Source organism: Ranitomeya variabilis, chromosome 5 (assembly GCF_051348905.1).
Source record: "Ranitomeya variabilis isolate aRanVar5 chromosome 5, aRanVar5.hap1, whole genome shotgun sequence".
In the NCBI taxonomy this organism is placed as follows: domain Eukaryota; kingdom Metazoa; phylum Chordata; class Amphibia; order Anura; family Dendrobatidae; genus Ranitomeya; species Ranitomeya variabilis.
Genome location: NC_135236.1, coordinates 648368798 through 648512976, shown reverse-complemented (window position 1 = coordinate 648512976; position 144179 = coordinate 648368798). Strand labels below are relative to the sequence as shown.

General features: G+C 44.5%; 2 protein-coding genes and 1 long non-coding RNA gene across 4 annotated transcripts; 1 reads left to right on the top strand and 2 right to left on the bottom strand.

Annotated features, from left to right (window-relative positions):
• Positions 1 to 29261: 29261 nt before the first annotated feature.
• On the bottom strand, positions 29262 to 43796 carry LOC143776691 (uncharacterized). The gene is made up of 3 exons (XR_013215893.1): positions 43716 to 43796; positions 40369 to 40483; positions 29262 to 29393 (listed from the first exon to the last, which is right to left on the bottom strand). It is a non-coding gene; the product is annotated as an uncharacterized LOC143776691 (long non-coding RNA).
• A 103-nt stretch (positions 43797 to 43899) lies between these two features.
• Positions 43900 to 94176, top strand: TNIP1 (TNFAIP3 interacting protein 1). Its single transcript, XM_077266350.1, has 18 exons — positions 43900 to 44054; positions 64122 to 64260; positions 65640 to 65777; positions 65956 to 66056; positions 67135 to 67203; positions 77344 to 77538; positions 79053 to 79147; positions 79950 to 80070; positions 80815 to 80904; positions 83149 to 83214; positions 83456 to 83587; positions 84665 to 84793; positions 84936 to 85064; positions 89029 to 89154; positions 89417 to 89485; positions 92750 to 92932; positions 93008 to 93083; positions 93745 to 94176. Exons 2-18 carry the CDS (start codon positions 64161 to 64163, stop codon positions 93786 to 93788), a joined length of 1863 nt encoding a protein of 620 aa, XP_077122465.1. The 5' UTR covers positions 43900 to 44054; positions 64122 to 64160; the 3' UTR covers positions 93789 to 94176.
• Positions 94177 to 99772: 5596 nt separating this feature from the next.
• GPX3 (glutathione peroxidase 3) lies at positions 99773 to 143625 on the bottom strand. 2 transcript variants are annotated; one of them, XM_077266352.1, is made up of 6 exons: positions 143527 to 143625; positions 143160 to 143195; positions 112498 to 112651; positions 102726 to 102843; positions 102318 to 102417; positions 99773 to 100334 (listed from the first exon to the last, which is right to left on the bottom strand). In XM_077266352.1, the coding sequence occupies exons 1-6, from the start codon at positions 143542 to 143544 to the stop codon at positions 100092 to 100094; spliced, it is 669 nt and encodes a 222-aa protein (XP_077122467.1). In that variant the 5' UTR covers positions 143545 to 143625; the 3' UTR covers positions 99773 to 100091. The 2 variants fall into 2 exon arrangements, with proteins under 2 accessions (XP_077122467.1, XP_077122466.1); XM_077266351.1 differs by lacking the exons at positions 143160 to 143195; positions 143527 to 143625 and adding an exon at positions 119855 to 120018.
• Positions 143626 to 144179: the final 554 nt, after the last annotated feature.

Genomic DNA, 144179 nt, shown 5'->3' with positions numbered 1-144179 from the left:
GCTAAATGCAGTTCAAAATTGGTAACAGGACTAAACAGGCGGCATTGCTTTGTTCAGTGGAGTAGCAAACCCAAGAGCAGCAGACACTGTTTCAAGGGCCTAACCACACTAGTAGGCCAAATGCAGTTTAATATCTGATAGTATAGGGCGAAAGCCAGAATGTGGAAGCTCAGCTTTGTTCAGTTGAGGACAACACCAGGCAGGGACAGACCCCTTTAGTAGGCCGGAACAGCCAATTGCATTTTTAAAAATGGTAATTTGGAACAGAAGGTTGAAGCTCAGCTTTATTCAGTTGAGGACAACACCAGGCAGGGGCAGACAGACACCTTTAGTAGGCCGGAACAGCCAATTGCATTTTTAAAAATGGTAATTTGGAACAGAAGGTTGAAGCTCAGCTTTATTCAGTTGTGGACAACACCAGGCAGGGGCAGACAGACACCTTTAGTAGGCCGGAACAGCCAATTGCATTTTTAAAAATGGTAATTTGGAACAGAAGGTAGAATCTCAGCTTTATTCAGTTGAGGACAACACCAGGCAGGGGCAGACAGACCCCTTTAGTAGGCCGGAACAGCCAATTGCATTTTTAAAAATGGTAATTTGGAACAGAAGGTTGAAGCTCAGCTTTATTCAGTTGAGGACAACACCAGGCAGGGGCAGACAGACACCTTTAGTAGGCCGGAACAGCCAATTGCATTTTTAAAAATGGTAATTTGGAACAGAAGGTTGAAGCTCAGCTTTATTCAGTTGAGGACAACACCAGGCAGGGGCAGACAGACACCTTTAGTAGGCCGGAACAGCCAATTGCATTTTTAAAAATGGTAATTTGGAACAGAAGGTAGAAACTCAGCTTTATTCAGTTGAGGACAACTTGAATTAGGGACTGCAGACAGACTTTGCAGGCTGTCCCCTGTGTGGACCATGCATCCAATACATTAACCCATTGAGCCACAAAGGACACGTAACCTTCCGTGGCCAGGCCTACAGGTCCATGTGTCTGTTGTCAGGTATACCTTTGGACTGACAAATTGACAGAATGCAAGGACAATGCGGTCTTTAACATGCAGGTGGAGGGGTGGGATGGCTTTTCTCGCAAAAGAATTGTCAACTGGGTAGCTCATAGCGTGGTATATCGTAGTTCACCCTGGCTTTATTAATATTAAATTAAATAAAAAAATAGGCTCTAGGCACTTTATAATTGGTTCCAGGGGAACACGGGCAGCAGTGGTCTGGTCAGTGGAGGCCTAGTGGAAGGAGGGACCGCAGACAGGCCTTAAAGGCCTAACATAATAAAATGGGCTGGCTGTAGGCACTTTATTATTGGTTCCAGGGGTACACGGGCAGCAGTGGTCTGGTCAGTGGAGGCCTAGTGGAAGGAGGGACCGCAGACAGGCTTCGAAGGCCTAACATAATAAAATGGGCTGGCTGTAGGCACTTTATAATTGGTTCCAGGGGTACACGGGCAGCAGTGGTCTGGTCAGTGGAGGCCTAGTGGAAGGAGGGACCGCAGACAGGCTTCAAAGGCCTAACATAATAAAATGGGCTGGCTGTAGGCACTTTATTATTGGTTCCAGGGGTACACGGGCAGCAGTGGTCTGGTCAGTGGAGGCCTAGTGGAAGGAGGGACCGCAGACAGGCTTCGAAGGCCTAACATAATAAAATGGGCTGGCTGTAGGCACTTTATTATTGGTTCCAGGGGTACACGGGCAGCAGTGGTCTGGTCAGTGGAGGCCTAGTGGAAGGAGGGACCGCAGACAGGCTTCAAAGGCCTAACATAATAAAATGGGCTGGCTGTAGGCACTTTATTATTGGTTCCAGGGGTACACGGGCAGCAGTGGTCTGGTCAGTGGAGGCCTAGTGGAAGGAGGGACCGCAGACAGGCTTCAAAGGCCTAACATAATAAAATGGGCTGGCTGTAGGCACTTTATTATTGGTTCCAGGGGTACACGGGCAACAGTGGTCTGGTCAGTGGAGGCCTAGTGGAAGGAGGGACCGCAGACAGGCTTCAAAGGCCTAACATAATAAAATGGGCTGGCTGTAGGCACTTTATAATTGGTTCCAGGGGTACACGGGCAGCAGTGGTCTGGTCAACGGAGGCCGATTGTAATGAGTGTCTGCCAGTTAGTAGTCCAAAACAACAACTAAATGTGAATGTCTCGCATTAAAACAAAACAAAAACACTAAAGGGTGCAATCATTAGGTTCAGGGGTGGGATCCTCTGCGTTGTTTCAGACCTACTAATTTTGCGCAAAGTATTTACTGTGGTAAATAGAGGACACTGCCCCTGACTATGTTAAGTACCATCATACATGTCAACACAATGGTATTGTCAGTGGCAGGTATGGAAGGATGTCAGCGCATAGACTTAACATTGGTGGAAGTGTGAGAGATAACTGTGGAAGTGGTAGAGCAATGTTTGACCTGGGGGTGGGTGAACTCTCTTGTGGCCGGCGTTACAGGCCCAAGGCCCCTCATGTTACAACAGTGTGTCTGACGTTGGGTGGCCACCACCACCGCCAGAGACACTTTATTGTACTATGAGGAACCCAGTAGCAATGCCGTCGACCAAAAGCGAGTACACCCACCTCTTCAGACAAACAGCAGTCTCACGGGTGCTTGCGCCAAGTCGCGATACCACGGCCCCGTGTGGGGAGTTTGGCCATTTAGGGAGGTGTAAACATGTCGTATGCTGGACAATCAGCTGCAGTAAATTAGACATTAGAAAAGTAATTCACAGTAGTCCACAGGCAAGAGCTTTTCATTGGAAAGCTAGGTGTCGGCCGGGCAAGGTGGGGCAAAAGATTTCGAAATCCAGTTGTGGTTCATTTTAATGAATGTTAGATCGTCAACATTTTGGGTAGCCAGACGAGTCCTTTTTTCGGTTAATATTGAACCTGCAGCACTGAATACTCTTTCTGATAGGACACTTGCTGCCGGGCAAGCAAGCTCCTGCAATGCATATTCTGCCAATTCTGGCCAGGTGTCTAATTTTGATGCCCAGTAATCAAATGGGAATGACGGTTGAGGGAGAACATCGATAAGGGATGAAAAATAGTTAGTAACCATACTGGACAAATGTTGTCTCCTGTCACTTTCAATTGATGCAGCAGTACCTGTCCTGTCTGCGGTCATAGCAAAATCACTCCACAACCTGGTCAGAAAACCCCTCTGTCCAACGCCACTTCTGATGTGTGCACCCCTAACACTCCTAGTCTGCTGCCCCCTTGAGCTCGTGTGAGAACGATCACGTGCGCTGTGTGCTGGGAATGCCTGAAGCAAACGGTCAACAAGAATTGATTGTTTGGTTGCTAATATTAGTTCCAAGTTCTCATGTGGCATAATATTTTGCAATTTGCCTTTATAGCGTGGATCAAGGAGGCAGGCCAACCAGTAATCGTCATCGTTCATCATTTTTGTAATGCATGTGTCCCTTTTTAGGATACGTAAGGCATAATCCGCCATGTGGGCCAAAGTTCCAGTTGTCAAATCTCCGGTTGTGATTGGGTGAGGGGCAGTTGCAGGCAAATCTACGTCACTTGTGTCCCTCAAAAAACCAGAACCCGGCCTTGACACGCAACCAATTTCCAGTGCCCCCGGGAAAGGTTCCGCATTAAAAATATACTCATCCCCATCATCCTCCTCGTCCTCCACCTCCTCTTCGCCCGCTACCTCGTCCTGTACACTGCCCTGACCAGACAATGGCTGACTGTCATCAAGGCTTTCCTCTTCCTCGGCTGCAGACGCCTGCTCCTTTATGTGCGTCAAACTTTGCATCAGCAGACGCATTAGGGGGATGCTCATGCTTATTACGGCGTTGTCTGCACTAACCAGCCGTGTGCATTCCTCAAAACACTGAAGGACTTGACACATGTCTTGTATCTTCGACCACTGCACACCTGACAACTCCATGTCTGCCATCCTACTGCCTGCCAGTGTATGTGTATCCTCCCACAAAAACATAACAGCCCGCCTCTGTTGGCACAGTCTCTGAAGCATGTGCAGTGTTGAGTTCCACCTTGTTGCAACGTCTATGATTAGGCGATGCTGGGGAAGGTTCAAAGACCGCTGATAGTTCTGCATACGGCTGGCGTGTACAGGCGAACGTCGGATATGTGAACAAAGTCCACGCACTTTGAGGAGCAGGTCGGAGAACCCAGGATAAGTTTTCAATAAGCACTGCACCACCAGGTTTAAGGTGTGAGCCAGGCAAGGAATGTGTTTCAGTTGGGAAAGGGAGATGGCAGCCATGAAATTCCTTCCGTTATCACTAACTACCTTGCCTGCCTCAAGATCTACTGTGCCCAGCCACGACTGCGTTTCTTGTTGCAAGAACTCGGACAGAACTTCCGCGGTGTGTCTGTTGTCGCCCAAACACTTCATAGCCAATACAGCCTGCTGACGCTTGCCAGTAGCTGGCCCATAATGGGACAACTGGTGTGCAACAGTGTCATCTGCCGATGGAGTGGTTGGCCGACTGCGGTCTGTGGAAGAGCTGTAGCTTCTGCAGGAGGAGGAGGAGGAGGAGGGGGTGCGAACGCCTACAGTCAACTGTTTCCTAGACCGTGGGCTAGGCACAACTGTCCCTAAATTGATGTCCCCTGTGGACCCTGCATCCACCACATTCACCCAGTGTGCCGTGATGGACACATAACGTCCCTGGCCATGCCTACTGGTCCATGCATCTGTAGTCAGGTGCACCTTTGTACTCACAGATTGCCTGAGTGCATGGACGATGCGCTGTTTAACATGCTGGTGCAGGGCTGGGATGGCATTTCTGGAAAAAAAGTGTCGACTGGGTAGCTCGTATCGTGGTTCAGCGTACTCCATTAGGGCTTTGAAAGCTTCGCTTTCAACTAACCGGTAGGGCATCATCTCTAACGAGATTAGTCTAGCTATGTGGGCGTTAAAAGCCTGTGTACGCGGATGCGAGGATAAGTACTTCCTTTTTCTAACCAGAGTCTCATGTAGTGTGAGCTGAACTGGAGAGATGGAGATCGTGGAACTTGCGGGTGTGCCGGTGGACATGGCAGACTGAGAGACGGTTGGAGACGGTATTGTTTCCGCCGGTGCCCTAGATGCAATATTTCCTCCTACAAAACTGGTGATTCCCTGACCCTGACTGCTTTTGGCTGTCAAAGAAACCTGCACAGATACTGCCGGTGGTGCGGAAAATGGTGGCCTTACAGTGACGGAAGGGATGTTGCGTTGATGACTAGCTTCATTGGCCGAGGGTGCTACAACCTTAAGGGACGTTTGGTAGTTAGTCCAGGCTTGAAAATGCATGGTGGTTAAGTGTCTATGCATGCAACTAGTATTGAGACTTTTCAGATTCTGACCTCTGCTTAAGCTAGTTGAACATTTTTGACAGATGACTTTGCGCTGATCAATTGGATGTTGTTTAAAAAAATGCCACACTGCACTCTTCCTAGCATCGGATCCCTTTTCAGGGATTGCAGACTGAGCTTTAACCGGATGGCAACGCTGTGCTCCAACAGGTTTTGGCTTTGACACGCGTTTTGGGCCAGATAGGGGCCCGGCAGATGGAACCTGTTGCGATGTTGATGCCTGCTGCGGCCCCTCCTCCACCTCCGCTTCTGAACTACTGCTGCCTGCACCCTGTTCCCCCAATGGCTGCCAATCGGGGTCAACAACCGGGTCATCTATTACCTCCTCTTCGAGCTCGTGTGCAACTTCGTCTGTGTCACTGTGTCGGTCTGTGGTATAGCGTTCGTGGCGGGGCAACATAGTCTCATCAGGGTCTGATTGTGGATCTGTACCCTGAGAGGGCAATGTGGTGGTCTGAGTCAAAGGAGCAGCATAGTACTCTGGCTGTGGCTGTGCATCAGTGCACTCCATGTCAGATTCTACTTGTAATGGGCATGGCCTGTTAAGTGTTTCACTTTCTAAGCCAGGGACGGTATGTGTAAAGAGCTCCATGGAGTGACCCGTTGTGTCGCCTGCTGCATCCTTCTCTCTTGTTGTAGTTTTTGCTGAGGAGGACAAGGAAGCGACTTGTCCCTGACCGTGAACATCCACAAGCGACGCGCTGCTTTTACATTTACCAGTTTCAGAAGAGGAGGCAAAAGAGCTAGAGGCTGAGTCTGCAATGTAAGCCAAAACTTGCTGTTGCTGCTCCGGCTTTAAAAGCGTTTTTCCTACTCCCAGAAAAGAGAGCGTTCGAGGCCTTGTGTAGCCAGACGACGAAACTGGCTCCACAGCTCCAGACTTAGGTGGAATATTTTTATCCCCACGACCACCTGATGCTCCACTACCACTACCATCATTACCAGCTGACAATGAACGCCCACGGCCACGACCTCTTGCACCAGACTTCCTCATTGTTTTAAAAAATTAACCAAAGTAACTTTATTTGTTGCTGTCAAACAACTTAACTTACACGGTGAGCTATAACTTCAGTATGATTTCTATATCCCTTAACAGGTTGGTGAGACCACAAGGAAAATCAGGCACAATGTTACACACTCTGTTTTCTGTGGCACAAAATCACAGAGATGACACACACGCAGGACTGTCACTCAAGCACTAATGTCAATATTATTCTCCCACCTAATTTTTTTTTTTTTTTTCTCAGGGAGACTTTAGAAACCAAATAAGATAAAATGTTTTTTTCAGGGACAATTTAGAAACCAAATACTAATAAAAAAAAAAATAAAATAAAAAAATAAACAGGCTTTCTATGGCCCACTGAATGAGAGAGAGAGAGGTGGCACACCCAGGAGTCAAGACTGGCACACAAGCTGAAAGGGCAATATTACTCTCCCACTGTTTTTTTATGTATTTTTTTTTTTTCAGGGAGACTTTAGAAACCCAATAATATTAAAAAAAAACAAAAAAATAAATAGGCTTTTTATGGCCCACTGAATGAGAGATGCCACACACGCAGGACTGTCACTCAAGCACAAATGTCAATATTAATCTCACACGTTTTTTTTTTTTTTTTTCTCAGGGAGACTTTAGAAACCAAATAAGATCAAATGATTTCTTTCAGGGACAATTTAGAAACCAAATACTAAAAAAATAAAAAGACTTTCTAGGGCCCACTGAGTGAGAGATAGCACACACAGGAGTCAGGAGTGGCACACAAGCCCTGAGGCCAATATTAATCTCCCACTGATTGATGTTTTATTTTTTTTTCTGGTAGATTTTAGTACCCAAATCAAGCAAAAAAATAAATAGGCTTTCTATGGCCCACTGAGTGAGAGATGGCACACACAGGAGTCAGGAGTCAGGAGTCAGGAGTGGCACACAAGCCCTGAGGGCCAATATTAATCTCCCACTGATTGATGTTTTATTTTTTTTTCTGGTAGATTTTAGAACCCAAATCAAGCAAAAAAATAAATAGGCTTTCTATGGCCCACTGAGTGAGAGATGGCACACACAGGAGTCAGGAGTCAGGAGTGGCACACAAGCCCTGAGGCCAATATTAATCTCCCACTGATTGATGTTTTATTTTTTTTTCTGGTAGATTTTAGAACCCAAATCAAGCAAAAAAATAAATAGGCTTTCTATGGCCCACTGAGTGAGAGATGGCACACACAGGAGTCAGGAGTGGCACACAAGCCCTGAGGCCAATATTTTTCTCCCACTGATTGATGTAGTGATTTTTTTAAAGGTAGATTTTAGAACCCAAATCAAGCAAAAAAATAAATAGGCTTTCTATGGCCCACAATTTGAGAGAGAGAGGTGGCACACCCAGGAGTCAAGACTGGCAAACAAGCTGAAAGGGCAATATTAATCTCCCACTGTTTTTTTAATTTTTTTTTTTTTGTTTCAGGGAGACTTTACAAACCAAATAATAAAAAAACAAAAAATAATAAGCTTTCTATGGCCCACTGAGTGAGAGATGGCACACACAGGAGTCAGGAGTGGCACACAAGCACTGACTGAGGCCAATATTTTTCTCCCACTGATTGATGTAGTGATTTTTTTAAACGTAGATTTTAGAACCCAAATCAAGCAAAAAAATAAATAGGCTTTCTATGGCCCACAATTTGAGAGAGAGAGGTGGCACACCCAGGAGTCAAGACTGGCACACAAGCTGAAAGGGCAATATTACTCTCCCACTGTTTTTTTATGTTTTTTTTTTTTTTTTTCAGGGAGACTTTAGAAACCCAATAATATTAAAAAAAATAAATAAATAAATAGGCTTTCTATGGCCCACTGAATGAGAGAGAGAGAGAGAGAGAGGTGGCACACCCAGGAGTCAAGACTGGCACACAAGCTGAAAGGGCAATATTACTCTCCCACTGTTTTTTTATGTATTTTTTTTTTTTTCAGGGAGACTTTAGAAACCCAATAATATTAAAAAAAACAAAAAAATAAATAGGCTTTCTATGGCCCACTGAATGAGAGATGGCACACACAGGGATGGCACTGTAGCAGAAATGCCAATCTTAATCTCCCACAAAAAAAAAAAAAAAAAAAAAGAAAAAAAATTGCCTACAATTACTATCTCCCCTGCAGTAATCTCAGCCAGGTATGGCAGGCAGCAATAGGAGTGGACTGATGCACAAATTAAATAAAAAGTGTGGACAAACAAAAAAGGTAGCTGTGCAGAAAGGAAGGAACAAGAGGATATGTGCTTTGAAAAAAGCAGTTGGTTTGCACAGTGGCGTACACACAGCAATACAGCTATCACGGAGCCTTCTAGGGCAGCCCAATGAGCTACAGCGCTGAGATTAAAAAAAAAAAAAATATAGCTTCCACTGTCCCTGCACACCGAAGGTGGTGTTGGACAGTGGAAATCGCTACAGCACAAGCGGTTTGGTGGTTAGTGGACCCTGCCTAACGCTCTCCCTGCTTCTGACGAAGCGGCAGCAACCTCTCCCTAAGCTCAGATCAGCAGCAGTAAGATGGCGGTCGGCGGGAACGCCCCTTTATAGCCCCTGTGACGCCGCAGACAGCAAGCCAATCACTGCAATGCCCTTCTCTAAGATGGTGGGGACCAGGACCTATGTCATCACGCTGCCCACACTCTGCGTTCACCTTCATTGGCTGAGAAATGGCGCTTTTTGCGTCATTGAAACGCGACTTTGGCGCGAAAGTCGCGTACCGCATGGCCGACAAGCACAGGGGTCGGATCGGGCTTCATGAGACGCCGACTTAGCCAAAAGTCGGCGACTTTTGAAAATGAACGACCCGTTTCGCTCAACCCTAGTGTCTGGGATTGCAAGTCAACCGCAACAAAGTACATGGAGCTGAGCTGCAATACCACGCGGAACCCAGGGTAAGCAGTGGCACTGTTCAGCCATGTTTTTCTAATCCACAACTTTAACTACGGCACCGGCAAGTTAACATGTATATTAGATATTACATGTGGGGTCACTTGTCAACACAGATGTATTTTGAGACATGAACGCACTAAGCCAATTTTTATTGTTAGATGAGCCCCCTGAAGTCCTGCTTCCAGGAAATTCAGTGATCAGCTATGATTTAGGTGCAATCTGGCAGCAAGTTATCAATTTTCCTACAGCGCCTCTGCAGGTGAAATGAAGCATTACATTTTTTTTTTAATGTCCATGTGATGTATGGGGTCTTTTGCCAACACGGATGCAGTTTATGACTTCTCTCTTCTCTCTGATCAAATGACGCTCTGGTATTTTTGCAGCATTATTAACCCCTTCAAACTTTACTTTGACATAAGTGTGAACATAGTCATCCTTCTAGAGATATGTCCACGATTTATAAATGATCTTTGAGCTGCAGTAAGAGATGCAGCTGCAAATATACCTGTTTTTATTTGTTTCTTATTGCAGTTTATAATCCTTAGTCTGTATAAATAAGACTTTAAGCTCAAGATACACTGAACCTGGGAATTTCCTTAGAGTCACAGTTTTTGGTGTAATCCGCAGCTTCTGTTGAGATTTCCAAAACCCTTTTAATGAACAAAGTGAGGTTTATTCTCGCTGCTCACTTGAGTATTCTAGTTTTTTTTTTTTTAAAAGGGCCTTTTTATTTACTGTTAAGTTTTCTGGTCTTTAAAAGGGGGCGTGGCTCGCAGGATCCTCTGGGGCGTGTTTTTGCTGCTTTGCATTATTACTCTGTCAGCCACACCCCTCAGTAAAGACACTTGCTGGGAGTATGTATAACTTATACATATCCTCCGGTCCCGGGTTAAAAAAATGGCAAATCCTCGCAGTGCACACTGCACAGAGTGACTGCACACATACTGTATATTTTGACCGGATAACCCCCTTAAATTAGCATGCAAATAATCATATCATACAGTGCCCCAAAAAACATAATTTAAAGTGTACCTAGTTTTACATTTAATATCATGTTCCTTTTTAAGGTACAGCTGATTGATGGGGACCTGGATCCTGAAATCCCCACTGATTTCTCAAAAAAATACTCAACAGGCAGAAGGACTAAGTGCACACTGTAATTATACGGAACTGTGCACATGTCCTAGGACCGAGTCTGTCCTAGGAAATGACAAGGTACACAATTTGCATCTGTAAATGGGACTGCACTCGAATGGCATCTGAGTAGAGTCCGATTTTTATGGACTGACAGAATGGAGAAGGAGAAATTATTTTTTTTCCATCTTCTCCACATCTAAGAAAATCGGATTACACTCTGATCCCACTCTGATCATACTCTACTCCCACTCTGATCCCTCTCTGATCATACTCTACTCCCACTCTGATCCCACCCTGATCATACTCTGATCCCTCTCTGATCATTCTCTAATCCCACTCTGATCCCACCCTGATCATACTCTGATCACATGCTGATCCTACTCTGATCCCTCTCTGATCACACTGTGATCCCACTCTGATCCCACCCTGATCATACTCTACTCTAACTCTGAGCTCACTCTGATCACACTCTGATCCCTCTCTGATCACTCTGATTGCACTCTGATCCTACTCTGATCCCACCCTGATCATACTCTGATCCTACTCTGATCCCACTCTGATCATACTCTACTCCCACTCTGATCCCACCCTGATCATACTCTGATCCCTCTCTGATCATACTCTACTCCCACTCTGATCCCTCTCTGATCATACTCTACTCCCACTCTGATCCCACCCTGATCATACTCTGATCCCTCTCTGATCATACTCTAATCCCACTCTGATCCCACCCTGATCATACTCTGATCACATGCTGATCCTACTCTGATCCCTCTCTGATCACACTGTGATCCCACTCTGATCCCACCCTGATCATACTCTACTCTAACTCTGAGCTCACTCTGATCACACTCTGATCTCACTCTGATCCCTCTCTGATCACTCTGATTGCACTCTGATCCTACTCTGATCCCACCCTGATCATACTCTGATCCTACTTTGATCCCACTCTGATCATACTCTACTCCCACTCTGATCACATGCTGATCCTACTCTGACCCTACTCTGATCCCACTGATTCTACTATGATCCCACCCTGATCATACTCTACTCCCACTCTGATCCCACTCTGATCACATGCTGATCCTACTCTGATCCCACTCTGATCATACTCTTCTCCCACTCTCATCCCACTTTGATCAGACTGGCATCAGAGTGTGATTAGCATAATTGGCCCGATTTTCTCAGATCTCACATATTTTTGGAGTCCTTCATGAGTGCAGACAATAGGGTTGCGGGCTCCCCTTGTGTAACACTGCTTTCGCTGGTCTAGTTATTTGTCTATATGTGACAGCGTGAAGTGGAAATCCCCTCACTCGCTTCCTCTTTAACCCTAAACTTCCTGAGGATGATTATAGACGCGATAAGCATTACTAAGATAATCTAGCGAAAGCTTTGCAAGGTGTAATAAATGTTGATATTCTCATATGTTACCAAAGCAAAAACACAATAAAAACACTGCCTGGTGCCATAAAACATGCAGTGCCGCTGTGGACTGCAGCCAGCGGCACAATGCATAGCAGAAGGTGGATGGGAGCTTAGCGGCAGTGCCGAGAGCAGTGCAAGGAGCCGTAACGTCCCGTCTCCACATGCTGTTTATTTCCAGCAGGAACTGCAAACAGCTGATCATGAGGGTGTTAGGTGTCGGACCCCCAAGAATCTGATATTGATGACCTATCCATATCTACATTCTGGGAAGGGTTGGACTGGCCCACCAGAGAACCGGAGAATCCTCCGGTGGACCCTGGCTTCTCCTTCAGGAGAGTTCATAGTGCAAACCTTGTAGTCGCTATGGGGCTCTTTAGTGGGGGAGAAAGGTGGGCCCCCAGAATCAAATCCTCGGGTGGGCTCAATGTTCTTCAGTCTGACACTGATTCTGGACAACGCCTTGAAAGGGTTATCCCATTAATGTCGCTCCGAATCCTGGATTGGTCATTAGATGCCAGGAGCATCCGGCGCATGTGCAGCGCATAGACGAAGCTGAGACTGGTGCAGTTCCTTTTACTGCGCATGCACCAGACGCCACAAGAGCTGTGTTATGATGGCCTATCGTGGCCAGAGGGACATCAGCCAACCTATGGACCATTTCTGAGGTTCTTCATGGGTCATGCGAATGTGGCGTATTTACAGATAAAGAGTTTATATGGGCATTCGGCTTTGATCAATAACTAATGGGAATGAGTCCGATACCCAATGCCCCCACCGATCAGTTGGTTTTTGCCTTGGCAAAAGAAGATCTGTACTGCTGCACTCAGCAGCAGCCGCTACACTTAGAATAGAGCTCCTGAGTGCAGCCCCATTCAATATCTGAACACCAAGGTAAAAAAAAACAGCAGATCATAGGGGGCACCGCGAGTTAACCCCCTACTGATCCGCTATTGACGACCTATCCTGAGAGTATGTCATCGATAACATATGCTCAAAACTATCCCTTTAAATTGTTAATATTTTAATACAGGAAAGATATATATTTTGGTACCGTGTTAGCCAGTAGATAGAAAAATATTTAGAATTGAGAGTCCTCAGTGGTTGATACCTTTTAATGTCTAACTGATTTATTATATTTAATAATTTTTAAAGATTTTTATAGTGCCAAGCAGCAGCGATTGTTGAGTGGGGCAAAATAATTCTAATAATAATTTGAAGGTCCTCTAACATTTTCAATCAAGAGAAAGCATCATTATGACGTAGGATTTCGATATTTGACAATAGCATATAATAGTCGCACTCCTTCATGCAAAGTCTCCATAGTAAAACATTTTTCACGTGTTAGAAATAATGTTGCATCAGCAATTTAAGCAAGTGTGACAACATGGAAAAAAATTAAAAAAAAAAAATCCCAACGATGGAAAATTGCAAAAATTCAGCCACTCACACTCATATCAGAATTACTCATGATAGATGTCACTGTAAATAAAACATATCCTATAAGGAAGTAAGAAACTGGTTCTACAATACTGGAAGGAAACATGGCTGCATTCTTCAGAATATAGTAACTACTGGTAGCCCTTACTGGCCAGTGATGGTTTATGCAAGATCGGGATGGTCGGGGTATTAATCAGTTCCAGGCAATCGGTGCATCATGAGGAACAGAGGTTCCCGTGTACTCAGGGTGATGACACCACCAACAGACATATTACAAGGTGTGTCATTACTGTAATGGTTTTGGTTTTTCCTTAGTAAGTTTATAATTTTGTCCAGTATGGAAAGTTAGGAAACTTTGCAAATCACTTTATTAGGAGCTTTATCTTCATTCATGTGGAGTACAGCTGATGGCAGTGATGGGTTAGCTCAGCACCTGTGGCTCACTAATAGTGATGAGTGAACGTGTCATATAAGGTGTTATCTGAGCATGCTCGGGTGCCAACTGAGTGTCTTCGGCATGCTCAAAAAATACTCTTGAGTCCCCGCGGCTGCATGTTTCTCAGCTGTTCGACAGCCAAAAAAACAGACAATTCCTGCATGTATTGTGACTGTCGAACACCCGCGAGACATGCAGCTGCGGGGACTCGAACATATTTTTCCGGACACGAGCATGCTGAGATAACACTTTATCCGAACATGTTCGCTCATCACTACTCACTACCTCTGGGGATTTGATAAGCAGAACACTCAGAGTAGGAGATACGGGTGCTGATCTGACCCATCACTGCCATCATCTGTACTCCATATGAGAACATTCTGATATCAATGCAGCTGAAGGCTTGTAAATAGTCTACGCAAAATCAGGAATTGGAAGATGGGTACATGCAATTCCTTTTTTTTTTTTCTTTTAAAGGAATGAAGACAAATCCCCCAATAAAGTGATTTGCAAAGTTTCATAACTTTCCATATTGGAAAAAATTATATAGAAAACTAAAGTTTACTTATTCTTGAAGCTTCAACTAAGCCTACTTAAACTCACTAATGACCCCCGTTTGATGCCACTTATTACAGTTTCGATCTTGGGAACTCTAATTGCAGCAACCAGAAAAGCAAAATACAAGTAAAAGTCACAGAACATCCCATGTGGACAAAACTTTGAACCATTTTTAATGCCTTCAACCACAGCTAATTTTCCAGGAGCCATAACTTTTTTTTGTTTTGTCAACATAGAAGTATGAAGGCTTGTTTTTTTTGGCAAAACGATTTGCAGTTTATATCGTTCTTTAGCATATAACGTACTGGGAAAAGGGAAAAAATCCAAGTGTGGTGAAATGGTTAAAAAACCCTCAATTCCTACATTTTTTTTAATGTTTTCACAACACATTGTGCAGTAAAAATGACTTTCTCTCTGGTCAACCTCAAACAGAATTTGACAAGTTTCATAAAAAAAGTAATTACAGATGGACGTCCCGGTCCAACCACCCGGACCGTCAGCTTTATATGATGCTGTCAGGACTGGTGTTTTGACCAACAATCAGACGGGAACTTGCATCTGTAATACGGGCGGCCATAATACAATCGTCTGACACTGGTCTTTCGCTCTGTACTGTCTGTAGGTAAATTGGCCGGTGTGGTGGCCACTTATCACACGACCTCGCCAGCTATTAAATTAGTCACTTATGATCGTTGCTTTGTGTTGGAAATCATAAAGTGTTGCTATGCAGTCTGCTCCACCACTAGCCAAGATCTAGTGAAATATTTCATGATAAAGAAATAAAATGTAATTGTCAATATTTTCCATATATTTCTCAAAAAAAAAAACAACAACCCAATTCTTACAGAGAAAATTATAAGATTTTTTTTTAGGATTTTCTGTACTAATAAAGGGATGTTTAAACTACTCAAAATGCGTTGATCCACCATAAAGGAGCCAAAAGAGTGTCCTTATGTTATCTGTTGGAATGGCGCATGTTGGTATCCATTTTTTTTTCTTCTTTACAGTCCATTACTCTTGACCACTTGGCGTGTGGCCTGAGTGATGGATCCTGAGGGTGGCGAAGGGGTGCCAACAAGGGTATCCAAATATAGGATCAGGGCAGCAATCTGAATCTTTGCCGTAAATCAGGGAAAGCCAAACTCCCCTCTTAAATATAGACGGAAATAATCTGCTCTCGATCCCCCTCTATTAGCCGGAATGTTGAAACTCTACATCAGATCCTGTCGACGGCCATTTATTTCAATGGCTACCAAGTAATGTGTTACACAGGAAATGTATAGCAAGGTACAACTTCCTCAGTATTCGCAAAGGACTAGAGAATTTGGACCCACCTTTTATTAAGGAGATGTGTATAAACCCTTTTATCCCATATCCCATGCATAAATATAGCAGCAAAACGCTTCCTGGAACCGCCAAGGAAAAAGCAGAATGCAAAATGCGCGTCGGGGATCTGTACTGCACGACCAGGTTATTTGTATAAACCCTTTTATCCCATATGCCATACATAAATATAGCAGCAAAATGCTTCCTGGAACCCCCCAGGAAGAAGCAGCACACGAAATGCGCGTCGGGGATCTGTACTGCACTACCAAGTTATGGAACCCTTTCTTTCAACCTATGCACTTTTTTTTTTACTTCTGCTGCTATTCTGATGCTTTAGCGTTTTGCTGCTATATTTATGTATGGGATATTTGTCCTTGGAACTATATGTACATTAGCACTTTATGAATGCTTTTGCTGTAGTCCGATTAGACACATTTATTTAGACGCAGTATGCTCTTTATGCAGCACATGCACTGACATATATAACCATGTGTGTATGTCTAGCAGCTTCCATATATAGCACTACTAGGATCAGCCCTGATTAGACTGTTGGCTAACTTACCTTTAGGCTATGTGCACGCGCAGGGAGGGTCCTCTGTGGGTTCTCCCGAAGCGGATTTGATAAATCTGCAGGGCAAAACCGCTGCGGTTATCCCTGCAGATTTATCGCGGTTTGTTTTGCGGTTTCCACTGCGGGTTTACTCCTACTATTGATGCTGCATATGCAGCAATATGCAGCATCTAGCATCTATAGTAATGTTAAAAATAATTAAAAAAATGGTTATATACTCACCCTCTGACGTCCCGATCTCCTCGGCGCTGCACGCAGCGGTCCGGTTCCCAAGATGCTGTGCGAGAAGGACCTTCGTGACGTCACGGTCATGTGACCGCGACGTAATCGCAGGCCCTACTCGCACAGCAACCCTGCCACCGGACGGCCGCGTGCAGCGCTGAGAGGTGAGTATATCATTATTTTTTCTTTTAATTCTTTTTTTTTTACACAAATATGGTTCCCAGGGCCTGGAGGAGAGTCTCCTCTCCTCCACCCCGGGTACAATCTGCACATGATCCGCTTACTTCCCGCATCGTGGGCACAGCCCCATGCGGGAAGTAAGCGGATCAATGCATTCCTCTGTGTGTAGAATCGCCACGATTCTGCACAAAAGAAGTGACATGCTGCGGAATGTAAACCGCTGCGTTTCTGCGCGTTTTTTCCCGCAGCATGTGCACAGCGGATTGCGGTTTCCATAGGTTTACATGTAACTGTAAACGCAATGGAAACTGCTGCGGACCCGCAGCTGCAGAAACGCTGCGGATCCGCGGTAAAAACCGCTACGTGTGCACATAGCCTCAATATACTGAACATCAGGCTCACAGAAAGCCCCTCAGTCTCACTCCTTACTAACTGTACTTGACTATACATTCTGGATGCAGTGTGCACCTAGAATATTTAATTCTTTTTTCCATACTGCTTCAAGGCATCCTATTTTGGATTAGGCTTTTGAATGTTCCTTTATGATAATTGTGGAATACTAGGATCTGATATATTTATCTGGTAGGCAGCCTCATTGTATTTATGTCTCCATTTTTTATTTTATCTATTTTTAGAACTATTTGTGAATAGAGATTCATGTATTGTACTTTGGCTTATGCTTCCTTGTTTTTGGATGTGTATATATTTGGGAAGTGCCACAAACTAAGCCATCTTTTTGTAGGTGTGTCCCTCAAAAGTAGTTTTTGACCACATATGAGGTATTAGAGTACTGAGAATAAATTGCGTATCATATTTTGTTTTCTATATTCTTCTATTATCCCTATTGAAAATTGACAGTAAAGTCAAGTTAGTGACAAAGTTGTTGAGAAGTCAGGGTTGGGTTATAAAAAAAAAATGTGGCAGACTTCCCAAATGTATGGTGGAAACTGCTGTGGTCAAATGAGACCAAATGATGAGATTAAATGATAGTAATGCATCTGTAAGAGACCAAATCTCTTTGGCCATCTGACACATTGTATGGGCACCCCACCTTGTTAGGAACGTCTGTCCATATAATGGGGGGAAAATATCTGCTATTTCTAGGCATAGGCACTATCTAACGAGGAATTGTTCTGTGGAGAAAATGGTTAAATCCTCCAGTATACTTGTGTCTCTATTCTACTTGCCACGTTGTTGACTCACACAGATGGTAAGCGCCTCCTTACTCACTGTGGTCACTGCTCTGCACTCCCCAGTGTCGGGCTGTCTCGCTGAGTTGCCTCTTGCAGAATTTACAACACTGCTGTATCCTCCTATTGGTGAATTTCCTCTTTGCTATAGGGAGACATTCTGCAGGAACTTAATCCCACGCAGTAGGGGGTTTATTAGGCGACTACTCCCACCACTCCTCGCCTGATCTAAGGTTCAAGTTCAGATTCTGCCTAGTTTTCTGTGAGGTGCTTTTTTTATATTGTCTCTCTTATTTTCTGACCCAGATAGCCTACTCTTTTATCCTGATCTCTCCGCTCCTCACCTCAGCTATTTGTGCTGCCTGCACTGACCTCGGATTGTCTGACCCACGTCTTCGCTTTCGACACCTGCACCTCATACCCATGTCGCTGACCCTCTGTTCAGCTGCTGCATCCCTGAGGACTGCGCTGGAGTAGATCCTGGTGACTTCCTGCGGCAAAGCCTATCCTCACCATTAGAGGCTCTAGTGAATATCAGGCAGTCACTTAATTACCCATCTCCAGGGTAACCCTGGCCCTTGGCGAAGTGAGTCCACACCCACCAGCGTTACACTACTTTTGCAGGATTTCTTACTATAAGAGATGCATACGCCATCTTGCCTTTTCCAAGATTTTGTTGGCTGCTATCTTGAGAGCCAATATTTCTATCATCTCATTAAAAAAAATTGGTCTTAATGATTTAGATTTTTGACCGTGCCTAGGATGATGCGTAATCTCTTCAATGGAAGAAATATATCATAATGACGTCCTGTTCCGTATAAACCCCGAAAACAGGGATGGGGAGATGTGGAATTTCTCCCAGTTGATAAAACAAACTAGTACTTGGATGTATAGAAGATGGCTGGTCCTCATCAGCCTGTCCAAAAAAAGGACATATAGTTATTCCCTTTTCTCTCACACCAGAAAAAAACAAAACAGCAATATCATTGGTGAAAGTACGAGGGGCTGGCAATAACATGTTGTCTACACCAACATAAATCCATGGTCCCAGTTGAAGGCAGTGATCCTCTACCACGGCCTCTCTGATACCAGCGAGTTGATCATCTTTTGTAGGAAGCATTTCTAACTCTGCCTTATGTACTGGATCTTGACCCTCCAATTGAAGCATGAAAGGAAGAACTTCACTTATGTCTGACTATAGAAGAACATTTTTTTACACTTATTTTTTTCGCAGATAGGTTACTCATGAACGAATCTAGATCATCAACTCCAAAGAGCCTATACTCCATAGAACAGTAGTTTTTTTTTCTCTTTTTTTTGAGTGGACATCTTCCCTTTCCCCCTTGGTTTGATCCAGAGACCTCCTGCTCATAATAGATAATGCCATAGACTGGTGGCAAATCTTGTCTGCTGGACGGCTGATGCTAAATCCATCTGCTCAAAGTTCTTTAGACTGCCTTCTCTTGGTACACTATTTCTGTGACGTATGCTATCTGATAGAGTCCTAAGATTTGTGGCAATGATACCGGTTTTTACTTACCGGTAATAGGATTTTACAGAGTCCACGACAGCACCCTTACGAGAGAGGGGATCCGCCCACCATCTGGACAGGAACTTACAGGATTTAAAGGGGCGGTCCCCCTCACCACTCCAGTTTGTGTTTCAGAGTATAAGGGACACCGCCCATTGAGTTAGTACATAATCATATATACTTAAACATTACTAAATACCATCACCTCTAAAGAGTGATAATTAATGGCACACTACCCAAAGAGTGCAGAAACCAGTGAATTAACTACGGGGGGGGAATGTGCGGGTGCTGTCGTGGACTCTGTAAAATCCTATTACCGGTAAGTAAAAACCGGTTTTCCTATCGCCACGACAGCACCCTTACGAGAGACTTTCAAAGACTAATCACCTGGGAGGGACTACAGCACTAAGTACTGAACGGCCAAAGTCTAAATTGGCCTTACATGATAGATCAAGACGGTAATGATTATAAAAGGTGGAAGGAGATGACCACGTTGCCGCCTTACATATCACGTCTATGGAGACGTCCGTTTTCTCCGCCCAGGATGAGGCCATGGCTCTAGTGGAGTGGGCCTTGATGCCTTCTGGTGGAGTCTGACCTTTGGCAGTATAGGCAAGACATATTGCATCTCTGATCCATCTGGCAATAGAACCTTTAGTAACACTCGCCCCCTTCCTTGGATTCTGAAAGGAGACAAACAGAGCCCTACTCTGCCTCCAGGGTTCTGTTTTGTGTAGGTACTCTAATACTGTTCTAACGTCTAGCATATGACACTTTTGTTCTTCTGCTGAAACTGGGTTATCACAAAAAGAAGGTAAATATATTTCCTGACTCCTATGGAATTTAGAGGCTACCTTCGGTAGGTATGCTGGGTCAGGCTTCAAGACTAGCCTATCCTGAAAGACCATTAGATAAGGAGGGTCTATTGACAATGCTTGCATATCACTCACTCTTCTAGCAGAAGTCAAGGCTACTAGCAGGGCCGTCTTTAAAGTTAAATTTTTAATGGAGACAGAATCTAACGGCTCAAAGGGGGGTTCTGTTAAAGCATCTAAAACCAAATTTAGATCCCATGGTGGTAATCTAACAATATGAAAGGGTTACTCCGATCCATAGCTTTCATAAATCTAGATACCCATCTATTTCCCGCTACATTGCTGTTATACAAAGCCCCTAGAGCTGATACCTGGACTCTAAGGGTATTTACCGCCAAACCCAATTCACGACCCTTCTGCAAAAACTCCAGAATAGCCGGAATTGGAATTTTATCCGTAAAGGGCTGTTGGTAAAAGGCAAGAAATTTTTTCCAGACCTTACAGTAAATCTTAGTAGTAATCTCCTTTCGGCTACTTAAAAGGGTAGATATTAAAGCATCAGAAAATCCCCTCCTTTTCAATAATTCCCTCTCAAATTCCACGCCGTGAGATGTAGAGATTCCACATTGGGATAACGGAATGGACCCTGAGAAAGAAGTTCTGGACTTACGGGCAACACCCAGGGGTCGGTCACCGACATTGCCCTGAGTAAGGAGAACCATGCCCTCCTGGGCCAGAAGGGGGCAATCAGGATTACTCTTGCCCTCTCCTTCCTGATCTTCCTGAGAACCAGCGGAATCAGACACAGTGGGGGAAATGCATAGGCTAGAGGGAACCCCCAATGTATCTGAAGGGAGTCCACTACGGAAGGGTTGTCCGCTACCTGAAGGGATGCAAACTTCCTGGTCTGTCTGTTTTCCCTCGTGGCAAACAGATCTATGACTGGTGATCCCCACAGACTCACTATCTGTTTGAAAACTAGCCGATTTAGAACCCACTCTCCCTGACGTAGAGAATGACGGCTGAGGTAGTCTGCCTGTATGTTGTGTTCTCCTCGTATGTGAACCGCTGACAGAGAGCGAAAATGAGTCTCGGCCATGTTGAATATGTCTGCGGTGGTGATCATCAGAGACTTCGACCTTGTCCCTCCCTGATGGTTGAGGTATGCTACTACTGTCGTGTTGTCCGACTGGACTCTTACATGCGAGTCCTGAAGCAACGGTAGCCATCTGAGCAGGGTATTTTTTACTGCCGTGAGCTCCTTCCAATTGGAGGACTCTTGGGCTTCTAAGGGAGACCATTGCCCTTGAGTCCAAACATCTCCTATGTGAGCTCCCCATCCTATTGGACTGGCATCGGTCGTGATCGTGTTGTCTGGTACTATTTCCCAACAAACTCCTTTTGACAAATGTTCTATATTTAGCCACCATTTTAGACTGTTTAGAGTGGTGGTAGATAGCCTGAGATTTCCGCTTAACCAACCTTGAAGGCTCCTCTCTGTATCCAGGACCTGGGCTTGTAATACCCGAGTGTGGAATTGAGCCCACTGAACAGCCGGTATGCACGCTGTTAACGATCCCAACAGGGACATTGCGTTTCTTAAGGTCAGATTTGGTCTTTTTATCACCGTGCTGACTTTGTGTATAACCTTCTGCTTCTTTTCTTCTGGAAGAAAACACAGCTGATTCTCTGAATTTAGCAGAATACCCAAGAAGGTCTGAACAGTCGATGGCCTTAGTTTTGACTTCTCTAGGTTGACCAACCAACCTAGGTCCTGTAGAGAAGATATTATACAGTTTAGGCGATCTTTACACTGGACAAATGAACTACCCACTACCAGGAAGTCATCCAAGTAGGGTATAACTAATGTATCTTGCTCTCTGACATAGGCCATTACTTCCGCAATGATCTTAGTAAACACCCTTGGTGCCATAGACAATCCAAATGGCATTGCCGTAAACTGAAAGTGCCTGACCTGATCGTTTAGGCGCACCGCCATTCTGAGGAAACGTTGGTGATCTTTGTGAATGGGCAGATGGTAGTATGCATCTTTTAAATCCAGGACTGTCATATAACACCTGGGAAAAAGAAGTTTAGTTGCCGATTTAATTGATTCCATTTTAAAGGCATGGTATTGTAGAAATTTGTTCAATTTTCGTAAATTTATGATGGTTCGAAAGGAACCATCAGGTTTGGGGATTAAGAATAAGGGGGAATAGAACCCCTCCCCCTCCTGATCTTTTGGAACTTCTACAATAACTTCCTTTTGTCTCAACATTTGAATCTCTTTTTCCAGGGCCTTCTGTTGGTTTAAGGAACCAGGGGCAGTCAATATATAATAATCTGAAGGTCTTTCCCGGAACTCTAGCTTTAATCCAGACCTAACTATACCCAGGATCCAATTACTGGAAGTTATTTTGAGCCATTGAGTATAAAAATGCCTTAATCTGCCCCCTACTGGAAGGTCCGATCTATCGGTAATTTTGCCTACGTCTTGAAGAGGATGATGAGGTGTTGAAGTCTGAACTTCTCTTCTTCGGCTCCGCTGGCTCCCAATTCCGGGCTGAGTAAGGTCTCCGGTATGGGAAACGTCTCTTGAAGGTATTCCTAAAGGTAGGATTGAACACTTTAGGAAAACCTTTCTTCCTATCATCAGCCTTAGCTAGGATGTCATCCAGCACTGGCCCAAACAAGTACTCACCCCTACACGGAATAGTACATAGTTTAGCACTAGCCTGCTCGTCCCCTTTCCAGGTCTTAAGCCATAAGGCTCGCCGGGCAGCATTTGAGAGTCCCGCTGATCTGGCTGCAAGTTTTAGGGAGTCCACCGAGGCATCCGCCAAATATGCCACACCTTCCCGAATCTGGGATAGTGAATCCAGTAATTTGTCACGAGGCACTTTAGTTTTTAACTGCTCCTCCAGCTGGGCTACCCAGACCATAATCGATCTGGCAGTGCAAGTGCCGGCAATTGCCGGTTTGAAGGCCCCCGACGATGCTTCCCAAACCTTTTTAAGGAACATGTCTGCTTTTCTATCTGCAGGGTCTTTTAGAAGACCTATATCCTCTAGCGGTAAGGTGGTTGATTTAGACGTGGAAGCCACAGCCGCATCCACTTTAGGGATTTTAACCCATTCCGCCAGGACTTTATCATCAAAGGGGTACCTTCTTTTCGCTGATGATGGCAGGAACCCCTTATCCTGCTTATCCCATTCTCGCTTAACAAGTTCTTTCACCGTCTCCACTACCGGAAACGATTTACGGCTCCTTTGGCACAACCCTGCAAACATTAGATCCTGGGTTGACCTTGGCTCCTTGTTCTCTACAACCCCCATGGTGGTGCGGACTGCTTTAACTAGTGCGTCCATTCCATCCACTGAAAAACAAGGTCTCCCCTCTTCATCCGAAGAGGATGGTGATGAGGAACGAGAACATTCACCCTCTTGCACCGACGGGCTCGATCCTGGCGATACTTCCCTGGATCTCTCATGCCGACTGCTTTTAAGGGAACTACTAATTTCCTCTCTTATGACTGCCCTGAGGTCTGATGCACGAAGGGGAGCCTCCTCTTCCAAGGTCTGACAAATACAAGTTTGGCAGAGCCTTCTCTGATAACTATCAGGCAGGGGAACCATACACAAAGCACATTGCTTGTGCTTGGATTTAGCCGATTTCTTGGCCTAAACAAAGCACAAGGACAGACAGGCCATATCAGCTACTTGGTTTCTTTGTAAACACTCACCAAGGCTGAACTGCATAATACCGGTCTCTGAGGAGGGGAATCCATACGTGACGTTGAGGCACCTGCCTGCTCCTGCCCCCGTACCACGCTGCTGCTGCTTCTGGAGCGGCTGCTGTCACTCTTCTTGCGCTGTAAAGGAACAAGACGTGCACTCTGGAAGTCGTATGGTAGGTGCTGGTTGAACCCGGAGAGATAACTTTAGAAGAAAACAACCGCACTCGAAATGTAGATTTGCATCATAAGTGTAAAGAATTTAATAGGGACACCACAGTGATAACAATCAATTGTTCAGGTATTGTAGAGGTAGGTATTGTAGAGGTAACGTTTCGACCCTTACTTGGGCCTTTGTCAAACCTCACTGAAAGGTACAGAAACAAAAATTAAAAACATGCATGAAACAAAAAACCAAACCCAAAAAAACAAAAAATTATACATATGTAACTGATCGGATAAGAAAATAAACAGAAATAAAATTTAAGAATATACATGGAACAAAAAACCATACATGTGCGGCTTAGTCAAATAAGAGAAATGTACACAAGAGAGCCCCATACATAATCACAATATATACAATATATACATAACATATACAAGGAGCCCCGTAGGGGGTGTGGGCAATGGCGGAAAGCAACTGCACAAACTGTGGTGTCCCTATTAAATTCTTTACACTTATGATGCAAATCTACATTTCGAGTGCGGTTGTACTCTTCTTGCGCTGGTCAGGCACCTCCACCTGAAGGTGCTCTGTATCCGCAACTGAAGACATCACTGCTGCACATTCTCCTGCAGTCACCACTGCTTAATACCGGCAGCCGCGCCTCCTCCCCCAGCATACCCCGGAAGTCCTACCTTCCACTTCCGGGTCCTCTGTATGAAGAACGCTGAGCCGGCGCCGCGCGCTTCAGACAGCCCTGCGGCGTTCACGCGACCCAGGGCGGCCTGCCTGACCCCTGGGAACGCGTATCACACGGCCAGACGAGGAGGGGTCTGAAAAAGAACACCCCCGACGCTGCTTCCAGAGTCCCCAATTCTGCCGTTCTCGAGGATACCGCGCAGAGGCCTGGTGGACCTGGGTAAGAGAACATCCTGCAGGCTCCCGCCATCCGGACAGGAACCCAAACTGGAGTGGTGAGGGGGACCGCCCCTTTAAATCCTGTAGGTTCCTGTCCAGATGGTGGGCGGATCCCCTCTCTCGTAAGGGTGCTGTCATGGCGATAGGAAAAAGGTAGATATTACACTGTCAATTCTGAAATCCATAGGATCAAAAACGCTTAGAACAGTAGTGCGCCTGATAAGTTTGGAATATAGTTGCATTAATTTTAGGAGGGAAATTTTAGTAGAAAATTGATGGCTCCAGCATCCACCAACAAAAAATGTAAAATGTCAAATTTGTGAGATCATTTTAAAAATGAGAAAAAAATATTAAAATAAACACTTGGGCATTTCAGGTCTGTACAGAGCCCTTAGGCATTAATAAACATTAATATATTTTTTGTATTATCTTTAGAGTGATGTAATAAATATAACATTTTAACTTTTTTTATTTGTGGAAAACTTGCACTGATTTTCCCCAGAAATTCAATTCACAGAAAAGTTATTCTCTGTGAATTTAATGTCCGTCATTAGAGGCACCAACCGCATTGTTCTCCCTGCGGTAAGCCGCCGGCCGATGTATCAGTTGGCAGCATTCTCATGGAAAACACGTTCCTGTGTATGGGAGAGTTGGCTGAGATGGCTTGTCAGCTGATAGCCATGTAACGTGTATGGTAGGTTTTAACCTGCAGAATTCAACGTAGGGATCTGATGTACAGGTGATCATGTATCGGAGTGGGACCGCAAGAAATTCAGCTGGTCTGGGTGGTAGGTGTTCAATATTCAGAGTCTATGCGGTGTGCAAGGGCTTGGCGGTGATCCAGAGGTAAGAGCGCGGCCCCAGCCGGGGGCAAGTGCTGAAGGAATCACAGCCGGTTCATTAGTACTCCGCTAACGAACCGTGGTGAGTGACGTCACTTGATTCCAACTTTGGGTCGAGCTGCTTAGAGGACAATATCCAACGTGTTTTCAAAAGCTTGCGGCTTTCTTCATTTTGATTCACATTTCAGAAAACAGGTGGAAGTTGTCCACCAAACCAGGCAACTGGGTAAGGTTCTATCGTGTCTAGTGCCAGTGGTTTTGATTTATTATTGTGAAATTTTGTGTGTGTAATTGGGGAGGAAAGGAGGCTTATCGTAGAACGCCAGGAGCCCAACCCTCTGAAGTACACCACATAAGGTTACCACACTTATCCTTAGAATAGGTCCTTATTGTCTGATTGGTGGGGGTGCGACATTCGGCACCCCCTGCTGATCAGATAGAACTGCACGGTTATGGAGCTGCACTGCTACGTCAACAGAATAGTGGTCTCGGAGGCGTGCTTCACATCCACTCCCTATTGATTTGAATCGAGTACCTAGGCGCGGCCACTATACAGTCAACGGAGTTGTACTGTGCAGCTCCCTATATGAGCAGTTCTGGCCATCGCCGACACCGAGAACAGCTGATCCGTGGGGTGCTGGGTGTTGCACCACCACCAATCAGACATTGATGAGCTATTTGAAGGATAGACAATCGGTGGAGATGCCGGGTGTCGCACTCTTACTAATCAGATCGATCGATGTTAAAGTCCCGGAAAACTCCTTTAATACAAAATTTTGGACCTCTGCCTGCACAGAAGCCGTATAACATACCTTCTGGTGTGATGCCTGCTGTGAAGCAACAATAATTGCATTTGCTTCCAGGGATAATATTGGGATCACCCTCATTAGCTAAAGGAGCTTTGGATAATGACATGACATTAATAGATTTGTAATAACACATTACGAAACTACTCGCCATATTCGGCTTTATATGGAAGGACTTGAGCTACATAATTACCTGAAAAAATGAGGAAACTCAATTTCAAGAATGTTGAACACGGATTTCCCCATGGCCTCAGGGTAAAGAGAAGACAAAGGAGTCGCCATTAGAGATAACAAAACATCTCCGCTAGGTACGTTCTGTGCCGTAATGTGTTATACACATAAATTATATGTTCTATGGCAACAAGTCTCTAATAAAGGCAAAAAAACGAGGGTTGCCAAAAGCTTGCAGGTTGTTTTTCCTCATGCGTGAAAAACCGTCCGCGTGACAGACTACTCTGTGGTCCATCTGTTAGTTTTTTGCAATCTTTGTTGCAGCCATTTTTTTTTTTGTATGAAAAATAACAAAAAAATGTCTCTTACCCTACCCTTGATACACAAAATGGATCAAAGTAGGGCTTGCCTTCTTTTTCTAAATAATCGGTCAAAAAAATAATAATTTGAAAATGGGTAGTGGCCTATCGGTCAAAATACTAGGACACGTACAAAAAAACTGATGTGTCAGGTAAGCCCTAAAGGTATGTTCACACTGAGGGTTTTTTGAGGATCTTTTGAAGCAGAAACTGAGTGAAAACTCTCAAAAACTCATCAAAATGGCCCCAGGGCTTTGTTCACACTTTTTAATTTTTATTTTTATTTTTTGCAAATCTACTCCAAAATTCTGCACAATATTTATTATTCAATTCTACAGGAAGTCATACGAGAAGTTTTTTTTTTTCTCCTGAAAACATTTTAAAAAATGAATAGAGATATATAAAAAAAGCAAAAAAACAAGTGTAGATCATTTCTTTCAAGCAGGTCCTGATGGGATCTGCTCCATACTAGGTACCGTCCAATCAAGACTGCAAAATCCCCACATTTAAAAAAATTAATCAAAACCAATTTAGGTATGTAAAAACTCCACCAAAAGCTCACCAAAAGCAGGAGCGTTTCCTAAAGTAGTTAAAAAAAAAAACACTTTGCTTAGAGGACGCTGAATGAAAAGTGACCTAGAAAAGCCAATAAAAGTCCACTAGCTAAAAAGCAGTTGCCAAAATTTACGTTTTTTATATTGCTATTAATATGTGATTTTGGCTTTCTTTTAGCTCTGTTTTTCTGGTGGGTTCCGCCTTCCATTGTTTGCTGCTGGAAATATACAGTATATAGCCAAGAATAGATCATCAATATCGAGTTCACGGAAAACCCCTTTAAATTCTATATCTTGGGGAATTACTCAGCCTTCCGGACAACAGATCACAACACATTTTTTTATGAGGCTTGTGTGCATAACTACCGTAAAGTCTTCCAATAACTTGTTTCTTTATTATGTAAAAAGGTTAAATAATATATATAAAAAAACACAAAAAAGGCACATAAATGGTATCATCAGATTTATAAAGACCCCGACTGTAGAAATGTCACATTAGTTAACCCGATAGTAAATGCTCAAAAATGGAAATTTTGCCTGTTTTTTTATATTCACCTGCCTACCGAAAACTGTAAGAAAAAGCGTTAAAAAAAAAAATATATGACCTGTACAAAAAATATTAATATGGTGAAAAAGCAAAAAAAAAAAAAAACAAAGGCAACCCCGCAAAATTACTTTTTTTTTTCCCAATGCTCTCATCACCTCCCCCCAAAAATAATGTTTTAACACATCCTATGCCCCCCTAAGGCCAGGTTCACAATACGTTTGAGCTATATGTCCGTGGATCCACCAGACTGAAGCCCCTGAAAATTTGAGATTCAGGCCAAACCGCCAATAAGGCCATTGACCTTACTAATGGCGGCTGAACGCGCCTATTTCATTGTGACTGGCCAACCATCAAAACTGTACTAGATGTTCACTGATGCTCATTCTGTAGGCATCAGAGGAAAAAAAAAGGATGGGGCATGTAAGGGTATGTGCACAGGCTGCTGATTTTGCTGCGGATCCGCAGCGGATTGGCAGCTGCGGATTCGCAGCAGTTTTCCATGCGTTTACAGTACCATGTAAACTTATGGAAAACCAAATCCGCAGTGCACATGCGGAAAATACCGTGCGGAAACGTAGCGTTGTATTTTCTGCGGCATGTCAATTCTTTGTGTGGATTCCGCAGCGGTTTACACCTGCTCCATAATCGGAATCCACAGGTGTAAAACCGCAGTTGGAATCCGCATAAAATCCACGGTAAATCCGCAGGTAAAACGCAGTGCTTTTCACCTGCGGATTTCTCACAACAGGTGCGGAAAAATCCGCAGAGGTTTCAACTATGTGTGCACATACCCTTAAATTTCAACATGCCCAATCCTGTATTTTCAGGGTAGATAAGCAGCTGCCAGTTTGTCTACCAGCGACTTGGTCCCCTCTCCCCATTTAGAACACAAGCTTGCAAGTGTATATGCCGGTTACAAGGAATTCAGCTCTTCAAAGGATATAACTTCAGAATTACAGCAATTTATTGACATACTTTAAGGGTGAGTAAAGGTGAGAGTTGTTTCAGGGAAAATCCCAAATGTCAGTCACTTTGGATTTTTTTTTCTTTGCACACATGGCGGCACCTTGTCATGTCTTGTAAGACTGGTTGGTCCGGGCTAAGTCCAGCGCTGGCAGATTACTGCACTGTTATCTGGCAATGTCTAACAGTATAGGATGCTGTCAATCTGATGGTCTCTGCTATTCGTTACCCCTGTTATTTAACTCTGTAGGTTCACCTGTCGTCCTAGGTAAAACATAATGGTTTGTATGCAATTTTAATGAATATGGACTTTAAAAACAAAACAAAAAAAAAAAAAATTATTTACCGTACTTAACTTTATGTATTTTGGACTTTTAATAATTTATACAACTGAATTTCATTTAAAAAAATAGTATTTGGGGGTTTTTAGAGGCTATTTGTGTCCACATTTCTGGCTGTAGAATGAATTAATTGGTTATAAATTAGACCAAAAATCACATCAATGTTGAATTGAACATTAATGAGGTCATAAATCAGCTAAAAAAAGAAAGATAAGAGTTTCAAACCCGTTCTGCAAGGAAATAAAGAGCCAGAAAAAGCCAAACTTTGCAATTTTTTTAATGAATCTGAATGGCAAAAATTATTTATTATAGCCCAAAATTTTGTCACATATGCAGGGTATGATATATAGCTCGTCTTGCTGTGATTGTATCATAAGTTTACTGATATTACCTGCAGTGTCACTTTTTACTACTTTCCAATTAAAGGGACGCCTTGACTAAAGCCACGTACATATCCACAGAACATGATATTAATGTCTGATAGGTTGAGGTCCAACCACTGTTTACGAATTGATGGGGTAAGTTCATATTTGCCAATTTTTTCGGGGTTGCGGCGTGTTAGTGTCACTCCAAATTTTTTTTCCCCATATCTACACCCCTTTAGCTATTTTCAGGAAGACTCTACTTGCTGAAAAAGAAGAAGCAATAAAAATCGCTGGACAATCAACAATCTTAAGTACACAGACCATAGATCATTGATAACAACAAGTGTAGACTGAATGAAGGATTTATTACGGAGTGTCGAGACGGAAAGCTCGAGCATGGGACTGCTACTCAACACAAAGGAATTGACTACTGCCAAGTACGACCGGGACACATCTGAGAAGGACGGCGACAAACTGGAAGATGTAAAGGAGTTCAACCTACTCGGATCAATGATCACTCAGCGACGACACCGGAAGTCAATGGGAGAATAGCAATAGGCAACTCAACAATGAAGTCAAGGGGACAAGGTCTTCAAATCAAGGAACATTTCACTGCTCATAAATAGTTTGTTCTTTTCTGTGATAACATACAGATGTGAAAGCTGCACGATAAAGAAACAGGACAGGAGAAGAATCAATGCCTTTGAAATGTGGTGCCAGAGAAGGATGTTTTCAATCCTATGGATGGCAAGAAGAACAAATAAATCAATTTTGGAGCAAATCAAGCCAGACATGTTACTCAAAGCAAGTATCATCAAGCTATGACTTGCCTACGAAGAGAGCAATCACTGGAGAAGGACATCATGGTCAGAAGAATAGAAGGAGCAAGGCAAAAAGGAAGACCAGCAACCAATGTGTCACGCACAATGTAAGAAAGACTAAGTGCAACACAAAGTGATAAGGGGAAGGGAACCCAACATTAGGGAATGGGGCGTGGAGACACCTAGGAGATCTAACGTCACCCTATTTGCCCTAAATGTCCCTATATAGGTTGTGCACCTATAGCTGAGCAGAAACCTAATGCCTGCCTTACACTGGCAATAAGGCTGGTTTCACACTTGTGTTTTTGGACGCTGCGTTTTAGCGCTAAAAAACGCATGCGTTTTTTTTTCTATACTTAACATGAAAAAACGCATGCGTTTTTTCGCATGCGTTTTGACGTGTTTTCGGCAACGCATACGTTTTTTGACGCGTGCGTTCATTTGCAGAAATGCAACCTGTAGTAATTTCTAGTGGCTTTTTTTGCCTTAAAAAAACCCATGCGTTTATTCGCGGCAAAAAAATGCATTGCTGTCTATGTAAACGCATGCGTTTTTAAGCACATGCGTTTGCATGCGTTTAAAAACGCATGCGTTTCTATAGAAAAACACAAGAAAACACACAAAAAAACAAGAAAACTCTAACCCTAACCCTTGGGTTACTAGGGATCCTAACCCTAACCCTAAGGTTAGGATCCCTAGTAACCCTAGGGATCCTAACCCTAACCCTAGGGATCCTAACCCTAACCCTAGGGATCCTAACCCTAACCCTTAGGGTTAGGATCCCTAGGGTAACGGTTAGGGTTAGGGTTAGGATCCCTAGTAACCCTAGGAATCCTAACCCTAACCCTAGCCCTAGGGATCCTAACCCTAACCCTTAGGGTTAGGATCCTAACCCTTAGGGTTAGGATCCCTAGGGTTATGGTTAGGGTTAAGGGTAGGGTTAAGGTTAGGGTTAGGGTTTGGATCCCAAGGGTTAGGGTTAGGACCCCAAGGGTTATGGTTAGGGTTAGGGGTAGGGTTTGGATCCCTATGGTTACGGTTAGGGGTAGGGTTAGGGTTTGGATCCCTTTATCACCTTGATGGTGGGGGGTGGCTTATCAGTGACCTGGTGACCAGGACATTATAATAAAAAGCTACCCCTAACCCTAACCCTAGGGATCCTAACCCTACCTAATTCTATTAAAAGTGGGTTTTCTAGTTGATTTTGATGATTGGCAACTGTCACACACTTCTCAGCATACGTTTCAAAAACGCAAACGCGGGAAAAAACGCATGTAAACGCGGCAAAACGCAGCGTTTTGCTTTTCATGCAAAAACGCATGCGTCTAAAAAACGCAGCGTTTGCATGCGTTTACACCACGTTTCACCACATTTTTCGCATGCGTTTTGACGTGTTTTCGGCAACGCATACGTTTTTTGACGCGTGCGTTCATTTGCAGAAATGCAACCTGTAGTAATTTCTAGTGGCTTTTTTTGCCTTAAAAAAACCCATGCGTTTATTCGCGGCAAAAAAATGCATTGCTGTCTATGTAAACGCATGCGTTTTTAAGCACATGCGTTTGCATGCGTTTAAAAACGCATGCGTTTCTATAGAAAAACACAAGAAAACACACAAAAAAACAAGAAAACTCTAACCCTAACCCTTGGGTTACTAGGGATCCTAACCCTAACCCTAAGGTTAGGATCCCTAGTAACCCTAGGGATCCTAACCCTAACCCTAGGGATCCTAACCCTAACCCTAGGGATCCTAACCCTAACCCTTAGGGTTAGGATCCCTAGGGTAACGGTTAGGGTTAGGGTTAGGATCCCTAGTAACCCTAGGAATCCTAACCCTAACCCTAGCCCTAGGGATCCTAACCCTAACCCTTAGGGTTAGGATCCTAACCCTTAGGGTTAGGATCCCTAGGGTTATGGTTAGGGTTAAGGGTAGGGTTAAGGTTAGGGTTAGGGTTTGGATCCCAAGGGTTAGGGTTAGGACCCCAAGGGTTATGGTTAGGGTTAGGGGTAGGGTTTGGATCCCTATGGTTACGGTTAGGGGTAGGGTTAGGGTTTGGATCCCTTTATCACCTTGATGGTGGGGGGTGGCTTATCAGTGACCTGGTGACCAGGACATTATAATAAAAAGCTACCCCTAACCCTAACCCTAGGGATCCTAACCCTACCTAATTCTATTAAAAGTGGGTTTTCTAGTTGATTTTGATGATTGGCAACTGTCACACACTTCTCAGCATACGTTTCAAAAACGCAAACGCGGGAAAAAACGCATGTAAACGCGGCAAAACGCAGCGTTTTGCTTTTCATGCAAAAACGCATGCGTCTAAAAAACGCAGCGTTTGCATGCGTTTACATGCGTTTTTTTCACCACATGGGTTTTTTTAAAAAACGCTGCAGATCAAAACGCAAGTGTGAAACCAGCCTAAGCCCTGCATAGCGAAGGACAGGATACGAACTAGTCAAGCCCCACTACCACTAAAGACAGCTGGGGTAGACAAATAAGGGGAACACTTATCTTGAGAAGACTCAGAGATGTAACACAGGCATCCTCCAACAACACAAAAGAGGAAGATAGCCGAATACTTTAGCTCCAAGTCTCAACAGGTGGAAATGGAAATATCACCGGCAACTCTAAGCAGTAGGCTTGAGAGTCTATAAACACCTAGGTCCAGGTGTGTCAATTAGAGCCGGAGAAGATTGCCACTGGGTCAAAGAGTCAGAAGGGTAAGAAGGTGTTTGCAAAGCCAAACACAGAGACAATGACTTGATACTATCAGGATAACGGTGGAGAAGACGTTGGTGGACCTATCTAGGCTTGCACAAGATCGATCCTCCTAGAGCGTTCCTCCATCAAGTCGCCATGGTTCAAAATTGAGCAGAAGGCCGTTACCCCCCCCACTCCTTAAAGAGGTGAGATGAGAAGCCTATTACTCTCCTTCCCTGACCCATTCTCCTCTTTTCTGAGTGTGCCAGGAGCACAAGAAAATTTTGGGAATCGCTGGTTTCTAGAGACTGTGGAAGAAATCAGGAGATTTGCTGACTCTTCTGCAGGCATGGGAAAAATTCCTTACTTTGCAGATATAATTTTGCATTCATACCTGGGTTTATTCTATCTAAGGTGGACGGCTCCATGATTAAGAGCTGCACATTGATTGACAGAATTTTTATGCAGGTGCAAATTAAATTTTTTAATAGTATCTTGGCGTTCACCAAAATATGTAGTGATAAGGGGTGACGGGCGTTATATGGAGACTGCTCCTACTCGGTCAGGGACTGAGGCCATGTTCACACGATCCTTTTTTTGATCCTTTTTTTCAGGTCCTGATTTGGAAAACCCGCAGTGCAAAACTGCACTGCTGATTTTCCTGCAGTTTCTTCTGCAGATTCCTCTGCGGGTTTTCAACAGCACTTTCCTATTGGTGCCTGTTGAAAACAGGAGCTGAATCCGCAGAAAGAAGTGACATGGTACTTCTTTTTTTCTGCAGGCAAATCCGCGCGGATTTGCCTGAGAAAAAAAGGATAGTGGGCACAGCGGTTTTTGTTTTCCATAGGGTAACATTGTATTGTACCCTGCATGGAAAAAGGATGCAGATCCACAGCCTGAAAAGCGCTGCAGAACAGCAGCAAAAAAAGGATCGTGTGAACATAGCCTGATCTCTCCAGTAACAGATTATAGAATCCGGCTTGTAGTCTCATTGGCTGCAGTTTTCTATTGCATTCTGTTACAATGCTCTGTGAGTCACGCAGGTAATATGTTTTTATCTATTTGCTTTCACGTGACAGATGACATTTATTACACTGACTACTCCCGCAATCATCTTAGAACAACCACACCTGTTGTGTAAATTTGGAATGAGCGGTCTGAACCCGCGGTGTACTGTGGCTGGAAATGGGGATATTGTGGTCGTATTAATTTCAAATCATTACTTAGTGAATTCCTGTAAAAGTATTGAAGATTCTGAAATTACTCTACAAAGTGGCACCAAACTGTGGTCATTATGTGATCCTATCATCCTGCTGTGCGGACACTTCTATTGGCCTCATTCCAAGCAGTGAGGTTATATTCAGGGGTGGGATTCAAGTTTTAACATGATCCTGCCAAGACAAATGTTTGCGCTAAGAGTCATCCTCAGCGCCCCCCTCAAATGACACATTCTCAACACCACCTCATAGGTCATCCTGAGTGTCCCCTAAATGTCAGTTATACTATCCCCCTGCTTACCAATGCCTATCTAATAGTCATCCACAGTGCCCCTTTAATTGTCATTCAGTGTCTCCCCAACTGTCATCCACAGTGCCTCCCCTAATTACTAGCCACAGTGCCACCCCTTAATTGTCATCCACAATAACCCCTAATTGTCATCCACAGTGCCCCCCTAATTGTCATTCAGTGTCCCCCCAAATTGCCATTCACAGTGCCCCTCTTAATTCTCAGCCACAATTGCCCGTTCAATTCTCCACCACAGTGCCACCCCTAATTGTCATCCACAGTGCCCCCTCCAATTGTCATCCACGGTGCCCCCCTTAATTCTCAGCCACAGTGCCCCCTATTTGTCATTCACAGTGCCCCTCCTAAATGTCATCCACAATTCTACCTCCAATTGTCATTCACAATGCCCCCTCTAATTGTCATCCACAGTGCTTCCTCTAATTGCCATCCACAGTGCTCCCTCTAATTGCCATCCACAGTGCTCCTTCTAATTGTCATCCACAGTGCCCCCTTCTAATTGTCATCCACAGTGCCCCCTCTAATTGTCATCCACAATGCCCCCTCTAATTGTCATCCACAATGCCCCCTCTAATTGTCATCCACAATGCCCCCCCTAATTGTCATCCACAGTGCCCCCTCTAATTGTCATCCACAGTGCTTCCTCTAATTGCCATCCACAGTGCTCCCTCTAATTGCCATCCACAGTGCTCCTTCTAATTGTCATCCACAGTGCTCCCTCTAATTGTCATCCACAGTGCCCCCTTCTAATTGTCATCCACAGTGCCCCCTCTAATTGTCATCCACAATGCCCCCTCTAATTGTCATCCACAATGCCCCCTCTAATTGTCATCCACAATGCCCCCTCTAATTGTCATCCACAATGCCCCCTCTAATTGTCATCCACAATGCCCCCCCTAATTGTCATTCACAATGCCCCCTCTAATTGTCATCCACAGTGCTTCCTCTAATTGCCATCCACAGTGCTCCCTCTAATTGCCATCCACAGTGCTCCTTCTAATTGTCATCCACAGTGCCCCCTTCTAATTGTCATCCACAGTGCCCCCTCTAATTGTCATCCACAATGCCCCCTCTAATTGTCATCCACAATGCCCCCTCTAATTGTCATCCACAATGCCCCCCCTAATTGTCATCCACAGTGCCCCCTCTAATTGTCATCCACAGTGCTTCCTCTAATTGCCATCCACAGTGCTCCCTCTAATTGCCATCCACAGTGCTCCTTCTAATTGTCATCCACAGTGCTCCCTCTAATTGTCATCCACAGTGCCCCCTTCTAATTGTCATCCACAGTGCCCCCTCTAATTGTCATCCACAATGCCCCCTCTAATTGTCATCCACAATGCCCCCTCTAATTGTCATCCACAATGCCCCCCCTAATTGTCATCCACAGTGCCCCCTCTAATTGTCATCCACAGTGCCCCCTCTAATTGTCATCCACAGTGCCCCCTCTAATTGTCATCCACAATGCCCCCTCTAATTGTCATCAACAATGCCCCCTCTAATTGTCATCAACAATGCCCCCCTAATTGTCATCCACAGTGCCCCCTGCAGTTGTCATCTACGGTGCCCCCTCTAATTGTCATCCACAGTGCCCCCTCCAGTTTTCATCCACAGTGCCCCCAAAAAAGTGCTGGTCACTGTGAACCGTATGGCATCAGCCACAGTTCCATCCCTTAATGGAAATGGGTATTATTAGATAATGCTTGTAAATACCTACAAAGCGCAATTTATAGCCGTTCAGATATTAACACCTTTTTCTTTGTTTACAGCTGGCTTAGGGTATGTGTCCACGTTCAGTTTTGCTTCAGGCTTTGGTCAGGATTTTATGCAGGTAAAATCCTGACCAAAAATGCACCTGAGGTCACTGGCAGGTCACCTGCGGTGTACCTGCGTGTTTTGCTCATAGTAGCAACATGCTGCGTTTAGAAAAAACGCACCACGCATGCGTTTTCGCGGCAAAAACGCATGCGTTTTTTAACGCATAGTGGAGTCTGGATTTCATGAAATCCCCTCCACTATGCTGTAACATCTGGACGCTGCGTTTTTGACGCTGCGGAAAAACGCAGCGTCAAAAACGCAGCGTTTCCTGAACGTGGAAACATACCCTTAGAGACCGACCACCACTGCTAGACAGCAAAACACGCACAGTGCTTACAAGCTCTTTTCTATTGAGGTTGTAAGTTCTCTTTTGAATTAGGCCGAAATCGCTAAAGCACACTGTCATTTCCTAATCTCGCAGTGGTTATAGTGGTGGTCTCCTAGGCAACCAGCTGTAAACAAAAGTATTAATATCTCAGGAACAGCTGCAAATTTGAATAAGCAGTAAAAGGCAGAAGTGCTTGTTTTTACAATATCCATCTATAAAGATTGGAATAACCCTTTAGGCCGGCGTCACACTCAGCGTAAGACAATACGGAACGTATTTTACGTCCGTAATACGGCCATAATACGGAGAAATGTTCCCAAAATAGTGATCCGTAGTCAGGGTGTGTCAGCGTATTTTGCGCATGGCATCCTCCGTATGTAATCCGTATGGCATCCGTACTGCGAGATTTTCTCGCAGGCTTGCAAAACCGACATCTAATGGATTTATGTGCTCAAATGTTCGGTAAAACATATATATATATATATATATATATATATATATATATATATATATATATATATATATATATATATATATATATGTCATTGAGACACATATATATATAGTCTGTACTTATATTTCATTCAGCGCGATATCTGTGAAAAGCCGGTAATTCAATTGCCGGCTTTTCATTTCTCCTTCCCAAACCCGACATGAAATGAGACATGGTTTACATATAGTAAACCATCTCATATCCCCATTTTTTTGCATATTCCACACTACTAATGTTAGTAGTGTGTATGTGCAAAATTTCAGCGCTGTAGCTGCTAAAATAAAGGGTTAAATAGCGGAAAAAATTGGCGTGGGCTCCCGCGCAATTTTCTCCGCCAGAGTGGTAAAGCCAGTGACTGAGGGCAGATATTAATAGCCAGGAGAGGGTCCATGGTTATTGGCCCCCCCGTGGCTAAAAACATCTGCCCCCAGCCACCCCATTAGGAAACCCTCGCTTGCCAAAATAATAAACGCACAATATACATACCTTCTGATGAACCGTCTCGTCCCACGAGGTAATCCATCTGAAGGGGTTAAAATCATTTACAAGCAGGAGCCCTGCTAATGCAGCTGTGTGCTCGTGCTTGTAATTCCCCGGAGAATGAAGAAAATGTAGGTCAATGACCTATAGTTACCTTCAGTCGCGGTGATGCGCTCCCTGCTGGATGTCCTCATATGACCTGGAGCATGGGAAAAAGTTCCCAGGCTGCAGTTCTTGAGAACATCCAGCAGGGGCGCATCACCGCAACTGAAGGAAATGTAGGTCATTGACCTACATTTCCTTCATTCTCCGGGGAATTACAAGCACAAGCACACAGCTGCATTAGCAGGGCTGCTGCTTGTAAATTATTTTTAATTAAAAAAACATCTGCCGTGGCTAAAAACATCTGCCCCCAGCCACCCCAGAAAAGGCACATCTGGAAGATGCGCCTATTCTGGCACTTGGCCACTCTCTTCCCACTCCCTGTAGCGGTGGGATATGGGGTAATGAAGGGTTAATGCCTCCTTGCTATTGTAAGGTGACATTAAGCCAGATTAATAATGGAGAGGCGTCAATTATGTCACCTATCCATTATTAATCCAATTGTTTGAAAGGGTTAAAAAACACACACACACATGATTACAAAGTATTTTAATGAAATAAACACAGCGGTTGTTTTAATATTTTATTGCTCGCTCAATCCTTAGGAAACCCTCGCTTGGCAAAATAATAAACGCACAAGATACATACCTTCAGATGAACCGTCACGTCCAACGAGGTAATCCATCTGAAGGGGTTAACTAATATTACAGGCACGAGCTGCGATAAACCACTCGCTCGTGCCTGTAATCCCCGGGTGCTGAAAGGAAAGCAGAGTGATCTATACTTACATTGAGTCACGGTGATGCGCCCCCTGCTGGATGTTCTCATGAACTGCAGCCTGGGAACTTTTTCCCACGCTCCAGGTCATATGAGGACATCCAGCAGGGGGTGCATCACCGCGACTGAAGGAAATGTAGGTCAATGACCTACATTTCCTTCATTCGCCGGGGATTTACAAGCACGAGCACACAGCTGCATTAGCAGGGCTCCTGCTTGTAAATTATTTTAACCCCTTCAGATGGATTACCTCGTGGGAAGTGACGGGTCAGCAGAAGGTATGTATCTTGTGCGTTTATTATCTTGCCAAGCGAGAGACTGCAAATGGATTGAGAGAGCAATAAAATATTTCAACAACCGGTGTGTTTATTTCATTAAAATACTTTTAAATCATGTGTGTGTGTGTGTGTTTTTTAACCCTTTCAGACAATTGGATTAATAATGGATAGGTGTCATAATTGACGCCTCTCCATTATTAATCTGGCTTAATGTCACCTTACAATAGCAAGGTGGCATTAACCCTTCATTACCCCATATCCCACCGCTACAGGGAGTGGGAAGAGAGTGGCCAAGTGCCAGAATAGGCGCATCTTCCAGATGTGCCCTTTCTGGGGTGGCTGGGGGCAGATGTTTTTAGCCACGGGGGGGCCAATAACCATGGACCCTCTCCTGGCTATTAATATCTGCCGTCAGTCACTGGCTTTACCGCTCTGGCGGAGAAAATTGTGCGGGAGCCCACGCCAATTTTTTCCGCCATTTAACCCTTTATTTTAGCAGCTACAGCGCTGAAATTTTGCACATACACACTACTAACATTAGTAGTGTGGAATATGCAAAAAAAAAAAGGGGATATGAGATGGTTTACTGTATGTAAACCATGTCTCATATCATGTCGGGTTTGTGCAGGAGAAATGAAAAGCCGGCAATTGAATTACCGGCTGTTCACAGATATCACGCTGAAGTAAATATAAATACAGAATATATATATATGTGTCTCAATGACATATATATATATACTGTATATATGTTTTCCCGAACATTTGAGCACATAAATCCATTAGATGTCGGTTTTGCAAGCCTGCGAGAAAATCTCGCAGTATGGATGCCATACGGATTACATACGGAGGATGCCATGCGCAAAATACGCTGACACACCCTGCCTACGGATCACTATTTTGGGAACATTTCTCCGTATTACGGACGTATAATACGTTCCGTATTGTCTTACGCCAAGTGTGACGCCGGCCTAATACTGAACCGTAATATACGGCTGATAGGAGCAGCCCCATTGAGAATAATTGTGCCGTTTATTTGGCGAGTTTTACGGACGTAATTTCTGCGCTCTTACGTCCGTAAAACTCGCCAGTGTGACGCCGGCCTTAAGTGTAATTCCCCAGGTGTTAACCACCACAATGCCTGGCATTAATGATCATCCCAGAGTCCCCCTCAGGTGTTAAACACAAGGTCCCACATCCCAGCACCTCCCTTTCACCTGAACTTCATCTTTTACACTGCAACCTCTTCCTTCCTTCATCCAGCCTTGCCATCCTGCACACCGTCCAGCCCCCTCCATCAGGACTCCATGTTGCATTCCGCGTAGTCCAATACTGGCACAATGTCAAGATTCAGAAAAGAAGTGTTACAGATCAATGGGGAACAAAATAATCTGCAATCACATTGGCTTGTAATGTAATCTAATAGACGTCATAGTCTGAGGGGTACACGGATGTCATCATCTGAGGAGTGAATGGATGTCATAGTCCGAGGGGAGCACAGAGGACATAGTCTGAGGGGAGCACAGAGGTCATAGTCTGAGGGGAGCACAGAGGTCATAGTCTGAGGGGAGCACAGAGGATATAGTCTGAGGGGAGCACAGAGGTCATAGTCTGAGGGGAGCGCGGAGGCCATAGTCTGAGGGGAGCACGGAGGACATAGTCTGAGGGGAGCACAGAGGTCATATTCTGAGGGGAGCACAGAGGCCATAGTCTGAGGGGAGCACAGAGGTCATAGTCTGAGGGGAGCACGGACGTCATAGTCTGAGGGGAGCACAGAGGTCATAGTCTGAGGGGAGCACAGAGGCCATAGTCTGAGGGGAGCACGGACGTCATAGTCTGAGGGGAGCGCGGATGTCATAGTCTGAGGGGAGCGCGGACGTCATAGTCTGAGGGGAGCACGGATGTCATAGTCTGAGGGGAGCGCAGACGTCATAGTCTGAGGGGAGCGCGGATGTCATAGTCTGAGGGGAGCGCGGATGTCATAGTCTGAGGGGAGCGCGGACGTCATAGTCTGAGGGGAGCGCGGACGTCATAGTCTGAGGGGAGCGCGGATGTCATAGTCTGAGGGGAGCGCGGACGTCATAGTCTGAGGGGAGCACGGAGGTCATAGTCTGAGGGGAGCACAGAGGCCATAGTCTGAGGGGAGCGCGGACGTCATAGTCTGAGGGGAGCGCGGATGTCATAGTCTGAGGGGAGCGCGGACGTCATAGTCTGAGGGGAGCGCGGACGTCATAGTCTGAGGGGAGCGCGGATGTCATAGTCTGAGGGGAGCGCAGACGTCATAGTCTGAGGGGAGCGCGGACGTCATAGTCTGAGGGGAGCGCGGACGTCATAGTCTGAGGGGAGCACGGATGTCATAGTCTGAGGGGAGCACGGACGTCATAGTCTGAGGGGGGCGCGGATGTCATAGTCTGAGGGGCGACAACAGTCGCACTCAAAGAAAGGTTTTCAAAGTTTTGGTTTGACTGAAAAACGTGGTTTTCTTTATTACAAACACCAAAATAAAGGTATCACCGCAGTGTTTCAAGGTAGGTAGGTAACGTTTCGACCCACAGGGTCTTTCTCAAACCTTACTTTTAATTGGTAGGAGCAGAGTGAACACACCACCACCGCAGACACCACCACTTTCGCTGCTACAGCCCCTAACGGGACTCCTACACCCTTCCAGGGATCTATGCCCTTCACTCTGCTCCTACCAATCAAAAGTAAGGTTTGAGAAAGACCCTGTGGGTCGAAACGTTACCTACCTACCTTGAAACACTGCGGTGATACCTTTATTTTGGTGTTTGTAATAAAGAAAACCACGTTTTTCAGTCAAACCAAAACTTTGAAAACCTTTCTTTGAGTGCGACTGTTGTTGTATAACTATAGTCTGGAGTATCCCTCCATGTTCAGTCTGCACCACCAATTGCGAGAGTGCACGTCTTGTTCTTTAATAATAGTCTGAGGGGCGGACGGATGTCACAGTCTGAGGGGAGCGCGGACGTCATAGTCTGAGGGGAGCGCGGACGTCATAGTCTGAGGGGGGCACGGATGTCATAGTCTGAGGGGAGCGCGGACGTCATAGTCTGAGGGGAGCGCGGACGTCATAGTCTGAGGGGGGCACGGATGTCATAGTCTGAGGGGCAGACGGATGTCACAGTCTGAGGGGAGCGCGGACGTCATAGTCTGAGGGGAGCGTGGATGTCATAGTCTGAGGGGAGCGCGGACGTCATAGTCTGAGGGGGGCACGGATGTCATAGTCTGAGGGGCAGACGGATTTCACAGTCTGAGGGGAGCGCGGACGTCATAGTCTGAGGGGAGCGTGGATGTCATAGTCTGAGGGGAGCGCGGACGTCATAGTCTGAGGGGGGCGCGGACGTCATAGTCTGAGGGGCAGACGGATGTCATAGTCTGAGGGGAGCACGGACGTCATAGTCTGAAGGGAGCGTGGATGTCATAGTCTGAGGGGGGCGCGGACGTCACAGTCTGAGGGGCGGACGGATGTCACAGTCTGAGGGGAGCGCGGACGTCATAGTCTGAGGGGAGCACGGACGTCATAGTCTGAGGGGAGAACGGACGTCATAGTCTGAGGGGAGCACAGAGGTCATAGTCTGAGGGGAGCGCGGACGTCACAGTCTGAGGGGGGCGCGTATGTCATAGTCTGAGGGGAGCACGGACGTCACAGTCTGAGGGGCGCGGATGTCATAGTCTGAGGGGAGCGCGGACGTCATAGTCTGAGGGGAGCGCGGACGTCACAGTCTGAGGGGGGCGCGTATGTCATAGTCTGAGGGGAGCACGGACGTCACAGTCTGAGGGGCGCGGATGTCATAGTCTGAGGGGAGCGCGGACGTCATAGTCTGAGGGGAGCGCGGACGTCACAGTCTGAGGGGCGCGGATGTCATAGTCTGAGGGGAGAACGGACGTCACAGTCTGAGGGGAGCGCGGATGTCATAGTCTGAGGGGAGCACAGACGTCATAGTCTGAGGGGCGGACGGACGTCACAGTCTGAGGGGGGCGCGTATGTCATAGTCTGAGGGGAGAACGGACGTCACAGTCTGAGGGGCACGGAGGTCATAGTCTGAGGGGAGCACGGACGTCACAGTCTGAGGGGCGCGGATGTCATAGTCTGAGGGGAGCACAGAGGTCATAGTCTGAGGGGAGCACGGAGGTCATAGTCTGAGGGGAGCACGGAGGTCATAGTCTGAGGGGAGCACAGAGGTCATAGTCTGAGGGGAGCACAGAGGTCATAGTCTGAGGGGAGCACGGAGGTCATAGTCTGAGGGGAGCACAGAGGACATAGTCTGAGGGGAGCACGGAGGTCATAGTCTGAGGGGAGCACGGACGCCATAGTCTGAGAGGCGCGGATGTCAGTCTGAGGGCAGGACGGAGCAATGTGTGACACTAGATGTGCGCTCCGCGTCTCTCTCTACAGCTGTGATATAATAGTCCCTTATCTACTCTATATGGACAGACGTGTATAAATTTGCATTTTTGTTGAGGAAACAAGTATTTTTCACTTCAGTTTCACTTTGCAGCACTTCAGGCCGTTCTGCCTCCTCTCTCCTGACAACACTGCACTTACATGACATTACACCTCTGCGCACGGCCAGCTGCTGCTGCTGCCAGAAATGAAAGTGAACTGTCACTGACTGTGGAGCTGTTGTGCGCCTCACACCTAAATCAACGGAGAGGGCGTGTCCTCTGAGGATTAGGGGCGTGTTCGGAGCGCTACAGGAAGTCACTGCTCTTTGGGGAGGCGGGACTTCGAGTCCTGCTCTGTGATTGGCTGACTTCAGGTTGGGAATTTCCAGTTTTGTTGAAGGAAGTGGTGAGTGTCCTGGTGGTCGCATTGTGTCTATTCCTGGCTGTGGGACCCTGCTGAGCGCACACGGCGGACGGAGCTGCTGCTGCTGCACCACAGGTCTGTGTATGACTATATCTGGGCTCATAACTCATTCTTCATGTTGCAATGAATTCTGCGCCATCTGTAAAGCCTGTCATTACCAGGGTCGCTTCGTGGCTGCAGTGTTGGCAGCTTCTGGCTGATGACCCCATAGGTTTTACGTACTGGATGCGAAGGCGAAACGTAAACTTGGCGAAACCATCCATTAATATAATGCAGAATTTCCAATAATGTTCTGCTCCATAATCGTCATGATCATTAATCACCTCCTCCTACTTCATCCATCGTAAATAGTGCGAAGAACCACAAGTCACAGCATTCGTGGCATATATATGTGTATATATTGTTCATGTGTGCGCTGAAAGATCTAGATTGTTGGATCCATCGCATGATTTGTGCTTATTCCTGATGAAGACGTCGGATCTTCGAAACGCGTTGATAATACAAATCTTCGGTCTCTTGGAATCATCAGTAAACCCATTTCCCCCCCCCCCCCAAATTGCTTTAGATCCGTCACATGACAGACCCCCGACTGCGATCGTCGGACCCATTTCTAATAGGGACCAGCGGGTTTTGCCACATTCTGCGTAGTAACGAAATCTGTGAAGAATCGTGTCTTGGGTTATGCGATCCCTTACTAGCGACCCTCGAGACCCTCACTGATCGAGGGAGGGCCTTTTTTATTCTTTGCTTTATGCATGACCAAATATATATGCTGTAAAAAAAAAAAATATATATATATTTTTTTTTTTTTCACATTGAGCATTTTTTTTTATTTATTTATATTTTTCTTTATTTTTGTTTTCATTGATTTCACACAGTTGTTGCCCCCATTTTTAAGTCATAACATTTTTATTTATTAATTGCAATTTCAGCCCCCTGTCTGCACTGCGGAGCTCATCTGGTTGCTCCTACTCCCACCACGGAGAGAGGGACAGATGCATTGAACATTTTTTATTTTTGGATAATGTAAATCCATAATCTATCCTCTTCTTTTTTTTTTGGCCAATTTTGTAATATCGTTCCCATTTTTGGGTTTTGTCTGCCTCGTAAAGGGGTTGGCTCAAGATCAATACTTGTTACTTATAAATTGCCTAGGATGGTGTTGGGACACCCACTGATTATGACAATGGTGGTCCCATTTGAATGAAGCGATGGTCAAGCGTTCACACTGCCAATCCATTTAAACCCTTTAGGGCTGATTGAGCTCCGAATTCGGAAGTCAGAATACATCGCTGTCAGTCCCATATTCTGAATTTTGCGGCAGGGCACATGATTAATGGGAACCTGATGGTAGGATAATGCTGCATTAATTGGAATCTAGCTGCGGTATTACGGCTGTGATGTTCCAGAGGAAACATACTCTGACAATATATAATCCTACCGGAGGGGCTATGCACCTTAGACCACTAGTCCAAGACCTGTCCTCAGTGGCTTCTCCCCATTCTGATCCCCTATAAACACACACAGGTACAATCAGTCTAGTAGGGGATTGGTGATGAGAAGCTTTTGCTCGGTGGGTGTCTCATCAGTTGCCTAGTGTCAAATCTTTGTACGCCCCCATTTAATTATATATTAGGTTCTGATTCAGGAAGTTCTGCTTGATCTCCATTCTTTGGATTGTGGGGATCTCTGTGGTCGGACTCCCAGATATCAATGTTGTCCTATGGCTAGGGGATCTTTACAGCCCCTTTAATTAAAGGGTTATTCTAATGATTGCTGTTCAGGAGAGGGAGCACCTTCTGGCTTTTTGCATCGCTCTTGATTGTTTTTTCATGCCCGCAAAATAGATGACCCAGTGGTGTAAACTATGTACCCTCCACCATGCTGCAAGCAAAGGTATCGGAAGAGCGCAGTGGGAGTGAAGCTGGATGGATCTGGTCAGCTTTAGAGCAGTGCTTACAAACTCCATAGCAAAGAACTTGTAAGTGCTGCGCACCTTGCCTATGTGGCGGGCTACCGCTTACAGACTGCAGTGGTGGTCAGTCAGGCAATGAGCAATAAGCCAAAGAATTAAAAATCCCATCGATCATCAGATGAATAATCAGTGTCCACATGAGGTTGTTGAGTTCGGATCACGAGACCCATCGTCGGTTCAGATCATAATTGATGGACTTTCAAAACCGATCGAAACAAGACTTACCATTTCTAGTGTACTGTTGCCACACCTGATTTGTAGGATTCCTACACATGTTCATTTGTATGGAGCAGTAATCCGGCTGCCTTAAAGAGGACCTGACACTGGGTTGCAAATGGCCAGTTCTTGCTCATGTTATTCCCACTGCACCCCCTGAGTATGCCGTTTTTGTTTTGTTAAATTCCGCCATACGGTTCCAGAGATATCAGATTTTTTATTTGGTGCTCACTTTCATAGTCTTTATCAAGGAGGCGTGGTTCACAGGATCCTTGGGGGCATGTCTTTAGGCTGCCCTGCATAATTACCCTGTGAGCACCGCCTCCTTGTTAAGATCACAAATTATCACAAAATACAAAGCCCCATATCTCAAGAACCAGATGGCGGATTTTAAAAATACAAGAAACGTCATACTCAGGGGAGCAATGGGAATAATTTAAGGGCCAAAACTTTTTTTACAGGTTTGATACATACAGTACAGACCAAAAGTTTGGACACACCTTCTCATTTAAAGATTTTACTGTATTTTCATGACTATGAAAATTGTACATCCACACTGAAGGCATCAAAACTATGAATTAACACATGTGGAATTATATACTTAACAAAAAAGTGTGAAACAACTGAAAATATGTCTTATATTCTAGGTTCTTCAAAGTAGCCACCTTTTACTTTGATGACTGCTTTGCACACTCTTGGCATTCTCTTGATGAGCTTCAAGAGGTAGTCACCGGGAATGGTTTTCACTTCACAGGTGTGCCCTGTCAGGTTTAATAAGTGGGATTTCTTGCCTTATAAATGGTGTTGGGACCATCAGTTGTGTTGTGCAGAGGTCTGGAGGATACACAGCTGATAGTCCTACTGAATAGACTGTTAGCTGCTTTTTTCTTGCCATAATACAAATTCTAAGTAAAGAAAAACGAGTGGCCATCATTACTTTACTTTAAGAAATGAAGGTCAGTCAGTCCGAAAAATTGGGAAAACTTTGAGTGTCCCCAAGTGCAGTGGCAAAACCCATCAAGCGCTACAAAGAAACTGGCTCACATCAGGACCGCCCCAGGAAAGGAAGACCAAGAGTCACCTCTGCTTCTGAGGATAAGTTTATCCGAGTCACCAGCCTCAGAAATCGCAGGTTAACAGCAGCTCAGATTAGAGACCAGGTCAATGCCACACAGAGTTCTAGCAGCAGACACATCTTTACAACAACTGTTAAGAGGAGACTTTGTGCAGCAGGCCTTCATGGTAAAATAGCTGCTAGGCAACCACTGCTAAGGAGAGGCAACAAGCAGAAGGGACTTGTTTGGGCTAAAGAACACAAGGAATGGACATTAGACCAGTGGAAATCTGTGCTTTGGTCTGATGAGTCCAAATTTGAGATCTTTGGTTCCAACCACCGTGTCTTTGTGCGACGCAGAAAAGGTGAACGGATGTACTCTACATGCCGGGATCCCACCGTGAAGCATGGAGGAGGAGGTGTGATGGTGTGGGGGTGCTTTGCTGGTGACACTGTTGGGGATTTAGTCAAAATTAGAGTGAAGGCAAAATGGCCAACAAGCGCTAAGCATCTCTGGGAACTCCTTCAAGATTGTTGGAAGACCATTCCCGGTGACTACCTCTTGAAGCTCATCAAGAGAATGCCAAGAGTGTGCAAAGCAGTCATCAAAGCAAAAGGTGGCTACTTTGAAGAACCTAGAATATAAGACATATTTTCAGTTGTTTCACACTTTTTTGTTAAGTATATAATTCCACCTGTGTTAATTCATAGTTTTGATGCCTTCAGTGTGAATGTACAGTTTTCATAGTCATGAAAATACAGAAAAATCTTTAAATGAGAAGGTGTGTCCAAACTTTTGGTCTCTACTGTATGTATCAAACCTGTAAAAAAAAAAAAAAAAACCTTCAGATTGAAAAAAAAAAGAGTGTATATAGTGGTGGTAAACAGTCTTAAAAGGGGACCTGTCACCAGGTCAAAAGTGGGCAAGATCCTTTATACTCAGCATGACCCATATCTATTGGTGTTGAGAGGCCATATGCTCCATACTAAGGAGTAGTATGAGCCACCGTGCCCAAAAGAATGACATTTTCTTCTGTTTTTTTATATTTTTAAATAATTTTCTTTGGGAAAAATTATTCAAAGCACCCTGATTGCTACTTTACACAATCTCATTTGCATAACACATTTCCAAAAAAAAAAAAAAAAGCGGACCTGGCGATCAGCTGATCACACATGCAAGCTAACGGAGCTGTGGTCAACCATGCTTTTTTCTTATAGTGGCCACTGCAGGGGAAATGTGGTATTACAGGCCATCCTTTTCATGGATGGGCCGTCTCAGCCAATGGAGGAGTTGCTGATGAGTGTGGGGGGGGGGGGGGTGTCTTGTCGACCTCGTAGACATTTTTTTTTCTTTTTAAGGAAAGGAAACCACCACAAATGAAACAGAGCTCCCTTAATGTCAGACAGGCTCTTCTCTGAAACGTGAAGATCGTATCCAACACCGGTTTTCTCAGCTTCCTAGTCATTACTGGCTTTCTCATCTTCCGGATAGGTCATCAGTATGAGATTGATGAGGTCCGACACCTGGCACTACCGCCATCTCCGACGGCTCCGTTCCTTGTGTAGTGGCCTTTACAGGTACTGCAGCTAAGATCCTATTCACTTCATTGGAAGCCAAGCTGCAGTACCTAAAGATGGCCACTACAATGTGAATGGAGCTGTGCTGTTCTCCATCTTGGTGGCGTTGACGGAGCTCACAGATATAATAGCCTAAGGATAGGTAATGCCTGGAAACCCCCTTTAAATGTCTGTTTTATTGATAGTCTGAGGTTTTCACACGGTTTACAGCGGCGTGTTGTTCAGAGCTGTGGCTTTGGTCTGGGAGGTTTATTTTCTTACATCGCTATATCTGTTCTACGCTGTGGTTTGCAGTGAGAACACTGATGGGGATCTTGGCTCATGAGGCGGCGAGTACAACGACGTAATTGTGTGCGAGATGGACGTCATCCAGCTCCTCGGAGCCATCGTAACGCACAGTGCACTGACGAAACCACGACACCCCAGCCATCACGACAATTGGACATTTATTTGTGATGTCTGATATCTATCACATAGACTTGACAATAAATAAAGTAGCCTTAAAGAGATTTTCCAAGATTTATAAATAAGAAAATTTTGCTTCTTTGCACTTCAAGCTTATAAAAACTTATTAGTAATGGTTGATGGTCCAAGTCGGGTCCTTATTCCAGCTAAACAGCCGTTGCGGAACCTCTGAAGCCGCCCTCTGAATCACACTTACTAGGAATTTATTATTATTTTGTGGTACACTCATCATATGATCAAAGGGCTACAGGAAACTTTCCATATAAAATTTTCACATGCTGAAAAGGGGGGGAAAAAAACTACTGGAAACTCCCCACTGACAGTAACTACAATGTTCAGGCTGGATTTTATGGGATTGCTTCCAGGAAAACATCACAATCAGACTGTGGTGAAACAGCAGGGATCTGTGGAGTAATGTTGTTGTTCTTGGATGTATCCAATTTTGCCAAAATGAAATATTCAATTACACGTGGCTTTCAAATTTTGCTTATGCGAAAGTTTTTGCAAACTGTCCAAAAATTATTCTGCCCTAAAAATTACCTTTCCAAAAATTATCCCTATTGACACCCAACAGCCTAAGAAACTTCTGATTTCACATGTCGACAAAACATGGACCATGGTCAGATTGAAAGACCCAATAGACGGTGCGAGTGGGTATCCCATTCCGAGGACCGTCTGTGTGAAATCGGAAGTAGGGGGAAGTATTACGTAACACTACCACCCCATAATTGGGTCCAGGTCATCCTCGCCTCCTCTAATCTCCATACTAAGCTCGAACCTTTTCCTCTGATCATCGTGGATGAAATCCCCTACTCCATGCCTTTTTATAAGTTTCCCTCTTGCACAGAACCTGCACATGCGCAGTTTGGTTTGCCCTTGTTTTTTGACAGATGAACCAACTTATGCGCAAGTCTCTTCTTGGTCTTCTTGGTCATTGGCTTTATCGTTGCAGCACCTGTCGGAATATCAAGACATCTGGACCAGCACATGCGCAGAAGAAAAGTCTGTTCCCTTGTCCAGAGAATGTCAGATGACTGTATAAATCGGAGTGAGATCGGAACACAGTGTGCGGACTGGCTGGCGGCTCTCCCCTCATAGAAATACATGCAGCTGTCATGGTCTGGTCGGGAGAGCAGCCAGCCACTCCATGCACTATGTTCTGATCTGACTCTGCCCTTTGGGAAGGTGGCATGGGTGAAACCTAGTGACAGGAGGCAGTTTGCTATGCGCACACCTATGATTTAAAACTTTTTGTGCAAATTCTCTGCATTCACAAGCTATTCTCAATGATTGTACAGACGCCTCATTGATTAGTGAAGCCCTGTATGTATTGGGGGTCAATTTATCGATCTATCATGGAAACTTTTATGTTTAGGGGGTTGTTCAGTATTATAGAAAGGGTCAGATTTTTTTTTTTCCAAAAAACTTCTCTGTACCTTTCTATAACATAAGAAAGCCTGAGCTGCAATACCAGGTATAGCCTTCAGACAAGAGGGACACCATTACCGGGAAAAAAAGTAATCTGTTGCTATTCTCAAATCATCCCTTTTTTTAATTTTTTTTTATAGAGTTGTAATAATAGCCTATAGTTTTATATCCGTTTCTGGGAAAGTAATGTGATAAGCATTGTGGCTGCCATAACGTTTCCCACGGGATGATTCCCAGAATCCTGATGTGCAGACCTGTCAAGCTATACTGTGGTACATCTGCCCTTCCTATTTTTGCACTTGTCGTTGGCTTATCGTCGTGATTGATGATGACTTGCTTTTTCCTCATGTACAAATTTCCAGTTCTGTTAGCAATCTAAGAAGAGATGCAATTTCTAGGGAAAATTCTAAAGGGGCTGTGGCGTTCTTGATGGAGTGCACCCGACACATCAGGAGCAGTTTGTCTATGTAATCATCTGTTGGACCCATATACGTTGATGGAGCGGGGCCGTGGCGTTCTTGATGGAGCGGGGCCGTGGCGTTCTTGATGGAGCGGGGCCGCGGCGTTCTTGATGGAGCGGGGCCGCGGCGTTCTTGGTGGGAGCGGGGCCGCGGCGTTCTTGGTGGGAGCGGGGCCGCGGCGTTCTTGGTGGGAGCGGGGCCGTGGCGTTCTTGGTGGGAGCGGGGCCGTGGCGTTCTTGGTGGGAGCGGGGCCGTGGCGTTCTTGGTGGGAGCGGGGCCGCGGCGTTCTTGATGGAGTGTACCCGACACACCAAGAGCAGTGTGTCTATGTAATCGTCTGTTGGATCCATATACCTTGATGGAGCGGGGCCGTGGCGTTCTTGGTGGAGCGGGGCCGTGGCGTTCTTGGTGGAGCGGGGCCGTGGCGTTCTTGGTGGAGCGGGGCCGCGGCGTTCTTGATGGATCGGGGCCGCGGCGTTCTTGATGGAGTGTACCCGACACACCAAGAGCAGTGTGTCTATGTAATCGTCTGTTGGATCCATATACCTTGATGGAGCGGGGCCGTGGCGTTCTTGATGGAGCGGGGCCATGGTGTTCTTGATGGAGTGCACCCAACATACCAGGAGCGGTGTGTCTGTATAATTGTCTGTTGGGTCTATGTACTATGTAATGGCAAGTATGGGTTGTTGGTCTTTACAGTGTAATCTTATTGTTATGGGTTTTGGGGGGGGGGGGGGGTTTACGATTGTTTTTACTTGGTGCCTATTACAGCTAAATAGAGTGTATCCTATGCTATAAAATGAACGTACATGCTCAGTTTACACATCTTGGGTGAGTTGTGAAGAGGGAAAACCCCTACAATTAGTACCTTAACCCCTTCCCGCTGCGGCCCTTATTCGTTTTTGTGTTTTCGTTTTTCACTCCCCTCCTTCTCAGAACCATAACTTTTTTTATTTTTCCGTCAATATGGCCATGTGAGGGCTTATTTTTTGCGGGACGAGTTGTACTTTTGAATGACACCATTGGTTTTACCATGTCTTGTACTAGAAAACGGGAAAAAAATTCCAAGTGCGGTGAAATTGCAAAAAAAGTGCAATCCCACACTTGTTTTTTGATTGGCTTTTTTGCTAGCTTCACTAAATGCTAAAACTGACCTGCCATTATGATTCTCCAGGTCATTACGAGCTCAGACGCCAAACATGTCTAGGTTATTTTTTATCTAAGTGGTGAAAAAAAAATTCTAAACTTTGCTAAAACAAAAAAAAAAGCGCCATTTTCCGATATCCGTAGCGTCTCCATTTTTCAGGATCTCGGGTCAGGTGAGGGCTTATTTTTTGCGAGCCGAGCTGACGTTTTTAATGATAGCACATTTGTGCAGATACGTTCTTTTGATCGCCCGTTATTGCATGTTAATTCAATGTCGTGGCGACCAAAAAACCGTAATTCTGGCGTTTCAAATTTTTTTTCTCGCTACACCGTATAGCGATCAGGTTATTGCTTTTTTTTTATTGATAGATCGGGTGATTCTGAACACGGCGATACCAAATATGTGTAGGTTTGATTTTTTTTTTTTATTATTATTTTATTTTGTATGGGGCGAAAGGGGGGTGATTTAAACTTTTATGTGTTTTGTTTTTTTTTCATATTTTTAAAACCATTTTTTTTACTTGTGCCATGCTTCAATAGCCTCCATGGGAGGCTAGAAGCTGGCACAACTCGATTGGCTCTGCTACATAGCAGCGATCATCAGATTGCTCCTATGTAGCTGAATTGCAGGCGTGCTGTGAGCGCCGACCACAGGGGGGCGCTCACAGCAGGCCGGCATCAGTAACCATAGAGGTCTCAAGGACCTCTATGGTTACTGTCCTGAGGCATCGCCGACCCCCGATCATGTGACCGGGTCGGCGATGTGCTCATTTCCGGCCGCGCCCGGAAGCGCCGGTTAAATGCCGCTGTCAGCGTTTGACAGCGGCATTTAACAGGTTAATAGCGGCGGGTGAATTGCGATTTCACCCGCCGCTATTGCGCGGACATGTCAGCTGTACAAAACAGCTGACATGTCGCGACTTTGATGTGGGCTCACCGCCGGAGCCCACATCAAAGCGGGGGTTTTGACCTCGGACGTACTAGTACTTAGCATGTCGGGAAGGGGTTAAGGGTGAGCTGAAAGTAAGAACACTTTTCAGGGTGACTTCCAGATTTCCTTATATCTAAGGGTACTGTCACACTCTGCAACTTTCCAACGATCACGACCAGCGATACGACCTGGCCGTGATCGTTGGTAAGTCGTTGTGTGGTCGCTGGGGAGCTGTCACACAGACCGCTCTCCAGCGACCAACGATGCCGAGGTCCCCGGGTAACCAGGGTAAACATCGGGTTACTAAGCGCAGGGCCGCGCTTAGTAACCCGATGTTTACCCTGGTTACCATCGTAAAAGTAAAAAACAAACAAACAGTACATACTCACATTCCGGTGTCCATCAGGTCCCTTGCAGTCTGCTTCCCGCACTGACTGTGAGTGCCACCGTAAAGTGAAAGCACAGCACAGCGGTGACGTCACCGCTGTGCTCTGCTCTTACATTCCGGCCGGCAGTCAGTCAGAGCGGGAAGCAGACTGCAAGGGACCTGACGGACACCGGAATGTGAGTATGTACGGTTTGTTTTTTACTTTTACGAAGGTAACCAGGGTAAACATCGGGTTACTAAGCGCGGCCCTGCGCTTAGTAACCCGATGTTTACCCTGGTTACAAGCGAACGCACCGTTGGATCGGTGTCACACACACCGATCCAACGATGACAGCGGGAGATCCAGCGACGAAAGAAAGTTCCAAACGATCTGCTACGATGTACGATTCACAGCAGGGTGTCTGATCGCTGCTGAGTGTCAGACACAGCGATATCGTATGGATATCACTGGAACGTCACGGATCGTAGCGACCAAAGTGCCAATGTGAGACAGTACCCTTATGATGCTCCTATCTTTTGTGCAGATCTCTTATTCCTTTTTATGTTGTCTTTCTATATGACGAGGTTATTAATATTTAGCGCAGAGTTTTTTTTCTCACCAATTTCTCCCTCATGAGGCTCTCTCTCTAGTTTTCAGTTGTCTCTGAGCTGGTGGGTGGAGACTAGCTGCTATGATGTAAGCACAGCCACACATAGGTGATTCCAGCTCTCATGACTGTATGCAGCATGTGTTCGTAGTAAGAAGTAGCAGCATGGAGGACATACATCAGTATTGCGCAGTGTTGCCGTGAAACCAGCACTGGAGTAGCTAAAACACAAACTAAAATGCGTCCGCAGTCTTTCTGCTTCTTTCTCTCTGTTCTCTCCTTCTCTCTGTAGAAACTTTAATAAACTTCTGTAATCTGATCCCTCGGTGAGCTGTCAGTTGGATTTGATCTAGTTTTTTTTTTTTTGTTTTTTTTCAGAGCGAATGATGATTTCAAGAGTCGGGTGGGAAGGAGAAAAGGTTGAGAGAGGAGGCTCATAAATAGGGGGGTGGGAGAGAGAGGAGGCTCATAAATGGGAGGGGGTGTGTGTTAGGTGTGGAGTTCTCGCCGCTGCACAGGGGGATTCTCGAACCACCTCCTCTGCGGTCTCCCATTCTTCTCCAGCCTCTGCTTCTGTAGCCAGCACTGGTCAGCGGCGAGCAGACTTTTCTGGGACTAAGTCCTGCTTTTCACACACTGAGCATGCTCACGGGAGGACCTCTCATTGGAGGTTGGGGGTCACATGCTCAGGTCCTGTAGCAGATCCTATTGGTCCACCAGGAAGGTCCTGAAGAGCTGCAACTATAAAAGGTTCGCACGGCCATACACTAGTATCAAATGTGTTTGGCTAATGCCAGTGGATACTATGCCACTCGTGTGGTGTGAGTCTGTTTAGTTCTGGGGCTGTACACTCGGGCAGGCAGCTAGCGTCAGTGGGGGCAATTAGCCGTTGGCTTTGCATCTGGTCTCAGACAAAGCACAACCCTAGTTAGGGTAATAGTTTGTGCGCAGCCCGACTCTGTGAGGTAACAGATCGCTTCCAGTTCACACGGGGTGAAGCTTAACCCACGTGTGAGCTTATAGTCTATCCGCCATTACTTTGCAGCAGGCATCCCTGCACGGTGGACCCCGGGCTGCGAACGCACCTTGTAGCTACCTATATATACTCGGTGCGTTCCGCTAGCCCTAACAGGGTGGGGGAGAGAGGAGGCTCATAAACGTGAGGGGGTGGGAGAGAGAGAGAGGTGGCTCATAACCGGAGGGGGGTTGGGAGAGAGAGAGGTGGTTCATAAACGGGAGGGGGGTTAGGAGAGAGAGAGGTGGCTCATAACCGGAGGGGGGTTGGGAGAGAGAGAGGTGGTTCATAAATGGGAGGGGGGTTAGGAGAGAGAGAGGTGGCTCTTAACCGGAGGGGGGTGGGAGAGAGAGGTGGCTCATAAACATTAGGGGGGAGGGTTTAGAGAGAGGTGGCTCCTGAGGGGAAGGTGGGTGAGAGAAGTGGCTCCTAAGAGGAGACTTAAGCATATTTCTCCACTAAGATATTGTGCAAAGTTTCCTATATTCTCATGTACTTTTTGATTTCTCCAAAGTTTGTTGAGACGGTCACCATTTAGGACTGCACTAAGGGGCCCTAACACTTTAAAAGGAACCGTTCTGGTCTTTTTTTGTTTGTTTGTTTCCAAATCGCCATCAATAACGGATATTCACCAAAGATGAAAATGGGAATTGTCATCACATGTCCACAAGAACATCAACCCAACCATATAGGAAGGAGGCAATAAGGCGTGAACAGCTTGGCTTTATTCTGCAGGGTCTTCATTCCCTTGACTGGACACCATTAATTATCATATGACCACAGTGGACAATAAGCTTCATTTTTTTTTTTTTTGTAAAATTACTTATAATTTTGAACTTATGAAGAAACTAATGGTAGTTTGGCTTTCCATGGTATCCCATTTCTGCTTTGTAATGCCCCCTCAGAATATAGCCACCACTCCCATAGGACTGTCTGAAAAAGTGGAGTGGGATACCCGGTCCCGAGGAGAATGACTGGTGGTGGCTTGTGTGGCCAATACTCCTTTTGACAGAACATTTCAGAGGAACCTTCTCGGGATCAATGGGCGTCCCAACCATAGGACCCCCCCAAGCAATCTGAAAGCTATTACCTAACCTTGATTAAAATAAATAAGGTTCCCATGAGGCCTCCATAGTGTATGTGGCCATAAGTCTTAATCATTGGTACGGTTTTTAGACCATGGGTGGAATTAGACTACTTCGTGTGAGGGTAGGAGGCAGCTTCCTGCATCTCAAATCTTCCACCTTCTTCTCTTCTAGAGACCAAACTTGTTGGATCACCATCCGTTCTAGTCAGTGCTTACTTAATGAGATGGTCCTCCAGGAACATAATGATGTGGAGATCTCTAGAGTTGACCCGATCGTTCACGATGAACATGGTTCTTGTCTTTCCTCCATCAGTTAGCGTTTTGAGGAGCTCCAAATGTCTACCCAACGCTGTCGATAACCTCTTCAGGTCTCCAGTTGACCTTAAAGAGTAGCCCTCATTTTTAATTTTTATTTACTAAATGTAAAAATAGGAAACGTAATATATCAGAGAAATCTGCCTCCTGCTCCTCCTGGCCTGATTCCATACTCAAGTCTCAATTTACGAGTAAAATCTGTTTTCGATAAACGCAGACTTTCCGTTACTGAGAGATGACAGTTGGTGCTCATAAAGTTCTATGGAGATCTGCCTGTAGCTCCTCCCTCCTACATAGAATTTTGTAGGGAGGAGCTACAGGCAGATACGCCCCTGAAACAACAGTTAATCTGTAGCTCCTCCTTCCTTCCACATGGCAGTTGGTGCTTTTAAAATTCTATGTAGGAGGGAGGAGCTACCGGCAGATCTCCATAGAACATTATGAGCACCAACTGTCATCTTCTACCCCAGTAAAGGGAAAGTCTGTATATACCGAAGAAAGGTTTAACCCATGAGTTAAGAGTGAAAGATCAGTCCAGGAGGAGAAAGAAGCACGTTTCTCTGATCTATTACAAAACAATAGGAATTAAAGCAGCGGTTACTCCTTTTTAAGCTTTTTTTGATTTTGTAAAAAAAAAAAAAAAGTAGAAATACCTAATTAGTGGTTTTATGTTGTCACAGCGCTTGGGAAATGTCAAATAATTTCTAAGATGATGGAGGCTGTGAAATCCCCAGCATTTTTGGAATACTATCTCTGACGGCAGCTCGCGTTCGCAGAAAAACAAGGGAAGGACCCCGCGTTTGGCATCATTATGACCCCTGAAAGTCCCAGTGTCAGATGCCGTACTGCTGGGATTTACGTAATTGCATTAGTGAAATGCGTCATGTTATTAGGTGGTGCTGTCCATTTTCTTATCCTTTTAAGGTTTTTTTTTTCTTCTTCCATCAACGATGAAATAGAAATGTCTAGATTGGAGATTTATCATCCGTTCGATGAGGCGTCCTCATTTTAAATGACCTTTTAAGGGTGTTTTCATTTAAAGGGGTATTCCTGTCTAAGTAAGTGAATACATATTAATAGGGCGTACCATCACTTAATGATTGATTGGTTCCCTGCTGATAATCAGAATGCTCTGACATCTATCCTAACATTATAGGACAGGTTTCTGTCAAGGCAGCGGCCATTTTAATTTTTAAGTGATTGCCTTCCTAAACAAAACAATTGCGATTTGCTATTTAAATGTATTTAGGAATTTATATAAAATGACCTTTTCCTTTTAGTTATTTAGTTTTTTTTCCTATTCCCGGTGAGCCCCTTTAAGTGATGGCATGTCCTTGCGATATGCCAGAGATGGCAGTACCACTTTTATTGAAGGTGGTCCCTTTATTTAAGGCCATCAAAAAGCTTCTCTTGCTTTGTGAGATCCAGCACATCCGTGAATTAAACATAGAACCCAATTATTTCTCATGAGAACTGTCAGGTACTTAAAGGGGATTTCCACAATCCTAAAAAAATTTTTTTTCCAGAGGGAGGGAATCATGTGGCATAACAAAAGAACCTAAACTCGCCTGCTATATGGCCCTGCAGTCATTGCTTGACAATAAATAAATACATCATACTGGGAACTTCCAGCAATAAGCTCTTATCTGTGGGAAAACCAGGCAATAAGTGTTTAATTTCCCTGTAGCGCCACCCCAGGGGGAATTAATTATTACAGTGTCTTCTGAAATCAGTAGGCTGCCTATTAAATATAGGACGGGTTCTCCAGAAAAACAGGCATTCTTTGTAAATGCTCACTACTCCACAAAAATGAAGACCCCTCCACCTCAGCTACTGGATCTTAACCTAAAATTCGACAATTGGATATATGAAAATTCTGGTTAGAAGATGCCGGTCCTAAGTGGTGACGCTCTACAGGTCATTGAGCTTAGATGGAATTTCCCCTTTTATATCTTTGCTTGGTTTCTTAAGGATGACTTCCATCCTCAGAGTTTTTTTTTTATTTATTTTTTTATGGCTGTGTCCTGTACATTGACGACATATTTTAAAATGTCTTTCCCTGTAATCCCAACCCTGTCATCTCAAATTCTATATTGACCCTTTTTAAAAATAAATAAAGCAGTAAATTCCCAGCTTCCTCTTGCCTGAGAACCTCCTTTCTGTGACGGCCTATCGCTAATTTGACTCCGATGGCAGGAGACACTAATAATTTTTTTCACGTGATTTACTTTGTGTTTTGGTTTGTCTGTTTTTTTTTACCTTTTTACCGCTATTACTTCTTGGCTTTTACCAGCCTGTCAACTTCTGTGATTACAGGGGAGAATCCCACCTAAAAAAAGACCTTCTACGTAGAAGTGAAACTCTTCATCGGCTTCTTAGAAAATGCCAATTCTCTTTACTCTAGACTAGGGGATCTACCTCAGTTATACAAACCTGCCTTTAAAGGAAAAATAAAACTTAGGTTTCTCTATGAAAAGCTGTCAGGAAGTGTCATTCATGTGCTTGGAGAAAAAAGTTTGGGAAATTTTTACAAATTTCTAAAAATATTTGGAAATGGAACAAAATTGAAGAACCTGTCACCAGGTCAGACCCTTCCATCTCAAAATAAAGAACCTACAGAAACATGGACCTTAGTTGGTGCCAAATATCAATAGCAAGTACAATTACACAACATTGGTGATTCCTTAACCCACCGGGAACGTTGTGTTGGGCGGCACCACACTGGTATCCACGAGAACCTAGTTGGGTAATTGGTCATCCAGCTGAAGTTCTCAAGAGACAAGTAGCCTTCAAACACCAAAAGTCCGAGGAGAAGATCACGAGACATTAATCCGAGTACCAAATTCCATCCTAACATTTCCTTTAGGCTTGCTTCATACTTCTGCCATTTCCGGTTCATCTACGGATCTCAAGCTGGTCTCCTGACCCAAACTCTCTCAAGCTGGTCTCCTGACCCAAACTCTCTCAAGCTGGTCTCCTGACCCAAACTCTCTCAAGCTGGTCTCCTGACCCAAACTCTCTCAAGCTGGTCTCCTGACCCAAACTCTCTCAAGCTGGTCTCCTGACCCAAACTCTCTCAAGCGGGTCTCCTGACCCAAACTGTCTCAAGCGGGTCTCCTGACCCAAACTTTACAGCCTCATGTATGAAGCCATTGAGTTCTGGTCAAAAGACTCTCAACATGTCATTGAGGACATCATGGCCCGCACTCGAGCCGTCAATGTTGGAAGTTACTGCAGTTCCTCTCCAATACAGTAGTTAAAACTTCCGGTCTTACTTTTAGTCTTAAAATTATTTTTCAAGCTCTTCCCTCCTTTCTTCCATACCTGAGTGCTGTAGGCACTGGAGGTACTGGCCCGTTCGCAGCTCCCCAGTAGTCACAGCAGTGAGATCCATAGAAGGCGGTGATAGGCAAATTACCAGGACCGCTTGTGCCAGGAAAGATGGAGCTCGATACAGTGAACCTCTTCATTCCACTTGACACCAGTATATACAAAAGCTTGTGGGGCTGGTAACAAAACCCAGGCACCAAGATGTCTCTAATTAGTGGCCTGTGACAAAATTGTCTTTGAGAAGGTGACCAGTTCAGTCCTCCCACTACTCCTTAGTCGATGGAGGTTGTTTGCGTTACTTAAGTGCAAGCCCAGAGTTTTCCATGCACCCATACAAGTCTGTGGGTGTGAGTGAAACATTGGACTGCACTCGGATGTCATCCGAGTGCAGTCCGACTACTGCGGACGCCTAGAATGAAGAAGATGGTGAAATTTTAATTCTCCCTCTTCTCCACACCTGTGATACGATTCTCTCAGGTAAGAAAATCGGAGCATAGTGAACTGACACTCGGCTCAGACTCTTGGCAGATCGGCAATATTCTCTCATATAAGAGAATCGAAGGCCATATGACCCCCTGCCTAATAATGATGACCTGCCATTGGGATAACTTATAAATATCATTTTGGTTGGGGTCTGACTGCCAAGCACCCCCACTAATGAGTATATTGTAGAGGCTACAGTGCTTCTGAACTAACACAGTGCCATATATGGTGTAATGGCCGTGAGTGGTACTGCAGCGCTTTCATTCATATATTGTAAATTAACTTCATCTCTGTGTCAGTTCCGTTACATCATGGTTATCCATCAGCTAATGATTCGGGTAAACTATGGTCAATATTGCTGATATTTCCTAAGGAAATTCCCAGAAAACCTCCTTAAAGAGGACCTGCCACCAGATCAGAAGTCTCCATTTTTTTGCTCTTATTTTATTCCCTTTGCTCTGCTGAGAATTCCGCTTTTTGTATTTTTAAATTCCGCCAAACCGTTCCAGAGATATGAGCCTTTTTATTCAATTCTACTTTGATGGTCTTTTCAAGAGGGTGTGGCTCACATGTTCCTCATGGGCGTGTCTTTTAGGCTATAAGCCACGCCCCCTCGAGCTGAACCTAAGAATAAAGGCCCGTATCTCCGGAACCGTATGATGAATTTAAAAAAAAACAAAAATTGGAATACTGAGGGGAACAAGGGGAATAAAATAAAAGCAAATACTGTCCACATTTGACAAGTAAACAATGGCTACAACTATAATCCTACTAATACATTGGTTTTCATACTTTGGCTGTATTAATTTTTTTTTTACAGAAAAAAATAAAAATCTTTGGCTTCTAAATCCTAGTTTAGGAAATGTTGTTTTAAAGTTCCCCGATTAAGCGGACCGATCTGATTGCCAAGCTGTTCACATGTTCTACAAATACTTAATATATCAATTGCTAGATGCACGAAAGTGACATATGGGGGATGATGGGAAGGCGAAGAGCTAAGCGCTAGTACCGAAGACTGTTCATTCAGCCTGCAGCAAGATTGTTTCCTAACTGAAACAAGACAATGTTTTCAAAAGTCTGATAGGTTTTTTTTCTTTTTAAGTAGTCCTGTGATTGGCTGCAGTGGTCAGGTCACTGGAAATCAAATGACTGCTTGAGCCAAGGGGGTTAGAGCAGGTAGACAATTTTTTTTTTTTTTTATGATTATTTTATACCAATCTGTGCTTTTTTCGTCAGAATAAAAAGATGTAAAATCTATGTCCAGATTCAGCTGTGCTTTTCCAGGTAGTCAGTACGAAAGGCCAGGAAGAGCCATAGTTGCACTGTATGGTCGGGACTGACTCTCGCTCATGCGTCACATGCTGTATATAGTGGATGAGGAGTCATCTCCACCATTCTTGAACGACGTCCTCAAGACTCATCATTGACTGTCTGGAAAAGTCCCAGACAGGAATTTACATTTTCTGCAGTCTGTGAAGGTCTAATTCTTAAGTTGTCCATTAGTTCTTCTGTATTTTGTCATTCCCTGAGCTGAGATTCCATAACCTACAGCTACATTCCATCTAATGTCTATGGGGTCTCCTGACAGATGAAAAGGCATGTTGAATTTTAGCACCAAATCATTTTGTTCTCCCAGATGATAGAGTGGAAATAAACTTGTGCGCATCTCCTAATCTGGGTCCTGAGACCCCCACCGATCATTAACAGTACTATTTTTAGATCTGGGTGGACAACCTCCATCTAGCGTAAGGAGACTTATAGGCAATGCTCCCGAGGGAAAAAAAAGGTATGCCTATGAGTTCTCCAGGTAGAAGAGAGCCATCTCTATAAATCCATCCTACCATAAAATCCAGTTCCCATCCAGTTGATGAGCCTTGACTTACGCCAAGCCAGCCTCCTCCAAGAATACACTTTATATCTACATATATAGGGATATATGATTGGGATTGGGATTTTTAAAGTCATTTCCAATGTAATAAATTCCCAAAATGCATGTATAAGCAAGCAACTTTGTAATTTTACTTGTTGTTAAAAATCCTCCTCTCTCAAGAACGGAGGGATTTTTACTTTTTCTTGTTTACTGATCATTGCCCATGTTACCGGCCTCCTCTTCAGTCTGTCAGCAGTGGTCAGTCTCCTAGGCAAGGAGCACATATCTTTCAAGAGCTGCTCTGAAGGTAACTGGATGCGGGTAGCTACAGTACCTCTCTTGTTGGAAAGGAAAATCTGCCTCTGCTTGCGACAGAGAGCACACAATCATCAGGAACACCCTGCCCCTTGGCAAGCAGGAGGCAGGGGAGCAAACCTCCTGAAGATTCTATAATAAGAAAAACCTTTTAACTCCCGATCCTTTTTGTTTTCAGGGGAGATAACCCATTACCTGAAGGGTATGACAGCGCTTTCTCATCTCTTTCTATTTAGAACACATGGACGCTCGGCTGAGTTGAGCATGCATGTGCCATTCTCTTTAGTTACCTTATTTTTATGGCTTCCTTTATTCTGCAATCTTTATTCTGCAATTTTATCTACCAGCTTCAGTTAGTTTGCTCTGCGCAGCGCTGCTCTGCTGATAACAAGCAGGGAAATTCCGTGATAACGTGTACTAGCAGATAAGTCAATTGTTTTGTGTCTTTTACTTCTCCATTTACTGTGAGATTCAGTTGTTAATTTCCAAACTCGTTGTTTTTATGGCTGTCCTGGTACAAGATCATGTAGACCTTTTTGGATACAGAGCTAGAGTGCGCCTGCTGATTTACGCACCCGCCGTTCTTTTCTTGGAGGCGTAGCTGTCCAATAATAAGCATGGCCTATGGAGATGGCAGCTGCCTCCCACCACCGCTTGGGTCTTTGTAGCCAATCACTGAGCTCAATGTTGTCAGCAGAAGCCGCTGAACTCGGTGATCGCCTGCAGCGCTGTTGATGTGATTGCTGCAGCCGATCAACAATGACCAGAGAAGTGGCGACAGACAGCACCAGACCTGGGGAGGGTGAATAAAAGATCAGTTTATTGTATTTTTTCCATTATGAAGCCTATGGGCTATTAATCTTTGAAATAGGGTAACCCCTTTAAATGTCACTTTATACCCTTTTGGATGGAGGTAGACAGTGACATCAGCCTTTGTCTACCCTAATGGTGGGTTCACGGACACTGCACCCCACTTGGATTTAAAAGGGAGCTGCCAGTGGCAAGGCTGTATAGGCGCCATGATGATGCCATTTTTGTAGAGAGCTGATTTGCCCATTATGAGATTTCTAGTGTAGAAGAAATATGCAAATTAGACTGGAAGTGCACTGGGGGTGTTTCCCTGCTCTTGGACACGCCTCCAGTGCACTTTCAGCCTTATTTGCATATGTTTGTGCCCTCATACCCCAGACTGGTCAGGAGTCCACTACTAGGGGGAGCATGGTAGAAATGGAATCTGTATACCTGTGTGTGCAGTGAGCGCCACCTAGTGGTGGCTTCAGATAGCTTGAAAAGGGAGGCAGAGAATTAATGATAATTAACAAATGAGCAATAAAGTTTTTTTTTTTTTTTATTATTGATCGATTTGCTACAAATGTAACATTTCAAAAGCTCATATACAGCACCATGGAATTAATGGTGCTATATAAATGAATAATAATTATTATATGTATTCCTTACCGGTGTGAAGCTGAATCCCGCATGCTCTCTCCTCCCCTAGAGATGTAAGATTCCCTTCTGTCGGATGCGGAGCTGATTAATGGAAGGCCGAAGTCCGTACAGAATCTATGATCCAGGCGGCAGTGACCCCAAAGTGTTTGATGAGCAGCTGGAACGCATGGCAGGGATCCCAAGTCTTGGTAAATGGGCTTTCATCCAGCATTTAAAGGGTTATTCCATTGGTTCGGTGAAAATTTTCTGGGACCCCCACTAATAATAGGCATCTTGCGGGCCTGCATGCGAATGAAAAGGTGGACGGGTGAGTCCCCTGTGACGGGTACAATGCTTCCCTACGTCCGCTGCCTCAAACCAGCTCCTCACTGCGGAGACCCCCTTTATTCTCCCCATATAGACCACTGAACGATGCTGGATACAGGCGTACATGGGGCCTTGTACCCAATGAGACCCCTGTCTATCCCACCCTAGGCATAAAGATTAGGCAGCTGACGATTAATGCCGACCCTAATTGCATCCAACCCCCCCCATCCCGGGACCCCGTGGGCCTCTTCTATATAAAGTAAGCGGCTCCTAAACCGGCAGCTTGAGCTCGGATATTCCAGACATAACGGAATAAGTCATCAGTTATGCAAATGGAAAAACGAGGGGCCTCATTTATCGCTATCAAGTCCTTTTTTTTTTTTTTTTTTCCCTTCATAAAATGGATTTAATAAAAATAAACTATATATATTCTAGTCCTGCAGGGTCGAGTCTAAGAAATATTAAAATAAAAAAATAAATATAAAATATATATATATATATATATATATATATATATATATATATATATATATATATATATATATATATATATATATTTATTTATTGCAATAGTGCATATTTGTAGGTTCAAGTCTAAAAAATATTAAAATAATGAAAAATACAGTGATAATATAAATATATGTATATAAATTCTTTTGATGAATATAATTACTAAATATAATCTATATAAACATATATTTAGTAATTATATGCTTTTTTTAGCATATATAAATAAATATTAAAAAAATATGTATAATTTTCTTAATTTTAATATTTTTAGACTTGAACCTGCAAATCATAAGCTGGGCTTCATAAGTGTCCAAATGTCCAAGTTCTTCCAGTTAAACACTATAGCCAACTTGCGATCCCACCATAGGGTATACATGGGTGGGATTGGCAATGGATATGACCCCCCCTTTAATTTCCATCTGCGGCATCCATGGGGTTAAGCTGCCGTGTAGCCCCCAGCTGTGGATGGAGCAGGCTCTGATCCTCACTCCATAGCTTCAGCCCTATTGTGTCCAGCTTGGGACCCCCCTCTGAGAATAGCGCCAGCACAGTTGTATGCCCCTTTCCTAATAAGACCCCCCTGTGATCTCCTAGAACTTCTAACCCTCATCTGTTACAGTCGTCACTCCAGTCGGTTTCCTTTCTCCTCCTGCACTTTCTCTTTCCTTTCTTTCCCGTCTCGCCCACCTCTCTCCTCCCTCTATTTCAGTCCTCTCGCCCTCATTGGGACGCTCTCGCCCTCTTATCTCAGGTGAGCTGCTGCAGGAGTCCCAGAACGTGGCCCACAATCTGCGGCAGAAGGCAGAAGCCCTGATACAAGACACCCGGGATCTGCAGGTGTCGTCTTCCGGAAACCCTAATGATCCGGTCACTGGAAACATGACCCAAGGTGAGACCTTCTCTGATCCTCCAGGGCTGAGGGACGACCGTGCACCACTATATCCAGATCCCACTGCATCCCCTTCATGTTCAGGATTGAGGGGTCCTAGAGGTCGGAATGCCCCTCCTATATAACTTGTCTATATTTTATTTGTCGTTGTTACTTATAGTTTTCCTTTACATTCCAGTGCAGGAAAAAGCAGAAGATTTTTTGCACGTGGACCTGTCAGACATAAAGGACACCGAATCTGCTGTTCACATCACGGTCGTACCCAAAATCCCACCAAGTGTAAGTGGTTCTTGTTGTGTACAATTTTGCTTTGCCTATAGAGGCCCTATTAATTTTTCCTGCATTGATCACATACATCTCCATATCAATAATGGTTGATATTTGCAATTTTAATGAATAGAATGATTTGTGCTAGCCTTCACTGGGAGCTATGAGAAAGAGAGATTTTACGGTGAGTACCAAAAATCTTCTTTTATCAGGTGCTTTATTGGGGGACACGAGACCATGTATCCCCCTAATAAAGGCTACAAGAATGAGATTTTATGGCGAGTACCAAAAATCTTCTGTTATCGAGTGCTTTACTGGGGGACGTGTCCCCCTGAATGAAGACAGCAATAAAGAGATACTACAGGGAGTGCCAAAAATCCTTTTTTTTTTTAGAATATATATATATAACTTCATCCCGCCCCAGATCCTGAAAAATGGAGACAGTACAGGTCTCGGAAAATGGCTATATATATATATATATATATATATATATATATATATATATATATATATATTATTATAGTTTACTGCCTGTTTAGGTTGCCTGTCACCTCTGCAGTCCAGCATTGAGGCCGAGCATGCACAGTGCTTACAAGTTCCTTTTATAGAGCTTGTAAGTGATGGCATGTACAATCCGGCCAGATTTAGGGTTCTTGGGCTCTTCAATTTTGCTTGCATTATCGGAGATCACACAGCTTGGACCCTCGCTACAAATTGTCAATTTTTGGGAGTCCGTCTTATGAAATGCCAGTCTTAAAGGGGTTTTCCTAATAATACAAGCTGTCCTTTAGCCTTTTGTGAGGGGCTAAATTGCAGATCGCTGGGACCTTACAGCCCAATCTTGAAGGGAGCAGAGGAGCACATGATTGACCTCTGCTCCTTTCATTGTCTGGTCATCTGTTGAGTAAGTGCTCGATGTTCTTCAGCATAGACAAGGAATGGAGAGAAGGTTTAGGTATGGACATCTCCCCTACATTGAAGATAGGGCTCCATCCCTGGAGGTCCCAAGCACCTGCTATTTACTCCCTATCCCTACCAACAACTATAATTGACCCCCAAGGCAGAGTCCTAATAAAGTATTCTCTTTTAGGGATCTTCATCAGAATTTGACATCGTTGACCCTTGCGAGAAGAGGAGGACTCCTGAATCCCGGCAGTCGGTGAGTGCAGCACCAGAGAATTTTATTTTACTAGTCTGAAACGCGTTCGCTTCCATCTCCTGTAACTCTGGGCTAGTTAGTCCGTTCCCAACACCCAAAATTTACAGGCGATTTCCTTCTTGATGGATCGATTTTATTTTATTTTTTTCTAAAATACATTAACTTTGCAAAAAATATTTAAAGGGAATCGACTGGCAGGTTTTTGCTACCTAATCTGAGAGCAGTATCATGTAGAAACAGATACTCTGATTCTAGGGATGTATCACTTATTGGGCTGCTTGCTTTAGTTTTGATAATCTCCTTCTGATAAAGTGATTTTAACACTAGAGGACTAGTAAACCTGCTGCCATGTAGTCCAACTCCGCCCCCAGCACTGATTGGCAGCTTTCTGTGTAAGCTGTACAGGGGCTTAAATTTATCTGCCAATCAGAGATGTGGGCGGAGTTATACAGAGCTCAGCATTCAGAGAAATGGTAGATGTACAGTAGGTAAAACTGATTTAATCAAAACTGAAGCAAGCCGCCCAATATGTGATCCAGCGCTGGAATCGGGGTTATATGTATAATCCATCAAGGCGTTACTCATGGTACTGGCATTTAGTTTTTTACAGGGACTATCCCAGGAACATTTCTTAGAGGGGCTTCTTTAATAACAAGGGGCTTGACTCATGAGGCTAATCGGTGTCCTGCCTCCCAGTTATTACATAGATGAATCTATAAGTGGCATGTAATGTTGTGTTGTTCCTCTGTTGTTCCTCCTAATAATGTCATATGTGGACAACTGGGTGTTGCCAGTTAGACTTTGTTGAGACACGCCCCCATCACCGTCCAATCAGTGCAGATCATGACAAAGTGTGCAGGGAGACGCCCCGTGGACATGGAAAAAGGGGATTGCAGATTCATATTAAGTTTCTACGAGGAATAAAAGAGGAACGATGAAATGTGGAATTATAGTAAACAACGATCTAGAATTATCTCATGGGGAACGCAATAATTTATTAACACGGACATGTCGGGAGCGAGGACAGATCCTCGGTTAAGGCTTCCCCTGGAAAAATCAGCTTTGTCTGGGGTGCAGGGGAGGCTAGACACTACTCTTAACCCTTTAAAGACATCCGCCATGCATTTTTTTTCGGTGGTCGCGTCATGTTGATGGGTTGTCCTGACAGATGGGGACCTACTGCCATATGGCTGGGGTTTTAAGAAGACCGATAATTGTATATTAGAAAGCAATATTACAGTATAGTATAAGCAATGAAGTGATCATAGGTTCAAAGTCCCCCTGGGGGGACCAATAAAGAAAAAATTCTATTATATATATATATATATATATATATATATATATATATATATATATATATATATATATATATATATATATATATATATTATTTATATATATATATATATATATATATATAAATATAATTTGTCAAGGGTCACTTCTGTCTGTCTTTCTGTCACGGATATTCATTGGTCGCGGCCTCTGTCATGGAATCCAAGTCGCTGATTGGTCGTGGCAAAACAGCCACGACCAATCAGCGACGGACACAGTCCGGCAGAAAAGTGGCCTCTCCTTCCTCCCCACAGTCAGTGCCCACTCCGTACTCCCCTCCAGTCTGCCCTCACACAGGGTTAATGGCAGCGGTAACAGACCGCATTATGCCGCAGTGTAATGCACTCCGTTACCGCTGCTATTAACCCTGTGTGACCAACTATTTACTGTTGATGCTGCAGCATGAATAGTAAAACGATCTAATGTTAAAAATAATAAAAAAAATAAAAAAATCGTTATATATATATATATTATATACAGGGCCGTATTTGCCACTAGGCACTTGAGGGCACGTGCCTAGGGCGGGAATGATGCGGGGGGGGCACCTGAGCAAGGATTTTTTTGTTTGTTTGTTTTTTTAAGTCCTGGGTCACCGACCACCCGCCTGCCTGCCTGCCCACCTGCCTCCCACCCACCCTCCTTGAAGACGATACTCACCCTGCTCCAGCGATGCCTGGTCTCAGCATCTGTAGCGCGTCCTGAGTGAGCGGTCACGTGGTACCGCTCATTAAGGCCATGAATATGGGCATATTCATGACCTTAATGAGCGGTACCACGTGACCGCTCACTCAGGAAGAAGGTGCTGCGCCGGGAGTCGGGACAGAGCCAGAGGGATGTCGGCGCGGTGTGGGACAAGTGAGTATGAGGGACAGGGGACGGGGGGATGAAGGAGGACGGTAAGCCGAGCCATGCAAGATGGGAGAAGGAGCGGGGGGGGGGGGGGGGTGGAGGGATGAGCCATGCATACAGGGGGGAGAATATGAGCCATGCATACAGGAGGGGGAGATATGAGCCATGCATACAGGGGGGGAATGTGTGGCCATTTTACATTATGGAGCATCATGTGTGGCCATTATACAGTATGGAGCATCATGTGTGGCCATTATACAGTATGGAGCATCATGTGTGGTCATTATACAGTATGGAGCATCATGTGTGGTCATTATACAGTATGGAGCATCATGTGTGGCCATTATACAGTATGGAGCATCATGTGTGGCCATTATACAGTATGGAGCATCATGTGTGGCCATTATACAGTATGGAGCATCATGTGTAGTCATTATACAGTATGGAGCATCATGTGTGGCCATTATACAGTATGGAGCATCATGTGTGGCCATTATACAGTATGGAGCATCATGTGTAGTCATTATACAGTATGGAGCACTGTGTGGCCATATTTGTTTTTGTTTATAATTATAGTATATGAAACAGTGTGATCAGCAGTGCTAAATGGCTGTGGTTGGGACATGGATATGGGTGTGACTAGTTGTGAAATGGGTGTGGTCAGAGGCGTCGCCCAAAATTTGCCGCGGTGCACTACGCGCGCCGCAAACGTTATACCTCTTTCCCTTCAAAAGTTGGGAGGTAAGGTACCGCATTTGCCAGATCACAGCAAGTGCCGCAAATCTCATAGAGAATGAATGAGGCCGAACGCAGTGTTGCTGTAAGTGATCCGTTACACGGCAGATGCAGAAAAACTGCCGGATCTGCTGCAAAAGGCGACTTATACATATACTTGAGTATAAGCCGACCCCCCCCCCCCCCTAATTTTGCCACAAAAAACTGGGAAAACTTAGTGACTCGAGTATAAGCCTAGGGTGGGAAATGCAGAAATGCAGCAGCTACCGGTAAATGTCAAAAGTAAAAATAGATACCAATAAAAGTAAAATTAATTGAGACATCAGTAGGTTAAGTGTTTTTGAATATCCATATTGAATCAGGAGCCCCATATAATGCTCCATACAGTTTATGGTGGCCCCATAAGATGCTCCATATTAAAATATGCCCCATATAATCCTGCATAAAGGTTAATAATGGCCCCATAGATGCTCCATAAAGATATTTGCCCCATATAGTGCTGCACAAACGTTGATTATGGCCCCATACAGACACGTGCCCCATATAGTGCTGCACAAATGTTATGGCCCCATAAGATGCTCCATACAGACACGTGCCCCATATAGTGCTGCACAAATGTTATGGCCCCATAAGATGCTCCATACAGACACTTGCCCCATTTGCTGTTGCTGCGATAAAAAAAAAAAAATCACATACTCACCTCTCCGTCGCTCAGGCCCCCGGCACTTTCAATATTCACCTGTCTTCGTTCCGGCGCCGCTCCATCTTCAGCGTCTTCAGCACTGACGTTCAGGCAGAGGGCGCGCACTAACCACGTCACTGCTGAAGACGGAGCGGCGTCACTGCTGAAGACGGAGCGGCGCCCGGAACAAGGAGCAGGTGCTTCACCGGCGCCGCAGCTTCTTCCTGTACTGAGCGGTCACCGTTCCCACTAGTTAATTACAGTAATTAATATGCGGCTCCACCCCTATGGAGCCCTGTATAAGAAAAATATAGAAATATTAATGTAAAAAAATGAAGTTAATCCCATTTTTCCAAAAATTCAAATAGCAAAATATGACTTAACTTTTATTATTTATTAACTTTTATTTATTTTTTTTAACATGTTTCTATATATTAATCCTAAATGGTGAATGAGGAAGCAGGAAAAATAATTCTAAATTGTTGAATCGGTCTTTGGAATAAAATGTGACCAGTAAAAATGTCCAGCTTTCCCAGCGTTAATGTGCTGACCATGATGCGGCACTTGTGTGATTGCAGGAACATTCTGTTCTGGTTTATTGTTTCCTTTTTACCGGCCGGCGTTGCATTGTGTAAGTCGTCGTCCAGGACATATTTCCTTATTGTGCAATCTTGTAGTTTTTTTTTTGTGCTTGCGTTTCCTATGATCTGTGTCTGTGACTCATAACGATGGGTTTAGAAGCTGGAAGTTATAGATCTGGAGCTTTCTGATATTGGGCTGCACTGTGATAGTGCTGGGAAAGCAGGGCTGTTTGGAAATGAAGGGAATCTGTCAGCAGCTTTTTGCCGCCCTATTTGAGAGCAGAATGATGTAGAGCCAGAGACCCTGATTCCAGTAATATATCACTTACTGGGCTGCTTTCTGTGGTTTGGGTAAAAACCCTGTTTTATCTGCTGCAGATCTATCAGTTCTCTGAATGCTGAGCTCCATATAGCCCCGCCCACACCACTGATTGGCTGCTTTCTGTGTGTACTGTGCGTAGGTAGAAAGCTGCCAATCAGTGATGGGGCGGGGTTGGTCTGACTGGCAGCAGTTTACTACACTTCTAGGGAAAATCTCCTGCTGATAACAATTTTATGAAAACTACAGCAAGCAGCCCAGTCAGTGACACATCTCTGGCATCAGGGTCTCTCTCTACATTATGCTGCTATCAGATTAGGTGGAGATAGAGAGGTATATATGTGCTGTCACACACAGTCATGGCCAAAAGTGTAAAAAAAAAACCAGAGAGAAAAATTCAAATTTGGACATAGTTTCACACACAACGCCAAAAATGGGCCGGACAAAAATGACACTTTTCGAAGATTTTGGGTAAACCAGTTTATTACAAGCATCTGATGCTCGTTCACGCTCACCTGTAGCAAGTAACAGGTGTGGGCAGTATGAAAATCATACCTAAAACCGGATAAAATGGGGAGAAGTTGACTCAATCTTTGCATTGTGTGTCTGTGTGTGCGCCGCACTAAGGATGGAGAACAGAAAGAGGAGAAGAGAACTGTAACTGGGTCTACCAAGCTGGGGTACCTTTTTCAGTACCACCCCGTGTTTCAGGAGGTCCACTTTGCATTGGCTGGAGTCTAAATGAAGGACGCTGGCTGGAATTCCTTGATTACATGAGAGCATATAAAAGCTGACTGCTTCTCCACGTATTTCCAGTCTCACCCACTTTATTCACAGAACACAGAGGCAGTAACTCCTGCCTATACTTCTTGGGAACTACCAGCTGTCGTTTTATAGTGGGGCTCGTCCCTGTGCGGTGCTGCTCGGTAATCCAGTAGAGGAGTCCCTGCTTCCATATAAACTGTTCCCCTCCCAGTACCCCTCTCCCCTCCTGTGCCTTCTCACGATATCCTTCCAATGAAGGATCCTCAAGTAACTCCCCCTTAAATTCATCTGGGGTGGCCCAAGAAATGTGTGTGGCTATGGGAATACGTGTAGGGCTGGGATGTCTTACCTGGGCCTCCTCTGAGTGTGATTCCGCCTCCGCAGCTCGAGCTTGTCTCCGGGTGGTCACAGGATATGTCTCAGCCAGAGGGGCAACCGAGAAGGCAGACAGCATGGGCCCCAAGTCATTTCCCAGCAAGACGTCTGCAGGCAAATCCTCCATCAAACCGACCTCAACAAGGCCATCCCCGACTCCCCAGTTCAGGTGAATCCTGGCAGTGGGCAGTCAATGTATGGCTCCCCCTGCTACACGGACTGCCACTGTCCGGTCCGTCTTCTCTTGGTCCCGGACGAGATGAGGCTTCACAAGGGTCAAAGTTGCTCCGGAATCTTAGTCCCTGCATGCGTTTCCCATTAACCCACACGACCTCTCTATGCTGTTGTCGATTATCTGCCCGGGCTGCCTGCACGGGGTCATGCAGCACTTCCTCCATTTCTTCCACCCCTTGGTTAGTTGTAGCCCCCAATGCCGGGTCAGCTTCGCCTTGGTAGCAGTGTACAGCGGCACGGCTGAAGGTAGCTGTTCCCGCCTTTGGCCACTGGGTATGCTGAGTCCGGTTGGGACATTGTCTTTGCAGGTGACCCAGCTGATGGCAGGTGTGGCATCGCGCCCCAGGTGGTAGGCCAGGTTTCTAGCTGGTCCCCCTACAATCTTCGGTGGTTTGGGGCCCTCCAGGTCCATGGGCGGACCCCTAGTGACCATCTTTGATCCAGACAACTGAGGCCTCCTGGCGTCATGATTTTCATCGGCCAGACGAGCGGCCTCCTCAAGAGTCGTTGGCCGCCTGTCCCGAAGCCATTCCTGTGTCTCGGGGGTTAGTCCATTAAAGAATCGTTCTAACAAGAAGAGCTGGAGGACGTCCTCCTTAGTGGTTGCTTGGCTCCCTTGTACCCACTGTAGCAGTGACCGCCGTAATTTACAGGCCCATTCAGCGTGGGTATCGGTTACTCGTTTTATAAGTCCGCGGAACTTTTGCCGGTATGCCTCTGGTGTCAGCGCATACCGGGCCAAGATCACTTCTTTGATCCGCTCATAGTCCATACAGTCCTCATCAGGTACCGTGCGATAGGCGTCCGCTGCCCGGCCGGTCAGCTTGCTGGCCAGAATTTGAACCCGTTCCTCCGGCTTCACTCCGGCTTCACTTGATGAAGGGCACACTGCCGCTCAAAGTCCTGCAGAAAGCCATCAATGTCTTCCTCTGCCTCCCCCAACTGTCGGAAGGCATTATACTGAATCTTTTTGTGACTTACTGTTGAAGGTACCTGGGCGGAGGCCAGAGCTCCCCCTGCTCGCTGACTCTCCTCTCTCCGCTCTGTCATCTCCATCTTGGCCAGCTCCATTTTGGTCCGCTCTGCCATCTCCATCTTGGCTAGCTCTATCCTGGTCTGCTTGGCCATCTTTTCCTTCAGATCAGTACGCACATCAGCCATCACCTCTCGTATGATCTCTACTGCAGGGTTTGGGCCATAGAACGCCAGTCTGTTCTTTACCTCCCTCTGGAGTTCAGTCTCCTCCGCGTTCACATTGGGGGGCGCTGCACTGTCGTGTTCCATGATGGCTGCTATCAAATCCGCTTTTGTTTTGTTGCTGGCGATTAACCCTCGGGCTTCCACCAGATCTTTTTAATGTAGTCCTCTTTAACTTCTGGTAGTTGTTTTCCATTCATTCCTTTCCTCCTGTAGAAGGGGTATCACATCCCGCTGTCTGCCACCAGTGTAACGGGGTCTACCAAGCTGGGGTACCTCTTTCAGTACCACCCCGTGTTTCAGGAGGTCCACTTTGCATTGGCTGGAGTCTGAATGAAGGACGCTGGCTCGAATTCCTTGATTACATGAGAGCATATAAAAACTGACTGCTTCTCCACGTATTTCCAGTCTGACAACACTTTACTCACAGGACACAGAATATATCACACAGATACAGAGGGCAGGCCAATTGAAAAGCGGTAGGCTAGACATACATTACAATAGCCGCAGGGGGCCGGAGCCTGCTGATATTTACTGTGGGAATTACAAAGGTGGGGGAGGTCAGAAGGGGGATATTTTGTCTCCTCTGCCCAATATATATATATATATATATATATATATATATATATATATATATATATATATATATATATATATATATATATATATATATATATATATATATATATATATATATATATATATATATACATATATATATACATACACACACACACACACACACACACACACACACACACACACACACACACACACCTGCATAACATATTCTGGGTGCTGGGGGGTTCTGTAACAAGAACTGTCTAAGGACTTGAGAACCGCAAATGAAAAAAAAAATAATAATTTAGGTGTTTGGTTTCTGTAGACTTTTTCTGAGATCTGTGATTATTTTATGTCCATGGAGCTCTGCAAGGGCTTGTTTTTTTGTTTTTTTTTCCATGTTAATTTTTGCTGGAGGTTTGGCGACTGGGAAAAAAAACAGCAATTCTGGTATTTCTATTTTTTCTTTGCTCTTTCTGACTTTTTTTTTTAAAAGCGCTGACGTTTACATATGGGGGCGATAAATGGTGTAAACCAAGGCAGTTTAAAAATGCTCCAGATTTTAGGGACCGCAAAATATGGATGATGACGTGTTACACACAGCTTTTGATGAGTACCTGTCTTCTCCCTGACATGTTTGCCATCAACTTCAAATTCCCCTTGAAATCCTAAAATTCTAGAATTGTTATTTTAACGGAATGTTTTAGACACGAAGTGAGTGAAGCTGTGGGGTCTCTTAAAGGGATCTGTCCAAAAATGTCCCTTTATCTGTGTAAATTAATAAGGCATTAATAAAGCATGCTGCAGATACTCGCACATTTTGTGAGCTATCAGCCGGCTATGTTGTGTTTCATATGGTTTAGTGTCACCGCATCTTCTCTATTGGGGGAACTCGGTTTTTACACTATTTCGCAATGAAAATGTGACTTCTTTTTGCCAAGCAAAATATTCTTTGTTCTGTATTTTTTACCTATTTTCTCACGTTATATTGCTCACTACATATTATTATTGTTGTTTATTATTTTTATTATGTAAAAAAAAATAAAATATATATATACACACACACACACACACACACACACACACACACACACACACACACACACACACACACACACACACACACACACACACACACGTACGTGTGTTTTGTGTGTATATATATATATATATATATATATATATATATATATATATATATATATATATATATATATATATATATATATATATATATATATATAATTTTTTAAAATTTTTTTTATTTTTTATTTTTTTTTACTTGTTACATGCATTCACCAGATACCCATCAAGTGTAGTTTGTTGCATTTTTGTTTTCGCTAAACGGCGTAGCGAGAAAAAAATTCGAAATGCCAGCATTACGTTTTTTTGGTCGCCGCGACATTGCATTAAAATGTAAAAACAGGCGATCAAAAGAACGTATCTGCACCAAAATGGTATCATTAAAAACGTCAGCTCAGCATGCAAAAAATAAGCCCTCAACCGACCTGAAATCCCGAAAAATGGAGACGCTACGGGTAACGGAAAATTGCTAAAAAAAAAAAATTGCACAAAGTTTGGAATTTTTTTTTACCACTTAGATAAAACATAACCTAGACATGTTAGGTGTCTATGAACTTGTAATGACCTGGAGAATCATAATGGCAGGTCAGTATTAGCATTTAGTGAACCTAGTAAAAAATTCAAACAAAAAACAAGTGTGGGATTGCACTTTTTTTGCAATTTCACCGCACTTGGAATTTTTTTCCCGTTTTCTAGTACACGACATGGTAAAACCGATGATGTCGTTGAAAAGTACAACTCGTCCTGCAAAAAATAAGCCCTCACATGGCCATATTGACGGAAAGATAAAAAAGTTATGGCTCTGGGAAGGAGGGGAGCAAAAAAACGAAAACGCAAAAGCGGAAAAGGGCAAGGTCGTGACGGGGTTAAGGATGAACCTTTACCCAAGGGGTTAAATACGGTATTTTGCAGAATATAAGAAGTATCGGAGAGACAATTAGCAGAATATAAGACGCACTTTTTTTTTTCTCCTATAAATTTGGGAGGAAAATGGGGGGGGATGGCAGGGTCGCTGCTTCAGGAGGCCGGCGGTGTGACAGGCCCCACTCCTGCCGCCGCTGGCCTCCTATGACCCCACTCCACCGCCGCTAAGCTGCTGTTAGAAACGAATCATAAGACCACCTTTATTTATTTTTACTATTTTCCACCTAAAAATTTGGAGTACGTCTCATAGTCCGGTGCGTCGTATAATCCACAAAATACGGTAAATTAAATCTGACCTTTTAAAATTGTATGGGATTAAACAATGGGCCACTGGTAATGCAGCTCATCTCCAGTAAAATGAGTGGTATAGACCGCAATACCAGCGACAACCTGCAGACAGGGGTGGCGCTATTTTATGTAAAAAAAAAAACCACTTTTTTTTATTTTATTTTGTAATTGTGTTCAAGCCCTATTACCTACTCTTCTTCTTTTTTTTGTAGATACCTGGTTTCTGCGCACAGCATGAAGATGACAACCTCCATCATCACCTACGACGTATGGAGAATTCCCTCAGTATGTTCGCTGAAGAATCCGACCAGAACAAACTTATTAATCACATGAGCCGCCTGGCCCTGGAGTTTAATCGGCTGGCAAGTAAAGTGCACAAGAATGAGCAGCGGACATCGGTGTTACAGGTACAGGAGAGTGGGGGTTGTTGTTATTTCTGTGTCCGCTTTCATCTACAAAGCTCAACGATGTATAAGAAGAAACTGGGCGATTGTTGCAATGAATCCGCTTTTATCTGACATAAATCCGGCTCCGTGTAATATCACCAGCGATAAGAAAATATAGATTAAAATGTTTTTTTTGCCAGCACTATAGGTGCAGGAACTTCCTTCCCTTCCCATCATCTATTGCTTTAGCCATTGTCCAATAGCTTGGCCTGAACCAAATGCCCGATTCTCTCTCATGTCTGCATGAAGATTTACAGGCAGGAGAGCAGGAGCAGAGAAACAAACGCCTAGCAAAATCGTACAAACTCCTTGCAGCGCTGCAAAGTTGCCGTGCTACCCACCAAGCCGCCGTGCTGCCCATATTTGTATGCTACATTTTTCACTAGTTTTGCCCCCGCAGGCTCCATCTCTAATGTTCTCTTGTCCCTGAGCTAGCGGGTGAAAACTATCTGCAATGGTGTCTCCAATACACGGCACACGCTGACATGAAGGCTTCCTCTTATTGTTTTATTGTAGCAGATGAGACCGAAGCAGTAACAGTAGCATGGAAGACTTTATACAACAGAACTGAGCAGGGTAACTGAATCCTGCTCTGGATTAGTAGTGTAACTGTGAATCCAGCTCTGGATTAGTAGTGTAACTGTGAATCCAGCTCTGGATTAGTAGTGTAACTGTGAGAATCCAGCTCTGGATTAGTAGTGTAACTGTGAATCCAGCTCTGGATTAGTAGTGTAACTGTGAATCCAGCTCTGGATTAGTAGTGTAACTGTGAATCCAGCTCTGGATTAGTAGTGTGACTGTGAATCCAGCTCTGGATTAGTACTGTAACTGTGAATTCAGCTCTGGATTAGTAGTGTAACTGTGAATCTAGCTCTGGATTAGTAGTGTAACTGTGAATCCAGCTCTGGATTAGTAGTGTAATTGTGAATCCAGCTCTGGATTAGTAGTGTAATTGTGAATCCAGCTCTGGATTAGTAGTGTAACTGTGAATCCAGCTCTGGATTAGTAGTGTAGCTGTGAATTCAGCTCTGGATTAGTAGTGTAATTGTGAATCCAGCTCTGGATTAGTAGTGTAACTTTTGTAACTGTGAATCCAGCTCTGGATTAGTAGTGTAACTGAATCCAGCTCTGGATTGACCTAAAGCAGTTGCTTGAATATGCAACTCCATCTTCCTATTTCTCTTGTGCTGCGTGCACCTCAGTCCTGACACCTCATTTAGCCGGCAGTTTTTCTTGCTTTGACCAAGACAGTTTTGAGTTGGTTTTTCAGAGCTAATGGTGAATTTTGAAGTGGCTCATCAGTGGAGCAAGAAGATAACATATAATACAAAGTTTCTTATGTTCGCTTGTACTATAGATTTATGCAAAGTTTGTTGAAACTTGTCTTATTTTATGGCCCCTATAACCGGGTCCTCTGCCTACAGCTTTAAAGGGAAAATGGGGTCCGATAACCTTTTCTATGTCGTATCGTGCAGACTTTGTGCGAGCAGCTAAGGAAGGAGAATGAGGACCTGCGCTCTAAACTGGAGGACGATTGGAATCAGAGACATCAGACAGAACAAGACCTGAGGTGAGAAGACATTGCATGTTAAATAAATAAATAAAATCTGTAAAATATTCCCCTTTTTTTTTTATTTTTTATATTTATTTATTTGGGGTTTTTTTTTTGTTTTTTTTGTGCTGATTATTCTTGCTTCATATACTGATAGGAGTTAAAAAAAATTAATGCACATAAGCAAGCTTGAAAAGAGACATTCTAAAATGAATGAATGGTTAATATTCTCATTAAAGGGATTGTCCAGGATGAAAAAATAATAATAATAATAATAAAAAGAGAAACAGTGCCACCCCTGATCATGGGTGGTGTGTGTGGTATTGCAGCTTAGTTTCAATCTACTTCAATGGGTCTGAATTGCAATACCTGACACAACCCATGGTCAGAGGTGGCGCTGTTTCTGAAAGAAAGCAGCCTTGTTTTTTTGTTTGTTTTTTTGTTTGTTTTTTTTATTCTGGACATCTCCTGTAGGCCATACTCCCATGATGAGTTTTTGATGTTGCAGATTTTCTGAACCCATTAAGTAATATAATTTACTTGCATTTTTTCGGAAACGTTCAGCAACAACTTCCAATGCCAACATAGCCTTAATGATGAAATGTATTAGTAATTGCTGCTTTGTGCAGTACATTATAACGACCAGTAGAGGGAGACATGACACAACGGCATGCACAGGGGAACTTTTCTACTGCAGAGTTCTTATGGTGGAGTCATGAGCTGCTTCCTTATAATGGTTGATTGGGGGTTAACATCTGTATATAAAAGGCTTCATGTTTCTTTTTTTTTTTCTCCCTTTTTTTTTTTTATTTGGCTTAAGGTATGAAAACCAAGAGTTAAAGAATTTGTTTTTGCATAGAGGGAAAGTATCGGCAGCAACAAATGGCTGTACACCAGCTACAGGGGAGACCACCCATGTTGAGAATGCAACACATGAACAGGTGAGTAAACTTCTACCCGCCCAGCTGTGTCCTGCTCTACTGGATCTGTATGAGAAAACTTCACTTACTATAGCACCTGTCATTTTATTTACATGGTAAAAAAAAAAAAAATAAACTTGAAGCCGTTGTGATTGTCTGATCGCTTTAGCTACACAGAGCAGGGCTTCAGCATAGCATTTTATGGAAACGACAACAATCAGCCTAGTAAGTGACACATCGCTGGCATCAGGGTCTCTGCCCCTGCATCATGCCTTTCTCAGATTACATAACAAAACCCTGCTGCCAGATTCCCTTTAATAGTCATTATCTCATCATGTGCACTTTTATCGCACGTAGTGGAAATCCTGAGGATTTTCCTTCTGGATTTATGGCCAGAAAATTGCTTCAAGTTACAGTAGGAGCAAAGATGATCAAATTAGACCAAATCTCATCCAGTAAAAATCTACAATAGAAATTGACCCATTAGGCAGATTCAAAATTTCGCCATCAATTTGACCCTTTTTAGCCCAGTAGGTGACAAATCTGCATCGAAATCAGCACGTCACGCGGATTTTGTCACTGATTTTGATGCAGATTTCTTGCAGATCAGAAATGTAAGATTTCTTCAGATGAATGAACGGCCTCCGAACCGAGTTTTGTATTGAAGCAAAAAAAAACACTTTCTTGACGTCTCATTCTCGTCTTCAAATACTGAATCTGAAAATTTCCAATTTTATTAATATTTTAATTTTTCTCTTATTTCAGTCGGCCAAATTGTTAGAAAAAACGTCAAATAAAGACCAGGTTGGGTCCTTGTTAAAGAAAGTGAAGATTCTGGAACATCAGAGGACAGAGGTGATTAAATCCGCAAACTACACTTATATGAGGGAGAACTGCTTACATAGCAATTCCCTACTGTATAAATGAGATTGAACCAGTGCTTTTAGTGCAGAAGCGATGGATGAGGTATGTTAGGCAATTGCATATATAACAATTACTCATTGGGATAATGTAGTGTTCATTAGCATTCTGACAGCACTATAGGAACTGGAACTTAATTTGCTCCACTTCCCAGCATGCCATTGTCCAACAGCTTGCCTGCCCCAAACTAAAAGCCTCTCTGTTATGTCTGTGTGCATTTCCTCCTGCAGACCGCTCTACATGTACATGCTCACTCCGAGCCCTTGCGCAATCATCACTATATGAGAACCGACACCCTGATCTAACGCCATCCATCAGTGTTAGCGTAGATTGCTGGTGTTTAACCCCTCAATAGTGACAGCGACATTGCAGGGCATCGCAGAGGGAGGGAGCTCCCTCTCTTTACCAATCTGTCTTATCAATTTTACAACATGTGGAATATTTAAAAAAAAAAAAAAAAAATCCTGAATTGATGGTTTTTATTCATCCTGCCTCAAAAAAATTGCAGGAAGGGTCGGTGCACATTTATCCTGCGCTCTGTGTTGAGCGCTTACATCGGGGTTTCCGTGTAAATCTCTGAAATATGTTATTCAGATGGAATCCCCGGTGGAAGATTCCCTATAATGAGGCAGATGGAGGCACTGTGGATGCCGTCTGACCTGTGATCCGGCAGTGTCCTTCTTTTTAAGATTGCATAAAAGTGCTGTTGGCCACAGTTTTGTGCATGTCTGAAAAGTAGGACACCGCTGAACAGAGGCCAGGCGGAGTCGAGAGTAACTCTGCTCCCTCATTATAGTGAATGGATCCCTCAGGGGTTTCATCTGAATCACGTCACTCAGAGCTTTAGATGGAAACCACAAAGTAAGCGCTCAGCGTAGAGCGCAGGATAAATATGATCCCAAATGTTATGTAAAATGTTCCCAATAAAAGCTTCCACTCAATCCACAAAAGAAGTCCCCACTCAGGTCTGTCATCTGTTAAAGGGAATATTGGGGGCTTCAACGTTACTGGTAGCACAAAGGCTCTGGAAAAGCAAAATGGCTCCTCGCCCCCCAAAAGAAATTCAGCAAATTCTCTGCTCCCAAATCCAAATGGCTCCCTCCCTTCTGAGCCCCACAGTGTGCCTGTACCACATATTGCATCCACGTTTGGCATTTCTGTAGAGATGAGCGCCCGCCTGGGTTACAGGTGCGTGTCTTCAAAGCACGGGTTGGGCATAACGTACTGGTCACTACAACGTACTGGTCACTACAACGTACTGGTCACTACAATGGCAGTTAGCAATTTTCACTCGACAACATCCACTACTGCCTGTTTCTAGCAAACATCCATGGAGTCAATTAATAAAATTTCCAAAATGGGGTCTCTTGAGGGGGGATTCTGCTCTTCTAGCACTTAGAGGCTCTGTATATGGATTCCGCAAACTCTTCTATGATAAATTGTTCTCCAAGAATCAAATAGCGCTCTGTCTCTCCCGAGTCTCTCCGTGTGGCTAAGCAGTACTGTACAGCCACATATGGAGTATTGCCACGTTCATCAGAAATTGTGGGACAAATATTGGTGCCATTTGTACCCATTTCACTTTTTAACTATGTTTAATCTGGGGCTAAAACAATGTTATTGTGTTTAAAAATATAGTTATTTTTTTCATCACTGCCCAATGGTATACAATTCTGTGACACACCTGTGTTGTCAACATGATCACTGCACCCCTAGATGAATTCATTGAGGGTGTAGTATTTAATGAGGTCACCTATGGGGGGATTCTGTTGTTCTGGCACCTCAGGGGCTCTGCCAATGTGACATGGCACCTGCAAACCATTCCAGCAAAATCTGCACTCCACTATAGCGCTCCTTTCCTTCTGAGCTTTGCACTGCGCCTCAAAAGTAGTTTTCCCCCACATATGAGGTATCTGTACTCGGGAAAAATTGTGTAACAAATTATACCATTCATTTTCTCCTATTTCCCCTTTTTAAAAAGATGACAGCGTGGGGAAACGCCCATTGTTCGGGGGGCCGAACCTGACCAGTAACACGGACTTCCTGGTGAAGTCTGTGCCCGACACTAGGTGTTCGGTACGGACTCCGATCTTTACTGTCCAGATTCACCCTCTCTATTAGGGATATTCTTCTGCTGCTGATATCTGAGATTTACTCTCTTATTTTTTTTTTTAACAGCTCCTGGATGTGAACAAGCAGTGGGATCAGCAGTTTCGCTCTATGAAACATCAGTATGAAGAGAAGGTATCGTATTATTATATATATTCCTTTTCTTACTACTAATAACCTCTTCATGACCCTGGCATTTTTCATTTTTGCACTTCCGAGAGCCATAACGATTTTTTTTTTTTAGCGCGTCCACATATCCACATGAGGGCTTGTTTTATTGTAGGACGAGTTGCCATTTTGAATGACGCCATTCACATTGCTAAATTTTCCTCCCAATTGACAAAGTATTAAAGTGCCTGAATCCAATTCCCCACAGATCACATCTCTGCGTCAGAAGATTTCACTAGCCAACAAATCTGAGAGCGAGCAGGAGGCCGAGAGAGATCGGAAGCAGAGAGACTTCGACCGCAAACTTCTCCTGGCCAGAGACAAAATAGAGGAAAAAGAGGTGAAGTATTGGGCTTGGTTATATGGTAACCACAATAATATCTAAATGACATGGAAATATTTTGGGACATATTTTTTGTAGTGGACTAAACCTTTTATATACTTTTTTTTTTTTTTTTGTGGGGGTGGGGGTTGGCTAAAATAATGTCATTTGGATCCTATTTTGAACCGTTTCGTTTCTACAGCCTCTGTCTATCACCGTACATAACACAGGCTGCAGAATGAGTTAACAGTGAGTTGATCCGAGAACAGGATCTGTAACTCTTCTATCTATGCTCTGCTAATTGATCTTGTAGATAGATTTATGATAAGTTGAAAGTTTGATGTGATCTGAGATCGGCTTAGAAGTTTGTTCGGGAGAAGTGAAATAAGAGTTAGAGACGTGAGAATTCAGAATGCGCTTACAAACCAGATCCTCGTTTTCTCATTTTGCAGTAATAATAGAGGCAGTTAATGGTCCAAAGTGTTTAATGGCACCCTAATGAAAAATTGATATTTAGATCATAATACATTAACTTGACAAAGACTTGTCACTTCCTCAAAAAAATGGAGCCAAATGCCTTGTAAAAATCCCTGAGCTCCCCTGATTCTGTCGCTCTTTTCTGTTTTGTGCTGTGTCCCACCATTGCATAGATAAGTCACATTTGTTTTTTGTTTTTTTCTGGAGATCAGTATGTGAAATCTCTTCTTTCAGTCGAACTGTCCATTTCTTTAGAGTATTCCCTGGGGGCGTGTGCTTTCTTCCCTCTCTCTCAAATGTTGCCAATCACAGCTCAGCAGCCTCTGAGACTGATAGGCTGCTAGATCAGCTCCTGAGCTGTGATTGGCAGCGTCTGGGAGACGAGTGAAAGCACACGCCCCCAGAGAAGACTCTGAAGAAAGACCCAATTGGACTGAAAGTAGAGATTTCACATACTGCGCTCCAGAAGAAACCAATGTAAATGTCTCTGTGACAGAGTGACTCAGCACAAAACAGAAGCTAGATTTTTACAAAACCTCCGCGTGCTGCAGAATAATATCCGATCTTATTTGACACCTTGTGCGACCACGTCATGACGTTCCTTTTATCCCTTCACAGTCACAAATACAGAAGCTGGAGTCCGAAATAAGAGATCTGAGGCAAAAGAACAGGTTCCTTCATGACCAGATGAGTTCCACCAGCAAACAGCGGGAATATCAGGAGCGTGAGATCGGCCGACTGAATAAAGTAATTTTTAATGTTTGTTGTATAAGGTACATTTCGGCCTCTGATGGATGGCACTGTTGCATAAGGACTGGATCCACCTTGAGAGAAGGACTTCTTCACGTCTCCACTTGGGACTTACTGTATTGTGTCATCGTCTTCACAGGCTCTGGAAGAAGCTCTGAAGCTTCAGGGATCAGGTCCACGTTCTCCTTCTTTCTCTGCCTCCACGGAGGACACTGGGCTCCTTCAGCGTCAAGAACTCATGACTCAGATTGACCTCCTCAAACAGCAGGTAAATTACCTCTTTCTACTCAACTGATGCTTTCAAGGAATTGAGCTTTTCCAGGTGAAGAACTGCTATGTGGTAGTCTTAACATGTTGGGTTGACTAGGTTTTGGGTCCCGTAATGTAAATCTGATCCGTTCTGACAGCTCTGGAGATCAGATGAAGTGGTCACATTGGTTTTGTCCTTTTTAGGATTAATATCTCTGATTACTTGCCACTTTTTAAGTGAGGGTCCTCGTTTCAACCCCGCCTTCAAAGTAGGTATCATGGAGGTGGTCATTCCATGGTGCTGTCCATAACAAGGGGCTATATACAGGATACAAATGATAAATTACAGTCAAGAAACTAACATTAACAGACTGGTACAGAAAGTTGAAGGCCCTACACTTACGGTCATACAGCCTACAGGGTAATGACAAGAGGTTGTGGTGGTGAGGTCGCAGCAGGGTCTTCGTTACAGGCTGTATGCTTTCATGAAGAGATGGGTTTTCAAGTTCCATCTGAAAGTTCCGAGTGTGATGGATAATCGGATGTGTTGGCACAGAATTCCAAAGGATGGGGGATTCTTGGGAAAAGTCTTGGAGGTGAGATTGGGTGAGGAACGTATGAGTGTAGAGGAGAGACAGAGGTCTTGGGAAGACCGGAAGTTGCGTGTTGGAAGTTAGCAGGATATTAGTTTGGAGATATATGGTGGAGACGGATTATGGATGGCTTTGTAGGTCAGTGTCAGTAGTTTGAACTGGATATGTTGGGGAACTGGGAACCAATGAAGGGATTTGCAGAGAGGAGAAGCAGAGAAGGAGAGAGGTGGATTAGTCAGACAGCAGAGTTAAGGATGGACTGGAAAGGTGCGAGGATGTTAGCAGATGGGCCGCAGAAGAGGACATTGCATTAGTCAAGACGGGAGATGCTAAGGGCATCGAGTAGCATTTTAGTAGATTCGGGTTTGAGAAAAGGACGGATTATGTAAATAATTTTTAAGTTGGACGCAGAAGAAGAAGAAGGTGTTGAAAGCTTGAAGGACAGGGTAGAGTAGTGGCAGGGGACTTCTGGTAAAGAGGAAAGATTGGTGTATCGATGTAATTTATTGTGATTGAGGTAGTGTTAAGTGGGATGTAGGAAAGCTGAGGAGTTCAGCTTTGTCCACATTGAGCTTTAGGAAGAAGGATGAGAAGAAGACGTTTATGGCTGATGGACAACCTTGGATTTTGGACAGCAGAGGGGTGACGTCTGAGCCAGAGAAGTAGTACTGAGTGCCGTTAGCGCACAGGTGGTACCGGAAGCCATTGGACTCTGAGTGATGATGTATCCACCCTCCAAGGAACCTGCTTAGTTCTGGATAACTCTCCGGTGGCCATCTATGGTGGGCTTTATTCCTGTTTACGGGTTTTGTTAACTGCGGCAGGAGCGTTACGTAGGTTGTCGAGGATTAGAAAGACATGTCGTCTTTGTGTTGTTCCTGAAGGAGCACCGGCCTTGACCACGGGATGTGTCTGGTATTGTAACTCTGCCTCATTGAAGTGAATGAAGCTGAGCTGGCGTACCATACACAACCTCTGACTAGGAGACCCCCGGCCAGTCCAGACCATGACACGGATGTGTGATTACGGCATGATGCTCATATGCTTGATAGACCTAATATTCTCTTATGTCTTATAAATGTCTTGTGAATCCAGGTCTTTATCTCACGTGTGAAGTCGTAAATCTTGTTATTTAGCCCTTTAATAACGAGTGAGTTTTCTTTGTGACGGTATTTGTCTGTAATCCTTAGAGGAAATCTCATGATTATCAGCATCATCGATGACCCATTGTCTGAAGACAGACGTGTTGGGTATAATCTGTTCTTCTCGTTTATCTAATCTTAATCCTGTGGACCTTTTTTTTTTAGTAATTGGAGTTTTATAGAGATCAGCTGCTCTTTGTCTAGATGCATCCTGTGTGATAGTTGTCTGATTCATTTATGTCTCGTGACTCGGTGTGAAGACGAGGAGCCAAGAGCAGGGGCTCTCGTGGAGAATACAGGAGCGTTGGCCAAGCCGCGCTTTCCCATGTATGGCGGAGTTAGGCTAGATAGCTGTCAGCTGACCGATTGGCTGAGGGCTATGTAATGTGTATGGGGGCATAAAATGAATCTGTCAGCAGGTGTGTTTTATGGAATCTGAGATCTGCATAATGTAGGGGCTGAGAGCCTGATTCCAGCGATGTATCACTTACTGGGCTGCTTGATGCAGTTTTGGTAAAAATCTGTATTCTGTGCTGTAGATGTAGCGGTTCTCAGAATGCTGAGCTGTGTATAGCCCCGCCCACAGATCTGATTGGCAGTTTTCTGTGTACGCGGTATATCGTCGGTAATCTGCCAATCGGTGATGGGGGCGGGGATGTACAAATCTTGTGTAGCAGAGCAAGAACAGTGATGAAGCAGAAGCTACTGTAGCTCAGCGATGAGGAAGCAGATGCAGCATGGCTGGCACTGCCATGAAGCAAGAGCGAATTCAGAGATGAGGAATCGGAGAAGCACAGTTCAGTTGGTCTCATAGAAGAGCTGACCGGACATTGTAACAGAGATGAGTTTGCAGCAAAGTTCTATAGTGGTGCTGAAACATGTAATGTGGAGAAGATCCTCAGTAGTGGCGTGAATGGCAACCTCCTCGGGTGGCATCCTGCCGCATCAGGCATTGTGGCCCAAGAAAATGCGGCCACAGATGCACATTGGGTTGCCCCCGAGGTGCAGAGGGACTTTGCCGCTGTAGGAGGAGGACTCAAACGCTGGATCAAGTAGAGGTGACTAACACAAAATTGGTCCTCAGGGACCCCAGTCATGCGAGATTGGGCAGTCTTGGGCGCGGCCAGTCTAATTTGTCTCTGGAGTGATTCCACCTTCTTGACTACAGACAGAAAATTTGCATATGGTGCACACTGGAGTTAAAAATGAGGCATCTGCTTCAGCCAAGGAGCACTGAAAGAAATACAGGAGAAAAACAATAGGACCGTAGTGGCAGCTTGTTGGGGAGAGACAACAGATGGAGAACCCATTTAAAAAGGGAACCTAAGAAGGGGATAAAAATGGCCGTCATCACATATTTCAAACTTCAACCTGTCCTAGTCGTGTGTCAGGATGGGTTGCAGCCTGAAGAAGCACCACTTGAGATGTGTCTTAACTGTCAGAGGATCAAAATTGTGAACAAACATAAGTGTTCTGCTCATCACTACCACAAAACAGGGCAGTAGCGGTGGGGGAAAAAACCTTCTTAGGTGATTGAGCACTACAGACTTTTTTTTTTTTCTCGCCAGCTTCAGCTCTTCTGCGTGATCAGTCATTCTTCCGCCATCAGTCATTCTTCCGCCATCAGTCATTCTTCCGCCATCAGTCATTCTTCCGCCATCAGTCATTCTTCCGCCATCAGTCATTCTTCCGCCATCAGTCATTTTTCCGCCATCAGTCATTCTTCCGCCATCAGTCATTCTTCCGCCATCAGTCATTCTTCCGTCATCAGTCATTCTTCGTACCCTTTTGTAAAGTTCGCAGACTGACCGAGCAGAATTGGTTTACAAATGAACACGGAGGAGGACTAAAACTAGAAAAAATAGCTGATTTTCTTACTCTGCTGGCGAAAACGGAGTTCAAAATGGCTATTCAGGTGCTTGGACGAGGCAAATGCTCCTTCAGGCTGTAACCCGCCCTGATAGGTGACGAGGACGGGTTGCAGCTTGAAATATGTGATGGGGGCGATTCTTACCACATAGTCAGATTTATTATTGAGATCGATGCAAGCTGTATTCTCCACCATTAAGCCAGAAAAGATTTTCCAGCTCTTTAAAGCGTTGCGTTATCGGTGTCACATGTAATATATGGTGACGGTCACCGTAAACCTTACACATTGGTCAATGCCATGTATTCTTACATACTTTCTTAAGGCACTGACTCATTTTTTTTTCGTAGGCATCTCTGAAAATGTAATCCTTATTTATAGGTGGCCATCTTTGAAGAAGACTTCAAGAGGGAACGCAGTGATCGGGAACGTATGAACGAGGAAAAAGAGGATCTGAAACGAGAGATGGAACAGCTTCAAACGCAGCTGGCCCAGGCCAACACTAAGGTGAAGAGTCTCTACAATTCTGGGGTTGTCAATCTAATCTGTTGTCTCTTAGTTAACCAGTCCGGTGGGCGGACCTACTCAATGATTGACAGCTGTAAATCCCTAAAAAGATCGCACACTGGACTCCTTAGCCAAAAATTATAAATAAGAAATAAGTGTCAAAAATTCCTGTGTGTCTCCATGGTTAACAGACTACAAACGAACCATGTGTAGTCAGACTCTGTACTTGTATGGTGTTCACAGTACTATATTTCTATTTCAGCTACACTCCTGTCAGGAGGATCTGCGAAGAGAGAAAGAACAGGGACGTGAGCGGTCTAGGCCACAAGAGGTGAGGTGCTACTTTTTTAACCACAGTTTAATTTTATTTTCCATAAATCAATAGTGCACATGACAGCAAGAAACTTTGTAAAATATCTTGGCAAAGAAATCTGCTTCTTTCTTCTCCTTAACCGATCGTTAACTTTGCATTTGGTAAAGGCAGATTTTCCCTTTATTGAGATATGAGATGACAGTTGGTGCTCATATAGTTCTATGGAGAATGGTAATCGGACAACTGTGGAGGTGACATTTGTGCTCATATAGTTCTATGGAGAATGGTAATCGGACAACTGTGGAGGTGACATTTGTGCTCATATAGTTCTATGGAGAATGGTAATCGGACAACTGTGGAGGTGACAGTTGGTGCTCATCTAGTTCTATGGAGAATGGTAATCAGACAACTGTGGAGGTGACAGTTGGTGCTCATATAGTTCTATGGAGTATGGTAATCGGACAACTGCGGAGACGACAGTTGGTGCTCATATAGTTCTATGGAGAATGGTAATCGGACAACTGTGGAGATGACAGTTGGTGCTCATATAGTTCTATGGAGAATGGTAATCGGACAACTGCGGAGACGACAGTTGGTGCTCATATAGTTTTATGGAGAATGGTAATCGGATAACTGTGGAGATGACAGTTGGTGCTCATATAGTTCTATGGAGAATGGTAATCGGACAACTGTGGAGGTGACTTTTGGTGCTCATATAGTTCTATGGAGAACTGTAACTGTTCTTTCAGGTGAACGTGCAGCAGAATGTGTGTGTATTCCTCTAGCTCCTCTCTCCTTCTCCATTTTCCATAGATTTTTAAAAACACCAACTGTATCCTATCTCTGTAATGGGGAAATCTGTCTTTACTGAAGATCAGTGAATTGGGTGTAAAATTGGTCCAGGAGGAGAAAGAAGCAGAATTCTCAGATAAAATATATTAGAAAATTGCTTATTTTTCACTCGTACTATTGATTTATGCAAAAAAAAAATAAAATAAAGCGACAGTTACTCTTTAAGCTTTCCATACTGAGAGCAGTGTGTGGCATCAATAGTTAACGTCCCTACATCCACATTCTCAGATCTGCACTTTGTTTTGCTGATTTGTTAAATTTTTGCCCTCTGGAAAACGCCCCAGATGTTCCAGTATGTGTTTATTACTATGACAGCTCACTGATTTTTTATTTTTTTTCTCATGTCCATTAATATTTGCCAGTTTGGTCTATGAACCATAACCACCATTAACCAGTTGATTAGATGCTTGGGTAATGATTACTGCCGACCATCCCTGTTTGTTAGAAAGGGTCATTAAACAGATCTGTGGTTAATCTTGGCAGTAAATACTCAGTTTCCCTGTAGCGCCACCACAGATGAAATTCGAAATTTTGCAGTTCCCACACTGGCCACTTGGGCTTTTTTTTTAGACTCTAATTTCCTGTTCTTTTGAGGACATAACACATGCACATTAGCCACAATGGTCAAACTCCGCCCCTAATGTTTTCTATTAAAGCATCTAATGAGCGGGTGCAAAATTCGTTTTGAAGGGAGCAGGCGCAGCTGTCACATCACCTGTTGTGGATCTTCTGTTCTCTGTCTAAAACGTTGACCTGTCATTGTAAACCTGCCTCTGATGATAATGAGCCTGCTGCAAAATGACAAAAGTTGAGAGTCTAAAAGAAAGCCAAAATAACCATTGTAAGATTACAAAATGTGCGTGTATTTTTTTTAAAAAAAGATCGTAATATGAAAAAAAAGGTTTTTTATTAAAAAAAATACTTGTAACACAAGAAAACTGATTTCTCAAAATAATTAAAAAAATAAAGTAATTAAAAAAATAATAAAATAAACTATCAAAACAGAAGTCTCCAGACGCTGTAGATCAGACATTAGCATATTCCTCGTTGGTCAGTGAGTCACCGGACCTGCGTCATCGCTCTGCATTAATTGTGTACTGTTCCGCCACTATGACTTTTATAATGACAGGATGTTAATTGCCGCCCAGTCTCCCATCCACGTCTGCTATTGCTGAGTGTTTGTCGGAGGCTGGAAGTGAATGACACAACCATTGAATTCATGCTGGATAAATAGGTCTCCTATTTTCAGGATCCAGTTTATTTATTTTAATCCTAAATCTCTGTTTAATGATCTAATTTTGTTTTCTAATATATTTTAATTAAAAAACTCCTGTCGTTCCCTCACTACACTATAACTGCTTTGTTACTGTTTGATGACACTTTGTTCGAGAGCCCTCAGTTCTTGCTGGAATACTCAAACGAATTGTCATTAGAGGCTGTGGTTACTGCTGCAGAATCTGCCCCTATCCTTAAATAAAGCGTCATCTGTGACCTCTGTTTTAGGGGTTGGGCTAGTCCCTGCTCTGCTGAGCTTGTGTTGGTTGTCAATTCCGACTTCTGCTCAGTAGGATCTTGTCACTGTGCAATATGCACAGTGACAGTGCGCTCACTCGCCAGCTCTGATCAGAAGTAACAAGCAGACAAGAGAGCGAACTGTCAGTGCACATTGTAAGGAGAAAACCCAGCAAGCAGAGAATAGCCCCGCATCTGCAAGTGACGTCACTTGCGTGTGCCGGGTTGGTCTCTGCTTCCTCTTTCTCTCCTTACAATGCACACTGACAGTGCTCTCTTTTGCCGACTGTGATCGCAGCCTCTGTCCCCTGTGACTACTCGTTTGAGTATCCCAGCATGCACTGGCGGCGCTATAATAATAATACCCAGGGATCAACATATAACCTATCCTGTGGTCTGCACCAGCATGGCATTGATATCGGGATACTTCTAATATCCTCACCCAGGCCGTTGGGGTGGCATTTCGTGACTAAGCAGGTAAAGCCCCAATCCCTCCTCAACTCGTGCATTTCTGCTAGCCAGAGAATCCGCTAATACGGAAAAGTCTCTTTACAGAATTTCTATCTTATTACATAGTAGTCACTCTGGACAGTTTCCCGGAGTAGTTTTTTTTCTGAATGGCTTGGTTATTGGTTATTTTAACTTTTTGGTCTCCATGGTAACAGACTACAAACCAAGCATGTGATGTCTGATCCCGTAGTCCTACTCCTTTCCATCATCTCTCTATGTCTTGCTAAACTATCACATGTCCATTTACAAGGCGTAGAGGCCAGATAGTTGCATGACTGTAGAGTCAGACTACACAGGGTTTGTTTGTAGTCTGTTACCATGGAGACACCTAAATCTGTACAGGAGCCAGTGGGGAGAAAATAGGAAAAAATACAAAATCTGCTTACTATGCCTTTTTTCCCCCCTCAGGCTGTTGGAGAGCGATTTATCATAAACCACCACATGGGACCTACCTGTCCTCCATACCGCCAGTATCCTTACAGCCCACCTGCCATGGTGTACCAGGCATACGAGGACTGGCCCATCTGTTATCCACCACCAGTTGTTGGTCCGGAGCACAGTCAGGTTCAGAATCTGCCAAATGTTCCACCGGTGAGTCCCTGATGGTCCGCGTGTTTCCTCTTCATTTACTTTATCTGTATCTTTTCTAATGATCTTTCTTCACAGCCCGCATATCAGTGGCGAGCTCCTCCAAGACCTTTCAAGGCAAAAGAGGTCCCCAAACCTAAAAAGAGGGAGACTGGTAAGTAGTAAATATCAAAATTGGGAAGGGGTGTTCTCAAGTGTGAAACTCATCCCCGATTCATTGGAGAACGGATAGCGTTCCTCTTATTGAGGGTCCAACAGTCGTGACCTCCAGCAATCCCAAGAACCATGGCTCTCAAGAATCTTGTGTAAAAGGAGCAGTGATTGATCTTGTGCACTGCCGCTCTATTTATTCTAATGGGAGCGCCGAAAATCAGACGAATTCAACTTGCAGGTGCTGCACAGTTTCGGGGTCGACCAATTGGCATCAAAGGCCCAGTGGGCCACTCTTCACTTTCGATGTTTGCTCCTCTCCAAAATGTTCTCCAGATTTTTATTCTTTCGGTTGATGGTTGGATTTTTTTTTTTGGGGGGGGGGTATGTTGCATGTATGTATGTTTTGTTGCACCAAAGCAATTGCCCCGGTTCTTCTGATGCCGACCCCAGTCATATGTAACTATAGAAATTACATGACTTTCTTTACATCCTCGACACAGCTACAGAACCAGGCTCTGCCGCTACTAATGTACGGTGGTAAATAATGAAGAGATTAGCTGACCTGCTGGATCACCACCGATCTCATAGTTAAAGTCTGGAAAATCTGTTTAGGGAGCTATTAGGAGTTTTATATGTTTATATTCTGTTCATTATCATTTTAGATGCCACAAATAAAGGAGCTCAGAGCTCTCAGCGGCAAACCTAAGGATCTGCAGAGAAGACGCCGTATTTACTGATATTCACACTTCCTCCTGGCTCGGTGTGAGGTCTTTACGCAGCCTTCTATTCTAAACCATATGAATGAAGCGAAGGAACAGGTCGGTCATGACCAGGAAACGGACAGAAAGCACCTGGAAGAGTTGGATCAGTGCATTATCTGGATACATGGAGTCTACCTGCATATATACCACTAGCCTTTCCTGTGTATAGAAGGAGGAGAGGGGCACATACTTGTTTATATTTTTAATTATGTAGAAAACTGTAATATTCTGTTTAGCGAACAGAGTCTTTACCTCAATGCAAGAGAATTTATTAATGTAACAATATAATAAAATTCCTCCTTTCTCTTTTATTTTTTTTTTACTATTCCCTTCAGTCCATCTCTCCACTTTTGTCTTATGTAAATCCTGCCTTATCTTTCATCCTTTCTTCCTTCTAATGCCCTCCCTATCACCCTTTCTATTTGCTCAGCTCTTTCCACCTACCCCTCTCTTTTCCTTCCTGTACCTCCATATTTTCTTCCGTGTCTTTTACTCTCTCTCCCTTCATAAGGTCCTCTCTTTCTGCCATCCCAACTCTCTCCTCCTGTTTCCTCCTTTCTCTTTTATTCTGCTTCCTTCTCTTTTCCTCCTTGTTCCCCCCCTTCTCATTCTTCTCCTGTTCCACTTTTTTCCTGGTTCCCCCTCCTTGTTCGCTTCTTTACTGTTCCCCTCTTTTCCTTCTTATTCTCCCTTTCACTTTCTGTTTCCTTTTTTTTCCCTTTTTTTTCCTTCTTGTTCCCCCTTTCTCTTTTCTGTTCCCCTCATGTTTTTCTTCTTGTTCCTCCATTGTTCGCTTCTTTTTTGTTCCCCCCTTTCTTTTTTTTCTTTCTGTTCCCCTCTCTTCCTTCTTGTTGCCTCTTTTCCTTCTTGTTCCCCTCTTCCTTCTTGTTCCCCTCTTCCTTCTTGTTCCCCTCTTCCTTCTTGTTCCCTCTCTTCCTTCTTGTTCCCCTCTTCCTTCTTGTTCCCCCTCTTCCTTCTTGTTCCCTCTCTTCCTTCTTGTTCCCTCTCTTCCTTCTTGTTCCCTCTCTTCCTTCTTGTTCCCTCTCTTCCTTCTTGTTCCCCCTCTTCCTTCTTGTTCCCTCTCTTCCTTCTTGTTCCCTCTCTTCCTTCTTGTTCCCTCTCTTCCTTCTTGTTCCCTCTCTTCCTTCTTGTTCCCCTCTTCCTTCTTGTTCCCTCTCTTCCTTCTTGTTCCCTCTCTTCCTTCTTGTTCCCTCTCTTCCTTCTTGTTCCCTCTCTTCCTTCTTGTTCCCCCTCTTCCTTCTTGTTCCCTCTCTTCCTTCTTGTTCCCTCTCTTCCTTCTTGTTCCCCCTCTTCCTTCTTGTTCCCTCTCTTCCTTCTTGTTCCCCTCTTCCTTCTTGTTCCCCCTCTTCCTTCTTGTTCCCTCTCTTCCTTCTTGTTCCCTCTCTTCCTTCTTGTTCCCTCTCTTCCTTCTTGTTCCCTCTCTTCCTTCTTGTTCCCCCTCTTCCTTCTTGTTCCCTCTCTTCCTTCTTGTTCCCTCTCTTCCTTCTTGTTCCCTCTCTTCCTTCTTGTTCCCTCTCTTCCTTCTTGTTCCCTCTCTTCCTTCTTGTTCCCTCTCTTCCTTCTTGCTCCCCTTTCTCTTTTCTGTTCTCTTTTCCTTCTTGCTCCCCTTTTTTCTTTCCTGTTCTCTTTTCCTTCTTGCTCCCCCTTTTCCCTTGCTTTATTTCATCGTGGCCTCTCCCATCTTTCGTTCTATCCACCCTCATCTTCCTTGTTTCCCATTGACACCTTAATAAGATTGGGCCAAGATTTAAACCAAAAATATATACAGCTATTTAGCATTTTAGGAGAGGGAAACGAAACCTAAGTATATTCCTGCACTTGCTCCAGTAGCGACCGTATACAATGGACGCACAGTGGGGAATACATAGTACCGGTTCATTGTTGGTCATTTACCAACATTCATCACAGAGACCGGACTCCGTGTTAAGTGTGTCCTACCTTACCTGCAGGTGGGAGCAGAAAATACAATACTTGTACAGTTTCTGCTGATTACCAGCTATTTCTATGGACCCGCAGAGAAGATTGCAGTGAGCTGGTGCCACCTACTTCTCCATCCCACTCCGTACGTGATCGTTGCCCTCAGGCTGAATGGACTGATCCATTTTAATGTTATATTAAAGTAAATATTTGAGTTCTGAATGTTTAAACCAATTCTGAAAAGAAGCTTAACGTCTCACTGCAATGGTTCCCCCTATATAGAGGTAGTGACTAAGGCAGGGGGTGTAGGAGCCACGATCATCTGTGATAGGCATGGATATAATTATATGTCAAACTAGATAATTTAAGTGCTGGAAAAGTCATATTTTACCATTTTTTTCTTCTGTATGAGATTAACAGCAGTAAATAAACAGAACTGAACTGAATGTGAATTGAACCTTAGAGTTAAGCTGAAGACGCATTTATAACCTATTCCCAAGAATATTGGGATCTTTCACCATTTTGTATGTAGCTTGTGTACCGTAAGCAGATGGTAATCCAACCAAGACTGAAGGTTGACCAATGTTTTGGAAGCAAAGTGGTCGCCAAGTCTTGAGGACTTTATGATCAATGGTTCAGGTTCATTAGGAGGAACTAATTTTCGTCTGGACCAGTTTTGGTCTCGTCTATATGGACAATGTAGTCTTCTAGACCCTGGAGATCAGATGGAACCATGTTTAGAGTGGTTCATCATATTGTTGAGCTTGGTTGACCTTTGTATCCAGACCAACCAACATTCTCCATAAGCCTGTCTTCTAAGCTGGACCACAATGATGATGGCTCCAAAGCCATAGAAGATGCTGAGCTATATGACCTGGTGTGTACAGAGGCAATGTCCTTTTCCAAAACGAGATGACACCTGTAATATAAATGTCACGTAGTCGGAGAACCTCTATTACAGAGTAAACACTTTTGGGTAGATTTTGTGCAAAATTGTATAAGAGCCATTTTTTTGTTATAGGGTGGTTCCTAGGAAAGTCTTAAGACCTACAAGCAGAGACTCGAATGTTGGAAGGGACATGTGTATGTTCTAAGAAAAGTTCTTTTTGGAGATTGTTTTGTCAAGTGAGAAACCGTGAAAGATAGGTCCTCCAGAAGGTTTCGACCTGGTGCGTCATTGTGTTCATTACTTTTACCTTATTGATGTTCAGAATATTTTTTTTTTTTAATGTCGACCAGTGACGAAGTGAATGGTTCGGTCACCGTCCAATTTGTAGAAAATTTGAGTTGGAAAGATCGAAAATTGACAATATGGAATATAAAATTTTGCCGGTGAGGAGAGGACAGGAAGACGTACAGAGGTTCTAGGAGTTTGAGATGCACCATTTTTGACAATTGTCTTCTTCATTTGCTTATTTCCAATTTGAGATAAGTGGATTGACCCACCCAACGTCTAGCCTAGAAATCACAATGGTCTGATGACTTGCCTTGCTTGCTTTTAAGTGTACGAAAAAAACTGAAATTGGATCACAGACTTGGTGGTCGTCATCTACTCGGTAGGTTCTGCCAGCATAGTCCCTAATAACCAATAGGTTCCTTACCTCTTAATGGCGAGATCCAGCTTCTGACTTTTTGTTTCAACTCAAAAGTGAGTGTGAAGGGAGTGGATGACCGGCCCATTGGAATAGTTAAGCCTGCCCCATACTCTGTCAATGGCTACGCATCGATAAAGGGGTCGGCTTAGAGGGGTGGTTTACTTCAATAGCTAAGCCAGCCCCTTTATCGATGCGTAGCCATTGTCAGAGTATGGGGCAGGCTTAACTACTCCTGAGCAGCGCACTTCTCAGTGATCAGGGGGGTGTTAGGACCTGGACCCACCAATTTCCAAGCTTTTAAAGTGCCTACAAAATAATACAGATTTCAAAGAAACACCTTCATTTCCTTTTTTGCTCTCCCGCTGGGTAACCCTTTTTTAAATCCCTCGATCTAGGAAATTAAAGAGATGGTGGGGGGGATTAATCATGGCTGGTGTTTTGGTTTTTTTCGGCAGTCTTCATCCAGAGTCCGTCAGAGTAAGATGTGGCCTTCATTAATACACCTCTAATGAATTTGGGGCCTTTCAGCTGCCCATGTGCCAGAAATGAAAAGGAGGGGTTTAATAGAAGGAGAAAGGTCTATTTTTGAAAAGTTTAAGAGCTGGCGTAAAAGTTTTTGTTGCGCAAACGTTTTGGACTTTTTAGTGCGTTTTCTGATGTAAAGTGTATGATGATTTTGGACCCTATGACTTGTTGGGGGTGGGAAGAAGGGGTGTTCCCTGAAGACTGGAGAGGAGACACCATTTTACCAGTTCAGCATCTTTTTATGGTCTTTTCTTCAGTGGCAGATAGGTCTTGTGAGAGGCAGGTCAACCCTTGACAGAAACAGAATGGACTTCATAAAAAAAGAAATCCACACATTCATAAGCCTGTGATGACGCAGATTCTGTCTGCCTTAAGCCTGTGGCAAATAACAAACGTCCCTGCACGCGGCTTTCAACAGTTGTTGATAGAATCTTGAAAAAATAGTCTTTAGAATTCAGATTTAAAGGGGTTATTTACAGCCCAGGACCGGCACCACCCTTGTCTGTGGACTTTGTCTAATTTTGCAGCTTATCCCAATTGAAGTGACGGGGATTGAACCGCACTACCAAACACAGCCTGTGAACAAAGGTGGTGCTGTTTCTGGAAACCAAATAAATCCTTCTTTTTTTTTTTTTGCTTTTAAAGGGAACCTGTCATGATGTTTGAACTGCAGATATGATCTAGAGCAAGAGTAACTGAGCAAATAAATATATAGTTTTCTTATCTAAGATTGTGAAGAAGTTGTATTTTACTCATGCATACAGTGGTGGCTGTCAGTCACTTACTAGGACCGCCCACTGGACTCCTAAGCATATAGTAGGGATTTAAATTAATACAATAAAAGTTATACTGATATTTTTTTTTCCCCCACAGTCTGTTTAGCTCTCTCTGCTCTATAACCTGCTGGTAGATGTACAAATTTGACAGATTCCCTTTAATTGTCCGATGATACATGTACTTTTGATTATGGACCCATATGGGGTTGTATGTGAGCAATGTATTAAACTGTTAACTTAATGGCTGTACAGTACAGTGTTGGGAGATATAACCACGCATGTAATTGCCTGTAAAAGCCTATGTTATATATATATATTTTAATAATATAAGCCTAGTGTCACTTTCCGTGTATATTAATAAAGTTTTTTTTCAAGTGACTTTTACCAAGTGTGACTTTTTACTATTCTGAATGCACCACAACTTTAGCAGAAAATATTGTATTGAGTTTTTAGACCTATTTATTATGTGCAGCTCATTTGACAAAGGGGTGTTGCTTAAAGAGATGAATGACCCCCGCCTAAAATGTGATTATATGCAGAAAATTACACAAATTTATAAGCAAAAGTGGTGTGAAGTAAGTGAACCCTAAAGAGGTGTAAACTTACGTTCCATTAGAAGCCACAGTGATAAATTTGGTTCATTTTTGGACAGTAGCCTTGTCTTAAAGGGAGTCTGTCAGCAGCATGATGTAGGAGCTGGGAGCCTGATTCCAGCGATGTCTCTTAGTTTACTGGGTGCAGCAGTTCTGATAGAATCACAGTTTTCTCTGCTGCAGATCTAGCAGAGCTTGAATGCTGAGCTGTGTGTAACCCTGCCCACACCACTGATTAGCAGCTTTCTGTCAATATACACAGTGCTGGGGGTGGGGTTGGACCAGGAAGCACAAGACACCTAGTCCTGTAGTGATAATCTCCGACTAATAAAACACTGATTGCATTGAAACTTCAAAGCACAGACTAGTAAGTGATACATCACTGGAATCTGGATCTTTGTCCCTACATCATGGTGCTCTCAGATTACATAGCAAAAACCTGCTGCCAGATTCCCTTTAAATTTGCACCACATTATTTTCCGCCAAGTAGGACCGCAAAACGTTGTGTACGAATAGACAATGTTTATTGAGTACCTGCACAAATAAAGCTTCACCATTGAGCTCAAGCAGAAGACCTCAGGTTCCCCCAGAGAGTCCATCCCAGACGGGTAGAGTTGCCGGAATGCACTGAACAGCAGTCTACCAAAAACTCTGGTTTCTAGATAGGTCCCACACACTTGTGCTTTCTGACCTATCCTTCATACTGATGGCATCTCCAAAATCCCTTCCGTCTCCTGCCAACTGCTCAAAGATCTGGCACAAAAGAGCACAAATATATATCTATGTATACACAAGCTCCAGAATATTAAGCACGAAGGTGTCTACTTCTCCTCCCTTTCCATCCTCATAATCCTTTGAAGGTCTGACTGGGAATTCATGTAAGTGATCAAATCTCTCCTGACGTGGTTCACTGTCGTTCGGGGATGCCATCTTTTCACGGGACGTCCGTCGGGCCCGACGAGGAATTTCTCAAAGTTCCACTTGATATCATTGATTTTCAGATCATCCCAAAAGAGACGATTTATTGGTTGACCTAAGTCCTTGCCAACAGGGGGACAGGAGTTCTGAGAAGAACACATGAGGAGCATGTTATTATATTTTATATAGATAAGTTCTTGGGTTATACTCTCAAACACACACACTAAATCCTCAATCAGACGGACCATGGTGCATGGAAAGGATGCAGGTCTCCTGATCAAAGCTTGGTAGCCTCATCGGAATACATAGGGCTATCAAGTTCAGGTCAGGAGTCCCGCAGCCAAGTCCTTGAATCATGGTCCATACATGGACATCTGAATGAGAAGTTTGGCTCACATGGAAGTTTTTTTTTTTTTTTAAGCCGACATTCCACAAAAATGGCTTCAAAAACTGTTGGACAAGTAATCCAATTAATTTCCATTTTGTTGTTCGTGTATGGTTATGTGCACAATCCTTTTTTTTTTTTTTTTTTTTTACCCCTTTTTAGGTGGATCGAAAATCCCAGCTGAAAAAGCTTTCAAAAACTGCTCAAAAGAATGAAAATATGCATTTAAAACCCGAATTGCTGTTCATATCTTCATCCTTTTGATAATTTTTTAACAGGTTCAGATTTCCATAAATGCCAAGCGGTTAAAAAAAAAAAAAAAAAAAGACGTCCATTCTTCACAGGTTTTCCGTCATATTTTTTATTGAAAGTTAAAGGTAAGGCTTGAAAGATGTTGGGGTGTCTTAAACATTTGCTAGTGGTTTCTTCAGTGTTGAATGGAGTTTTCTTTAAAAAAAGGCCAAAGGACGCCGGAAAAATGCTTGATCAAAATGTTAAAAAAGTGCTCGGAAAATGAAAAATAAAGCTTAAAAAAATAATCAAAATTGGTTTCCACTTGAATACCTTGTTTGGTTCAACCACCTGAAGAAGATATTGTGTGCAAATGCCTTTTTTTTTTTTTTTTTTGAAACCTGAAGAGGTTTGAAAAGACCTTGTAGGAAAAAAAGAAAGTACATGTCACTTCGTTGAAGAGGTTATTGAAGGAAACCTCTCCAAACGTGGCACTGTCCAATTAAAATGCCGCAAAGAACACTTCAGAAATAAACACTTCTTCAAAAATAAGAGTTTCCGGAAGAGTTTTCAGCTTGAAAAATTAGTGGATTTTGAACGCCTCCAAAAATTCTAAGTGCGCGCACACTTACTAGGGATTATTTCATGAGAAGCCTCCTAGGACTCAATTAATTGTGTACTTCAGGTTCATACCAGGCCATATGGGGCACAGTCATGGTTGGTCCCATCTCTTTAGCTATTGTGTGGGGAGAACTCTCTTAATAATTGTTGGGGAATAGTCATGAGCGAATGTGCTTGGATAATGTGTTATCCCAGAATGCGCGGGTGTGAGCAAAGTATTTTGAGCGTGCTCGAATAATATGTTTGAATCCCCGCGGCTGCATGATTCTAACAGCTGCGAATTATGTAGGCTCGGGTACTCGAACATCTTATTCGAACATGCCCAAAATACTCTGCTCACACCCAAGCATTCTGGGATAACACCTTATTCGAGCACATTCGATCATCACTAGTGGGGAAGCATGAGACCCATACCAAGCCCTTTTGTCCAATGTGGCAAAAACCAGAGGTGCCCATATTCAGTTGTCAACTGCTAGTCGTCCATACTGTTCAGATGAGCGTGCATGGTTTTGTTAATGGGGAAATAAAACGTTTAAAATCAACATTCCCAATGCTTTTCCCTGACTTTCTTTTGTCCGGGAAGAATGAAAAGGTCCATACATGCAAAATAGCAGGTTCATCCAAGATATTAATGTTTGGCCAACTGACCCCAGCATGTCCCCCTCATCAAGACTGGCGTGGTTATTTCTGGTCTTCATGAATCGGGGTCTATGTCTTTGAAGGTGGCTCTAGTTGTAAGGTGACTGATAATCGTTAACCGGCCAACAACTATCATGGCCAACTCAAATCTACACACACGTATCAGTTGAGGATTTCAATATGGAAGCTCGAAAAGTAATTCGACACCTCAACATTGGTAATATGCGTTTAGAACCTGGAAAGTTGTAAATACCTTCAAAAAGGTATATACTTTCTGCTCTTTCTTCCCATTAACATCTCCTTTTTCAAACATCTGGAAATTTGGAGTGAAGCCATTACCAGGACGGACATATCTGCAGGAAACAAAGAAGATCGGCGTGCATATTAGATTATGAAAAATTACAATGTCAAAGCTTGACAGGAGAGTTATAACTCAACGGTTGGACAGGCGCTGGTTGAAGACCAATGCCTAAAGCTGCATTCACATGTCCATGTTTCAGATGTTTCATGGTCCGTGATTTCCAGACTGGCCTCAGGTCTGACTGTTGAGCTTGGGTTTGGAAACCTGCGGACATGTGAATATAGCCTAATCCTTATACTTTTCATGTTACAAACTTCTAGTATGGCTTCTGTACCACCAGCTGAATGGTTTAGTACTTACTTCAATCCTAGAGGAATTTCTTCATTACTTCCAGGTTCTTGTAGACCAAATTGGTTGCAAGGAAACCCCAAGATGACCAACCCGTTGGGTTCTAGTTCTTCTTGTAGTGCATTCAGTTCTGAAAACGACAGCAAGTATAAAAGACATTGGTGTCTATGGGGTCCTAATTTGCATATTGAATTTCCTAAAGGAGAATTACAAGGCCTATAAGTCTCTTTACACTGGCATGTCAAGCATGTCACTCTCCACAAGGAGAGACCTTATCCCTTAGACCCCAATCCGAGGCCTCTCATATAGCTAAATCAGATCTCTTGCTTAGCACTGAGGAGGGGAAAACACCCCGAAACACATGTCTGCAAATAGAGATTCTGGTTTGGCTAGGTTAGTTAAACGGTTGATGTTGACTGTTAGGATTGCTACTTCCAATAGGTGGTGCTAGAGTTCAAGTCCTCTTCCTCTCTTAATAGACAATAAATGCATAAAGACATTATTTCTTATTTAATACATCTGTCCTTATCCAGGCTATACAATGTCAACAAGAATTCCACTGGGAAAGAAGAAGCAGAACAATTTTACTTTTGACTTTCACAATTGATTTAACCATATAATGCATTGGAAAATGGGAAACAAAATTAAAAGTGCGGTGAAATGGAAAAAAAAAGTACAATTCCACAATTGTGTTTTGGGTTTTTTATTTACCATGTTCACTGTATGATAAAAATGACCTGGGAATATGCTTTTCCAGGTGAGTACGAGTATGCCGATACCAAACTTGTATAGTTTATTTTCAATTTAAGTGGTGAAACAAAAAATTCTAAAATTTGTATGAAACAAAGTTTTTGAGTTTTTTGCCATTTTCCAGGACATACAGCATCTCCACTTTTCAGGATCTGAGGCTAGATGAGGGCTTATATTTTGCACCCTGAGATAGATACAATGTTTTGATCGCCTCTTATTGAATTTTATTGCAATGTTGGGGCGGCGAAAAAAAACATAATTTTGCTGTTTTTATTTTTTTTTTTCTCTACAAAAAAGGGAAAAATAAGAATACAAAGCACTGTGATCACCAAAATAAAAATAAAAATACTATTGAATTATAAGAACAAATCTAGACACAATAAAAACATAAAAAAAGGCTATACAAAGAACCTAGGTGTGTCTGTAAGGCCTGTTTCACACGTCAGTGGCTCCGGTACGTGTGGTGACAGTTTCCTCACGTACCGGAGACACTGACACACGTAGACACATTAAAATCAATGTGTCTCTGCACATGTCAGTGATTTTTCGCGGACCGTGTGTCCGTGTGCAAAACACAGACATGTCTACGTTTCTCCGGCAGCATGGTCCGCAAAGGGTCCCGCACACATGCACACGGAGAACAGTGTGCACTCTCCTCTGTGTGCACGTACCGCCGCAGGAGAAACAGCGCTAGAGTTAAGCGCTGTCCCCTGCTTTTGGTGCTGAAGCCGGCATTCATTCCTTCTCCCCAGCAGCGGTCACTGGAGAGAATGAATGAAAAATCAAGGTTTTTTTTTATTTTTTTGTGTTTAAAATAAAGTTCGTGGTCACCTCCCGCCTCCCACCCCCTGTGCGCCCGCCCGCTTGCATTAAAATACTCACCCAGCTCCCGCGATGCCTCCTCTCAGCGCCGGCAGCTTGTCCTGTGTGAGCCGTCACGTGGAACCGCTCATTACATAGGGGTGGAGCTGCATATTCATCACTGTAATGAGTGGTACCACGTGACCGCTCACACAAGACAAGCTGCCGGCGCTGAGAGGAGGCATCGCGGGAGCTGGGTGAGTATTTTAATGCCTGCGGGCGGGCGCACAGGGGGTGGGAGGCGGGAGGTGACCACGAACTTTATTTTAAACACACTCACAAAAAAAAACCTTGATTTTTCATTCCTTCTCTCCAGCGAACGCTGCTAGGGAGAAGGAATGAATGCTGGATTCAGCACCCAAAGCAGGGGACAGCGCTTAACTCTAGCGCTGTCTCCTGCACGGTCCGTGTGGTCCTCAGTCGGCACACGGCTGCCGCACGTGTGCCACACTCATGTGCCACGTGAGCACACGGACACGGATAACTCCGGTACCGATTTTTCCGGTACCGGAATTATCTGGACATGTGAGACTGGCCTCATAAGGCTAAGGCTGCCGTCACACTATCAGTATTTGGTCAGTATTTCACCTTAGTATTTGTAAGTCAAAACCAGGAGTGGGTGATAAATGCAGAAAAGGTGCATATGTTTCTGTTATACTTTTCCTCTGATTGTTCCACTCCTGGTTTTGGCTTACAAATACTGATGTAAAATACTGACCAAATACTGCTAGTGTGACGGCAGCCTTACACCTTTCCACACAAAAGGTGACCGTTAACTAACAAGGAACCCCTTATGCAAAATATGTCAACGTATAGAAAAAAAATATTTTTTCTCTCGTTACGCTGTTTACCAATCGGATTAATTTTTTAAAAATTTTGATAGATCTGACATTTCTGAATGCAGCGATACCAAAGATGTATTTTTTTTAATTGTTTTATTTTCAATGGGGCAAATGGGGAACAATTTGAAGTTTCGTGGGTTTTTTTTGTTATTTTTACATTTTTAACTTTTTTACTTTATTTAATAGTCCTCTTAGGGTGTGTTTCCACGGTCAGGAAACGCTGTGTGTATGATGCTGTGTAGAAACACGCAGCGTCCAGATGTTACAGCATAGTGGAGGGGATTTCATGAAATCCCGTCTCCACTATGCGTTAAAACACGCAGGCGGCAGACCCGCGGAAACAGGCATGCGGCGCGTCTTTTCAGAGCGCAGCATGTCTGTTTAGAATGTGGCGACGCTCCTTCGCCGCGCCTTAAATTTACCATAGACTATCATTAGATGCGGAAGATAGGAGGCCCCAGACTGAACCGCGACGCCCATCGGATCGGACCACCCACCCAGGTGAGTATAATCTAACCTCTTTTTCTCATCTTTCAGGATACATCGGGGGCTTATCTACAGCATTACAGAATGCTGTAGATAAGCCCCTGATGCTGGTGGCAGGGCTGCCACTAGAAATTTCGGGGCCCCATACTGGCAAAATTTTCGGGGCCCCCTTGAGACTCCGCCCAGGCTCCACCCCAGCCCCGCCTCCACGCTCCACCCCTCAAACTGTCCACAGTCCCACCGCTCTCTCTTGGAAAATCTCCACTTCTCACCTATCACACATTGACAGTTCCCATCACCAGATCACACATAAAGCCGGCAGCTTTTGTTTTGGCCAATAGATTTTTTTAAGCCACCAAAATGACAAGGTAGACACTTTTGGCCGGGCCCTACTCTACTGTAACCTATTAAATATTTGTTAAAATATGCAATACAATTTAGGTATATTTTTATTTTTCAATTTTTAAAATGACCTATAATACCACATACAAGGAACAAATACCACAGCACCATGACCAGACACCATATTATCACCACAGTGACCTATAATACTATCTACAAGGCACAAATACCGCCACACCATGACCAGATGACATATTACCACCACAGTGATCGAATAATATCAAATACAAGGAACAAATACCACAACATCATGACCAGACCACATATTACCAACACATAGTGACTGAATACTACAATACTGATCAATAATAAAAAAAAACACAATACTATCACCATAAGTGCCATTATACACAGGAGATCTGTACTTAGTATGCAGTGTCTGTGTAGAGGTAATACAGTGATCACCGGTGACATTATGCACAGGAGCTCTGTATATAGTGTATAGGTAATACAGTGATCACTGGTGATATTATACACAGGACCTCTGTATATAGTATAGTGTATAGTGTCAATGTATAGGTAACACACTGACTTACCAGTGACGTCTCTAGGTGAAGTCCTTCATCTTTCATCCCGCACAGACCGCCATCACTTCATGCAGCCAGGACTCATTTCTGCAGGAAATAACAGTTATCTCGAGCTCCGCTTGTAGAACACATTACTTAATTTTCCCAACTTCTACATTACACCACATGAAGAAGGCGACATAGTGTCAATCTACACAGTAATAGGACCGCCCCTCCATTTAAAACAGTATACTCAAAAAATAAAATAAATACATCACTGCAGTAATAATATCCCTTAATTAGCCCCTATGGTAATAATATTCGCCATCCTAGCCCCCGTGTGTCTCATTACTGGGGTCATCCATATGTTCTCCCATCCTGCCCTAATGAGTATCCATCCTGCCCCATATGATCTCCCCATCCTGCCCCATCTGTCTCCATCGTATTCATCCTGCCCCATGATCCTGCACCATCTGTCTCCAATCCTGCCTCCAGTGTCTCCAATCATGCCCGTATCACCATTCTGCCCCGTCTCCAATCAGGCCCCCATTTCTCAATTCTGCCCCATCTGTTTCCATTCCTGCCCCAGTGTCTCCAGTCATGCCCCAGTGTCTCCAGTCATGCCCCAGTGTCTCCAGTCATGCCCCAGTGTCTGTCATCCTGCCCCGTGTCTCCAATCATGCCCTGTTTCTCCTTTCTGCCCCCCCTGTGTCCAGCTTTCTGCCCCTGTGTCCAGCTTTCTGCCCCAGTGTCCAGCTTTCTGCCCCTGTGTCCAGCTTTCTGCCCCTGTGTCCAGCTTTCTGCCCGTGTCCAGCTTTCTGCCCCCCTGTGCCCAGCTTTCTGCCCCCCTGTGCCCAGCTTTCTGCCCCCCTGTGCCCAGCTTTCTGCCCCCCTGTGCCCAGCTTTCTGCCCCCTGTGCCCTGCTTTCTGCCCCCCTGTGTCCAGCTTTCTGCCCCCCCTGTGCCCAGCTTTCTGCCCGTGTGCAGCTTTCTGCCCCTGTGTGCATCTTTCTGCCCCTGTGTGCATCTTTCTGCCCCAATGTCCAGCGTTCTGCCCGTGTCCAGCGTTCTGCCCGTGTCCAGTGCTCTGCCCGTGTCCAGCGCTCTGCCCGTGTCCAGCGCTCTGCCCCCCTGTGTGCAGCGCTCTGCCCCCTCCTGTGTCCAGCGTTCTGCCCCCTCCTGTGGCCAGCGCTCTGCCCCCCCTGTGTCCAGCGTTCTGCCCCCTCCTGTGGCCAGCGCTCTGCCCCCCCTGTGTCCAGCGTTCTGCCCCCTCCTGTTTCCAGCGTTCTGCCCCCTCCTGTGTCCAGCGCTCTGCCCCCTCCTGTGTCCAGCGTTCTGCCCCCTCCTGTGTCCAGCGCTCTGCCCCCTCCTGTGTCCAGCGCTCTGCCCCCCCTGTGTCCAGCGCTCTGCCCCCCGTGTCCAGCGTTCTGCCCCCTCCTGTGTCCAGCGCTCTGCCCCCTCCTGTGTCCAGCGCTCTGCCCCCTCCTGTGTCCAGCGCTCTGCCCTGGGTCCCCCCCCCCCCCCCCCGGATCGCCGCTCTCAATTAAAAAAAAAAAAATGTTCTACTTACCTCCCGTCCCGCGCTCCTGCTCTCTGCACGCAGCTGCAGCGTGCACTCGCCGGCGACTGACAATGAAGTCAGACGCCGGCGACATGCACGCTGCGGCTGACGTCAGCTGCCAGCCTCAGATTGGCTGGCGGCTGTTAACTATTGACGTGCGGGCTCGGGCCCGCACTTCAATAGCGCTGCAGCGCCGGCCGCAGCTAAGGGCCCGGTTCAGCCTGCGGCTGCCGGTAGGGGCCCGATGGGCAGATGAGATGGGGCCCGATGCGGGCCCCTCTGCCCACCGGGCCCCATACGCCAGTCACGGCTGTAATGCCCTGATGGCGGCCCTGGCTGGTGGGCTTAGCTCACCTTCGATTTTGGGGGTGACAGGTTCCCTTTAAGGCCGGGATCACACATGCGAGAAACTCGGACGAGCCTCACATCTTTATACCCGGCATTGCCGCCGGCACTCAGGAGCGGAGCATGCGGCTGCACAGAAATATATGCAACAGCACGCTCCGCTCCTGAGTGCCGTCGGCAGTGCCGGGTATTGAGGCGAGACTCGTCCGAGTTTCTCGCATGTGTGATCCCGGCCTAACTCTTTATTACCATTTTATTATATTTATTACTAAACAATGGGCTTGGTATTATCTATCGTATCTATCTATTTATCTATCTATTATCCATCATCTATCTATTATCTATCATCTATCTATGTCTCTATTATCTATCGTATCTATTATCTATCTATCGATATATATCTATCTAGCTTTCGATAGATGAATATTTATAGATAGATAATAGATACGATAGATAATAGAGAGATACACTGTGTTCCAAATTATTATGCAAGTAATATTTCCTCATATTTTCTCTAAATTACCTATCTGAATTGCAGTCATTGTTACTTTCCAGTCATCTACTATTCTAGTATAATTGTAATGTTTTGGTAAAAACTGCCTATGAAAACAGTATCTTTAAAAAAAAAATAAACACTCAAAATGCATGTTCCAAATTATTACGCACAGCAGAGTTTTCAACCTTCTTTTTTATTTTGAACAAAAAAATGGTCGATTGTGAAGTTATAAGCATTATCAGCTTATTACAAAATGAAATCAAACAGTTTTCAAGTGAAAACTTTATTCTAGATGATGTTACATTTGCACGTAGGACCCCTTGTTGGAAAGAAGCTTCTGAACTCTCTCGTCCATTGAATTTGTCAGTTTTTGGATGGTTTCTGCTTCAGTTGTTTTGCATGTGGACAGAATACCCTCCCAGAGCTGTTGCTTAGATGTGAACTGCCTCCCGCCATCATAGACACTCCTTTTGATGATGCTCCAGAGGTTCTCAATGGGGTTGAGGTCAGGGGAAGATGGTGGCCACACCATAAGTTTGTCCTCTTTTATGCCCATAGCAGCCAGAGATGCAGATGTGTTTTTTGCAGCAGGAGACGGTGCATTATGCATGAAAATGATCTTGCTGCGGAAAGCACGGTTCTTCCTCTTGAACCATGGCAGGAAGTGTTTTTAGAAACTCCACATAGATTATGGAGTTCATCTTTACCCCTTCAGGGATCATAAAGGGGCCGACAATCTCTCTCCCCATGATTCCAGCCCAAAACATTACTCCACCTCCTCCTTGTTGGCGCCTTAGCCGTGTTTTCATGGGGTGTCCATCCTCCACTCCATCCATCTGGACCATCGAGCGTTGCACGGCACTCATCGGTGAACAAAACAGTTTGGAAGTCAGGCTTCATGTATCGTTTGGCCCACTGGAGCCATTTCTGCTTGTGTGCAGTGGATAGAGGTGGTCAACAGGATGGCTTACGCACCTCTGAAGGACCTTGCATCTTGTTGTTCTGAGGACGTTGGAGGCACCAGGAGCTTCAAAAACTTGTCTGCTGCTATGACAAGGCATTTTTGCAGCTGCTCTTTTAACCTTACGCAATTGCCTGTTGGAAAGAGTCCTCAATTTTTCCTTATCAGCACGCACACGTGTGTGCTGGGAATCAGCTACATACTTCTTGATTGTGCAATGATCACGATGAAGTGTCTTGGCAATGTTGATTGTAGTCATGCCTTGACCTAAATACTCCACAATTTGTTGTTTCTCAGCAGCCGACACATCCTTTTTCTTTCCCATTTTGGCAAAAAATGTAGGCTGCTTAATAATGTGGAACAGCCTTCTTAAGTAGTCTTGCCTTTATTTGGACACACCTGCCAAACTAATGTGCACAGGTATCTGCAATTGCTTTCAGTGATATAAAGAGCCCTGACACACATCTCCATCAATGAGTTTAAATGACAAACAAAAAAATTCTAACCTTATCACTCCTAAACTCTTTGTGCATAATAATTTGGAACACAGTGTAGATACGATAGATATGATAGATAAGATAGATCTATCTATTATTAATCTATTATCTATCTATCATCTATCTGTCTCTGTGTGTAAACATTATTCTTCAATGGAGTGTGTAAATGAAGAGGATGGACAAGAAATGACATCACAATTCTTTTTTTTGGTATATCTTTATTTAGCTTACAAAAACACACACAAATCCGCATGAAAAAACGCATGAAAAAAGCATAAAAAACGCAGGTGACCTGCCAGTGACCTCAGGTGCAGATTTGGTGCAGATTTTACCTGCGTCAAATCCTGAGCAAATCCTGATGCAATCCTGACCGTGGAAACATACCCTAAGGGCATGTTTCCACGTGCAGGAAACGCTGCGTGTTTGACGTTGCGCAGAGCTGCAGCGTCAAACCCGCAGCGTCCAGATGTTACAGCATAGTGGAGGGGATTTTAACAAATCCCATCTCCACTATGCGTGGTAACACGCACCCGGCGGCCCTGCGATTCCGGACATGTGGCGCGTCTTTTTAGATCGCAGCATGTCCGTGTACCTTGCGGCGACGCCACAAGGTATATCACAGGGCCCTATGTGTGGGGTGCGATGATGCCGGATGTGTGCAATGAACACATCCGGCATCATCGCGTCACAGAAGGGGGCGGGGCTTAGGGCGGAGCGGGTTTGCAGCTCCGTCCATACCGCCGGCCATCCTGAACGTGGACACATACCCTTAGGGGACTTGAGGCTTCGATTATTCGATCTCCTGTGCTAGATATAGCAGGGCTTCTGAACACAGAAGAAAAACCTGGTTGGATGCAAAACAGAGATTTCACATATTGCGCTCCAGAAGAATAAAATGTGAATATCTCTGCAATGGAGGGACACAGCGTGAAATGGAAAAAATTGACAAAATCAGGAGAGCTCCGCGATTTTTATAAGGTATTTTCCTATATTTTTTGAACAAATAACATGTCCTCTTTAATTCAGTAGGCTGTCTGTGTAACTCATGAAAAATGTGCAAGGTCCACCAAAAGGAGAGCAGTTCTCAATGGCGAATAATGAAGGTCCTGAATCAGCGGCCACCTCTGCAAACTCAGTGTTCCAGAAAAGGATTGTTACTGATATTAACTCCAACACACAAAGGACTGCACTGCACCCGCACATCAGCTACAGAGAACCTACTGACACAACACTGCCCAATATTAGCTTGTTAGACACTTTTATTCTTCACACTGAACGCTAATTGCACGGACAACACAACCGATCACAGTGAGAAAAAAGGATCGTGATGGAAAATCGTTTAAAGGGAATGTCTACATTGGACAGTTCCTATTTCTAACAGATCTGCTTCAAATACTCCTTGATGTGGATTTTGTTCTAAATTTTGAAGCAGATTGGTTTCAAAATGCACAAAAAAATCAGGGTGAACATACCCTAAAGAACCCGGGCCAGTTTCATCTTCTATATTCTTAAAGGGAATCTGTCAGCAGTTTTTTTTTGCTATGGAATCTGAAAGCAGCATGATGTAGAGGCAGAGATCCTGATTCCAGCGATGTGTCACTTACTAGGCTGCTTGGTGCAGTTTTGATAAAATCCCTGTTTTCTCTGCTGTAGATGTAGCAGCGCTATGAATACTGAGCTGTGTATAACCCCGCCCACAAACACTTATTGGCAGCTTCCAGTGTACACTGTCAGTAAGCGGCCAATCAGTGGTGGGGGAGGGGTTATACAGATTAGCCTGACTGGGCAGCATGTGAGACCTAGTCGTGCAGTGATAATCTCCTGCTGATAAAACACTGATTATAATGAAACTACAGCAAGTGATATATCCTTGGAATCAGGCTCTCTTCCCTGACATTATGCTGCTCTCAGATTAATTAGCAAAAGCCTGCTGACAGATTCGCTTTAAGATACTAACATCAAGATGGCTAATGATCAATATCAGCCACAGATCAGAAAACCAGATAAAGCATTACGTAACGATTATTAAGAATATCCCACATAAACAAGTCTAACATTCGGCTTTTCTCACAACATACCCAGGTACTGCATGGTGAGCCCTCAGTACGTGGCCACGTTCACGAACAGGAGCGTCTTCCCCTTGTACTGTTTAAAGGGGATGAGCTGACTCCCTTCTAGAGTGAGGGCCGCGTAGTCGTAGACCGTTCCAGTGACAGAATCGTAGCAGTTAACCTAAGACAAAAAGAGATCAAAGGCATTAACAATCTCAAAACTGTATCCTGATAGTTTGCTGCAATGTGTCAGTGCAGGGAATATGTTTCATCCTAGAGATAAGGTTGATCTATAAGGGTGCGCTTACATACAATTATTTGATGTAAATTTTTGTGGCTGAAAAATTTACATGAAAAATGTGTGGGTTTTTTTTGGCGGGGGGGGGGGGGGCATGCACGTTATTTATATATGGTGCTATCTTTTTTTTTTTTTTACCAATATGTTCATTAATTTTTCATTAAGCATAAACGCCTACAAAATTGACATATGTCTTCTCATGTAACCAATGGGGTATGTTGGATTTCTCTGGATGAAAAAAACAATATAAGAAAACCTCTAAAAAATATATTTTTAAAATGTTTTATATACCGTACACAGTTTTTCTGCATAAATCGATTCAACAAGTCACATTTAGAGAGTTTTTTTTTTTTAAAGCAGAAACACTAAAAACAAGACCATGTGAATTTAGAGGCGAATATTCACATTGAAATCAGTGAGAAACTTCTAGGAGTTTTTGAAGGATTTTTCCTATGTGAATTTCGGACTAGAATCCGCTCCAAAAAGCCACATAAATAAAACTGTGTGTGATCATACCCTAAGTCTATATTCCCACTATGGCTATATAATGTGTTTTTGTTGATGTGGAATTTCTGCACCAATTAGTTCCTTTTAGTCACTTGTTTTTTTCCGTTGCATTTTTTATTATGTTTTTGTCTCTTTTTGCCATGTCGTGTTTTAATGCTTTTGTTTTAGGACGCTTACTGTTATTTGGCTTTGCTAAAACTTTATTGATAAAATTATTTGATTATTTTTACCTGAGGATTTTCTACATCTCATTCAAGTGTATAGGTCAGTTTACACTGCGTAAAAGAAAGAAAAAAAGCAAAGTGGGCAGGAGATTTCCACAAATGCCATCCACTTTGCTGGAACTGGAAGATGCTGCGTTGTTTAAGCAGCGCCAAAAACTCATGAAAAAATTAATCATGGGAAACACAGTCTAAGGCCCCGTTCACACATTCAGTATTTGGTCAGTATTTTATATCAGTATTTGTAAGCCAAAAACAGGAGTGGAACAATCAGAGAAGAGGCCATGTGCACACATTGAGTACGGTATTTGGTGAGTTTTTTACCTCAGTATATCAGGAGTGGGTGATAAATACAGAAGTGGTGACGTGTTTCTATGATACTTTTCCTCTGATTGTTCCTCTCCTGGTTTTGGCTTACAAATACTGAGGTAAAAAACGCCCCAAATACTCAACATGTGCACGTGGCCTAATAGAAACACATCACCACTTCTGTATTTTTCACACACTCCTGGTTTTAATTCCAAATTCTGAGGCAAAATACTGACCAAATACTGAGCGTGTGAACATGGCCTTGTGCTTGTGTTCTGGCAATGCAAAACTCTTAGGCCGGCCTCACACTAGCGAGTGTTATGGACGTATGAGCGCATAAACTACGTCCGTAAAATACGCATTACACACGGCCCAATGATTCTCTATGGCCCAGCTCCTATCTGCCGTATATTAGGCATCCGTAATATACTCTGTAAGTTTTGGCTTACAAATACTGATGTAAAATACTGACCAAATACTGCTAGTGTGACGGCAGCCTTAAATTGCAGCGGTTCTGTGCCAAGTACAGGTAGACCAGATAAAAATTACGTGCACTATAAAAAGTACCCCTGGCAAATTTCTTACAGTTTTGCCAAGTGGTTCTCGGCTATGACACTAAATCCACAACGTTCAGCCTTCGGATCTATAAGTGAATGTCACTACTTATTGACAGCAAACAGAGGTATTGAAAGTGGTAAAGAACTGAAATACAAGCTACATTACAAAGCTTTGGGCTTTTAGGTAACCCATCATGGATAATCAAGCATAAGGCCGGCGTCACACTGGCGTTTTTTTTTGGAAAAAAACAGGCTAAGGGTATGTGCACACGTTGCGGATTTCCTGCGGATCCGCAGCGTTTTTTGCGGTGCAGAAACGCTGCAGATCCGCAGTTGATTTACAGTACAATGTAAATCAATGAGAAAAAAAAACGCTGTGCAGATGGTGCGGAAAATTCCATGCGGAAACGCTGCTGATTAAAAGAAGTAGCATGTCACTTCTTTTTTGCGGATCTGCAGCGTTTTTGTACCCATTCCATTATAGAAATCCGCAGCAAAACCGCACCAAAAACGCTGCGGATCCGCACAAAAAACGCGACAAATCTGCAGCTGCGTTGTCTGCCAAGAGATGCAGAATCCGCACCAGAAATTCCTAAGGCTAATCCGCAACGTGTGCACATAGCCTTATAAATGAACACCAAAGAAGAAAGGAAATTGGGTAGGAGACAACTATGCAGGAGCACATAAAATACTTGTTAAAAGTAAATGCACAACTGAGATCAGTGGGTGAGGTTATAAAAGACAGCAATGTTCCAGCCATATTGCTTACGTGATACAATGCACTAATTAATGCACTCAAGACAAAGTCTGAGACAGATCTGACACTAAAATTTTGGAAGAAAAAAAAGCAGACTAATAGATTAACACTAAAGAAAAAAGGAAATTGGGTAGGAGTCCACAGAAGGTCAGAAGGTAACAGGGGAATCCATCTAAAAACAGCACATGGAAGGTCACACAATAAACTAGAGCATAGCGGCAACAAAGAAGGACACTTATAGGGGTTAATTATTCATACAACCCCATCTTAAATATTATACTCAGATACTCACCTCCCACCAGTGCCATTCCAGGGATGTCGGTGCTAGGTCTCCCTGCAGCTAATCATTGGCCACTAATGGGCTTCAGTTCTCACACTTCCTTCAGAGATCTAAGGGTATGTGTCCACGTTCAGAAAACGCTGCGTTTTTGACGCAGCGCTGAGCCGCAGTGTCTAAAACACAGCGTCCAGATGTTACAGCATAGTGGAGGGGATTTAATGAAATCCCGTCTCCACTGTGCAGGAAAAACGCATGCATTTTTCCCGCGAAAACGCACATGCGGTGCGTTTTTTCAGAACGCAGCATGTTGCTACAATGAGCAAAACACGCAGGAACACCGCAGGTGACCTGCCAGTGACTTCAGGTGCATTTTTGGTCAGGATTTTACCTGCATAAAATCCTGACCAAAGCCTGAAGCAAACCTGACCGTGGACACATACCCTAAGGATTGTCCAAAGGAGGTGTGATTGAAGCAGCCCAATAGTCCACTAGTGATAATTTGCTGTTGATAAAAGAGTGATTTTTATCAAAACTTCAGTAAGAAGCCCAGTAAGTGACTCATCACTGGAATCAGGGTCTCTGCCCCTACATCATGCTGCTCTCAGGTACTGTGATGCTGGACTTTTACTATTCATATGAAGCTAGGGTTGCATATTAATGTCTACTGGAAGAGTCTAATCACATGCACACAGTAGCTTTCCATTAGATGAAATGTGAGTTTCGGGCAGATCTAATCCCGACACAATGAAGTCCACGCGTGTCGTTATAATTAGGATATGCTCCAAGGATTTATCATGAATGTGTCTTATCAGGAATTACTGACAAGTGTCTGTTGATGAATGTCACTGCCGGAAGCCGAGATGGGGGAGGTGTAAATGTGAGAATATATTACTACAGTGTGTTCCTGTACATTGTATATAGTGTATACACAGATCTCTTCTCATGTTTCCTACAGTAATTGGCATAAATAAAACAAGGGGGTCTAGGATCACTGTGGGTCCCCCCAATATAGAGTTGGACCTTCCCATCACGCTGGGCTGATGCCCCACTATTAAAGGGAATCTGACAGCAGGTATTACTATGTAATCTGAGAGCATCATTATGAAAGGGCAGAGACCCTGATTCCAGTGATGTATCACTTACTGGATTGCTTGGTGTAGTTTGGATAAAATCCCTGTTTTTTTCTGCTGAGCTGTGTATAACCTCGCCCACGTCACTGATTGGCAGCTTCCTGTGTATACTGTCAGCAAGCTGCCAATCAGTGTTGTGGGTGGAGTTACATGGATTAGCCTGACTGGTCTGCATGTGAGACCTAGTCCTGTAGTGGTAATCTCCTGCTGATAAAACACTGATTGTATAGAACAGGTGACACATCACTGGAATCAGGCTCCCGGCTCCTACATTATGTTGTTCTCAGGTTAAATAGCAAAAACCTGTTGACAGATAGCCTTTAACAGTTCCTATGAAGAGGAAAATCCTGTACAGATTTTATCCATCCACTAACAAGGGACAACCCTGACCTGGTAAGAGGATAGCCGATAAAATAATAAATTCATCTTTAAATATAAGTTTCAGTGCTGATCCTCATCCTACCACAGTGACCTTATAGCAGTTGTGTGGCCTTTGTGGTAGTTACGGCACTGGCCTGAGAAGGAATTGTAGTGCAACAATCTACAAAAATGTATTAGCCAAATAGGAGAACCACAGCAAAAACTGATATGTAGGCAAAACAAATAAACCGGTGACCATTTCTCCCATCCTTGGTGCAGGCACGGCCGGAGTTAAGAGAGTGGAGGATAGGCAAAGGGGGCAATTGCCCAGGGCCCCCATTCACCAATGAGACCCCAGCCAGTACAAAGCAGAAAGTAAGGTCAGTCCTGCACTATTATCAGTGTAGTTTTTGAGTTTAGAAGTAAAAGGACCTTTGGTGACATCTTGGTCATATAACCAAAGGTCCATCAAACAGCAGAAGTATGTAATAACTGACGAGGAGGAGGGAATGTGACGTGCAGGGTATGTGCTGCTGATAACATGATACTGTATGGGGACAGATTCATCTTTTAGTGATTGCTCACCAGCCGGTGTAAAGAGGCCAGTAAACAAGCACCGATTGACTTGAACATTGTCGCGCTCATTTAATGGTCTGAAATCAGTGCAGATAAATGCTTCTTATATGTTTATGTGTGGCGGTGCAGTATGTTAGCATTAGGGGCTCCACTTTATCTAAAATCGGCCCTGGGTGCAGGAACATCATGGCATATGTGGGACCGAAACAAAGGCTGGGCCCTTTAAAACAGCCTGGAAAATCGATGCTGACTGGCAACAGTAAATTCTAAGAAGCGACGGCGTGAAGAATTGAGGCAGCGCGCTATTCAGAAAGCGATAATAATAATGATTATTCCAACACGCGGAAAAAAGCAATTAACTGGAAAAATTGTATTGAGGGATTTGTGAAAAGAAGCAGCCGCCCCCGGCCCTGAGCAGAGGAGACAAGTGCTACAGAGAGCGACCTGCTGATCCTACAGAAAGCTCCAGAGACCGCGGTGCCGAGACAGGTGGCCTGTGGTCAGCGGGTCGGGGCGTCCTGTTTATCCAGATTTAACCAGTTACAGAGGGGCCATGTTTTTCTAGTCTCAGTGTTGATACACAATGTCAAGCACATGCCAAAGATCTGGGGTCAACCATCAGGAGCAAGTAAACAGGCGGCCAATCACCCAATGAACGAGCAAAATGCTCATTCGTCAGTTCAAAAAAAAAAATCATAATCCTCGGCAGCACATGTGCTGCCGAGACAATAACTATAACTATGAGGATAGACCATCGGTGTTAAAGTCCCTGACAATCCCTTTAACAAAAGATGTTGATGTTCCTGGGGCATAAGATCCAGCTCCTGTTCACGTTCCTTACTCCAGCCTTTAACTCCTACATCAAGGGTTTGTTAAAGATCTAAAGCCTACCCGTCACCAGACTTAACAATACAACCTATATACCTTAGTTTCAGGATTTTAGTCCTGATGAGGCCTATGTACTTACTTTGAAAATCCCTTGTCAGAATAGCTGCATAATCCTAATATTAAACTGAGCATTTTTATGCGTTGAGCTCAACCTCTTGTTTTAATATCAGTGGGATAAATCTTAATATACACCTATTCTAAATTGTGTGTTGTTTTTTTTTATAATAAGTACACCAGCCTCATCAGGTTTAATCTTTTAGTAATGTGTCCAGTCTGCATTGTGAAATCTGGTGACAGATCCCCCTTTAATGTCTTTATTGAACGCGTTTTGCATGTTTCAAACCCAAGACGAGGCCCAGGAGCCTTTAATTGAGTGATGTCATCATGTGTGCACCGTGATGTCATCATGTGTACACTGCGATGTCACCCGCATTTCAGCAATGATACTTTACTCATCTAGAAGTGACAGTGACATCATCCAGTCTCTGTCGTTTCCTCAGAGTGGCACTGTCATCAGTTTCCACAAAACACAACTTCTGTCATGCTTATTACATGGCGGACGGAGGGGGTCATCCGAATAGAAGGATCGATAGATCTGTGGAATTCTCCGGTGGTCCCACGTGTGCCATCTCCATGTAGACTGTCTATATGAGACCGATCGGAATAAACCACCTCTGTCACGTTTCGACAGCACCTTTTCTTATGTTCCATCTGGCCGTGCAGATATCATATAGTCCCACTTGGAACCCCCTTTGGCTGCCGCAGACCTCGTCCATCCATATATTACATGGCCAGTCATGTAATAGTCCAATGACCACCAGCAGCCAATTCTTAACCCGACAACACCAGGTCACACGTTGCTCGTGCTACTGGGAGCAGCGTGTGTGGCCTAAGAGTGCTACCGAGGCTGCAGTCTATCCAGACTTGTCTCCCATCAAGCACATGTGGGACGGCATTGGTCGGAAATGGTAAAGGCAGCTGCCAGCAGCGGATTTTGATGATTTGCCCTAGTACATTCAGTGTGGCAGAACATTCCTCAGACGACCGTTAGTAACCTCAAGGCGTGTAAGTGTGGGGATTTTGGCGGAGTATTGTCGCATGCACCATTCTTAAAGGGATGGTTTTTGACTAGAAAAGCCCTTTAAATCTCTATTGATAAAATTAGCATGAAAACCTAAAGTCATCATGCATGTATGCCTTCTTCAGACAGCACCACTTTTCAGGTATAGCAGAGCTGAATGTGCCATGCACCCGATACTTGTGATGTACGATTATGTATGGAAAACCACATACCAGGACAACATTCACAAGGTATGAGGTGGTTGAGTTTGGGTCAGAAGACGACGTCGGTGGATCCAGAAATCGCAAGCAGTACTTGGAGCGTGAATGTCGGATGTGTGAAAGCAATAAAATGAATGAAACTAAGCAACAAACCCAGCTCTGCTACGTCACTACATAGAATAGCCACTCAATAATAACAAAGAGAAGGTGAAATCCTTACCGACTGATCATTGTCCTTTTGTGCCTGGACGAGAGCAGCCAGGATACAGGGCAGAAGCCACGACCATCCAAATGTAGCCCCCATCTTGGGGGAGCAGAGGTGTCTGTCTGTGGTCACAGCTGGCAGTGAGCTCTTCTCTGTGCTCAGGACTAATGACACATTCCAGGGATCACACAGTATAACACTCAAGGCTGAGCTAGTGGCAGCCAATAGGAGGGCAGGAAGAAGGGAAGAGAACCTGTTAACCCTGCGATTGACTGCGATGTCACAGGCAGAAACCTCTACATCTACATGAATGATATTTACAGATGTGCACAAATACCACCATGCACACACACACACACATATATACACATGCACGCACATACACGCAAACAAATATACAGATACACATATATACACACACCTATATATACAAACACACATACAGCACCTTGGGCCCACCAGAGAAAATCATTCTTGGGGTCCACTATGTAGCTACATAGAAATAAATACAAGACCACCAATTGTGCGGTAAAACGCGCTAATATCAGGGTATAATATAAGGTAGTACATGTCTTAATTATGTAGCAGGAGCTGGGGTAGCCCCCTCTTAGAATATAAAGTAGCCCCCTCATAGAATATAATGTAGCTCCCTCATATAGTAAAATGCAGCCCCCTGTTATGACCCCAATGGCGAGGGTCTCAGAGGAACGTGGAAGTCTGTAGAATACAAAAATCCAGCTCATAGGGCAGTGGTAACTGGGTTGACCATATATCTACTCCTAACGCCAACACTAGAAGTAGCCGGGGATCATTCCTACGTTGATTCTAGATGACACGCGCCAGCCGGAGAATCTAGCTACCCCTAGTAGAGGAAAACAAAGACCTTTCTTGCCTCCAGAGAAGGGGACCCCAAAGCTGGATAGAAGCCCCCCACAAATAATGACGGTGAGGTAAGAGGAAATGACAAACACAGAAATGAACCAGGTTTAGCACAGAGAGGCCCGCTTACTGATAGCAGAATAAAGAAAGGTAACTTATATGGTCAACAAAAACCCTATCAAAATCCACACTGGAAATTCAAGAACCCCCGAACCGTCTAACGGTCCGGGGGGAGAACACCAGCTCCCTAGAGCTTCCAGCAAAGGTCAGGATATAGATTTGGAACAAGCTGGACAAAAATACAAAACCAAAACAAATAGCAAAAAGCAAAAGGCAGACTTAGCTGATATAACTGGAACCAGGATCAGTAGACAAGAGCACAGCAGACTAGCTCTGATAACTACGATGCCAGGCATTGAACTGAAGGTCCAAGGAGCTTATATAGCAACACCCCTAACTAACGACCCAGGTGCGGATAAAAGGAATGACAGAAAAACCAGAGTCAAAAAACTAGTAACCACTAGAGGGAGCAAAAAGCAAATTCACAACAGTACCCCCCCCTTAGTGAGGGGTCACCGAACCCTCACCACGACCACCAGGGCGATCAGGATGAGCGGCATGAAAGGCACGAACTAAATCGGCCGCATGAACATCAGAGGCGACCACCCAGGAATTATCCTCCTGACCATAGCCCTTCCACTTGACCAGGTACTGAAGCCTCCGCCTGGAGAGGCGAGAATCCAAGATCTTCTCCACCACGTACTCCAACTCGCCCTCAACCAACACCGGAGCAGGAGGCTCAGCAGAAGGAACTACAGGCACAATGTACCGCCGCAACAAGGACCTATGAAATACATTGTGAATAGCAAACGACACAGGAAGATCCAGACGAAAAGATACAGGATTAAGGATTTCCAATATCTTGTAAGGCCCAATAAAACGAGGTTTAAATTTGGGAGAGGAGACCTTCATAGGAACAAAGCGGGAAGAAAGCCATACCAAATCCCCAACGCGTAGTCGGGGACCCACACCGCGGCGGCGGTTGGCAAAGCGCTGAGCCTTCTCCTGTGACAACTTCAAGTTGTCCACCACATGATTCCAGATCTGCTGCAACCTATCCACCACAGAATCCACCCCAGGACAGTCAGAAGGCTCCACATGACCCGAAGAAAAGCGAGGATGGAAACCAGAGTTGCAGAAAAAAGGCGAAACCAAGGTGGCGGAACTAGCCCGATTATTAAGGGCAAACTCAGCCAACGGCAAGAATGTCACCCAATCGTCCTGATCAGCAGAGACAAAACACCTCAAATAAGCCTCCAAAGTCTGATTGGTTCGCTCCGTCTGTCCATTAGTCTGAGGATGGAAAGCAGACGAAAACGACAAATCAATGCCCATCCTACTACAAAAGGATCGCCAGAACCTGGAAACGAACTGGGATCCTCTGTCTGACACAATATTCTCAGGGATGCCGTGCAAACGAACCACGTTCTGGAAAAACACAGGAACCAGATCGGAAGAGGAAGGCAGCTTAGGCAAAGGAACCAAATGGACCATCTTGGAGAAGCGATCACATATCACCCAGATAACGGACATGCCCTGAGATAGCGGAAGATCAGAAATGAAATCCATGGAGATATGTGTCCAAGGTCTCTTCGGGACAGGCAAGGGCAAGAGCAAACCGCTGGCACGAGAACAGCAAGGCTTAGCTCGAGCACAAGTCCCACAGGACTGCACAAATGACCGCACATCCCTTGACAAGGAAGGCCACCAAAAGGACCTGGCCACCAGATCTCTGGTGCCAAAAATTCCCGGGTGACCTGCCAACACCGAGGAATGAACCTCGGAAATGACTCTGCTGGTCCACTTATCCGGGACAAACAGTCTGTCAGGTGGACAAGACTCAGGCCTATCAGCCTGAAATCTCTGCAACACACGTCGCAGATCCGGAGAAATAGCTGACAAGATAACTCCATCTTTAAGAATACCAACAGGATCAGCGACTCCAGGAGCATCAGGCACAAAGCTCCTAGAAAGAGCATCGGCCTTCACATTCTTTGAGCCTGGTAAATACGAGACAACAAAATCAAAGCGGGAGAAAAACAATGACCAGCGGGCTTGTCTCGGATTAAGGCGTTTAGCAGACTCGAGATACATCAGATTTTTGTGATCAGTCAAGACCACCACACGATGCTTAGCACCCTCGAGCCAATGACGCCACTCCTCAAATGCCCATTTCATGGCCAACAACTCCCGATTGCCCACATCATAATTTCGCTCGGCAGGCGAAAACTTCCTAGAGAAAAAGGCACAAGGTTTCATAACAGAGCAACCAGGGCCTCTCTGCGACAAAACGGCCCCTGCCCCAATCTCCGAAGCATCCACCTCAACCTGAAAGGGAAGTGAGACGTCAGGCTGGCACAAAACAGGCGCCGAAGTAAACCGGCGTTTCAACTCCTGGAAAGCCTCCACGGCAGCAGGAGCCCAGTTAGCTACATCGGAGCCCTTCTTGGTCATATCCGTCAAAGGTTTCACAATGCTAGAAAAATTAGCGATAAAACGACGGTAGAAGTTAGCGAAGCCCAAGAACTTCTGAAGACTCTTAACTGACGAGGGCTGAGTCCAATCAAGAATAGCTCGGACCTTGACTGGGTCCATCTCCACAGCAGAAGGGGAAAAAATGAACCCCAAAAAGGGAACCTTCTGTACACCAAAGAGACACTTTGAGCCCTTGACAAACAAAGAATTTTCACGCAAAATTTTAAAGACCAACCTGACCTGCTCCACATGCGAATCCCAATTATCAGAAAAAACCAAAATATCATCCAGATAAACAATCAAAAATTTATCCAGATACTTCCGGAAAATGTCATGCATAAAGGACTGAAAAACTGAAGGCGCATTGGAGAGCCCAAAAGGCATCACCAAGTACTCAAAATGACCTTCGGGCGTATTGAATGCGGTTTTCCATTCATCACCTTGCTTAATGCGCACAAGGTTGTACGCACCACGAAGGTCTATCTTGGTGAACCACTTGGCACCCTTAATCCGGGCAAACAAGTCAGACAACAGCGGTAAAGGATACTGAAATTTGACAGTGATCTTATTTAAAAGCCGATAATCAATACAAGGTCTCAAAGATCCGTCCTTTTTAGCCACAAAAAAGAATCCCGCACCAAGAGGGGAAGAAGACGGACGAATATGTCCTTTCTCCAGAGACTCCTTGATATATGAACGCATAGCGGTATGTTCAGGTACCGACAGATTAAACAGTCTTCCCTTAGGAAATTTACTGCCTGGGATCAAATCTATAGCACAGTCACAGTCCCTATGAGGAGGAAGTGCACTGGACTCAGACTCACTGAAGACATCCTGATAATCAGACAAATACTCCGGAACTTCCGAAGGCGTAGAAGAAGCAATAGACACAGGCAGGGAATCCTCATGAATACCACAACAGCCCCAACTTGAGACTGACATAGCCTTCCAGTCCAGGACTGGATTATGGGTCTGTAACCATGGCAGCCCTAAAACAACCAAATCATGCATTTTATGTAAAACCAGGAAACGTATCACCTCGCGGTGTTCAGGAGTCATGCACATGGTAACCTGTGTCCAATACTGCGGTTTATTTGCTGCCAATGGTGTAGCATCAATACCCCTAAGAGGTATAGGATTTTCTAATGGTTCAATAGTAAACCCACAGAGCTTAGCAAATGAGAGATCCATGAGACTCAGGGCAGCACCTGAATCTACAAACGCCATGACAGGATAAGATGACAGTGAGCAAATCAAAGTTACAGACAGAATAAATTTAGGTTGCAAATTACCAACGGTGACAGGACTAACAACCTTAGCTATACGTTTAGAGCATGCTGAGATAACATGTGTAGAATCACCACAGTAGTAGCACAAGCCATTCCGGCGTCTATGAATTTTCCGCTCATTTCTAGTCAGGATTCTATCACATTGCATTAAATCAGGTGTCTGTTCAGACAACACCATGAGGGAATTTGCGGTTTTGCGCTCCCGCAACCGCCGGTCAATTTGAATAGCCAGTGCCATAGTATCATTCAGACCTGTGGGAATGGGAAAACCCACCATAACATTCTTAATGGCTTCAGAAAGGCCATTTCTAAAATTAGCGGCCAGTGCACACTCGTTCCAATGTGTCAGCACGGACCATTTCCGAAATTTTTGGCAATACACTTCAGCCTCGTCCTGCCCCTGAGACATAGCCAGCAAGGCCTTTTCTGCCTGAATCTCAAGATTGGGTTCCTCATAAAGTAAACCGAGCGCCAGAAAAAACGCATCAAGATCAGCCAATGCCGGATCTCCTGGCGCCAGCGAAAAAGCCCAATCCTGAGGGTCGCCCCGTAAGAACGAAATAACAATTTTTACTTGCTGAGCAGAATCTCCAGATGAACAGGGTCTCAGGGACAAAAACAATTTACAATTATTCACGAAATTCCTAAACTTAAACCTGTCTCCGGAAAACAGTTCAGGAATCGGTATTTTAGGTTCTGACCTAGGATTTCTGATAACATAGTCTTGTATGCCCTGCACACGAGTAGCCAGCTGGTCCACACTTGTAATCAAGGTCTGGACATTCATGTCTGCAGCAAGCATAGCCACTCTGAGGTAAAGGGGAAGAAGAAAAAAAAAACTCAGAATCTTCTTTCTTATAATCCCTCTTCTGCAATGCATTAAACATTTAATATTGGCCTGGCAAACTGTTGTGACCCCAATGGCGAGGGTCTCAGAGGAACGTGGAAGTCTGTAGAATACAAAAATCCAGCTCATAGGGCAGTGGTAACTGGGTTGACCATATATCTACTCCTAACGCCAACACTAGAAGTAGCCGGGGATCATTCCTACGTTGATTCTAGATGACACGCGCCAGCCGGAGAATCTAGCTACCCCTAGTAGAGGAAAACAAAGACCTTTCTTGCCTCCAGAGAAGGGGACCCCAAAGCTGGATAGAAGCCCCCCACAAATAATGACGGTGAGGTAAGAGGAAATGACAAACACAGAAATGAACCAGGTTTAGCACAGAGAGGCCCGCTTACTGATAGCAGAATAAAGAAAGGTAACTTATATGGTCAACAAAAACCCTATCAAAATCCACACTGGAAATTCAAGAACCCCCGAACCGTCTAACGGTCCGGGGGGAGAACACCAGCTCCCTAGAGCTTCCAGCAAAGGTCAGGATATAGATTTGGAACAAGCTGGACAAAAATACAAAACCAAAACAAATAGCAAAAAGCAAAAGGCAGACTTAGCTGATATAACTGGAACCAGGATCAGTAGACAAGAGCACAGCAGACTAGCTCTGATAACTACGATGCCAGGCATTGAACTGAAGGTCCAGGGAGCTTATATAGCAACACCCCTAACTAACGACCCAGGTGCGGATAAAAGGAATGACAGAAAAACCAGAGTCAAAAAACTAGTAACCACTAGAGGGAGCAAAAAGCAAATTCACAACAGCCCCCTCTATAGAATGTTATGTAGCCCCCTCCATAGAATATTATGTAGCCCCCTCCATAGAATATAATGTAACCCCTTCATAGAATATAATGCAGCCCCATCACAGTATATAATGTAGCCCCCTCATAGAATATAATGCAACCCCCATAGAATATAATGTAGCCCCCATAGAATATAATGTAGCCCCCCATAGAATATAATGTAGCCCACTCATAGGGTATAATGCAGCCAGCCTGATATAGCATAATGCAGCCCCCCAACAGAATATAATGCAACCCCCTCATAGGGTATAATGCATCTCCCCATAGAATATAATGTAACCTCCTCATAGGGTATAATGCGGCACCCCCTCATAGGGTAGAATGCAGCCCACCTCATAGGGTATAGTGCAGCCCATCTCATAGGGTATAATGCAGACCCCCTCATAGGGTATAATGCTGCCTCCCCATTAGGGTATAATGCAGCTTCCCTCATAGGGTATAATGCAGCCACCCCCATAGGGTATAATGCAGCCCCCTTATAGGGTATAATGTAGCCTCCCTCATAGGATATAATGCAACCCCCCTCATAAGATATAATGCCGCCCCCTCATAGGGCATCAAGCAGCTCCCCTCATAGGGTAGAATGCAGCCCCCTTATAGGGTATAATGTAGCCCCCCTCATAAGGTATAATGCTGCCCCCTCATAGGGTATCAAGCAGCTCCCCTCATAGGGTATAATGCAGCTCCCCTCATAAGGTATAATGCAGCCCCCCTCATAGGGTATAATTCTGCCCCTCATAGGGTACAATGCACCCCCTCATAGGTTATAATGCAGCCACCTCAGAGGGTATAATGCAGCCCCCCTTATAGGGTATAATGCAGGCTCTCTCATAGGGTATAATGCAGCCCCCCTCATAGGGTACAATGCTGCCCCTCATAGTGTATAATGCTGTCTCCCTCATAGGGTATAATGCTGCCCCTCTAAGGTTATAATTCTCCCCCCTCATAGGGCATAATGCAGCCCCCTCATAGAATATAATGCAGCCCCCCTCATGGGATATAATGCAGCCCACCTAATAGGGTATAATGCAGCCCCCCTCATAGGGTATAATACTGCCCCACATAGGGTATAATGCTGCCCCCTCATAGGGTATAATGCTGCCCCCTCATAGGGTACAGTGCTGCCCCTAATAGGGTATGATGCACCCCCCTCATAGGGTATAATGCAGCCCCCTCATAGGGTATAATGCAGCCCCCCTCATAGGGTATAATGCTGCCCCTCATAGGGTACAATGCACCCCCTCGTAGGGTATAATGCAGTCAGGACTCAATGATATATATATAACAAACTATACTCACCTCTACTCCTCGCTCCCACTCTGATTCTGGCTCTGCTCTGGTTTCAGCAGCTGCACTCACTGCCATCTGCCAGACACACAGCGGGTGCTCGATGAAGTGACGTCAGCGGCAGAGGGGAATGGTGGGAGAGGGAGCATCATCTGACGCTCTCTCCTCGATTATTGTTTTTAAGTGTATCGGCATCTATGATGCGGATACAGTTGAATGCAGTATGCACTGGGGGGCGGCGCTGGCACCAGGTCCCCCTGACTTACGGCTTCATAGTGGCCGCGTGGGCTGGGGGCCCCTGGGGGAACGGAGGTCCTGGTCTGCCGGCCCTGATAGTGGTAGCTACGGCTGCTGCGGCTAACATTGCTCACTATTAAAGTGAAATGAATGTTCACCCTCTCCATGCCCACGAAAACACTGACCATGTGTGGAAAAAAGTTTTCGTGGTATCATTCATATTCTCTGAAAAAATGCTGGGGTATGTAAATGTGGCACCCCAGGAGTCCGGTTGCCACAGTGGCATTGCCTTCCACGGGGGGTGGGGTGATGCCATGCCTGGAAGCAAGAGGTGCCCCCTTTCCAGGTAATTTCAGCATACAACACCTTCCTGACTCCAGACCAGAAGAGGGAGCTCTAACACCTGTTTTAGGGGAACTTCCCTATAAATTCTGGCCTGGAGGCGGGGTTATAATCAGTGAGTTCAGTGTCTGAGAGCAGTCAGTGAAGCAGGAAGAGGCAAGAAGTGAGGAGAATCTGGAGGATAGGAGCTGCGACTGAGCTCACCCCAGGACTAAGCGCAGAAGACTGGACACCGGAGTCCGTATTTGTGTGGGAATTTCACGACCCGCAATCAAATCCGGAGGACAGGAGATTGCAGGTCTCCTGGCCCCAGCTAACACCCAAAGGCACAGCAGCATACGAGAGCGCGGAGTCAAGACGAGGGAGTGACATCTGGAACAGGCTCAAGCTGCCTACCATGCGGGTAGTGTTTCACTTAGTGGACAGACTGAGAGAGGGACTTGAGGAAAACTAAAGGGCGCCTCACCGCAACTCAAGGTAACTCCAGGTCACCCTGCTTTCCATTCAGTCCCCGGGGTTTTACAGCCGCGAGCACTGCTTTAGCACAGCTCCTGGCTGTAAAATGATTTAACCCCTTCAGATGGATTTACTTCGTGGGACTGACCTGAGCGTCGGAAGGTATGAGATGTTGTTTTTTTTTTTTTTCCTTTGTTACAAAGCGAGGGTCTTCAGCTGGATTACCAGTATAATAAAATATTACAACAACCTGTGTCTTTATTTCATTAAAATACTTTTTAAAAATGTGTGTGTGTTTTATTAACCATTTCGTACTATTGGATTAATAATGGATAGGTGTCATAATTGACGCCTCTCCATTATTAATCTGGCTTAATGTCACCTTAAAATAGCAAGGTGACATTAACCCTTCATGGGTGGCTGGGGGCAGATGTTTGTAGCCAGGGGGGGCCAATAACCATGGACCCTCTCTAGGCTATTAATATCTGCCCTCAGTCACTGGCTTTACCACTCTGGCGGAGAAACTTGCGCGGGAGCCCACGCCAATTTTTTCCGCCATTTAACCCTTTATTTTACAAGCTACAGCGCCCAAATTTTGCACATACACACTACTAACATTAGTAGTGTGGAATATGCAAAAAAAAAAGGGATATGAGATGGTTTACTGTATGTAAACCATGTCTCATATCCTGTCGAGTTTGCGAAGGAGAAATGAAAAGCCGGCAATTGAATTACCGGCTTTTCTATAGAACACTGCTGCGTATTTCTCGCAAGTCACACTGCTGGTCCGTCTGTAATTCGTATTTTTCTCGCCCCCATAGACTTTCATTGGCGATTTTTTTGCGCAATACGGTGACAAACGCAGCATGCTGTGATTTTGTACGGCCGTAGAAGACCGTATAATACGGATCTGTAAAATACGGCTGATAGGAGCTGGGACATAGAGAATCATTGGGCCGTGTGTTATGCGTATTTTACGGATGTATTTTCTGCGCTCATACGTCCGTAAAACTCGCCAGTGTGACGCCGGCCTTAGATATAAAGATTTACATACATGGAAGAGGAGGCCATATCTCAGTACAGGAGAGGGTCAGGAACAAAAGAAAAACAACACCGGGTTCAGGAGAACATTGGCATTAAAAAAATATTTTTTTATGGCAAGTGACAAGTTCTCTTTAAGAGGGGTCCGATGTCTTCTAGATATTTTATCTGAAATGGTTCAAAATTTGTAGACATTTCTATAAGATGTAAGTTTGTCATATAATTTCCTGGAGCAGTAATGATAACTCTGAACAAAGATAAGGGAGTTGGTGAATCTGCAGTCCCATGTAAAGCCATGGTGCTGTCAGTTGTGCCAATGAAATGAGCTCTGCTACATCTGTACCTTGTCCTGTAATTCTTTAAGTTGAACTGTAACTTGTAGTGAAGATCGCTGACAGTCTTTCTAGTAATGAACTCACTTACATATTAATGGCTTCCCAGTATGTGCGGATTGTCACATTGCATAACTCTACTACTAGGGACAGAGCGACATGGAGCTGAGGTCTTACGTAACCAGAGTGTCACAGGGCTATTTGTGCTGCTTTAGTCGGTTACATATTAATTTTTCTCATGTTTTTTTCTTGAATTTCCTGAGATTTTTTTCAAAAGTAGGAAAAGCGTTGGACATGTTATAAAGAAAGGAATCTGTCAGTACAAAATGACCAAACCAAGCCGAAACTCGATGAGCCATTCTCCAGAGAACTTTCCCACCTACTTGATTTCCATCTATCGCTGCCCAGAGCTGTCAATCAAGGAGGAGGAGATAACAATTAGGTGGGAAGGTGCATTGACCCGAACGTCTGTGCTTGTTATGACTAGTTATGTTGTGCTGACAGGTTCTCTTTAATCCGCTGCTGTAACAGCGCCATCGCTCAGGTCCATCCATTATTTACGTGTCTGCTGCAATCAATGGCCTAAATTTCCAACAGGGGTCCATAACTATCACAGGATTATTGCACTCCTCATATGGGCTAAAGGGACCTTTTGGACCTCTATAAGCTCCGACCGTGACCCCTTTGTCCACTCTAGTTACACCACTGTAGGTATCCAGCCCTGACAACATACTTCAAGTCACTGTCACACCATGTGCCTATCATAGGGCCAGAAACGGCCCTTGGGGTGTGTAATGCAAGTGTTTGGATGCAACGAACAGAGATCACGAGGCGGAAAACAATCAGTTATTGATATAATTCTATTTTTAAACAGCACTTTAAGCAATTAGTGTTAGTAACTATGCAAATAAACAGTAGAGGGAATAACAATAAGTTTAGGATAACCAAGAAAGTCTTTCATTATTTAAAGTTAATGTTCTTTTTCACAAAAGGTGGTACAAAAAGTGCCGGAGTTACCACATGAGTTTTCTCTGGCCCTAGAGGGGGTCACCTTGTTTTCCCGCTAGGTCACAAGTCTCTTTCTGACATAGCCTATCAAAGCCCGTTGAGCCTCCCATGCACCAACCAGCCCCCTACCAACCTGTAATCCTAATCCCAGCCGACCCCAGTACCATGGATGATAGCTGGAAGTGACGGCCCAGTTCACCTGCTCTGTTTCTCCGCAATCGGCGGCAGGACTCAACTGTCTTAGACTCCTCACGGATCTTCTTGGCTTGACCGTTGGTGGAATTCTGTTATGCTCGGGGTGAAGGGGACTAGGCCTCGGCTCTTGACAGGCGACGTCAGGCCTTGGAGGCTTGACCAGCCCAGAGCGCAGGTCCTGGATATGACCATTTTAGGGGGTACTCGGAGGTCTCCTGCAGGGAATCCAGACCTTGCGAGGCGGTGACCTGCAGATGGGTGGCGCAGACTTCCTGCTAAGGCCTGTCATGCTAGTCTCAGCGGTGCCTCTGGAGCACGTCTGCTCTGTTCTCTTCCTTGGCACCAAATCCCCTCGTGGTTTGCCATGCTGACCTTTTATATCAGGGAAACTCTTCCTGTGGGTCACCTGATCCAGTCAGGCACACAAGGTTGCGCCCCCAGCAAATATTCCAGCACAATTTGGTTCTGCTTGACTTAGGCTGGCCAGCAGATGGCAGCCTCTCCTCATTAATGGCATATCCTTCTTCAGAGACATCACAGCTTCTTATTACACTTCTCCCCCCTTTTTCTCACCAGTCCTTGGGCAAGTGGAATTTTTTCGAGTTAGAAGTTTCCCCACAGAGAGGCTGAGTTTAGCCAACAGTTGAGTGCACACTTTGGTTTTTTACTGTATCTGGGACCAGATGAATTCATGCTGAGGATATCAGTTAGGGGGAATCCCAGTGATGGACCGCTCAGTTCTGTGTCATTTTTCCTGTAGAGGTGTGTGCCGCGCCCCAGGGTCTTGGTCGTTGCAGTGGTATTGCTTTCCTCTTGGGGAGAGTGATGCTAGGTTTGGAGGAAAAGAAGGATAACTACATCCAGGTATCACAAACATGCAACATGTTCACACTCCAGACCAGAAGGGGGAGCTCTAAGCCTGTTTAAGGTGAACTCCCCTATAAGAACATCCTGATCTGGAGGAAAAAGTTCAGTTCCTGTCAGAAAGACAGAGGGAAAGGAAGGAGAGGAGCCCTGTGGCCTAAAGTGCTGCAGCTCCTAGGAAACAGACGGATAGAAAGCCGAACATATTGCAGTGAGCGTGAAGGAAGTCAGAGCAAAGGAGAGGATACCAGATGGGGGCCAATCCCGAATACGCTGCCTCCCTCTGAGGTGCAGAATCCCGGTAGCTGGAACTCCGAGGAAGTAAGGACCTCTATTCTTTACTTCAGAGACCGGCAGGACAGCTAATTGCAGGTTACCTGTCCACACCTACACCCAGGAGGCACGGTGGCACCCCTCAGAGGCCGGGGCGTGCTAGAGTCCCTATAAACAGCTTTAAGCCACCAGTCATACGGGTTTTGTCCTATCCAACTACGGGGGGCAGAGAGAGAGACACCACATCTGTGAGACCCTTATGTGAAGCCATAGGCATTAAGGGACTACACCACTGCAGCGCAAGGGAAGGCTACTGATTTCCACCTGGACAAGGGGACTCTGGACTTGCCTCCAAACCGGCCGAACTCTGCCTGCCCTGTGATCTGGTGTCCTGGACTGTGGATGCTGAAGTCTTCAGGAAAGGTAAAGAGACTGCAACCTTGTGTCCCCGTTCTTCTCTGCGCCTCTCACCATACCACCATCTACACACCGGGAAGCCCTGGGGACCTACTTCACCTGTGGGAAGGTATACCATCTAGCTGCCATAACATCACCCCAGCGAACCCCTTAAAGCTTCGTCGGTCATCCTGACCGAATACCACAGGTGGCGTCACGAACACAAACTATATCCCTTTAAAGACCTTTCCCTTTTACATGGACGTCCCAGGGCCACGGACCAGGTCAGCCACCGTGACATCCCCTTGTGAACTGCAGGACCCAGTACCGAGTACCCCACGGCCCCATGGGGGCGATCCACGTGTCTGAGGTACTTGGAGACTCATCCACTGGAGGTTGTAAGTTGACTTTTGGTTCATTTTCTTTCCCATTCGAGAGTGGCAACGGCATCTCCGGTGAACTCATCGGCCCTGCAAGCCATTCTTCCTCTAAGATTCTCCTTTGTGGGACCTTGGCTACTTCTGTTGGGGGCCTCCCCGGTACGGTCTTCTGCTTTGAAAGATCAGGGTCGCAGCATATTTTGATGCAAAATCTGAGGGTACTGCCTCCCAATGGTGATCCAGCTTGTTCTTGGGTCATTTAGCCCACCCCAACACACGGTTCCCAGGCTGAAGTTGTCCACTTGATATCGAGGATCATCTTGAATGTTCCACTTCCCATTCTTTGGAATGCACTACCCAGGTTAATACGATTAATCCCCAGTCCCCACAGTTTTAAGCGTGCTCCAAAAACGCATTTGTTCAGACTGGCCTACCGCCTCAACACATTAACCTAAGAATCCCTGGGAGGCCCATTCAAAAAAGTTAAACCATAATCAGGTTCCTCACATCATGTTCTCATACACTTTATGCATTTAATTAGACTTCTGTGTCTGTAGTGTTACATATTTAGGCTGTTAACTAGTTCATGCAGCTTTACATGAACACCCGAGCCTTACACTACGGCTGGTCCGAACAGGAAAGTAATTGTTACCATCCACCTTTCGTGTCTCCCCTTTTCCTCATAGTTTGTAAGCTTGCGAGCCGGGCCCTCATTCCTCTTGGTATCTGCTTTGAACTGTGATTGTTGTTATGCTGTAATGTCTATTGTCTGTACAAGTCCCATCTATATTGTAAAGCGCTGCGGAATATGTTGGCGCTATATAAATAAAGTTATTATTATTATCCTTCAGCACAGCAGGCCATCTTTCAGGAAGAGTCTTTCTCACTGGCCCAAAATCTGCAGGTTACTTGGAGGTAAAGCAGTCGTAGCTTCCTGATCAGGCCTTTGCCCCAGAGCGACCCATTTCCTCAGCCTTGCCAGCTCCGGATCGGACTGTTGCAATTGTATCGACTTGTCTTTTGAGCGACCAAGATTTTTATCACCTTTTCCACAGTGTCACAACCCCTAGGTGGGCAATACATAACCATCTGCCGGGCCTTGACATCAAGGATCAAGAGGGCTAACTCGAAATGAACAGAATGGGAGAGATCACGAGGCAGGAAACAGTCAGGAATTGATATAATTCTGTTTATATACAGCTCTTTAAACAATTAGTGTTAGTAACTATGCAAATCAACAGTAGAAAGAACAACAATAAGTTTAGGATAACCAAGAAAGTCTTTCATTATTTAATAGTAATGTGCTTTTTCACAAAAAGTGGTGCGCCCGGTCATGGGAGTCACCATTTAAGTTCAATCTAAAGCCCTGGCCAGGCACCAGCCAGCCCCTCCCAACCTGTAATCCTAACCCTAGCCTATCACGGTACCGTGGATGATAGCTGGAAGTGACGGCCCTGTTTACTCGCTATGTTTCTCCAAAATCGTTTGTGGGCCTCGCCTGTCGCAGTCTCCTCATGGATCTTCTTGGCTTGTCCATCGGTGGAAGTCTCTTATGCTTGGGGCAGAGAGGCCTAGGTCTCAGCACCTGACAGGCGACATCGAGCCTTGGAGGCTTGACCAGCACAGGGTACAGATCCTGTCTTTTACCAGCGTAGGCGGTACTTGGAGGTTTCCCTCAGGGATTTCGGACCCTGCTAGGAGGTGCCCGGCACCTAGGTGGTGCAGACGTCCCACTGAGGCCTGTCACGCTGATGTCAGCAGTGTCTCTGGAGCATATCTGCTCCACTCTCTTTCTTGGCACCAAATCCCCTCGTGGTTTGGCACGCAGGGCTTTTAAATCAAGGAAGTCCTTCCTGTGGGTCATCTGATCACAAAAGTCCAGGTTGCGCCCCCTGCAAATCTTCCACCACAATTTGGTTCCGCTTGATTTCGACTGGCCATGGGATGGCAGTTTCTCCTCATTAATGGCACATCCTGCAAGAGTTCTTCAGAGATATCACAGCCTCTTATTACAGGTGTTTGATCTGGCTTACTTATAGTAATCAGATATAGATATACTGTTACTCTTATGTACTTGTCCTAGATACGGACCTCGCTTCCCTTATCCGGTCCTCTGAACTCTGTTATGCTCTACGCCAGGCTTTGCAGATGGCGCAGTGTGATCCCATGTGTTCATCTGTCTGGTCCTATATAAGGCCTACCAAGACACACACCTGTAAAAGTAAAACTTTTAAGTGTTACAGAGTCCTGTCCACCTGCGATCTCCAGGACCTCCGGTACCTGTTCCCAATTTCCCGTCCACTTACGGTCTCCAGTACCTCTGCTACTTATTTCCTGTGAGCCTTACCTAGCTGCTGCACCACCACTCGTGGCCATGTGCCCACCTGGACCTTGGATTTGGAGGATCCACCTCACCAGGTGAGCCTAACATATGCGATGGGATTGCAGACAAAGCGTTTTCCAAATAAAAAGGTAACAACAAATGGCGAGTACACAGAGGGATGATAAGAGCCGGAACAGGCTGGATTAAAGTCAGGAATCTAGGAGATAAGGCTTATTTACTGAGTAAATTAGAGTTTCATCAGCTTTGAAAAATGAAGATTATGTTTTAGTGTTATTTTTGGACAGTTGAGAGATTATTTTGAAGTAATTTTGGTTTAGGATTGGCGAAGGAGATATCACATGATATGGGGGGCTGTGGTGGACATCATTCTGGGTATTGGGGCTGGATGGACATCATACTACATTTGTTGGCCTGTAGGGGACATTATACTGAATATAAGGTGCTGTGGGGGCCATCATACTGTATGTGGGGTCGTGTGGGGCCCTCATACTATATGGGATTCTGTGGAGGCCGTCATACTATATGGATGCCTTTGGGGCCCATTATAATGTATATGAGGGGCTGTGTTGGATATGATGCTATATATGGAAGGTTGTGGTGGTGACCATACTATATATGGGGGGCTGTGGTGGACATCATACTGTATGGGGGGCTGTGGTGGACATCATATTGTAAGGGGGGCAGTGAGTGACATTATAATGAACATAAGGGACTGTGGGGGAAATTATACTGCATATAAGGGGATATGGGACGCATTATATTGTATAGGGGACTGTGAGGTCCATCATACTGTATGAAGGACTGTGGGAGCCATCTTACTATACAGGGAGTAGCTGTTGTCGAGTAGCATTTCTTTCAAGGAGCATGGAGGAGCATGTCAGGGAAAAGATGCATCCAATTTATTAAATGGCATGCACATATTAATAAATTTGGCACATAATACTTCAGCGAACCCTTCATTAAGACTGTCATGTACAATAGTAGTCTTAATGAATTAGCCCCTCATTGTCTAACAGCCCCCATATGCTTTAGATGGAGATCGACTGGACCTTCTGATGTATATGAGGTCCTCGAAACTCTGATGTCTGGGAGGAGAATGATCTGGGTGTTGGAATTTCAATAGTAAATGCATTTTCTTTATGGGAGATAAGTCACTGCCAGAGGAGTCTGGAAGCTGCTTTTTCTTCTCATTGAAAATACATGAACGCTTGGCTCATGTGTATGGAGAGTCGGAAGAGAGACTCTGCGGAATGAACATTCAACCAACTACTGCTCTTTTTGTCTATTTCAGACCTTTTTACATTCCTTATTTCCCATTTTTAAACATTTTGTGAATAATCCTTTACTCATTATTCCTGTATAGTCACATCCAGCAAGAGTCCCAGAAATCCTCAACTCCTCTATTTGTTCAGCTGGTTACACAAATCCGATTCTGGAAACCCTTAACAAACTGATCAACAATAAAATGAAAAAGTTATGGGTCTTAGAAAATAGTGACAAACTATTTTTTTTTTTTTTTTACAAAGCTAAGAATTTTTTTAAACCATTAGAATAGTAAAAAATAATACATTTTCCTAAGATATTGTACCATGTCATGGTACTGGCACAACACAAATCTGAATGAAGAACAAAGTCCTCTGATGATGCCCACAGCAAACAATGAAAGTCTAAATAGTGATTTGCTACATGTTCTAGATTATCATAGCAATCATTGACTAATTGGCAAAAACACCATTTATTTGACATTTTTCAAACATTTTTTCAGTGTGAATCTGGCCCTAGCGATACTTTTCTTGTGAGATCTGTCAGCGCCCTCTAGTGTATAATCATGGAAGTGAATAGCTGTCCAACCAAACATGAGAAAATGTTTTCCATCTTAAGTGATATGACTTTTGCTTGCACTTGACAAAATTTGGCAAAAATCCTTGGGTAGCCTAAGCTTAAAGGGATCATCCCACATTTTGGCAACTCCTTACCATTAATAGAAAGGGCGTCCAGAGCCCCCATCTCAGAGGTTTTCATTGAGCTGTGGTCACACATTATTGATCCACTATCTATTGGATTGATGAAAGTAGCCAGGCACTTGCCAAAGACTGTGGGGGCAGTGCAGGGGCGTAACTAGGGTTTTGGCTCAGGGGGGTGAAGCTTCAGAGTGGGCCCCTAACCAGGTAACCTTGATTACAACTCGGTGATGCGCCCTAATAATGGAGGAGAACCTCAGCAGATGACATCGCTGTTACTGAAGATAATCTCTATATAATGACCAACATGGATATTACCGCCATATGGTCAGTCCTACAGAACATATAAGAGATCACAGCACAGTTACAGATAATGACTTGCCGCTGATGTTCTTTCTGATGGAATTGTTCAATTTTCCCGTCTTTTCCATCTGGCCCAGACCGACATGACAACTTCTCCAAACAGGACTCGGCTGCAGAGAATTAGTGATGAGCGAGTATACTCATTGCTCTGGTTTTCCCGAGCACACTCGGGTGGTCTCCGAGTATTTGTGACTGCGCGGAGATTTAGTTTTCCTTGCTGCAGCTGGATGATTTACGGCTGCTAGCCAGCCTGAGTACATGTGGGGGTTGCCTGGTTGCTAGGGAATCCCCACATGTAATCAAGCTGTCTAGTAGCCACAAATCATCCAGCTGCAGCAAGGAAAACTAAATCTCCGAGCAGTCACATATACTCGGAGACCACCCGAGCGTGCTCTGGAAAACCCGAGCAACGAGTACACTCGCTCATCACTAGAGAGAATACAACAAAGACACATTTCACTTCTCATATTCCAGCCCCATCACCATCTATTCCCAACCTGGACAAACTCCTCATCCTGCTGATACCAAATACTGAGCCGCTGCTGCCGTATGTTTCGCTATTACTGCCCCTGATACCCCAATACTGAGCCGCTGCTGCCGTATGTGTCCCTATTACTACCCCTGCTGTGTGGTTCTTTGTGCCCTCTAAATTCTAAAGCAACCCTCTATAATATAGTAATGCTGGGTGCAAGTGCCCTAGAAAACAGTGCCCATACTTTGCCCCCTAGAAAGTAATATTGCTCTGTGTGCCCCTTTGATAGTCACAGTAACCTGAGTTCCCCTATAACAATAAGTGCCCACTTTACATTTAATAATGTCCTGAGTCTCCCCCTGTACAGCTCCCCTATACACAGTATAATGCCCCCTCACTGCATAGTACCACCCACACAGTATACTGACCCCTTAGTAGCCCCCAAACTGTTTCATGGCTCCAATACTGTATGATGGCCCCAATAGATAACCTCCATATAGTATAATGAATCAGATAGTCCTCAATATAGTATAATGCACTCCCAATAGGCCTACTATATATTGTATATTGCACCCCCATAGACAGGCTCTATAGCATAAGGCAGCCCCCATAGACAGACTCTATAGCATAAGGCAGCCCCCATAGGCATACTCTTATAGCATTAGGCAGCCCCCATAGGCAGACTCTATAGCACAAGGCAACACCCATAGGTAGACTCTGTAGTAAAAGGAATCCCCCATAGGCAGACTGTGTAGTATAAGACAGCACCCCATAGGCAGACTGTAGTATAAGGTAGCCCCCCATAGGCAGACCCTGTAGTATAAGACAGCTCCCCATAGTCAGACTCTGTAGTATAAGGCAGCACCCCATAGGCAGACTCTGTAGTATAAAGCAGCCCCCCATAGGCAGCCCCTGTACTATAAGACAGCACCCCATAGGCAGACTCTGTAGTATAAGGAAGCCCCCTATAGGCAGACCCTCTAGAATATGGCAGCACCCCATAGGCAGACTCTGTAGTATAAGGAAGTGCCCCATAGGCAGACTGTAGTTTAAGGCAGCCCCCCATAGGCAGACTCTGTAATAAGGATGCCCCCATAGGCAGACTCTGTAGAATAAGGCAGCCCCCATAGGCGGACCCTGTAGTATAAGGCAGCTCTCATAGGCAGATCTGTAATACGGAAACCCCAATAATCAGACTCTGTAGCATAAGGCAGCCCCCATAGGCAGACTCTATAGTATAAGGAAGCCCCCATAGGCAGACTCTGTAGTATAAAGTAGCCCACATAGGCAAACTCTGTAATAAGGAAGGCCCCCATAGGCAGACTCTGTAGCATAAGGAAGCCCCCGGGCGCCAGGCAGTGATGTCATCGCGCCCGCTGTCAGTGTCAGCATCGGTTATGTCAGACGCTGACAGGGGGATGGGGATGATGGAAGAGGGAGCATAGCCCTCTTTCTCTCATCAATGCGGTCAGCTGTATCGGCTAGATGCCGATACAGCTGAACCTGTGATGGCACCGGGCCCCCCCTGCCTGCTCAGGGTCCCCATAGTAGCTGGATGGCAGAGCAGGGAGATTGATTCTCCCTGCTCTACCGCAGAATGTAACTGTATCGGTGCGATGTGCACACGCCGATACAGTTACAGTAGAGTAGCTCCGGGTGGGCCCCCTCAGAGCATGGGTCCCAGGGTGATGGCCCCCTCTGCCCCCCGGTAGCTATGCTACTGGTGCAGTGGCATAAATAGAAGCTCATGGGCCCCAATGCATAAGCTCCAACGGAGCTCCCATCTATTGCAAATCTTTAATAGTAGTGGCCTTTTCATATGGGCCAAAGGCACCTTTGGGCCCCCTAGGCAATCCCTGAACCTACTATAGTTATTCCCCCAATGCTCCAGAACTAAGTCTTGGGTCCTCCATTCTAGTGACTGGTGGAATAAGGATGTTAGGGGTTGTCCAGTGAAAACGAGTTATCACCTATCTAAAGGATTGGCAGAATGGGGCACTGTTACCCCCCTTAGAATGGAGGGGCACTGTGCTTACTCAACTGCCACACCATTCATTCCCAATAGGGTTGCTGAGCTCTGCGCTCAGCTTTTTCCAGCAGCCCCATAGAGAATCAATGGAGCCGTGGTTGGGTGTCCGACCTGCTGCTCCACTTGTAATTGGGGATAAAGTGCCCCATAGGGGACACAAATTCCAAGTTCTGCAGATTGGTGCGAGACCCAGCAGTCAGATCTTACCGATCCCCGGAGAGCCACTCTAAGTCCCACCTATCAACCCTTACCTGGTAACGCCCCCTGGACTACTGCTCAATTTCTCAATATGGGCTACAAAACCAATGCCCCTTTCTGTCCAAGACACCCTAAATTTGCCAGGATTGTGTTTGAAAATTCAGTACAGTCTGGGCAAATTCAGGACGGTTGGCAGGTACTTTGTGACACCTCGGGGATCTTTTATCACCTCCTGCATCTGGTGGGGTTTCGTATCTCTCAACTCCATTTATTTAAGTAAGCCTGAGTTGCAATGCAAGAAAATTCCCATGGACAAAAATGGTGCTATCTGTAGAAAAATTAGATTTTTTTTTTTACGCTGCAAAATACTGAAAAATATTCAATTTTTAGAGACACTATTTAATCTAGGTTTGATTCTGCGTATCCATTTAAAACCGCCATTGACTGCCATGTGGTTGCAGAACTTAAAGAAAAGGAACATTTAGTACACTGCTCTGCTCTGCTCTCCCTATGGTTTATTTGTACAGATGTTTTCCAGAGCTAAACACTAAAAACCTGTACAAAACCCTAAAAGTGAACCAGATGTTTTACTGGATGATGTTTTTGTAGTAGGGGCCAAACATAATGGCACAGCTATGGGGGGGCAGTATAGAGGTAGCAGACGTTGGGTCCTGCTGCCTACAGAAGGCCCCATAACACATCATACACAGATATGTTCTACACTTTACAATGAGAGATGACTCATTTTTTTTCTCGAAATCTGGACATAAACATATACCGTATGTATTTATTATATTATACAGCACAAGACTGTATTAGATTTGGTACCGTAAAAATCAGTATATGCTAACGCAATTCGGTCTGTAACATGTCCCAATTTCATCGGTATCAGCGTCCTCACTGCATACAGTATGTGGGGGACACTTTTGGACCATCATATTGTTTGTGGAGGTACTGGGGAACATCATGTGTGGGAGAGGCAATGTAGGGTATCGGTTTGTGTGTAGAGGCTCTATGAGAGCCCTGTATTGTGAGGGGCACCGTGTGGTCATAATGCTGTGGGGTGGTTGTATGGAGTTGTCATAATGTGTGGAGGAACACTGTAGGGGCCACATAATGTCTTTGGGGGCACCTTTGGGACATTATGTGTAGGGGAGGACCTGTTCTGCACTTGAGTTTATGAGGGCTCCTGCCAAAAGACATTTCCACAGAATGATGTTGCCACCACTGTGTTTCATTGTGGGGTTGGTGTTTTGGGGGTGATGAGCTGTGTTACTTTGGCGCCAGACATAGCATTTACCTTTGTGGCCAAAAAGTTCAATTTTGATTTCATCTGACCATAGCTCCTTCCTCCATACATTTGGGGAGTCTCCCACATGTCTTAACATACTCAAAACAAGTCTTACAGTTTTTGTTTGTAAGTAAAGGCTTTTTTCTGACCAGTCTTCCATAAAGGCCACCTCTATGGAGTATATGGCTTATTGTGATCGTATGTACAGATACTCCACTCTCTGCTTGGGAACTCTGCAGCTCCTTCAGGGTTACCTTTGGTCTCTGTGCTGCCTCTCTGATCAATGCTCTCCTTGCCCGGGCTGAGCGTTTTTGTTGTTGGCCCTCTCTTGGCAGGTTTGTTGGTACCATGTTCTTTCCATTTGATGATTGGATTTGATGGTGCTCCGGGGATCATCAGAGATTGGGATATGTTTTATAACCCAACCCTGACTTATACTTCTCAACAACTTTGTCCCTGACTTGTTTGGAGATCTCCTTGGTCTTCATGGTGGTGTTTGGAGATCTCATTGGTCTTCATGGTGGTGTTTGGTTAGTGGTGCCTCCTGTTAATGGTGTTTACAGCCTCTGTGGCCTTTCAGAAAAGGTAAAGTCTATATAGTGACCGACATGTCACACTTAGATCGCACACAGGTGGACTTCCTTTCACTAAGCATGGGACTTATGATGGTAATTGCTTGCTCCAGAAATGTTTAAGGGCTTAATAGCAAAAAGGGGTGACTACATATGCACATGCCAATTTTTAGTTATTTGATCCCATAAATTCAATTTATGCCTATATTTTTCCTCGCTTCACCAACTATTTAGTGCTGATGCATCACACACAAATTGGATTACAAAAATATTTAAACACAGCTTGTAATGTAACACAATAGGTAAAAAGCCAAGGAGGTGAATACTTTTGCAAGCCACTGTATGTAAAGCGCTGCGGAATATGATAGCACTATATAAGCAAAGCATAATAATAATAATAATAATACATGGCGGTAATAACAGATCCAGAATCTGATTTATGCTGCCCGTGGTTCGAGCAGCACAATTCAGCTATCAGGTTCACTTTAAAGGGAGTAATATCTGAAGACTGCATAATATTTAGGTACTGTATGGTAGCACTATGTAGGCTGTTTAAAGCCAGTATTATTTTGACACTATATAGAAGTAGTATGTGATCTGTATTTGCTGTATGATATGCAGGGAGTATATGATGGTATTAATTGGACACTGAATTAATTTTAACGGGAATCCAGAGGTTGTATTTTGTAAATAATATATAGCAGTGATATATATGGGCACAATATGGTAGTATTTAGATACTCTGTGGTATGTGCGTGGTGGTTTATGTGGGCATTAAATGGCTTTATTACAGGCTCATTGTATGGAAGTATTATTTGTCATATTAGTTGAGTAATTTTAGCTTAAAAAGTATACACCTATGTAAAAATTACCGTAAAGGGTGTTCTGAGATTGGCGAAGGTTATGACCAGGGCCGGACTGGCCATCTGGCAATTCTGGCAAATGCCAGAAGGGCCTGTCTGGTGATGGGCTGCCTTGTCTGCTACATTGTTAACAGAATCGGCGTTCTCAAGATACCCATACTGTTAAGAGTTGTGATGGAGCACAAAGTCGCTGACTCCATCACTTACCCCAGCAGGTCACGGGTAAATATTGGTCTTGTGGTAAATCTTGCTTCCTCCGGACAGGGTAATATTAGTAATATATCCCATCTGGTTCATTAGGATGGAGACAACATGGGCCTGTGTGATTTCAAATGCCAGGGCTGAATTTCAGCCCCAGTCCGTACCTGGTTATGACATATATCAATGACATCATGTTGACCGCTCCTCCCCAAAAAAATAAGATCAGCTTTGGACGATCCTCCAGTCCGTCAAGTTTCCGCCTGATTTCTCATTATTGTCTAAGAAGCTAACGACGGTGAATCCTGACGACGTCAGCATATAGGTTCGGCATTTCAGTGTATGTTCTGGAGAAGTACAGCTCTGTTTCAGTAAGGAGTCCAAGAGATTTAGGATACGAGCTCGATGTCTTGGCGTGGGTTCATGCTGTCAAACATTCTTGAACACAACAGTAAAACGTATTTATAGCCGTCATTCTTGAAATATGTGACATTTTCAGCTAGAACACTGCTTTAGGCGTCTATCACATCAACATTCAGAAAATAAAGCTATCACCTCATTGTATGGGCAGCACGGTGGCTCAGTGGTTAGCACTGCAGTGCTGAGGTCCTGAGTTCAAATCCCACCAAGGACAACATCTGCGAGGAGTTTGCATGTTCTCCATGGGTTTCCTCCTGGTTCTCCGGTTTCCTCCCACACTCCGAAGACATACTGATATGGAATTTAGATTGTGAGCCCCAATGGGGACAGTGATGATAATGTCTGTAAAGAGATACGGAATAAGATGGCGCTATATAAATAAAATAACTAATAAAACATATGGTAGTGGAG

Bases quoted from the DNA above. Each gene is read 5' to 3' on its own strand.
- TNIP1 (XM_077266350.1), top strand. From the start codon at position 64,161: ATGGAAGGCCGAAGTCCGTACAGAATCTATGATCCAGGCGGCAGTGAC. The intron at 66,057-67,134 runs GTAAGTGGTTCT...ATTCTCTTTTAG, and splicing joins TACCCAAAATCCCACCAAGT to GGATCTTCATCAGAATTTGA. The intron at 89,486-92,749 runs GTGAGGTGCTAC...TTCCCCCCTCAG, and splicing joins AGCGGTCTAGGCCACAAGAG to GCTGTTGGAGAGCGATTTAT.